The sequence below is a fragment of the Podarcis vaucheri genome, assembly GCF_965113315.1.
Source record: "Podarcis vaucheri genome assembly, chromosome: 5".
Lineage (NCBI taxonomy): Eukaryota > Metazoa > Chordata > Lepidosauria > Squamata > Lacertidae > Podarcis > Podarcis vaucheri.
In genome coordinates this window covers 55,715,216-55,859,394 of record NC_138763.1, presented here as the reverse complement: position 1 = coordinate 55,859,394, position 144,179 = coordinate 55,715,216, and the positions used below count along the sequence as shown (strand labels likewise).

The 144,179-nt window shown below is 41.6% G+C and overlaps 1 protein-coding gene and 1 long non-coding RNA gene across 4 annotated transcripts; one reads left to right on the top strand and one right to left on the bottom strand.

Moving 5' to 3' along the window:
- Positions 1-42,515: 42,515 nt before the first annotated feature.
- Positions 42,516-135,127, bottom strand: PLPP4 (phospholipid phosphatase 4). Of its 2 annotated transcripts, XM_082222814.1 has the most exons (8): positions 134,382-135,127; positions 102,168-102,276; positions 90,711-90,801; positions 86,876-86,939; positions 83,734-83,858; positions 53,058-53,228; positions 47,180-47,368; positions 42,516-46,817 (listed from the first exon to the last, which is right to left on the bottom strand). In XM_082222814.1, exons 1-8 carry the CDS (start codon positions 134,435-134,437, stop codon positions 46,768-46,770), a joined length of 855 nt encoding a protein of 284 aa, XP_082078940.1. In that variant the 5' UTR covers positions 134,438-135,127; the 3' UTR covers positions 42,516-46,767. The 2 variants fall into 2 exon arrangements, with proteins under 2 accessions (XP_082078940.1, XP_082078941.1); XM_082222815.1 differs by having other exon boundaries at positions 42,516-47,368; positions 134,382-135,126.
- Positions 107,262-112,365, top strand: LOC309532501. Of its 2 annotated transcripts, XR_014219887.1 has the most exons (3): positions 107,262-107,339; positions 108,750-109,050; positions 112,307-112,365. It is a non-coding gene; the product is annotated as an uncharacterized lncRNA (long non-coding RNA). The 2 variants fall into 2 exon arrangements; XR_014219888.1 differs by lacking the exon at positions 112,307-112,365 and having other exon boundaries at positions 108,750-109,411.
- Positions 135,128-144,179: the final 9,052 nt, after the last annotated feature.

Below are 144,179 nucleotides of genomic sequence, written 5' to 3'. Positions count from 1 at the left end.
ATATTTCCTATGAAAGTGTGGTTTTAAGATATCTATATAAAATATTTTTATAAGTCTTGTAGGCCTATAAGTGTTGTAAGAGGCATTATGTACTATATATTTTGGAAAGTGGTTTGTCTGTCTGTCCCTTTTGTTTGTTATCCGTTCATTCAGATGCCTTGCAAGATATTGCCAGCACATCAAGAAGAAAAGTCAAGACAACCAAATATGGACAAATAGCCTGTCACCACCTCTCTCCATTGGGCAAAATTGCCTCAGACCATAACTTACTCCCCTAGGGAAATGCCAACTCTCCTCATCTTCCAGGGGAGGAAGGATGTGGCAAATTGTCTGCCCCCCTCCCAAAGGGAGGAACAGCATTGTGGCCAAATTTGGCACTAGGGTTCTCGAGATTGGGGACAGTGCTCTTTGTCAATGTTTGGATGCTGTCTGCCATTTTAAATCAAGATGGTGAACCAAAATGTGACTTTGGTGTGACCTCATCTGTTTGTTTGTTTGTTTGTTTGTTTGTTTGTTTGTGAAACTGCTTTGGCAAGGTACCATTGAGAGCAGAAAAGTGGAAGGTAGTCTTCCCCAGCTATCATCCTCTGCTCTAAATTCCCATCTTCCAAAGCAGCTTTTCAGACAAAAGGGGACCAGTGGGCTACAGCTTACATATCCATACTTATAGGTCTAGGTCACACATCACAGTAAGCCATGCTTAATAGCTTACTATGAATGAGCCCTGTGCTAGTTCATGTTCCCTGATCACTTTCATTTTGCTTCTTCTCTGACATAAGCAGAAGCAATAAATCATGAAGCTTGGCTTGTTATGACTTCAGAACCCATGGTTTGTTTCTCCCTATCAAACCATAACCAGCAGGCCAAAAACAAAGCATGGTTTCATTATTGTGGTTTGTTTGTGAGAAATATACCACAAATCAAGCTGAATGGTTTGTTGTTCCCTCTCTTGCCTGGGGAGAAGGAAAGTTAAAGCATTAGCATGCTGCTTGTTTACAGGAACAAGGGTTAACTGTTATGTGAAAATAAAAAAAATCCTTCCAGTAGCACCTTAAAGACCAACTAAGTTAGTTCTTGGTATGAGCTTTCGTGTGTATCTGAAGAAGTGTGCATGCACACGAAAGCTCATACCAAGAACTAACTTAGTTGGTCTTTAAGGCGCTACTGGAAGGAATTTTTTTATTTTGACTATGGCAGACCAACACGGGTACCTATCTGTAACTGTTATGTGAAAAGTGGGCTATAATATGTAATTTGATTCTGAAGTTTTCATTGCCAAGCAGGACAGTGGCTTGAAAGAAACCCAGTATAATGATTTTCAAATCTGGAGAGGTACATGTGAGTTGCTAAGTTAGGTAGAAGTTCACAAGTGTCGTCTTCTTGTATCTGTTTAACCAAGTATTTGGTGCTGAATCTGACATGTTAGTTAATTTGGTGAATCAGCCCCAAAATGTTCAAGCTAGTGGACGTAACTACATGTTGGATCTGCTGGAGGCCTCACAATATTGCAGTTTAGAGCAAACTGGAAAATGAAATCACAACATCCCCAGGATCAGATCTATCAATGTGGGGTATATTCTATCAATAAATACAACCTGTACCAGAAAATTGGAATTTAGGCAATGCATCTCTGGAAATGAAATTGTTCAATACCCCAGTGAGAACCAGGCAAACTGATAAACATAGTATGAGCTAGAGAAGAACCATAACAGTTTTGCTGAAGAGAAGGCATGACCTGTCAATCTTTCAAAATCTCTTGAGGATGGTATCTTTCAGATAAAGAACTTTGCCCAACTTTATAAAAAGCAATTAAGGAAGTGGCATAAGAGGGATGTCTTTTTTGCAGCGGAAGAAGATAGAAGAAAATATAAAGATGAGGAATAGATAAAAATAATGGATAGCTTTAATAACTCAGAAGGATGTAAAATGCAGGTCATCTGAAGTGCTAAAGTGGAACCTATGCTATTTAAACATTGTTAATCATGGCAATATAACAGAGAAGTCTGAAAAGCATAAAAAATAATTCCAGGAAGCTTAAAATTTGAATCTTTACAATAAGATCCTAAAGTGGTCCTTTTAAAATTTCTGAATATTATAATGATGCAACTCTGACATCCTTGGCAAATTTTCTCTCAGTATTATACAGATGATAAAACTTTCATTAATGTCAAATAGTTCACTGAAAAGAAGAAGTAGAAACAGTATGTGCACTGAAAGCGTATACTTGCAAGAGTCCATTGGTCCAATTGTATAAGGTCCATAGTGGCTGGCAGTAAGTCTTCAGGGTCATAGACAGGATGCTTTTAGGACTGTGGAAAACACCTGGTGGGTTTATGATCAGAGGCAGTGCAGAAAGAAGCTTCAGGGTACTAAGTAGGTGGATAGGTCCCTGCACACCTTTCAGTGTTTGACTGCCTCATGAGTCAGCTTGCTTTGGCTTCTGCAGCCCAGTGACCCCATACCCATTTGCAGCAGTTCGGTCTGAGAAAAACTGTGCAATACCCGATTTCACCCTACGCATTTTGGGATGCCCTTGGATGCATCGTTTTCTTAATTTGATTGCCACACTTCCTTTCTTTGGCTAAGCTAAGCTAAGACTTTGGCCTCTGTCTAGGGAGAATGTAGTCAAATTTGAGTCCCATAGCAATTAATGGGGCTCCAGCTAATGGCACAAAGTAGACAATGCCCAGGATACCTGTGAGGAAAGCAGCTTTCAGTCTATCAGCTCCACACAGACACCACAAGCACCCTGCCCCCGCATGCTTGTAATATAACAGTGGCTGAAATTGTCATAGAATGATAGAATTGAAATGGACCATAAAGATCATACAGCCCAAACCACAACAAGAATCTTTTAGCCCCCAAGGTGGGGCTTGAACCCATGGCCTTGAGATTAAGACTCTTATGTTCCCCTGGCCGAATTTTGTCCAAGTGTGAATCTAAAAGCACAATGACCACAATGAATTGCTAACAGAGCAATCCAGTGCCCCATCGAGCTTCATTAGAGCTTTTCCTTGCTTAAGTGTATATAGTATTACAGTCTTAAGCTGTCTGAAATCCATGGACTCAAGTTGAGTTGTGACCATTAACTATAAGACCGGGTTTACTGCTTTTAAGTTCAGCACTGTGATGGTATTCTTTCCCATTTTTTAAATCATCTGCTATTTAATTATACCAGTCTCCATTTACTTTTCAGCAAAGGCTGTAGCAGCCCTTTTAACAGAGGTCTGTCTTCAGTAGGGCACGCTGCCACCTTAGTGTTTTGAATGGAAGCTGTTCCATGTTCCTTCACAAGAGAAGGTCCCCTAAGAAAAGTATGTGCTGGCAGATGTATATTAATGATTTTGTATCTTGCCCCAATAAAATCTTATATCAATAGACACTGGAATGCTGCTGTCTTCTAACGGTCCAGTAAAGGGAAAGAACATACCAGTGCCACATGTTTATATTGCCTCAAATGTGGGACTGATGCAGGTGCAGATTAAGCTATTTCATAAAAGCTCATTGCCTATGGGATTCAACCAAACCTAGGTATGATCATTAACAGCAAGGCACTATTAGAAACGTGTTTGCCACAGGGTAAGGATCTCATTTTAATCCTTCAGCAGAAAAAATGAGGAAATAAGGCAGGACCTGAAACTACACTCTCTCTCTCTCTCTCTATATATATATATATATATATTGCAGAGATCATTTTGCCATTGATGTAAGTCTTTTTTATGCCTTGACATTGGCACATTGTAGGCAGAAAACATGCCTCGCATCTTTAAAATGTTGTCAACACCCCCTTTTTTATTATGCTTCCCAAACGTAAGTGCTCATCCATCATCGGTGATCACGAGGCATTGCAGATGTACAGTTACCATAATGAGGTGTCCAGAGCAAAGAAACAATAAATGTGAAGGTTTAAAACTCTCCCATTAATCAACAGCATCTTCATAAGCTGTCCTGAGAGTTCATTAAAGGAAACAAATATGCTACCATAGAATGTAGAATTTGTTTATAAATGGATGCGAGGGAATGAACTACTGCAACATTTTTTGTTTTGTTTCCCCCATCTCAAAATTTATGTTTATGGTATATTGGAATCCACAGCAACCTTATTGGAAGGAATAGATGCTGGTGATTTAACGCAGATAATGTCTCATTGATGTTGGCCTGACCTGTAGTGTTTCTGATCAGAAATTATTTTTAATATATACTTTGTTTTGGAGAAATCCTTGATATTTGTGGATGTTCACAAACTCTTAAATTATATTCCTGTGAGGTGGGGAATAACAGAGGGACAAGTACATCCTGTGGGACCTTATGGTGACAAAAAGACTTAAACTTCAAGGTTGGAAGGCTAAATATCTACCACCTGTTACTCAGTGGCCTGGAAATCTTATTGCTCTTTCTACATTTGAACATATAATCAACAATCTCATTTGGATACCTATTTGGCCATATGCATGACTTATACAGCAATATAAGTTTAAAATTAATTTAAATGTTTAAATTAGGGTGGAATTATTCTTACCTTTTTTGGGTGGCTTGTTTGTATTGTTAATTGGAGCTGGTGTGGGGCTTTTCCCCCTTGTCCCTTTTTTCTATTATTATTGTTGTATTATGTGTGTGTGTGTGTGTGTGTGAGAGAGAGAGAGAGAGAGAGAGAGAGAGAGTAAAATAAAAGCACGTAATAAACACTCAGCGCTTCTGTACATGCAGGTCTCACTATCTGCATGCTTGCTATGCAAAAATTCACTTACCTGAACTTATATAGTTCTGCCAAAACCTCGCTATACACTCCACAGATTCAGATATCCAAACACCAAGAGTTTGCCCCCTTCCTTACTCCCTTGTTTGTTTGTGGTTTGCTGGTTGGTGGCAACCATTTTCAGGCAGAAACCAGGGAGGGATGGATGGAGATCAGACAAATCAGAAAGCAGGAGAGGTCAGACAAAACACTTTTTCCTTTGTTGGTTGGCTGCAGCCATTTCAGAAAGAAACCATGTAGAGAGAGGCAGAGAGGCACTGGACAAATCCCTAATTAGAAATTTTCCCATAGGAATCAATGGAAACTGTGGACTTGTTATGCAAACACTCGCCTAGCAGATGATTTCTCATTGTGAACACATTGTGTTTGGGTAAGTGAGGCCTGCGTGTAAATGCTACACTTTTTTTTGAAGAAAATTGCATAGCCAACTAATTTTCATTCATAGCTGACTCACCGAAATTAATGATTTTAACTTAGCCATGATCATTAATATTCTGAGTAGATATTAGTTGAATATCACCCATATTCTATCCCACAGGGAAATATAAGTATATAATTAGAACATATTTTTTAAAAGTGTTTTTCCTCCCAAGGCATGAGCAAAATATTAGCTTAATAAATGCGTGTCAACCAATTTTAACAACAAATCTGCTGTATATGCTTCTTATATAAGATTATATACATTTTTTTTGGTAAGTTATGAAAAAGTACAGCAAAAATCCCCAAAATATTTAATAATGTCATGTGGGAGTTCTAGAGACAAAATTTTACATCTGTAAAAAGGCTTTCAGACAGCAATCTCTAATATTAGCATTCTGATTAGCTTCACTCATAATATTTTACTTAACAATCAAAAAGAAACATTTGCAGTGATTTCCCCATCTCTTACTCAAACAATAATTAGGGATTTGGAGAAAGTGACATTTGAAGATAAATTAAAAATAAATATCTATTGTTTGAACAAATGACTAATGGGAAATGAGAACACAGTTGTCATGAAATACCTGAGTTGAGAAAGGCATTATGTTGGGGGGGTGGGTCAGTGATAAAATGGCAAAGGAATTTATTTAATGTTAGCATCTGGTAATGTGAAAGTGAATAATTACCTGAAACAGATGAAAGATAAATACCTTTTCTGAGGGAATCCAAAAGTGAATTTAGACTAGATTAATCACCCACGGTTAGTGGCTGAATCATCATGTCAGATGTCTTCAGCTGCTATCATTTGTACTATTTTTAATTCCAAATTATTATAAAGCCACTACAATTCACCAAGGCAAGTCACATGCTGAAACTTATCCCCTACACAATTAATCATATTTTCTGCATGCACAAGAGGCTTCAGGATGGATGTGGAAGGGAAACTCTGCATTTAGCTTTGCCAACTGAGTGCTTAGCTTTGATCCTACCTCAAGATCCACAAATGGGGCAGCAGATTTTGTGCCTTTAGATGTATTTAGAAAAGTCCTCCTCCCTTCTCCTGTATGTTAGAGGAAGTGAACACCTTCTTTTCACTTACTGCTGATCACTGATTTAGTGCAGAGAACAGAATAATCCCCTGTATGCAACTGCTCTTACAGACCTTTGGAAACAATGTGCATCCTTAAGCTAAGAAGACCCATTAAGATTATCAGAATGTGGTTAGGCACTCGTATCATGTGGGAAATTCTCATACCAGGTACTGCCTTCAAACATCCTCAAACAGAACTCCTAAGTAGTGTAAATTGCTGTGGAACTATGTTAGGATTTTGTCTAATCTATGGGACATATCTTAAAAAGCAGAGACATCACCTTGCCAACAAAGGTCCATATAGTAAAAGCTATGGTTTTCCCAGTAGTGATGTATGGAAGTGAGAGCTGGACCATAAAGAAAGCTGATCGCCAAAGAATTGATGCTTTTGAATTATGGTGCTGGAGGAGACTCTTGAGAGTCCCATGGACTGAAAGAAGATCAAACCTATCCATTCTTAAGGAAATCAGCCCTGAGTGCTCGCTGGAAGGACAGATCCTGAAGCTGAGGCTCCAATGCTTTTGCCATCTCACGAGAAGAGAAGACTCCGTGGAAAAGCCCCTGATGTTGGGAAAGATGGAGGGCACAAGGAGAAGGGGACGACAGAGGATGAGATGGTTGGACAGTATTCTCGAAGCTACCAGCATGAGTTTGACCAAACTGTGGGAGGCAGTGGAAGACAGGAGTGCCTGGCGTGCTCTGGTCCATGGGGTCATGAAGAGTCAGACACGACTAAACGACTAAACAACAAAATGGGACATATCCAGCCAACAAACAGTTGTTGTTGTTGTTGTTCAAAGGATTTATATACTGCCTTTCATTTGAAGATGAAATGGGCAGCCCAGCACCTCCATACACAATGCACAGGCTTGAACCCCAAGGAGGTCACACAGTGATTTGATTTCATCCCCAGAGGTGTGCATTGTCTCTCAAGACAGATGAATGCCAACAGCAGCAACAACAACACCACCACAAACAAATAAAAACCAAGAGCAAAAGAACAAAAATAAAACCAATTCTAAAAATAACAGCTGCCAACAATTGAAATACATAGCAAAGCAGGTACCATACATTAAAATATCCATAGTTAAAATATATAATTAAAAACTCTGTTAAATGGTGCAGTGGTCAAGACAACAGTTAGAGCAGAAGATTCAAGCCAGAAGATCAGGGAAGTGCTTGTTTAAAAAAGCATTCATGAGCCGGTTGAATGCCAATATTGATGAGAATTCCCGTATTTTAGCAGTATAAAACTGAACTGCTACTCAACAATAAGCTAAACTAGGGGTGCTTGAGGAATTTGATCTTTATAAAGCCCTATATGAAATATCCTGATCCTCACATCTCAAGATTAGTTTGTGGATTGGAACTTAACTACCCATCACTTGAAAATACTGCAATGTAATTTTCATCAGTTTAGATATATCAAAGCATAGATTCAGATATGTATTTTGAGAGAGAATATTAAAATACAATTTTGATACTTTCTTTTTTTAAAGTGCAGGTTAATAAAACCAAATTGGATTATGGGTAAAAAATGCAAAAGTGACACAGACTAGGAATGGAAGGATTTGTTCACCCCCAAGTAGAATACTGCAGCTTTGCCTAACCTGATGCCCTCCAGATATTTTGGACTACAGCTTTTCTCAGCCCCAACCACCATGCCCAATAGTCAGATGTAACCCATCAACATCTGGATGACACCAAGTTAGACAAGGCTGAACTACTGCATGAAATGACCTCCACTGATAACAACCTATCCCTATTAAGATACTGTTTTCTTTAAAGTGTCATTTTTATCTGATCAGCATACACCAGCAACTGGCACTTAATTCATATGAAGAATTCACTTCAGCTACTTTTATGAAGTTTTTGAGACTATTTGGATTATGATCAAGTTGATGAATACCCCCCAACCCTTAAACAGTAACTCAGCATGGATGGTGCTCTGCAGCTTTCAAAAATCTCAGGCAAACATGCCATAAAAATAGCACACACCTTTACTCAATTAACCATGGCAACAGTAATATTATAAGTGCTGCTTAATTAAACCTCATAGAGCAGCATCCACCTATGAAATGATACATGATTATCTCCAATGATCAGTTGAAGTTCAGATTAATGCAAAGCTTAATTTCCCATTGGAATAATTTTTATGATCACTGAGAAATTTCCTATACATCAGTGCCTTATCCCCTCTGAATATTAGTTCAAAATATGCAGCTCAGCTTCAACTTTTGAAAGTTAATCTTTGGATAAACTTGAGTGCCACCTACTCTGGAGCTCAAAGTGAATCAAATTCAAGTCTGTTGCTGAATGAATGAGCACAGAATGAGAGAGTGGAAAGAAACAGAGTAGAATCATAATGGAATCAAGGCAGCAGTCAGTATGAGGCAATGAGAAGTAGAGCTATGTGTCAGTTGCACAATTGTAATACATCAGTCCAAAATCTAAGTACAGTACCAGTAACTAGGAAACAATAGTAGGAAAGACTATTCCCCCATGATCTGTCTGTAGACTTTCCGTAGTCATGTAGTTGGCCCCTTTGGGAAATAAGATGCTGGACTAGATAGGCCTTTGGTCTCATCCAGGAGGGCTCTTCTTAATACCCAGATGACCTATCCCAGTAGTTTCAAGTAGATCTTAAAAAGCATGACATTGGAACCCTGAGATACCTCAAAGACCAATAATGCCATGCATCATATTCTGGATTTACCCCTCCAGAAAGACCAGATCTTGCGTCTAGCCCTACTCTGGCAACACAGTCCAGAAAAATGCCATAGTCAACGGCATTGAAAGCTGCTGAGAAGTCCACTGTCATTTTTCTGCTGAAGGTCATCCACCAGCAACACCCAAGCAGTCCCAGTCTCATAACCTGATAGTGCAGCTTTTGCTATCACTACATTTCTCTTGAATTCTACCTGTCAAATGGGCTTTTTCATTCAACATGTTATTAATTGATAGAGCTTACTGCCATGATGCACGGTGCTGTGGTGGTGATGGTCCCTAGTTTAGATCAGACAAATCCACGGAGAACAGATTCACACATGATACCAGTGGTTCAGGTTCCAAGGCAGCACACTTTTGAATACCAGGAGAGGTTAGCTCATGCCCTACTTGTGCACATCCCAGAGGCATCTGGATACTCACTGTGGGGGGAATGTCTAGATAGGCATTTGACTTGATCCAAGAGGGCTATTCTTATGACATTATGTTGCTCACTCATTTAAGGGATTCATAGCTTAAGGGTAGCTAAGCCATGATCAGTGATTAAACAGATAGCATAAGCATCAGACAGTTCAAAATGTCAGGTTCATTGCCATCCCTGCTTACTTGGCAGGATATTAGCTTCCCAACACATGGCTTCCTGGGCTATGTGGAACTGGATTGCAAATCATCCACGTGTTTAGACAGGTAGAAAAGGGAGGTGCTTTTAAAGGTTACTCCTTCTGTGCAAGTTCTGGAGGGTGTTCCCGCTGAAAACTGTGATTAATGTGTTAATCAGTCCCCATCCCTTGGATAGCCTCAGAAGTAGGACAATAGTAACCAGAAACAGGGAGAATATTCACTCAGTGCAAGGGAAAGGGAGAAAGATTTGCTTCTTCGGAAGCCTTGGGCTATGCCAGCTGCTTCCGCTGAACAGCAGGTTGACATTAGCATCTAAGGCAATCACTTTCCCACTGTGTCTCTTAGTAGGTTTTGAGTATTTCAGGATAATTCATTTCCTCTTCCCTACAGTGACAGTCAGAAACTCAATTCTGTTTCAATGGTCCACAGTTAGCACATTCCAGTCCTGCTTTTTTATTATTATTAAAAAGAAGTGAGTAGTTTCTTGCCTCAACAACATTCTCTGCCCATTTTTGCAGAGATGGAATTCTCTTTGCGTTCTTGGTCTGTATGTTGCTGTCTACAGAAACCAAACAGAGGGGGAAAGAGACACAGACAATCAGATTGTTCTCAGTGACAGCCTTGAAGACTAACATATACATTTAGCTGCATTAAGAGTGACTTATGAATAAACTGGTGATGTGTCAAATTAATTCTCTGTAGGAAGCGAAATCCCAACACTAGGATTATTCAATTTCGTAACACTGAGTTGCCACTTAATCCAGTCCTCCTTCCTTCACAGTGTCAGGGGGTATTCAGGCACATTTCTCTCAACTATGCAAAAACCAATACAAAGACCAATTTGTAAGTATAAAGGAGCAATTTGTAAACATCAGATTGGAGATTCAGCTCAATATTCTACTACCCATAATTACTAAGTTGACTTTTAGGTGCCTGAGTCAATAGGCATGTCTTTTCTAAGGGTGTTTGTTGCAACTCATTAGAATAATGAGCTTCTTTTCCCCTCAAGAAAGGCTTGCCTCTGATTCTTTTCTATAATTTCTGCTTCTCTGTCTTTGGCATCATAGCCTGCACCAAAGCATTCAACATTTCTGGATCTGAGAGAAATGTGGTGTATGAGGACTGAGTCAAATGTTTATGGTCTGAGGTAAAACATATGACCCCTATGACTCCATGTGAGTTTCCATAAAGAAGTAAGGAAATGTGACATTTCTTTCAAAAGTCTCTTCTACGAAAATATGCCCCGTTATCAGCACCTCTGTGATAGGCATGTCCAACCACCCTCCCATGTCATCTGGGGAAGAAAGTTCTGGCCACAGCAGAGTTTATGCCTCTCCTCAGCACACCCTGCCCTTCTTTGAGGTACTTGTTGCCATCAGATAAGGGACTGATTATTTTCCGCCGGGCTGCCTTCAAAAGTTCCCCTGAGTATCTGAAGCCTCCCTAGGTAGTATGAAGTTAAACTGATAGGCTTGAGGATGTTTACATTATACTCAGACCACACAGTTTTATGAAACAAGAAATTAGTTTACTGAAATGGAAATATGGAATAGAAGACGTGCAGTTGTTGCAAAGAAAGAAAGGCAATGCGCCCAAATTATAGAAAGCCAAAAAGCCTCTGGAGCAAAAATGAAGAAAGTCTACACTGCCCCTAAAACTCACCAGGATGTAGAATTCCTACTCATGAGTAGCCTTTTGTTCTTTCAAGCCTCCCTCCTAGACTCATCAAATTGTATAACTTTGAGACCTGTCTCGGTCTCAAGGTTGGTACCACTGCAAGCTTCCTGCTGCCTTGCCGCTCCCACTCTCCGTAACCACCAGCGGCAATGCAACCTCATGTGTCAATGCTGGTCTATCTATTATCTTCATTGACTGGCAAGAACTCTCTGGCTCTTTAGTATTTCAAGCATGAATCTTTTACTGTCGTACCTTAGATATGGCAGGGATTGAATCTGGGGTATTTTGCATGCAAAGCTTTTGCTCTATCAGTAAGCTGGACCATTTCCCCCAATAAATATTTGTCTGTTTAAGCCAGTATTGTCCACTCTAATGGCAGGTAATGACTCTCCAGGGTCTCAGCAAGAGTTCTTCTCCACCATCTGTTACCTGAACATTTTAACTAAAGATGAGTCAGACTTTCTGCATGCAAATTATGTGTTCTGCCATTGAGCTATGGACGTTCCCCAGCTAATAATAATGTGAATAGTAAAAAAGAAATGTGCTACTGCAGTAGGAAGAGATTTGCTTCAGCACACAAAGGTGGACCATCATTACCAAATAAACCAAATGCAGTATTAGTGTGAAATGCATTTTTACAAGAAGCAAAACAATAGTTACACTTTTGAAGATTCTCTGAATTCTCCAAGATCCATAGCAGGATCTTTCTTTCTTTCTTTCTTTCTTTCTTTCTTTCTTTCTTTCTTTCTTTCTTTCTTTCTTTCCTTTTCTTTTGAGCTAACTCCAGAAGTTTGAGATCCATCAAGTTTTTCATGTTTTGAAGTGCCTAGCAGCAACTCAGAAAATACTGTTAATGGTTTGCTAATTATTTACTAAGGCATGAATATTGCAGATTCTAAAGACGGTGTTCTTAACCTATCAGCCATGCCAAAAATTTCAGTCCTTAAAATAAGTGAACATGGCACGCTCACAGAGAGCGTCAGTTGGACTTCATAGACCTGCATAGTCCTGCGTTGCATCTAGTCATCGTGTGACAGTATTCCCTAAACAAAAAATATTTTAGATCAACAGATACAAGGAATAGACAACATTGGCCCCTTCAGCTAGCCCAAGGACTCAGCTATACAGCTGCAAGCAAAACATTTTGAATGTGTTGTAAAGTGCAATATACAATTGTGACACTAGATGAGCTATAGCAAATTCAATGCATTTCTCAAAATGATTTTTTAAAAAAGCATTTTCACAACGTTTTCAGCATGTGTGTAGATTCCACCACAGTCTTTCTTTGAGGGAAGGGCTGAATGACCTAATGTTGGTGTGAGCCCTTGTTAATATTACCTCTCAAGATGGGTGTGCCTGATCTGCCTAGTATTCCTGTATGCACAGGGGAGTTCTCTCTTTCTCCTTCTACATTCAGTGACTTCTTATTGAATGCTGATCAGAGAGTGCCCTGACTTTCAGGAGCGACATTTGAAAGCTGTGAGCTATTGCAGTTAGAATGCAGGGTCTGAAGTCTTGGTACACCCGTGGCAGTTTGTATCTTGATTAGGGGGGACTGCACATAATAGACCAATTTTATGAATACACACACACACACACACACACACACACACACACACACACGATGGATGGAAACAATGAGCCAGCATTCCCATATCCTGTGTAAAATTGGTCAGATCTCTCAAAAGTAGTTGCATAACTCAAAATGAAAACCATTATCTCAAGTTAATGACATGGGATGAAAAGAAACAATATGCTGTTTCTAAGGTCATTCTGGGACAACTGGTTAATTCAGATCTAAGTTCTATATTGCTATCCACAGAGCTATTGCCGAAAAGCAAATTTTTAAAAAATATAACAAAGAGGTATATAGGATAGAAGCCTGTTCATTTCATTCTGAACCAAAGCGCAGCCATCTGTTGAATAGGATTCTCAATCTGTTTAATGGTCACAGAAGTGCTACATAATAAGTTAAGATGGGACATTGGCAAAAAATATTGCCTCTAATGAAAATACAGATAGTCGCAAGGCAGCAAAGGTCCATATGGCCCCCAAATACTTATGCACACTGTACAAAGCCTTGTTAAAAATGATATTAAAAACTAACTGATGTATTACGGCAAGAGATGTCAGAGGAATCCATTGAAAGCAGACTATCAATATTATTTCCTTCTGTTATGGCAGCCCCCCATAGCAACAACTGCTGTGAACCCCAACAAGTACTTAAGGTGGAGCAAGGCAGATACACTAAAAGAAAAAAAAATGAACTATGTGCAACACAAGAGTGGACAAAGAAACACAGGTTGCAGCTAGGAGTGGCTAGGAGGTAGGTGGAGTCATAGATCTAAAAAAAAAAAAAAGAGTATACACTGACCAGCTTCTGTTTTGACTTGAAATGTTCTCAGAACATTGGGCTTCTCAGAAGTACATAAAGGCAAGAAGTGGGCAAGGGGACTGCCAACCTGCAATGGTGCCCACCTGAGAAGTGCTGGAACTGAGCTCCAGCATGCTCTGGCTGAAAAAAAACAAACACCACCGCTACTGAGCCAGCTCATTAGTCTATTTAGTTCAATATTATCTATAAGGGAGTCTTTCAGATTGAACTGAGACCTTTTCCTTGGAATTTTGCCTCAAACCACCGAACTGCCATTTCTCCCAATAAGCTCTGAAGAACCTAATTTTGATCCATGTATGGACAATCTATCCAGAAGATAAAGAGGAGCTAGTGATCTGACATGGTTACCCTCTCTGACTCTGTTCCTTAAGTTCTTTGGTGGCATGAACGCCCTTTAATGCCCTAATCAGTTGGAAGGAAGTAATAGTGCTAGGTACCTTCTTTGATGTTGGGCATTGTTTTGAAAAAGTGAGGCATTGGGAAGGGGTGGCTAATGAATGATCTGCATGTAGCCAGTCGAGCAAGCCACACAGGGTAGCTATCTATAAATTGGATGGTTTTGGGCAGAGTTTTTGAGAAGCTCGTGCATGGACTGATCTGGCTGCGGGGCCATGCAAACTGAGGCTACCTGGGGAGTCACGTTGCCGCTTCTTGAGGGCTTCCAAGTGGCAGACTGAAGTGCATGCTTGGTATGTATATATTGCTTGCTGTTTAGAATAAAATCTTTAATCTTCTCACTTGTGTTTTGTATTACTTCTGAATCTCATTTTAAAAGAACCACCTTGCATTTGGCAAGACAGCCCAACATTTGGTATTGGCTACTCTGCAGAAGTCATGCAGAAGCTTTCTAACCTCACTGCCAGATATCCTTTCCGACTTAACCTGTGACTTTCTGCATGCAAAACGCATACCTCTCTCCCTGAGCTCTGGCTATCTCCAAGTCTTGGTCTTCACTGAAATACGACGAAGAAAAGGGAGATGCATAAACTTAATTTAGCATAGGAAGTTTCATATGCTAAGTGCCAGGTATATTGTACCAAAATAGCACCCTAAGTGCACCTCATCAAGGAATTTGTCATGGTAATTCAACGCAGGGGAGAGGCAGGATCAATCTGTCAAGAGCATTTTATTTCAGCAAGGAGCATCAGCTATGTCTGCTTAAATCACTCTGTCCTCACTTCACCTTTACTACAAGGTATAAGTATTATTTTAGAGCTGAGTAAAAATGGGAAGGGGGTCAATTTTTGTGCCCCTGCAAAGCACCCCATCAGTGTTTCGGGAGTACATAAATGCCTGTGATATTGTTCATAGTGAGGAAAATGTGTTAGTCCCTTGCGGTGGCAACCTGATCAGAGCTCCCTGTCTTGTTATATTGTGCTGGTGGGCAATGAAGCTCCAGCACAGCAAGGCAAGACAGACACCCCAGTCCAACAAAAGAGACTGATGTGTGGAATCAGGTCTTCATGTGCCAGTCATTCACTGGGTTAGGAAACATGTCTTAAATCAGAATTCTGATGGGAGAGAGGGAAGGGCAATGTGTTATTTTAGCTTTGAAGGTTAACTGAAGAAACAGAGCCTGGTATATTCTGTCAAATTTAATACATAAACTTAAGTCAGGAGCACATAAATTATGAACTATGTTTGTGTCCAAAAGAAACAGCGGTAATATAAAAGAGATATGGCTTGAGTGAGACATGAAAGGAATAAGACTAACTTGCTGGACAAAAAGCTACACACAAAATAATAATAATAATAATGAAATGCTGCATGATGGAACATTTCTTGCTCTGCAAGTGAAGGAAAGAGAAAGAGGAAAGGGTAGCAAAATAAATAGGACAAGAATTCGAAAACGACTGCGGCAAAAATTAAACGAAGATCTCACAAAAAGTGGCTATCACCAAGGAGATGTGTAAATATAGTACCCAAGTTTACCAGCAATGGAACAAGAGGCAGACAGTTTGACATGTCAGCTCCTCCATCATGGAGGGCACGTGTTGCGGTGAGATCACCAGAAACTGCCTCCCTGTTGTGGGGTGAGACCGTTTGGATGGCCACAATGCCCCATTGGTTGCCCCTCTGTTGCTGGGGCAGAAATTTGGTCAGTTGGGTTGGCTATTGCCTGCTGAGGGGCTACTTAAGCTGCTGCACGTCTCTGGAGAGTTTCACTTTCTTGAGACGTGCAGCAGATCACCCACCCTCCTCTCCCTATATTTAAGGTTGTTCTCATGGCCTTGCTATGCCTGTTTAGGGGTCGTCTGTTTTGGAACAGGGGCCTGGTAGGAATTTTGCCATTTGGCTGATTGGCTGGTGCCACTTGGTTTTTGCCTACCATGTAGCAAATCGTCACAACTTTGTAAGGTTGGTGGTTAGACATTTGGTTCAATGTTTTGGGGAGGGAAGTGGTTGGCTATGCCTGCCCCTCCATTGCTGCTGCTAGGGAATTCCATTAAAGGAATCCAGGGGCTCGCCTTGCTTTTGTCCTGTCAAGGGGCTAGGGCCATGCCAGAGCCCCTGGGAGCATCTGGGGTGAGCTATGAGAGCGAAGGAGTTCTTGCTCCCCCAGGATGCTTTCCCTTACTGACATATGGTGGTGCCCAGTGTCAGTCCTGTTGCTGCCACCATGCAGGTTCAGGTAGTCTGGAACCAATGCCTAAGCAACCACTCCCATGCTGTAATCAATAAAGTTGTGCCCAAAATTTAATGCCAAAAACCTTAAACTAAAATCTATTGTGTCTTCATTTGGTGGTGGTTTTGGAGGTCTTCACACACAACTAACTCAAGAAAACAATTTTTGAATAGATATTAGATATTGTAGCATTAGGCAATTGAACAGGTTAGGAAAGTTTAATAATCACATTTATGAGAGGTATCTATGAAAAGTTTGTGATTTGCAGACAATGCTTAGAGCAGTAAATTGTGTCTACAAGGAACCAAGCCAGATGATCTCTAATGCTTCTCTCAACTCCTAAAGGTATGATCAAGTCCCATTGATTTGGCTAGGAAAATTAAGCACATATCTAATATCACCAGCTGAAGTCAATGGGACTTTGTCTGGATTATGAATCTAAAAAGGGACCAGAGTGGTTCTGAAATAAAGATTGCCTATCCTAGTTTTGCAATGTATTTCTTTTTCTTGGAGGAGAAGGTAGACCAAACTCTTATTGGATGCTTGCTGCACATACTAGATTCATCCTTGTAAAGTACATATTCATACCTGATTACTCAGAAATCTCACTGTGTTCACTGATGATGAGTTTCAAGTAAGCATGCACAGGACTGCAGCCTTATGAGTGTAATATTCTGCATGCCTGCTCAGAAGTAAATTCCATCTAGTGCACTTGGACTTTCTCCAAAGAATGTGTGCATTGGATTGCAGCTTTCATCTGCCAATTTGTTCCACCTTTAATATACCCACTTTGAAAACAAAACAAAACTAAAGCCGTGTTGTTAATTGAAATAGTAATATGGTTTCACTTTCAGCTTGACAGAATTTAGCATAACTTGAAATAATACAATTCTAATGTTCAAGAATGGCAGTGAACAAAAATTACTTGCCACATAGATCTTGATGACTTTCATGAAGGTCAGATATGACAGAGGTTTTACTCAAATTTATTAGTAGTTAATTGAAAGAATGAGCTACAGACATCAATCTGAATGTTGAATTGTTTGACTCTTCTAAATTTTAAGAGATAATGAACCAAGATTCCACTTTGCCAGTTTTCTGTCTCATTAAATTGCTACAAGGCTTCCTGTGCCAGGTAATTCAGTCCTTCATCAAAGCAACTCCAAGCATCTTCTATAGCCAGGTCATGGCACAAAAGATTTCTTTCCTCAGAAAGAGACTAATAAAGTAGAGATAGACTCACTGAGGGAAGAGGGCCCGTTGCCCATGCCCTCCAATGCCTGGAGCTGACACTGTCAGAAGCCACTGAAGAAGCTCTCCATCCTTCTCTATTGCTATCACTGAAAAAACGATTTGAACATCAAGATTTGCCCTTCAGGTGAGCCAGCAAAATATGTTCTTCTCAAAGTCAAAGGATTGTCACCATTCTGCCACTCGTGCATTGGAAATGTGGTACATTCCCCTCTCTTCACATGGGTCACAGCACAGCCACCTCCTCCTTTCTGAGACATTGGAGTCAGGAACTTTGTTCACCCTCTCACCAGCTGAAAGAAAAGAAATAAAAGACAGGGCATGGAGAGTAGCACTATCCTTGTCTTCTCTGGAAGTGAGAAGCTTGGGCCTGCCTTGTGTTCCTCCCAACTACTATACAGGTAGCCCTGAGGTTCAGTTGGTAGAGCATGAGATTTTTAATCTCAGGGTAATGGGTTCAAGCCCCACGTTGGGCAAAAGATTCCTGCATTGCAGGGGGCTAGACTAGATGATACTTGTGGTCCCTTCCAACTCTCCTATGATTCAAATTCACATCTTACACTTACTTAGCATACGTGATCGCAGCTTTACACGTGTTACTGAAAAATAATTATTTATTAAATGGCACAAAAATGGTGTGCAGTGTGAGGTGGGAATAAGAAAATTGCATGTGGGTGGGAGGAAAGGGGGCAGGAGAGCAGAAAAATGCAGACAGCAATCTCAGAGTGTGGGTGGAGAAGGTGATCAGAGGAGCCCAGTTAAGAAGGTGTGATGACTTTGTTTAGCTCATCCAGGAAGAAGAGCTAACTGAGGCCCAATAGGTACTGACTGTTCACGAACTGGAAGAACTGGTCAGATCAAGTTCAGAATGTGAGGATGAGTCAGCAATCTGGCACCTCCAGAAATTTTCTCAACTCTTCCAAGTCATAAAGCACACAAATGATCTGATTGCTCCAGCTTGTGGATGTAAGGAGTGTGCTAGGGATGATCTCATTACAAGGAAATTGATGCAAATTATATAGATACTGTACCTCGTTTAAAACTTTCATGTCTTACAATTCCCACAAATATTCTAAAGACAGGATTTTATTTCAACAATGAATCAATAAAAGGGGTATTTTCCAATTAACCAGTGAAATTTCAGAAGTGGTGGCTTTAGAGAATGCACTGGGTTTTTTTCTATTGTCCACTTGAACTACTTGCTTCGGCAAGTTGATACCATCTAATTCCCTTGCACTTAAATCCACAGAACTGTAACACACCTATAATGCTCCAGTCTTCAGAGACGACCCAAGGTCAAGGACTGCCTGATTCAACACTTAATGCCTACAATCATTCCTAGCTCCTTGTGCAACTCTCTCCATTTTACTAAAGAAAATAATTTCATTAGCGGAAGATGGGTGTAGGTTTTCCCCCCTCCTTGCAGGTAAGATTCCCAGAACTGCATAAGGGGGGGAAGTATTGAAAGATCTCATTAAGTTCTCCTCCTTACTGCTAACCTAGATAAGATGCTCAAAAAAAAAGGAGAAAGGCAGTATGCTCATCTTCAGAACTGCTATACTGTGTGGGTGCAGACAAGTAAAATATGCCCAATCTTTGGGCATCTTACAGAGCAGCTCCAATTTGGCCCATTGCCCAGTTGATTTTGTGCTGTCTCACTTCAGAGTTATAGCACGCAATATCCCCACAATTACAAACTTTAAACAAGCTTGTGGAACCCATAGGTTGTATTTATTTAAATCATTTATGCTATGCTTTTCCTTGAAAGATTTGGATTGGTACGTGATGCTTCCAAGTTGCATCACATCTAAGCCTTTGCCTGGTCAGAGAATGCTGGGTTTCAAAGGTGAAGAAAATAAATTAGCCACACTCTCAGGCTGTTCTCAGCTGCCGCAAGATGGACTATATCTTATGTCAATTTCAAACATACAATTTTTTCAATTTTTCATATACCCTTTTCCAAGTTTGCCACCACAGGAACACCATGTTATTTCTGTTCCTGATACAAGTCTTGAATGATTTTTATTTATTTATTGTGCGAATCTTTTGAAAGCTGCTTTGAGAGCCTCTTAGGACCACAAAGCAGGATATAAATATTCTAAACCAATAAATGTAGGCATATATTGGAAACAAATCATAACTACTTAGGGGTTCTTTATTATACAAGCCTGAATACAGATAGAGATGTGACCATGGGGTGTGGGGAGGAATCCAAGGGGAAAAGATCTTTTTCTGTGTTTGGCACATCAATAAATTTAGCGACCTCTTCAAGCTGCTCTGGTTTTAATGTCAGAATTTTGTAATGACCCAAGATGTAAAAGGCGCACTTTGTATGGGAAAGGTATAATGTGCTCTTAAACTGCTAAGTGAAAGCGTTTCCCTGGACAATAAAATATTAAGCTGACTGGCAGAGTCTGGTCTTTTATGGAAAAAAAGTCCTTTTGTTTTTCATCCGCTGACTTTATAATTTTCTATGTTCAGTGAAGCTTTTTACGACTCTCTTCCCAACCAAAATTCCTCTAACAAATTTGGAAGGGCAAATTGCAGCTGCCACCCTGTCTTGGATCTAAGTGCTTACTCAGTCTCCTGGAGGAAATGACAGAAAAGCTTTTAGGCAAATCCAGTACTAAATGTCCCTCAGTTGTGGCAAACCCTATGTATGGAAATTCAGGCCATGCAACAATTTCACATTGTGTGGTGCCTCTGAAATCTGTGTCCTCATTGCTCTCTCACAACCTTGATGTACCTTATGTAGACATCACTATCTATCCCATCACCAACTCCTCGGGTGCCATGGGGGGGGCAGTAGGATTACAGGTAGACACTAGCAACCTAAATCCTTGAGAAAACATCTATAGCAACTTCCCCATGGCAGAATGAAGGAAGAAATCAATACTGAAAATGAATGCCATCTACAATCTGAAGTTTGGAAAGTCTTTTGAAGACAAATGAGTGATATTGAACACTATGAATCTTCAGACAGTTGTATTCAGACAGTGCTTCCTTTCCAGCTGAGCATTTAAACTTCCTTTTTGTACTTACATTTATATGTATTTTTGTGGCTGCTGAGTTTTGTGGGTGGTTTTTTTCTAGTTTGGCTAACTGAACTGAATCTTTTTGTGTATCTTTTTGTGAATCTTTTTGTGTAACGTTGTCATTATAGTGTTGCTGGTTGTTCTAGTGGAACAAATTGTTTTGTGTTGAATATTGGATAGGGTATTGACATTGTCCTGTGCTTTTTAAAAGAGTTGTTGATTTATTAATTTTCATAATGAAGTTAATGATTACACTGTTGTTTCCATATCGGAGCCACATTGGGTGTGGGGTAATTGCAGTACACAAATGCAATTCTTGACTTACTTGCAGTTGTGGCAAATGATGACTAGGTGAAAAGATTCCCCCTGTTCCTCAAGACCAATGTTTGGGTTGATGATAGAAACCATGTCCAAGTGTGTCTTGCAAAATCTTGCCTTTGGCTTAAAATAAGCCTCAGGACTTTGTGCACTGATTTCTTAAATTTTTCAAGCAGCAGGGGAAGTTGCACAGAGCATGCATTCGAAGGAGTAAAACAAATTATAGGTACTACTCATTTCTTCTTGTTATTTGGATATTTACTTTCTTTTTCTGCCAATTGCTTCTGTCCCATTCATATCAGACCAGGGAAGCTATAGCATACACACCATACACTGAAAGACAATTTCCTTCCAAAGAATCATGGGAATTGTAGTTTGTTAAGGGTGCTGGGAATTGTAGCTAAGTTGGGGTAGATGACAGTTCCAAGGATTATTGAGTGTTGGGATACTGCCAGGGGGACAAAGGCCATCATGCCCCCACGTCGATGCCGAACGATCCATCGATCTCTTGTAGAAACACAGTATCAGTCAATTAGCGACACGAACCTCAAGAAATAGCTTGCCACATTCCAGAGCTCGTGCACGCTCTATCAGCAGAGTTCGTACAACGAAAGGTGCACTCAGGAGAGCATTATTTACAACTTTATACAGCGTTGATCAGAACAAAGAAAAAACATGACTGCCTGCTTCGATGTTCAGGCACAGAGAGAGAAAACAACAGCTATATAACAAAAGAGAAACATCCTGTGAACAGGAAATACGCAGGCTGTGACACAACAACCTGCTCCCCTTTTAAGGTGGAACGGAAATATCCTAATAGTGTGTGCTTTCAGTGTATACACATGGCCTATGTCTCTATTCACAAACCAAAACAGCAGGTCCATTGACTAGCTATGCTTATCAGTCACTGAATTAACATTTGTACAGTACAGTGCTATTTTTCTAGAAAAAGAGGTGCCAGAACTCACCATGAACATTCCCCTCATTTTCTTAGAATGGCAATGGCGCCCACCTGAGAGGTGCCAGAACTGAATTCCAGAGAGTTCTGGCTGAAAAAAGCCCTGGTACAGTATATTAATCTTCTCAAAGTATAGCCAAATTCACATGTATTATACACATTTATACACTTCATAACATCCAGCACTCAGTGGGTGTTATGGGGTTGTAATCAAGTAGGTCCCTCTAAGGGCGGACCAACTGAAATTAATGAACCTAAGTTAGTCATGTCCATTAGTTTCAGTGGGTCTACTCTAAATAGGACTAGTGTTGAATGCCACTCACAGACTGTGGGCGACATTCAACATAGTCCTAAGTGAGGGTCTGTGTGCAGGGAACAAGTTCTGCTTGCACAACAGGACATCTTCCCTCTTTCCAACATGCACACCCTAAACCAGTTCTAGACTGAGAAATGGGGGGGGGGACCTCTGATTTTATCATAAAGGTATTTTCTGGGATATTTCATCTGAGCTCCAACTGAAACCTAACACTAGGCACTCCACAACACTGTCTCTAGCAAGTGAATGAATGACGGGTGATTTTCACTGGAGCAAAAACTGGTTTTTAAGAAATGTTTTGTACAAATGCCTGAATCCCAAAAATCTGCACAGAAAAATACCGGTGAACTAGAAAGAGGGGGAGATAAATGGAAAACTAGGCTACTTCTGTGTCCTCTCCCCACCCCCACCCCACCTTCTGTTCCTGATCATGGAGGTTTGGGTGGTGGTGACAACTTGATCCTTACTTACTTAGAGGTGAAACTCATGGGTCCCAGTAGCAATTACTTCCAAGTATGCTCAGGCTCCCACCCTAGGATAAATCTTCATGATAAGGCACGTCCTTGCTACTGTAAATAGCTCAGGAACCAAGTACTGTTGCGTGGAGCATTTAACAAGGAAGTATTAGCTTCCAGATAGCCTGCATGCATATCAATATTTAATGCTTACCACTGACACATCAGTAACAGATTTTGTTTTACAAAACCTTCCCCTTCTTCCGTATGCTGTATGATGCATGGAGCAGTGTCTCAGCTGGAAATTTACAGCTTGCTCCTGAAGTAGGTCTTTGTCTCTCCCAAACTTTCTACAAACTTTCCAGACAAAATGATGCTGTGCCAACTCTTTATCCATGCCTCTTTGCCTTGTGCCCTTTCCTCTTCAGTACGGCAGAGAATATTACACGGCTCCAGGGTACAGAGCTGTGGGTCTGTGCCCTTGTCATCTCCCGGACTGGCCTAATCCAGTTTGCTGCCCAAAGTAAAGGCCAAGATGTTCCCTCTCTCCCTATTCCATGTGCAAAAGCCAACCAGATTGACAGGTGCATCTTCAACACCGTAAAGTGAGCAGTGTCCTCTGTTACACCCCAGAGATGCTGTCTAGATTAGGGCAGGCCGTGTGACATTTGCTCAGATGCCTCCCCATTACTGCCCACCCTGCAGCTTCTGCTGCCTCACTCTAATAGTATGACCAGCCCTGATCACCTCTATATTACAGACTGCAGTGCGTTTGTTGAGGGGATAGTTTTCTTACAGAGGAACTAGCAGCGCATTGTGAATTCACACCAAAGGTGATATTTGAAGAGGGACATCCTGGCATGCAGATAGTTCTATTAACCACTATGCTACATTACTTTCCAATTCGTTCTTCAGTGGGACTCCCTAGAAACCTAGTTTACCCTGTCTCATAACAGGAGAGAACAAAGAAACAAGCACTTCTGAAAGGAATGTTTGTTTGCCTTTTTCATTATTGCTTTTACCACTATGTCTATATTTACACTTCAGTGCAGGTACTCTAAAACTTCTCAAAGCACCTCAACAAAGCAGAGCGGAGGGAATATACCGTATTTTTCACCCTATAGGATGCACCTTTCCCCCTCCAAAATGAAGGGGAAATGTGTGTGCGTCCTATGGGGCAAATGCAGGCTTTCGCTGAAGCCTGGATAGTGAGAGGCATTGGTGCGCACTGACCCCTCTCGCTCTCCAGGCTTCAGGAAGCTATCCGCAAGCCTTGCGAGCCCAGGGGAGTTCCCGCGGGCTCACAAGGCTTGTGGGCAGCAGCCTGCAGCCCGGAGCACGGGGCGCCCTTCGGAGGACGCCCCGTGCTTCGGGAAGGTGTCCGCAAGCCTCCCGCGCCCGGCAGGAGGTCCCGCCGGGCTCGCAAGGCTTGCAGGCAGCAGCCTGTTCTGGGGGCTGGGGTCAGGGGAAGCTTGGGCTTCCCCCGCGCCAGCCCCGCGCCTGGGGGGGGAATTAATTTTTTTTCTTTATTCCCCCCCAAAAAAAAAAACCTAGGTGCGTCCTATGGGGCGAAAAATACAGTCGATAGATGGGTGGATGCAAATCACCTGCAAAAGTCCATATACACCAGCCTCCCTCGCTGCCACTCTCCCCTCCTCTTGCTATTTACTGGAGTGAGCCACTGCATTTAATTAAATTAGTGGCCTCCCACAGGAGGATACCTTTCTCTATTTCCTATGTCGTCATTCTGAAATGAAACTCTGCTCCTGGGGATTGGGGGGAAAAATGATTCTATTAGGAGAATGATGTTTTAAGAGAAACAAAAAGATGCAGGGTGATGAGGGACAGAGAAGGGAGGTATGAAGGCAAAATTATAGAGGAAGAAATTGGAAAATGAGTACATGCCAGTTACTTAGGAGAACATGACAGGAAAGTAAACATTGACTATGAGAGGAAGTCCCTTTGAACTCAACAGGACTTGAAATATGCTTAGCATTCTCTTGCATGCAATTGGGCAAATTTGTAGCCCAACTGGTTCAGATCTTCCATGGAAAAGGATTTAGACTGAACATTATGAAGAACTTCCTGACAGCACAAATATTTGACATTGGCACATGCTGCCTCTGAAAGTAGTGGATTCTCCTTCACTACAGGTTTTCAAGCAGAGGTTAAATGTTCACCAAGCAGGGATGCTGTAGTGGTGGATTTCTTGCATGGGGTGAGAACCTGGACCAGATGATCTTTGAGACCCCTAGCAACTGTACAATTCTGTGAGATGAGCCCATCAGCCATGCTGCTTAAGATGAAAGAGTAGTAATGGTCTTGTTGTCTTTATCCCACAACCTGTCCTCCATGACACACAAAAAGGTCAGTTAATCCTACCTTTATGGACCATTCTGAGTTGGACTTTCAACACACGCATGGAACAGCAAAGCAAACACTATGTTTCCTATTGAAGACCACCAGCACAACTCCTCGAGAACCTGGAAAACCACTGAGAGTCCAAGTAGACAGTACTGAAGAAGATTGCCAAATAACCTGACCTGATATAAAGCACTTTCCTATATCTGAATAATGCTCAGTGAGGAAGAGAGGGTAAGTTAGCAGCAAAAATCAAGCTCAGTTGCAGCAACCCCACATGACACATGCTGTTGCACAAATAAGAATGTGGTTATCTGCTATCTGCCTATGTTCTGCTCATTTTCCTTCACAACTATAGTGAGTAACTCACATTTATAGTTATATAAACATGGGCATGCTCAGAAGCTTAAAAAAAAAAGTACCATGAAGCTAAAGCTGTGCATTGTACTTTCAAAGATTTAAGTAATTCACCCTGATATGCAGGGAGTGGGAGCCAAACTTGGATTCTCTGGGGCAGCCCACAGACCCGGTGACTGCATTAGCAAAAGGTATTAAAATTCTGGGCATGTGTGCTCTATAACTCCTGAGGGTACATTTCTTCTAGTTGAATTTTCTGGGTAATAAATATTTCAGAGGCAAAGCACCACCTATGCAGTCATTCCTCCTATCACAGCTTCGCTCAAGGGTTCCAGCTCATTTACCATTTCCACAGAACCCCGCAAGTCTCAGATGTTTGTCTGGTGGAATTAGGCAAGTGCTTTATAGAATGAGAAAGAGTAGTTCCTCGTGGAGTGGGAGAAGAGCAAGCAGCAAAAATGGGCCGCTTCCATGGAGGCCAACGCTGGCAAGCTCCACTAAATAATTTCTAAGTCTTTCTGCTTAATTATGTTCCAACCACCTCAACCAGGTCAGAATCCCGATAGCTGCATGGGTAGTTCCATCTTCCCAAGCTTTTGGACTGGGTTCAGGGGAAACAATGCTCTCTACCACATAGCGAACCACTTTTGAAACTGTCAAGACTTTTAGTAGTTGTTAGAGATATGAGAGGGCAGGGACTTCTGGTTAAAGAAAAACAATCCGAAATCTTATTGAGCATTGAGAAGTCCTTGAATTCTACTTCCAATAGTTCTTTGGACCCATATGCAACTGATTGGCACATACACTTTAAGATTATTGAAACCTATCTCTAGGTGCCAGATCTAGCTCTTGCATACTATTATATTTCTGGATGTCACCTCACAGTGGATGCTAGCAAAGTCAACAAAGTATCTTATGGTACGTTAAAGACATATATATATATATATATATGCTTTCGTAGATTTTCACGGGTACAGGAATGCAGGTTTTGGTGTCTTCGGGTGTCTTCCCGTGTAAGAGTCGGGGTGTCTGTGCGACGTTTCGACGAGGTCTCACTCGTCATCTTCAGGCTGGTGCTTTCGGCTTCTTGTTACTGGAACAGAGCAGAGTCTGGTGTTTGAGTTCCTATAAATACTGTTGAGGGGTGTGGTGTATAGCCTCCAACGTTCTGGGCAGAGAGGAAGTTCCTAGATTAGTGTGCCTTTTCTTCTTTTGTTCCTTAATTACTTGAGGGATATCTTGGGTGATTTCATGAGTGATATACTGAATATCACTGGGTGGGTCATTAAGTGTAGATTAGTTGCTAAAGCTTTCGTGTCTTGACCTCTTGAGCTTGTGAAGAGTTTTTCTGAGAAGATGGCTGTGCTGCATTTAGTTGTGCTCTGGCTTGGCTTCGTGTATAGGGGCGAGCTATGGTTTTGTGCCTTGTGCCAGCCAGATCTGTGTAGGGATTGCAGGGGGGTGCAGCATCCGGAGGTGCCACTATAGTTTGGCTACTGGATGGAGTCTGTAATATGTCTGTGGAGAGGGTCTGGGTTTGGGTCTGGTGTGGTTGATTGGTGACGGCGTTCTGTGTGCCTCTGGTTCTGGTGTCGGTTTTTGTGGGGAGGGCTAATTTCCAGATGTCTGGCAGGCGGGACGTGTCGTCACGCTTGTTCATGTTGTGAGGGTGTTTCTCTATCTCGATGGCTTCCATGATTATTCTCTTGTGGTGATGTTCCATGTTAAAGCACCCTACCTACCAACCTATAAAAACAGATCCCACCACCTATCTGGAAAAAACCACCAAATCCAAAATAAAAGCCTCTCCTATCAGTGAAGAAATCCAGCTAAGAATCATCCCCAGAGAAAAATCATCCAGATGCCCCAAACTCTACGGTCTCCCCAAGATACACAAAGAAGGAACACCACTCAGACCAATAGTCAGCTCCATAGGCTCACCTCTACAAAATCTCGCTAAATTTCTCGCTAAGCAACTTCAGCCCTATGCAGAATCCATCGCTTCACACGTTACTAACTCCTTCCAGTTCATAGAAACAATAAAGAAACAATACCTACATCCCGATGACCTACTTGTGAGCTTCGATGTTGTATCTCTCTTCACTCAAGTGCCCATTAATGAAGCCTTGACAGCCATTCAAAACAAATACAACCCCCCCAAATACATCCTGGACCTGACCAACCACTGCCTAACCAACACGTACTTCATCCACAATGGACAAAGATACAAACAGATAGAAGGAGCACCTATGGGATCACCCCTCTCACCGGTCATCGCAAATTTGTACATGGAACACTTTGAAACCAATGCTTTAGACAAGTCAGAACACAAACCCAAACTTTGGCTCAGATATGTTGACGACACCTTTGTAATTTGGCCACACGGGAAAGAAAAACTAGATAGCTTCCTCACACATCTCAACAGCCTACACCCCAAAATACAATTCACTATGGAAATAGAAGACAACAACCAACTCCCCTTTCTTGACGTCCTAATCTACAAAAAACCTGATGGCTCCCTAGGACACACTATCTACCGGAAAAAAACACACACCAACCGCTACTTACATGCACAATCACACCACCACCCTGCACAAATAAACTCCGTAGCCAAAACTCTCATCTCCAGAACCAAACGCCTGGCTGACAAAGACCACTTGACAACTGAGTTACAGAATCTCTCAAATGTGTTAATCGCCAATGGATACCAGAAAAACAGGGTTACGAAGCTAATCCAAAAAGAAACACCCCCCAAAAACCAAGACACAGAAGAAAACAATGGCATGGCCCTCCTTCCTTATATCAAGGGCACTACAGACAAAATCAGCAAAATCCTCCATAAACACAATATCAAAACAGCCTTCTGCACCAACCAAAAAATAGCCAATATCCTCAGAAACCCAAAAGACAAAATCCAGCTGGAAAACCAAGGGGTCTATGAAATACCCTGCAAAGTCTGCCCAGCCACGTACATTGGACAAACAAACAGACGAATAAATGCACGTATCGCAGAACACAAGAATGCCGTCAAAAAAGAAGAAAAAACTTCCTCTCTTTTCCAACACATGAAAGAAACAGGACATGAAATTAATTTTGCAGATTCCAAATTGCTCTTTAACATGGAACATCACCACAAGAGAATAATCATGGAAGCCATCGAGATAGAGAAACACCCTCACAACATGAACAAGCGTGACGACACGTCCCGCCTGCCAGACATCTGGAAATTAGCCCTCCCCACAAAAACCGACACCAGAACCAGAGGCACACAGAACGCCGTCACCAATCAACCACACCAGACCCAAACCCAGACCCTCTCCACAGACATATTACAGACTCCATCCAGTAGCCAAACTATAGTGGCACCTCCGGATGCTGCACCCCCCTGCAATCCCTACACAGATCTGGCTGGCACAAGGCACAAAACCATAGCTCGCCCCTATACACGAAGCCAAGCCAGAGCACAACTAAATGCAGCACAGCCATCTTCTCAGAAAAACTCTTCACAAGCTCAAGAGGTCAAGACACGAAAGCTTTAGCAACTAATCTACACTTAATGACCCACCCAGTGATATTCAGTATATCACTCATGAAATCACCCAAGATATCCCTCAAGTAATTAAGGAACAAAAGAAGAAAAGGCACACTAATCTAGGAACTTCCTCTCTGCCCAGAACGTTGGAGGCTATACACCACACCCCTCAACAGTATTTATAGGAACTCAAACACCAGACTCTGCTCTGTTCCAGTAACAAGAAGCCGAAAGCACCAGCCTGAAGATGACGAGTGAGACCTCGTCGAAACGTCGCACAGACACCCCGACTCTTACACGGGAAGACACCCGAAGACACCAAAACCTGCATTCCTGTACCCGTGAAAATCTACGAAAGCAAATATCTCACCTCTACGGGGAGGAAACCTTCCAGCTGACAAGAACCTACGAGAAACTAGAAATCCGAAGAGCCACCATCTTATGTGATCTCCTGTTCCTACGCAACTGCCGAGACAACAACTTAACTCCCACATGCTTCCAACTTAAATTCCACTCTAAAACCCCAGCTACCGAAAGGATCCTGAAACGAACTGAACTATCCCTAATCAGAAACGAAATACATAAGAAAAGATACCTACTAAACCAAACCAACAAAGATCTGCTCACTCTTCACCTCAAACTATGTAACAAAATCCACCCTGCACTCTGGGACAAATGCAAACAACTAGCCGTCTGGAGAGCTGAAACTGAGACCTCACATAAGACAGACAGACACACCAACAAACTCTACAAACTAGAGAAACGCCAGAAGCCCAGCCACCCTCCACAACAACCCATGAAACAAACAGTACATAACATATCAGACAGGATCCTCACCCCAACTGAAACCAAAGTACTCTCCAAAGGTTTCAACTTTGCAGTCGCCCCGAGACGCATCCCCACGGAAAACATCATATGCGGAGTCGAAGCTAGCCTGACCAAAATCGACCCAGATGAAGCCAATAAAATCAGACTTGAAGTCACCAACATCCTCTGCTCCAGCAAACCACCCAGAAGCAATTTACACAAAGAAGAACAGAAAGCACTCACCAACCTGAGGAAAGACAACAACATAATCATTCTCCCAGCAGACAAAGGCAACGCCACTGTTGTGATGAACACATCGGACTACCAAGCAAAACTATCAAATCTACTCCAAGACCCTACCTACCAACCTATAAAAACAGATCCCACCACCTATCTGGAAAAAACCACCAAATCCAAAATAAAAGCCTCTCCTATCAGTGAAGAAATCCAGCTAAGAATCATCCCCAGAGAAAAATCATCCAGATGCCCCAAACTCTACGGTCTCCCCAAGATACACAAAGAAGGAACACCACTCAGACCAATAGTCAGCTCCATAGGCTCACCTCTACAAAATCTCGCTAAATTTCTCGCTAAGCAACTTCAGCCCTATGCAGAATCCATCGCTTCACACGTTACTAACTCCTTCCAGTTCATAGAAACAATAAAGAAACAATACCTACATCCCGATGACCTACTTGTGAGCTTCGATGTTGTATCTCTCTTCACTCAAGTGCCCATTAATGAAGCCTTGACAGCCATTCAAAACAAATACAACCCCCCCAAATACATCCTGGACCTGACCAACCACTGCCTAACCAACACGTACTTCATCCACAATGGACAAAGATACAAACAGATAGAAGGAGCACCTATGGGATCACCCCTCTCACCGGTCATCGCAAATTTGTACATGGAACACTTTGAAACCAATGCTTTAGACAAGTCAGAACACAAACCCAAACTTTGGCTCAGATATGTTGACGACACCTTTGTAATTTGGCCACACGGGAAAGAAAAACTAGATAGCTTCCTCACACATCTCAACAGCCTACACCCCAAAATACAATTCACTATGGAAATAGAAGACAACAACCAACTCCCCTTTCTTGACGTCCTAATCTACAAAAAACCTGATGGCTCCCTAGGACACACTATCTACCGGAAAAAAACACACACCAACCGCTACTTACATGCACAATCACACCACCACCCTGCACAAATAAACTCCGTAGCCAAAACTCTCATCTCCAGAACCAAACGCCTGGCTGACAAAGACCACTTGACAACTGAGTTACAGAATCTCTCAAATGTGTTAATCGCCAATGGATACCAGAAAAACAGGGTTACGAAGCTAATCCAAAAAGAAACACCCCCCAAAAACCAAGACACAGAAGAAAACAATGGCATGGCCCTCCTTCCTTATATCAAGGGCACTACAGACAAAATCAGCAAAATCCTCCATAAACACAATATCAAAACAGCCTTCTGCACCAACCAAAAAATAGCCAATATCCTCAGAAACCCAAAAGACAAAATCCAGCTGGAAAACCAAGGGGTCTATGAAATACCCTGCAAAGTCTGCCCAGCCACGTACATTGGACAAACAAACAGACGAATAAATGCACGTATCGCAGAACACAAGAATGCCGTCAAAAAAGAAGAAAAAACTTCCTCTCTTTTCCAACACATGAAAGAAACAGGACATGAAATTAATTTTGCAGATTCCAAATTGCTCTTTAACATGGAACATCACCACAAGAGAATAATCATGGAAGCCATCGAGATAGAGAAACACCCTCACAACATGAACAAGCGTGACGACACGTCCCGCCTGCCAGACATCTGGAAATTAGCCCTCCCCACAAAAACCGACACCAGAACCAGAGGCACACAGAACGCCGTCACCAATCAACCACACCAGACCCAAACCCAGACCCTCTCCACAGACATATTACAGACTCCATCCAGTAGCCAAACTATAGTGGCACCTCCGGATGCTGCACCCCCCTGCAATCCCTACACAGATCTGGCTGGCACAAGGCACAAAACCACAGCTCGCCCCTATACACGAAGCCAAGCCAGAGCACAACTAAATGCAGCACAGCCATCTTCTCAGAAAAACTCTTCACAAGCTCAAGAGGTCAAGACACAAAAGCTTTAGCAACTAATCTACACTTAATGACCCACCCAGTGGTATTCAGAATATCACTCATGAAATCACTCAAGATATCCCTCAAGTAATTAAGGAACAAAAGAAGAAAAGGCACACTAATCTAGGAACTTCCTCTCTGCCCAGAACGTTGGAGGCTATACACCACACCCCTCAACAGTATTTATAGGAACTCAAACACCAGATTCTGCTCTGTTCCAGTAACAAGAAGCCGAAAGCACCAGCCTGAAGATGACGAGTGAGACCTCGTCGAAACGTCGCCCAGACACCCCGACTCTTACACGGGAAGACACCCGAAGACACCAAAACCTGCATTCCTGTACCCGTGAAAATCTACGAAAGCAAATATATATATATATATATATATATATATGTTGTGGCATAAGAAATTTTTGTTCTAAGTATACTCTCTATGTACTTCTGTCCACCTTTTTAAACAGCTTTTTAAGTTATTTTATGATTAAGTGGTTTACATATAAATGAGAAATAGCAGGCTGCCATCTATATCACCACGTGCATTTTATTTTATTTTACATTTATAGCCTAAGGCAGTATACATGGTTCTCCCTGTCTCCATTTTATTCTCACAACATCTGATTAAGTCAATAAAAGCTGCTGCTGCAATATTAGCAAGACTAAACACCCACAATCTAGGTAAAGTCTACCTTGACTAAAGCTGCAATCCTATGCCCAGTTACTTGTGAGTAAGCACCATTAAATCAAATGGTCTTGCTTTTGAAAATGCACGTGTCCCATTGCTCTTTTGATCCTGTTGTTGGTTGCAACAAAGCTGTTCCATTTGTTTCATTGGACCAGTATCATTTATACTCTACTCTACAGCACACTACTTTTTTAGAGTTCACAAATAAAGTTGTCAGAAACGTGTTTCCTTGCTTTTTCAGCTTGGTATCTCACCTAGCAGTAAAAGAGCTATCTGGGCTGCTGTGCACTCACAAGGGACTCGTACACTGAAACTTAGTCACGGCGAGGTTTAGTAAGAAATATATACTGTACCAATTCAATTCTGGGATGCAGTTCTTGGAAACCTCAATGAAAGAAAAAGTAGTATCTTCTAAGTCTTGTGCACACCATGCAACAGCTGGACTCCAGATCATTACCTAGAGCTGCAATTCTATGCATACTTTCCTGCACAATGAAAGCAGTTGTTACTTAGTTCTGTTCTGAGCAAGCATGCATAAAATTGTACTGTAATAGTGCAGCCCAAGGGACTACACAGAACTCAATGTCTACACTGAACCCAATGGCTCTTACACCTATGTAAATTTGTATAAGACTGCAATGTAAATCACTGAAAATCTCAGCTTTATTATATTCTATTTTAAGGCAGATTTCTGGCCCTAGGGGGAGTGAAAAGAAATCTTAAAATGTGTAAGTAGTTCTGAAACCAGACCGATGTTTCACTTAATGAGGCTTGGTGAATATTTTTGCACCCTGTCAACACTTGATACAAGTTAGCAATGTTGCAAACGTGCTTTCAGAATCCACTATTTAGTCTCTTTGACAACGGACCATTCTGTTTCCTTTTAATGAAAGGTAGGGTAAGCATCTCTTTTTAAATCTATTGTAGCAGGGTGGCAGCAACCTTGCCCTTGCATTAAAAGATGGCAGAGAGAAAGAGGGAGAGAGAGAAATCCCAGTGATTCTTTTTTGAAGAGAGCATACACGAGGAAATTTCTCTACTGAATTGTGTTTCCATGTAGGTTATTTCCCTTGCCACTTTCTGTCATGTTATTATATAGTGGGCACTAATAAAGATAGTGACTTCCGATGATCAGAATGAAATTGATGATGTGTACATAAATAGCTTGCAATGCTGATTAAATGAGAAACAAGATAGGGTAGGAAAGAAAGCAATCTGATGAACAAGATAGCATCTCACAGGAAGGATATTTCAGATATAATAGTGTTGAGTTCAGTGTTCAGCATGTACTGAATAGGAGTTGATGGCTTAAAAACCATTCTTTAGTATTTATTCCCTTTCCCTGCTACATGCACAGGCCTGGAAATCCCACTGAGTGCAGTGAGACTTACCTCCAAGTAAACCTCTAGAGGAGTGTTATATAAATATACCAAACACTGTGATCAACTCCCAAATCTCATATTTTCATTGAATCACAACTCTGCAGAAAAGGGACAAAAGAGAATGTAAGTTGATAATCTCCAATTTTCTGAATAACCGATGCGCAGAAGCTGAAGAAGGACAAAGCTGCTTTTTCCATAAGGACCATGTGAAGAGAGCCATACATTCGAGGATTTGGTTGCTGTGCTATTAACTGCTGCCACATTAACAACTGCAAACCAATTGGAAAACATCACATTTAAATTGATTAGAAATACAATATCAAGAAATATGGACTACAGCGCTGATGGAAGAATTAACAATTAAGCTGCAAGCAATCAAGAAAAGACCTAAAGTAGATATATTTGGAGAAATTGTTTTATTGAATCAAATACACACACACGCACACACACACACACACACACACACACACACCTTTACACCACCTGGGATGCATGGAAGCCTAGAGCCATTGGCTTTGGTTAACTGTTTAGTTAACTACTTCCCCTCTCAATTATCTATTAGTCTCAAAATTATAGCTTAACAACTACTCCATTATTAATATATGTACTCTCCTGATATTCTGTTGCCCTTATTATTTTTGTGATGTTATGTTTGTATGAAAAACTTTATAAATAGAAATATGAAATAAGAATAGCATATGGTGCTTTGACCTGATACTTCTTCAGCAAACAGCTTATCCAATTTATAGTTCTGTAATCAAATCAGTTAATTGTAATAGCTGGTTCCTCGATGACTTCCTAGTATCAGCCTAGACATGTAATTACTTAATTGGGGGAAGAGATTAGAGGGGATGTGAAGAACTTTCTAATTAACAACCTGACATAGCAAATGCACAGGTTGGAAGGGGGTGGGAACACACTGGTCCAAGGTGCCAGGGGGTCACTTGGCAAGAAGTTATTCTGGTAATGCTTTAGGAATGAGATTTCTACAGCCAAATCAGTGACTGGATGCTGAGAGGTCTGTGGAGGAAATGACCAGGCCTATGAAGGCAACAGACTAGCAGACTAATAGAATTGTAAATTGGCAGCAATGAAGGAAAAACACATTTTCTTCAGGATTGTATTTGCCACCTACGGACAAAGAGAGAAGCAATGGAATAACAAAGTTTAATTTCCTCATTATAAAAATGCCACACGACTGGCAATTTTGAGCAGGTGGTACCCAATAAAACCCACACACTAATTATTTTACCGAGTGACTACATTTCATGCAATAGGACTTGAGGTATCATTTCATTAGGACAAAGACCGTCCTGAGGGAGTGGAGAAAGACGGTGCCTTTTCTATCCCATCTTCCTTTTCAAATGTCACATTTCATGGTACCTTTAGCAAATGAAAATCAAACAGCTGTGGAAGCTTAATGGGAGCTTACAATATCGTTGCTTGATCACAAGCTCCAAAGTTCTATGGCAGGCATAGGTAAACTCGGCCCTCTAGATGTTTTGGGACTACAATTCCCCTCATCCCTGACCACTGGTCCTGTTAGCTGGAGATTATGGGAGTTGTAGTCCCAAAACATCTGGAGGGCCAAGTTTGCCTATGCCTATTCTAGGGCCTACAGAACTGGGAGCAATAATAATAATAATAATAATAATAATAATAATAATAATAATAATTTATTTGTACCCCGCCCATCTGGCTGGGTTTCACCAGCCACTCTGGGCGGCTTCCACAGAAACCAAAAAACACTAAAATATCATACATTAAAAGCTTCCCTGAATAGGGCCGCCTTAAGATGTCTTCTGAATTTCAGGTAGTTGTCCATCACCTTGACATCCGATGGGAGGGCATTCCACAGGGCAGGCGCCACCACCGAAAAGGCCCTCTGCCTGGTTCCCTGTAGCTTTGCTTCTCGCAATGAGGGAACCGCCAGAAGGCCCTCGGCGCTGGACCTCAATATCTGAAGTTAATATATTTTGGATTTGTGAAGTTTTGGAGTACGGTAAAGTTTCCGGTGAGACCCCCCCGCCCCCGCATAAACCTTTCCCCAAAACGCTCCTTACTGTATAGGAGTTTTAAAGCCTAAACGAAACATTAGCACTGCAACGAATTGACTCCGGTTGGGTCTCCCCAGTTGTGTGTGTGTGTGTGTGTGTTTGAGATGACTCAACAAAGCATATTACAGCTAATAAAATTGTTCCTCCCATATAATCAAGATGTATGTTTTTTCTATCTTCCATCTATTTGGGCCACTGAAAATATTTACATAATATTTAGATAAGATAAGATAGGCATTGGCATAAGATTGTAGCCCTAATATAGTATTCTTGGATGTACATAACATACCATTAACAACTGAGCGTTTGGTAACTTCTTGACATGAAACAGAAAGGAAACTGAGACAGCACTGGAACATCTGTAGAAAGAAGTATTTTTGTTCCTAATATGTAGCTGGCAGCAGCTCCTGTGAATAAAGTAATCAGTAGTTGGTGCTAATTTCTCCAGCAAGCAAATATTTTCTCAGCCGAGGAGATTTACAGAAGCGGAGACATATGTTCATAGAGGTATTTCTTTCCTGAAGTGCTTCTGTTTCAATATCCAAAGGGAAGCTAGGTGGATACATAATGCTAGCTTCATTAGAACATTTTCTGCTCGTATACGTGGAGGAAATGAGCTCATCTGGACCTGTCGTTTCACAACTGCTAGAATGCTACAAATTCCAAACACTTCTTATAACTCCCAGATGGGTGGAATAATCTTTGGAGGGAGATAGCTACCTTCTCTCTATGGTAGAGAAATGGCTTCCCAGTCTTAGAATCAGAATCTTAAATGGGCAAAACCTATCTTGGTCTCTCCTATATTCCTCTTTAAACACTTAGTAGCATGGAAGAACAGTTGGACCATAACTGTCAACTTTTCCCTTTTCTTGCGAGGAATCCTATTCGGAATAAGGGAATTTCACTTAAAAAAAGGGAAACGTTGACAGCTATGAGTTCGACACACTTAGGGATAGAAGAATGTGCCATTTTTGGCTCCTTCTGTTTTTCATTCTTACAATCTTAAATTCAGTTCTCCACATTTTGCAGTGATATTTGATTTTTTAAAAAAAATCCTCATGAAATTTCATCAGTGTTTTAGTGCAAATTTCTCCTAATGAATGCATGTTTCTGTGGATCAATGTACAAATCTTTACAAGCAAATTCCCCTAATATAATGCATTGGTGTGAGTTATTTCCACTAATATCTTCATTTCTACCCACACTTTCCCTAAATATATGTATTTCTGTAAAAAGTAGTTTGGTTGGGGAACTGTATCATAAAACTCAGATAAGTGCAAATTTTGAAGGATAGATGTGTTTCCATTTGTGCACTGTTTTGTAAAGTGCAAATTTGATAGATTTGGCTTTAGATGCATACTGAGTTACATTTTTCGTCCATCCCTAGGCGCAGTAGGCAAATTTGTGGAGGACATGGCTGTCATTGGCTACTGCTCATGATGGCTGTGTACTTCCCCAAGGACCAGAGGCAGCTGAAGACTAGGCACTGAAGAACTGCCATCACAATCTGCCTGTGGGCTTCTCTGGACTAGATTTTCCTTTGGTCTGATCCAGGAGGGCTCACCTTGTGTTCTTCTTCACCAGTCATAGACCAGGTTCCTATTCAGTAGCTTGCTCCCTTACAAAGATAAAATGGGGGATATTGTAGATAAACCATTTAAAGAAAAGAAGGAGGTTCATGTTCTATCTGAGGTACAGTGGTACCTCAGGTTAAGTACTTAACTCGTTCTGGAGGTCTGTACTTAACCTGAAACTGTTCTTAACCTGAAACACCACTTTAGCTAATGGGGCCTCCTGCTGCTGCCACGCCGCCGGAGCACGATTTCTGTTCTCATCCTGAAGCAAAGTTCTTAACCTGAAGCACTATTTCTGGGTTAGCGGAGCCTGTAACCTGAAGCGTATGTAACCTGAAGCGTATGTAACCTGAGGTACCACTGTATTTGTTTTGGAGGAAAAAGCTGGGTAGTTAAGAGTGTGCTAGCACATCAGATATGAGCAGCAGTGGCTCTCTCCAGCAGAAAATGGCTGACAGAATCTCCAAGTACGTAGCAATTTAAACCAAATACTTTACATTTAAATGTTTCATCCTGCTTGGGTACTCTGTTCCCAAGGGAGAAAATAAATATTTTTTAAAAAAATCAAATGTACGTTTTTATTTTCAACTCCCCCCCCCCCCATTAAAATGTCAGTAGGATCAGCGTAATAGTCTCCTTTGTGGAGCTCAGTAGGGAGAGCTTTACCAGGTTTTTATGTTGCACTGAAAACATCATATTATGACATTTGTGTTCAGATGGAACTGGGAAGATTTCTCCAAGGACATAACATTTATTTTCTTGGGGTTTTCTATGGACAATATTTACAATTGCTACCTAATGAGGATGGCGAGAGCTTTTTAATCATCCAATAGAGACATTAGCCTTATGGTGGGAAAGGAAATAAATTGATTGTATTAATAATAAATAATTGTCCAACTAGACAAGAATGCATTTAATGTCTCTGATTTTCCTTATTTAAATAGCAGCTGTTTGGAGTGGGGGTGAGGATAAGGATCAGGGCTATTTTGCACAGGGATGAGGCTGATCCTTTGTCCCGGTGGTCTTGATAAAAAAATGAAAAAGCGGGGGGGGGGACTCCCCTGTAGCTGCTATTTGGCTGGGTAGAAAAGCTGCCATTGGGGAGCATCATTTCCCTACCCCTGGTGGATGTTTTTCAAATAACAAAAATCAAGACAGGTTTATTGCATTCACGAATTTAACATATCATATACTTTGGCCCTGAGTGGCTGTGACTAAAATTCTGCTACATTTTATACATTCTAATAATGAATTAAGCAATCAAAACATTGACTTTCCTTCCCTCCTTTGATTCTTTCCAGATCACTTTATATTCTCCTGGTGATATTCAAGACATAACTCCATCCTGACGTTTACAACTGAGTATTAAGTGGGTCACAGAGCTCATCTTTATACTTCTACATTTGTTTCTTCATTCTTAAGATATCCTTCCTCTGGAGGCTTGTTCTCCCCTCTGGCAGTGACTCCAGTTGATACTGAAAATGTTCTTGGATCTGTTGCCAGCACTCCCATAGTCCCTTCAGACGCTTTCCCCCCTCTTTATTCTCCTCACAGGGAGTTCCTTTTTTCTCATGCCTCATATTATTCCATTTGATCTTCTTCTCTTAACCTCTACATTTCTCAGGAACTTACTGGCTCACTCCTTAGATGTGGCTGACACCTCTTCACCCTGGGCCTCTGACACCTTGGGAGACATATTTTTAGGACACTTTCTAGGTTTGATTGAAATTTATTTTAAACCATTTTTAATGCTGTATTTATATTGCTGTAACTTACCCTAGGACATCATCACCATTGACCGCTATTTCAAGCAGTGACTAGAATCTATTAAAGACCATTTTCAGGCATTCATCTTCTTAGGAAAAATGATATAACTAGTTGCACCATAACTCCAGACGGTCAACATAAGGTAGAGACCGTTGCCTGGGCGAGATTTCTTCTATGTTAGTTAAACATCTACCTCACATTAGACAAAGATCCTCTCCTCAGCAAAGTCTTGTCAGACTTCTTTCCCCATGGCTACAACAGCTGAACATAAAGGTACAGCAACTTGGACTGTCAATGGAACTTTTTGCAATCGATGCCTCCACCATCTGCCAAGGCTATAACAAAACTAGGTTGTGGGACATTGAACTCCAGGAACTAACAACAACAGCAGCAGCAGAGAAAACATGTTTCCCCTCTTTACTTTAAACTTTCTGGGGCACATGAAACTAATTATAATTATCTTGAATTTCTGCCAGGTTTAATTCAAACCCATCAAACCTCCTTTGGGGTAGGTTCTCGGGAATGGTGGAAGGAGAAAGAATATGCCCATGTGAAGACCACTTGCTGGAAACTCTTACTCACATGGTTCTTAAATGTAAACTATATGCTGATCTCCGCCAGCGGTTTCTAGATCAACTTTGCATCCCCAAATGGAAACCAGAGTTGGAGGTCATACATTTTCTATTACTGGGGAATGATCAGGAGCTCACCAAATTAGTGGCTAAATATCTTTATTTGTTTTTTTGTCGCAGAAACACATTGCAGACGTCTGATCTCCCTGGAGACCTAGAGCTGTAACGTTAGACTTTTTTGCCTCTTTTCATTTGATAAATGTTCTGTGACATTGGGGAGGTGGTAATTCTGTATTGATTTACTATGGATGTTTGTATGTGATGCCAATAAAAGGTTTGATGATGATGATGATGATAACTCCAGACCATTTTGTCTCAAAATATAAATTTAAGCTATATAAGAAAATACTCATCTGCCACAGGTTAGCCACAACAAACTGGCACCAAAAGGCTTACCTATTTCATACGTTTTGTTTCAAATCAGTATTCCAGGTCTGAAATTACCCAAAGTGACAGAAATTCCCATTCATTTATTACATGTTATTTGACATCACCCCCACAGAGCCATCTCCAAGGAATTGAGGCTCCATAGTACAGATTCTGTGTCTGACTTTCAGAATGGTCAACCTTCAAGGCAACTTTGCAGGCAAGGGATTTTGGGAGAAATCCAATGAGTATAAGAGTAGTGAAATTTCTCTTGTGAGATTCATACAAGCATATTGGCTTGTATATTAAGCATATTGGCTTGTATAACAATGTGTATTATTATTTTTTGATATCTTTCGTGTTGTTATTGTGTGGAAAATACTAATAAAATTCATTAAGAATTTTGACACATACACACACATACACACACAAAAAGCATATTGGCTTCATCTTAATACTAGTGATAGATTAAACTGGATTGGCTCAAAAATAATCTTCCCGCCAATTATTGTACCTTACACCTTGCAGCAGAACAGCTGTAGGGGGAGAGACTGTGTGTTCCCTTTCCTCCTTCAGTTTGCCATCACTTCTTGCCTCTACTATTGGCTGCTTCTATTACATGTCGGGATATATAATCCTTACCTTATATTTCAGGTGAGTATTGTATGCTTGCAAGACTAATATCTGTGAACCTAGAAATACAAATTTAAATGATACCACTAAACCAGACTTTACTCACAGTTATCTGACCAGCTATCCAATGCACTGAGTACCACTGTATGAAATAGCACAAATCTGCTGATTGCCAAAAGCTCTCTTTGAGTGAGTTCTTATTATATGCACAGAAGACAAATTCTGCCTATGTACACATTGTCATTTCAGTATGCATTGATGGCTGCCAACAAGAAAATATTGTGTAATATAGCTACGGTTGAATTTTTATTGTGCATAAGGGATAAGAATTAGGAACAAAAAAGGACTGCTTTGAGAATGTGGGAACCACTTATCAAAAATAAATAAATTGTGCAGTTGGATTGCCTGAAGCTATAATAAGTGCTTTGTAAATATAGCAGTAGCTTTATCAAAACTATTGATCAGGGGTACGGCATCTATGGCTCTCCAGATATCATCAACTCATACTCCCATCAGCCTCAACTAGGATGGCCAATAATAGAGGATGATGGGAGTTGTAGTCGAGAAAAACTTGAAGGGAAATAGGTCCCCCAACCATGACCAATTATATAGGGTATAAGGCGGTGTATAAATTGAAATTAATAATAATAATAATAATAATAATAATAATAATAATAATAATACATTAAGGGTAGTCAATATGGTGCCCTCCATCTGCTTTGTGACACAACTTCCATCTGCCCTAACCACTAGTTATGCTGACTGAGGCTGATAGGAGTTGGAGTCTGCAATGTCTGGAGGGAGCCACATAGGCTATCTCTGTGCTAAATTAAACAGATGCAAAACTAGAGACAAATCTCTACTGTCCTGTAATTATTCTATGCGTTTTCCGCTTCTACCAACTTACCAGCAACAGGGCTAGGATGAATGAAGCCAAAATGTAGCATCTTCTGCTTTTTAAAAAAAACAAGCAGAAGACTGAATCATAATTCATGTTTCACTGCCAGAGAAACAGATACCCAGAACCTGAATGTGTCCACTGAACCAGGCAGCTGTGTTAAAAACCTGGTTTATAGTCTACTGGCTTTCTTTTCTCTCCATTTTCCCCTGAAGCTATAATTCAAAGTCACCTGGGCATCTATTGCTCTGAGTTGATTAGGCCCTATGAATGTGATGCTACTTGCTTTCAGTTAAAGGACATAATATACCTTCTCTGCTAAGCCAAACATTTTGATGCACAGAATCTTCCGTGCATCATATGCTATCAGTTGCTCTCACATGCATCACAGAAACCACAGTTTCTCCTGGCAGAACGTAGAGAGGTAAACATGAATGAAGCTGAAAATTGGATTGTGGAAGTTGTATAAAAAGGAAAGAAATAAGATCATTTAGGGATTCAAGGAATATTACAGACAGCATTTCCTTTGTGAGACAACCGTGGGTACTTCCCAATACCAGCTTGATGACAGCTACTTGACAACATTATAAACATTCAGAAGTCAGTAAGGCTTAGAAAGCCAAGTCTCTTGCCAACAAAATAAAAATTACAGCATCACAATGTACAAAGTTCCCACATTCAAGTTCATTTTTATTGGTGCATTACAGCATTTACATTTCCTTCACATTAAAAGCACAAAATTAAAAAGACATTGATCCACAAAAATGCCTTTTCCTCACCATCTTGCACTAGTAACTGCAGCTCTTCTGGATATTTCCGTAAGGTTTACATCATTACATCCTCAGTAAATTTTAATTACATTAAAATCAAAAGCTTTTACATGGATTCTTTTATGGCCCTCAGTGTAATTACCTCCATTAAATACACTTCATTCTTTTGCCGCATTGCAAACTCTCTCCCAACTATTTATCTAGCAGTATAGATATATTTTTGTGGCACTGAATGCCACATTCTATAATCTGGTTAGCCGGGATTCATTTAATGGTTGGCAAGTCTTCTAATTATATCTTAAGGAAATGGGTGGAAATGGCTGGAGGAGGAAAGGATGTCTTCTTCCAAGACATGGTGAGTTCATACAACATTCTGGAGGAGAGCCTATGTATTTCATTCATTTTTAAGAATTAGGCAGAACGAAATGCATTTAATGCATCACTTAGAAACATTCAGTCTTGTTGTGAGAGGAAACTAGGAAGGCAGCTTTGTTATGGAAGAGGGAACATTTATGAGGAAAATTAAGAATGATTGATGATACCTTAACATCATTATGTGAATCAAGCCAAGATCCAAATGCATACTGGAACAGTGGCTACATTCAAATCAGCAGAGTGAAGCTGCTCTACATAGTGACCAGGCCAATTTTGCCATTGACACTGCAAGCCACAGAAAAGAGCTTGGAATGGTACGGTGGAAGTCAAATGCTCTGCATAGTGAATTGTGGTGCACAAATGGCTTGCTACAAGAGGTTGCATTCTTGCTTTTGAAATGGACACCATGTTCAGTTTGTTCCTGTAAACTGGGCCACCATGAGAAGTTTTTTCAAAAAAACATATGGATTAAGCCAGAGCTTGAGGGCCACATTCACCGACCTGGGCAACCTTCTGGGGGCCACATATCAGTGGCAAAAGTGGTAAGAGCAACAAGCATGAATTTTACCTTCATACAGTATGCTAGCTTCTTCACACTAACACACCTCTCTTGATCCTCCATCAAGACGCATTATCAGAGGTCAATTACATATTTCAGCCAAGTCAAAACACTCAAGGAACATGCCTGGTGAGGCATGTGGCTTTGGGGATGTATGGCCTAGAGGGGGTCTCAAGGGCCACAGACAGAGAGGCCTAGATTGCTGCATTTGCCTCCTGGGCCTGAAGTTTCCCATACAGTCAACTTGACTTGGTAGCCTCCAAAGCTCCACCTGGTTTAGAAACTTGAGATGTGCCAGTGCAGCAACTTTCAGTTTTTATCCCAAATATAGTGACATTGGTGGAGGGCATGTATGGGTAGTACAATAGCAGATTGGGGCCAGCCTCAAAGGAAACGAAGCAGGGAAAACAGACCTTTGGAGAGAAACCTTGTGCCTGATCTACTAGTCTCACCAGGACACCTGAAGGCACAGGAGCAGCTAAACCTTCTGGAAAGCTTTTTAAAGCCCAGGGCAACTTCAGCAACGCCTCCTGCTTAAAGGCCGGTTCCCATGACAAAGGCTTTGGGTGTTCTTCAGGACATTCCCACTGTCCCTCCTCCAACCACAGTTGGCACATATAACATACTAAGGTTTTGAACAATTTGTTTCATGCATAGACAGATGTCTGAATAAAAAAATTAGAGCACCTCTATAACAGAATTCATTCTGTAAGAATTTTTCTCTCTCAAAAATATAGATCTAGGACCATTGTGAAAATTTCACTAGTAAGACAGTAAAGACAAGTGATTCAGAGTATATGTAAGTATCTGATCATTGGGGGAAATACTGCAAAACTTCCCAAACCCTATAAGGTAGACAAAAGTTATGTCATTGCATATTCAGGAAAAGTGAATCCTGATACTATTCTGACTTTCCACCCATTCATAATTTCCTTTTCTCTCATACATACAGAGGTGTAAGATCCATATCTCCACAGTATATTTTACATCCCAATATATTTACATAAAAAACACACACAGGAACACAAATGTCTCTTCCTATTAAATTCTACAGGGCTTTTAAAAGAATGTGATTCAAATTTATTGTATCTTTTCAGTATATACAATCCTCATTCCGGGTATTTTTTTTTATTTTACTGTGTGCAATGGATCTATTTTAAAAAGGGGGGTTTATCTGTTCTCACCTCTGACCCAAAAAAATCATAGTTGTCAACCAACAATCACTTCCTTCAGGTAACCCCTGACCCCCCGCAAAAAAGGAAAAAATGGGCAAAGAAAATGCTCAGTTTTTATAGGGGGATGTGAGCTTGTTAAATTACAGACTAGGCCAATGCATAGTCCATCAGGCACACATTAGGTGTAAGTATAGCTATGGTAGCAATCCCTTCCAGTTGAAAGCACCATAATGGGTAGCATTGATCAAAGCAGCCTCCGTTAGTCCAGCTAGCTGATCAAACCAAAAAATCCCATTGTCAGATTATTACATAAAACATCTTCTTCCCTAATACGCTTTTATAAAGATTTCAGCGGCATGTTTTTCTTTCTGCCATCAAAAGGGACATGATTTCACTGCAGTATGACACTTGCACAAAGAATTAATGGAAGAAGAAGAAATAAAGGAGGGAAAGATTAATGAATGTGGATATGCTACATAATTGCTCCGCTCCTGTAAGGGTGGCAGAGACCTTCACCAATGCATCCCTAACTAGACTGGGGAAAAGATGCTCAAGGCAGCAACCTGGACCACGTGGTTGTATTCATGTCCTGAGGCTGTGAGCATTGCTCCCAACACTGGGTGCGCAGTGTGCAATGAGGGACTGAAGAAAGAAAAATCTCCCTTGAGTCACCCTTGTTATTCACCACACCAAACAGTGGCCAGTGACTTTGTAAGTTTTTGCTGAGATATCTGAAATCTGAAGAGGGGCTGATGGAATAATGAACAGGATATAAACCTTTGTGTCAGTAGCTGCAGTCTTGTGCACACCTGTGAAATATCACAGCAGGTTCACGAATCTGAGGTACAGCCTGAGGTACTTATCAAAATACAGTGGGCTAGTTCATACTTTGAACACTGCCAACAACCTTGCATAAGCGAAAGGCTGCACACGAGTGAAGGGTCCCTATGGAGTTCACCAAAGCAGCATGCTCGGCTGGGAGTCCTCGCTTTTTGCCACAGACTTCTGAAATGAGGTTTACGATTGTTCACATATATGCCACTGAGTGCTGCCACACACCCACACTCTCCCATGCATGCACTTGTACTAATATAACAGCAGCCTCCCAAACAAGCATAGCTGTCAACTTTTCCCTTTTCTTGCGAGGAATCCTATTCGGAATAAGGGGAATTTCCCTTTAAAAAGGGGAAATATTGACAGCTATGCAAACAAGGTACTTGGGAAAGTGCTAGATTCAGAATTGCAGATGCAGAAGATAACACAAGTTAATATAGCGTTGGTGGGGACAGGGAGAGTCAATCTTCCCAAAAACAGATTGCCATGAATGGCAAACTATTAAAACCCCCAGCAAATAAACAAAGGAAGGAAAACCCATTAAACTAATGTGACTCTAGCTCACATATTCACAAAAATGTGTTGTTTTTTTCACCTTCACAATTCAGGATATTTTCGGTGTTAGGTTGTTTTGTTACTTTAAAAAAAGGACTACAAGTTGCTGTTTGGCAATGAGTTATTCAGCTTGAATGTAAATTATGCTCTCAAGGGAAAGGGAAAAAAACGTTCCGCTAATGTGTTAATATTAAGAGTGTCCAAGTGATCCTATCAATATACGTTATTGCCAGCTGAGAGTTCCAAGGTCTTTGCATAACTGTGCTGTGGACATCTTGCTCAGGAATGACTGATGCCTGCAATCTTGGCCTCCTCCAGCTCTTGCTCTTTTGTATATTTAAAACCATCATTTCATTATAGTCAGCACAGAAGAACGCTGCCAGACTTGATGGGCGGCACAAAGATATTTGCACTGCTACGTGTTAGACAACCAGGAGACACGCAGAATGCTCTTGTAACCGCATACAGAGTTATGAGACATAAAAGAAATAAACCTTTTTGATACATGTTGAATGCCTTCAGAAAAGAAGGTGTGGTGTCAATCACAGCTCAGAATGCCTTTAACTTCTTAGCAGAAGATATTTAATCCCTTTGCAGTCGATATGGTCCATCCGAGTAAGAGTTGGTCCGGATCCATGTTCTAGCTCAGCCACAGGTTCACTGGGTGGCCTTGAGCAACACATTCTCTTCCAGCCTCTGCCACCCATCTATAAAATGGGAATAATAATGACCTGCCTCAGACGGCTGTTGGTAAGTATGAATAAGCTAGCACTCTGCACGCTGGAAGTGCCATGTAAATAGAGATTAGTAATCATGAGCGGCGTCTCACGGATCTTAGTTCTGTATTTGTCCCCTTAAACAATCATTGCTTTTGCATGGAACGGAGGGTGTGGGAAACACAGGACAGAGGGGTGTGAGGGGAAAGAAAAGGATATGGAAAAGTAAGGGGGGGTATGGCAGAATCACAGCTGTTTAAGAGACATTTGTTATGCAGAGAGACCAGTTTGGATTGGCGGAATGTATGAAAGGGCTAGAAGTTCATCCTGCATGTGTATTAGTCATACCGGACCTTCTGTTATCCCTTCCAGAGGCAGGCTGGTTGCATTATCCACTGTGGGCGCCTCTTCTTTCTTCAGCACGGTCTGAGCAAGCAGACTGACGTAAGGCTTGTGACAAGACAGGTTACCCAATGGAGGGTAGTGTTGTCTGTAGCAAATGTAAGCAAACATGAGGCCGATGACCCCTCCAACAAAGGCATCTAGATGTGGGAGGGAAAGGAGAACAATATTTGCTAAAAAGTCTTATATTACAGGAAAGGGAAAGAGCCCCCAAATTAGATATCGCATGAACTCACTACGGCCTTCCCACCACTTCAGATAGGGGAATAGCGCAGTTAGTGTGCGGAGGGTGGCTTGGTGGCTCTGCCCCACCACACCAGCGGGCACTGAAGAATCTTCACGACAAAATAGCTTGTCTTCTTAAACTGCACTGCTGAAATGAAATCAGCTTGGAATGACCAGAGGCTGATTTTAAAAAATGTAGAAGCTCACCTGGTTCCGGTCCTCAAAACAAAATCCTATGCTCTGCTCAGAGGCAACATGTCCGCACATTAAAATTAATTGTTTGATTAATGCCTTGCTCCTGTTGGAGCTTGGGGTCTAGTAAAACACAAGTGTCAGCCACCCCACCCCCCCGATTTGGTAGAAACTTTTCTGGCTTTAATGTTAGTTATCACCTAGGGTTTTTATTTTGATCATCTTGTTATATTCAGTAAGTCAACTGAAACAAGCAACACACATTAAGAAAAGTAGGAATCACACGTGTTTGATTTTGGTTAACCAACATGTTCTGTATTAAAGGGGACCTGGAATACTTTAGCTGCAAAATTCTTACACTTTAGTTTCGTTGGTCAACTTTCGATAGTCAGAAGAAGAAACTGTACCCAGAGAATCCGTCTTCAGATATTTCTTTCCCTACAAGATTGATATTACATAGAGAAGGAAGCTGGGGTAACTGCCTCCCTGCCCCCAATGCCCTCCAGCGCTGTCCTCTACATATTAAAAGGCAAGCTTCTGCACAGTTACATTCAGTGTAACAGTGTGAATTACACTGTTACAAGAGCCTGTTACACTCATGTATGCTTCCTGCATATATTAGAGCCCCAATTTGCTGTATTTAAATATATAAGGATTCTAAAGCTGGGGTAGGCAACCCAATGTTATGGACTTCAACTTCCAACATCCCTGACTCATGGCCAGGGTTGTTGTGGCTTATGGGAGTTGTAGTTCATAGCATCTGGAGAGCACTACAATAGCTTTCCCTGTTCTAAAACATGTAAGGAGCTTACACACGTGCAGCAGACTCCTCACTGCTGAAATTCACACTCCAAATCTTGGCGGATGGCAACAGAGAGGCTGAAGAGAAACGAAACCCACAGAGGGTTCATATACAATTTCAGTGTGATTATTAGCAGTGGCAGAAGACTAATTTGGGGTTTATATCATGTTGTTATGAAGCCTATTATCTGGAAATGCTATCGACCTGAAAAGCAAAGGTTAAGTGAGAATCACCACTCTGGTTAAACATATGATCTTTAATGACTAGTGCTGGTGCTAACAATTCCACATATTCACTTTAATAGTAACAACTACAATTGCCATGTGGATAGTATAATGACTTGAAAACACTTCATTATTAAAGCTGGTCTATGACAGTCATTCCATGCAGCAAAACCAGTTATCACATAAGTACAGTCGTACATTGGAAGCCAAATGGAAGCTGTCCCGGAAGTCCGTTCAACTTCCAAAACATTCGGAAACCAAAGTGCAGTTTCTGATTGGCTGTAGGAAGCTCCTGCAGCCAATCAGAAGCCACAGAAACCCCGTCAGACATTTGGTTTCTAAAAATAGTTTGCAAACTGGAACAGTCACTTCCGGGTTTAGAGCATTTGGGAACCAAAACGTTCGGGAACTAAGCTGTTCGAAAACCAAGGTGCGACTGTACTGGGTTATGCTGTTGCTATTACATTGGTGTTAAGTAAATGAAATTTGTGCCTTTTAAGACCAACCCAGGTAATTTCCAAGCAACTGTAATTTGAATAGATTTACAAGGTTGCATCCAACTTCAAACTTGTTCATTATTTGAAACCACTAGAGGAAACTAATACTTTGTTCTATCAAGCAATTAGAGCAAAACAACAACATCCATGCTGAACAATGCATATTTGTTTTAATTGATATTGATGACTAACACCCTCTCTCTGGGCATTATCACCCATTTGTTCCACCTTTATTAAACTCCTTTGCACCTATGTGTGCACTCAAATGAGGGGCTTCAGCTACTTATTGCTACTTTTATTATTTTTGACACAATAAAACCAGGACATTTAACCAAGATATTAGTGCTTGTTCTTGTTTCTTAATTGCATGACTGCTTTCCACAAGGAAATGCAAAAGAAATCTATTTAAATACATGGCTTCATGTTTATAGTCTTTACCCTCAGCCTTTTAAAACTTCCTACACAGAATTTATAGTGCCCTGTCACTAAATAACCAAGATCTATTTATTTTTCTCCATTTGCATTCTGCCCTCATTATAATTAGCATGCAGTACTTCTCCCCCATCCTCTATCAAGAGAATCTTCTTTCTTCCCTCCCATGAAAATAAATGGTGTCCCAAAGAAGATAAAACAAATTTAACACAAGCAAATATTGGGTATCATCTTGTATTCAAGAGGGCTGTATGCATCTAAGGTTGCCAATGACAACCACATAGGAATGTGAAACAGTGAGCCCCAGGATACTTGAAGAATTACACTTGCACACACACACACACACACACATTCACCTGTGCAACTAATAAAACAAGAGACATTTTGGGGGACACACATATAGAGCAACTATTTCATGCAATCAACTTAACACTAATGTGTAGGATAATCAGAAACCTAAGAACATAAGAAGAACTGCTGGCTCTAATCCAGCAATTCCCTCACAGTGGCCAGCCAGATACCCATGGAAAGCCAAGAGTTTAATTTGAACACCCTGATGAGCATGCTTTCCCCATCTTGCATGAAAATACCTCATCTTGCACAGGTGTGTTTCCACTGTTGCATGAATTTTAAGTCATTTTGCTTTTTTTCAACATATCATTTTATGAGTAGTTAATGAATATTTTATATTTTTTATATAATCCACTTGGAGATTTTTGTCAATTAAGTTCTATATAAGACGTTAAAAACAAAAGCCTGAAAGCAGAACCTGAATGCAACCCCAATCTTCTCTCTCTTCTTTGTGGTGCTTCCATTAGCAGCTGGCAAACTAGAAAGCCATTTCCCCAATCCCCCACCTCAAAGGGAAGGGCCTGTGACTTTGAACTTTTTGGAACTGCCTCAGAATTATTTTACTTTCTTTTTTTATCTCTCCAGTACGGAAATACACAAAGGATGTCACAAGGAATAGGCTGTTAGGCCAGATTTAATGCTTGACACTCAGTAGCCTTTTATCCATTATAATTATTTCTGTGTACCTTGTTGGGAAAATAAATTGCAGTCTTTTTTTAAGAAAAGAAAAGGAGGGTGGAAAACCTTGTTAAAAGTAATTACCGACCTGCTTGGAATTCATAATGGAGCAAGTTCATCTGCCATCGTTCCACCAGTATGCTATGCTTTCCCATTAGAGTGGAAAGCAGCTCATCATATTAATTTAGTCAAACATATATATGACTTTTTAAGTGTATGGCTGTCCTATTTGCCTTTCACATACAGTACCTGTGTCCCATATGTTATGCTGATCGTCCCTGTTTGTTCCCCACTGGGCAATAAAGGCTGTTATCACAAGTAATTCAGCACAATTGCCTGTCTCCTCTCATCATAAGAGACAATGACTGAGCAACAAAGCCAGTAGCTGCATTTTACTGAGTCATTTAAGTCTCCCCATTCTGGACGTGGTCCTTTTAGGTAAGTGCTAAGGCCACCTGCAGAAAAACATGTTGTTAATACAGTCCTTGGTTCCCATCAAAAAGCCAGCAGAGTTTTCCCTGTTCTACCTCCTTAAACTTCAAAGACAAGCATAGACAGCCGTAATGGACATAGCAGTAATCCCCTTGGGTACAGTGTATTTCCACCATACAGAAAACGCTCCTGTAATTATCTACCTCACAGCACACATTTCATTCCATGAATAATTCTGGCTTTTGGCACAGCAGATTTCTTAAGCACATACTTCCAGACTTACCTCTACAGCAGCCTTCGGAATAGTTTTGCCTTTTACACATATACATATGCATACCCACAGGTACACACACATACGCATTCTGAACACATCACATGCCCTGTATAGCAGATCAGGGGAAAGCATATTCTACAACATAATATCTATGAATTTGACAACACACTCTCAGGTCATGATATGAGGTTAAGAGAAGACTTCTTGTGTGAGTAGAATTCTGAAATAGTTTTCACTGAACTATCCCCAAGAGCCTTCCAACACACCCTCTACGTGCTCATCCGGATGCAAGACCCACTGTATTCAATGGGTCTTTTTATAAACCTTTGGTGCATTTATTAGGGAGTTGCAGGACTGTTATCTGACTACCTTTAAACAAACTGGGTTTCTTCTCCTTTTTCTATATTATCTTAAAATGAAACCTTAAAGCTATTAAAGGATTCATTTTCAATGACTCAGAGCTGGATCAAAACACCAGATGATAAAATTATTCAATCCCTTGTCAAAAACAGAGGATAATCTACTCCCAGACCTTCAAAGTTTAAGATAGGTTATAAAAAAAATGAATTAATAGGCAACACCCAAAATGTAGAGAACATAGACATTCAGACACAAATGCTGACTATAGCAAATGGTTTTTGTGTGTGTCTGAAAATAGTTATACATTCCCACACTTCTTGAAAAAAACACCAGTGTATGCTGACAAATCACATTTAGGAGTCTATTAACAGCCATCTGTTTATTTCTAAGATTCTGGGCATAAGATTCATCTGGGATGCTAATGTTCATATGAATGTAAACATTCACTATATTTTAGATTCACTGTGTTAATGTTATATCATCTATAGTATGATGTTACAAATACAGTATTTATCTATGTAGTTAACTACAGATGTAATCTACAGTGATTCTGCTTTCTGCAGTAGAGGAAGCATCCTGAAAATACAGTTAAGCATATGATGCCTGGATATAACACTTGATGATGTAAATCAAATACATGCATGCCTGTACCTCAAATCAGTACCTATAGTAAAACATAACACAAAAATGGACACATGTAGGCTCAGTAAACTAACAGTTAGAGTGGACCATCATTTCTTTCTACTTTATTATGTAAATAAAAAAATATATTTCCAAAGGAATACCCTGGGGTCAGAAAATTTGTAAGGTGGAATGGGGGACAGCTTGGACCCTTGCCAACTCTGTTCTGTTTTACACTGGCTAAACTAATTGCTGACCTGTAGCCAGAGATCTAGCTTCCAATTTGTAGCCAGAGATCTTGTGAGTAAATTGCTGTTTATTGGATGCCCACTGCCATCAATACCAATTTCCCTTCCAACCTACATACACCCTTCTTTCCTTGGAAAATCTGTTCCAGAGGATTGGGAGAGCCCCCAGAGTCACAAGAGAAGTGGGATGGGGAAGAGGAAATTGGCAAAAATGTTCCACAAGCCAGAGCCTCTGCTGGATTATTCATGGAAGAGCAATTCTGAAATTGGAACAGATGTCACTTACAAGCCTACAATTACAAAAATGAACTGGGTCAAAAAGCCTTAACTAATTACCTCTGCCCTGCATTTCATTTAAAATATTTATTGTATTTTTTTTTAAAAAGCCTATGTGTGGATACTGAATCAGAGCAGAGCAGTACATGGATAAGAATCACTATAGAAGACAAAGAGCATGGACAACTGACATAAGGGGGAGATTCCCATGGCTCACCTTGCCAATGATGCTTGTAATCGCACATGCGTGACAGAGCGATCATCATGGCGCAATACAGAGGTAGAATCGCTGCACAGAGCCGCCAGCTTTTCCCACGGCCTTTCTCGGTAAAGCAATGCAACTTCCCAGCCAAGTAGAAGGTGGTGAAGCCAAGGCCTGAAAATGCAACTGCCAAAGGAAAAAGAAAATGTAGAACCAGGTAGCAGATGAGAGTTAGCAGAATGATACAAAGAGGCTGCTTAGAGAGTTGTGCATCTAGAAATCCAATCCTTTTGCTGCAGGGAAGAAACAGCTAATGATGAGATCTTAAGCTCACAGTGCATCATCGTTAAGGATCTCTTGTGATTTCCAACAACTGGTATTCAGAGACCTTATTCTGTATCTGCTCTCATACGACTTATTAGAGACATACATTTTCTCCATCTTTTTTATCTACAACAACCCCTAGGTACATTCTAGTTTCTTCCTGTTTTATTGCAATAAAGATTCACCTCCATATCAATACCAGCATTGCTTAATTCACCTCTTCCCCACCCCAACCCCCCCATGATACATCATGACACATTTCAATCATTTGTGAATATTTACATAATGTTACTCTGGTAAACATTATGTAAATATTCATATATGGCTGATATATATCAAGATGCACACGTAATTGGCTTTAGGTAATGTGCGATGCTGACATTATTTATTTATTTTAAAGATGTCCCTACCATCTTTCTTTTTAAAAAAATGTCAAAGTGATTCACTTACTTTTTTTAAAAAAAACACCACACAAACATAAAAATAGAATAAAACAAACAATACAGCATCAGTTATAAACCAATGCAAATCTCTGTAAGCTGGTAGTAATGACCAGTGAAGGCCTGGGAGAATAAATAATTTTTTTAGCAGGTTCTGAAAGCAAGGCACCATTGGTGCCTGCTTTTTTTCAGAGGGGAGGTTGTTCAATACAGTGGTACCTCGGGTTACATATGCTTCAGGTTACATACGCTTCAGGTTACAGACACCGCTAACCCATAAATATTACCTCAGGTTAAGAACTTTGCTTCAGAATAAGAACAGAAATTGGGCGGCGGTGGCACAGCAGCAGCATGAGGCCCCATTAGCTAAAGTGGTGCTTCAGGTTAAGAACAGACCTCCGGAACGAATTAAGTACTTAATCCGAGGACCACTGTACACTGGACTTCACCAAAACAAAAAGGCCTCGCCTCTGCTTGCTGTGAGCTGGATCTCATCAGGATGGACCTCAGCAGGTTGTTTTGGAGCTATTTTTAAGGAAAATCAGCAAAAACAAGACTGCCAACATGGGTTGCCATACGTCCGGACATTTTCCCTGATTTCTGCCCAGATACTGTTTCCAACTGCAGTATTCTGTGGTTGTCCGGGAAATTCCAGACGCATGGCAACCCTCCAAGGGCCTCATTAGAAGTTCTTAGTGAAAGAGCAGGTCAATATGGAAGAGGGCCAGTAATCAATGGTGGGCTGGGATGGCAACTCTTGGTGGGGTGAGCTAGCACCTTATTGGCTCCACCGGTGCATTTGCACAGCAAAACTACTTGCCACTTTTCCTCTTCCAGCTGCTGGTAATTCAGGTGGGCATCTACACTCCACTCCACCCTAGTATCCACTACTGGAGAAGGCATTTCATCAGATAAACTGCTTTAATCTTTATAGGTCAGTACCAACACATTAAACCTGACTGTGGACAGCAAACTGGCAGCCAGCGCAGTTCTTTTAAAAGCGGTGTCTCAGGATCATGGCAAGTAACTTCACTTAGCAACCTAGCCACTCCATTCTGCACCAACAGCAGCTTCTAGACCAGTCTTTAGGGCAGATCCTTTTGTTGTGCCTGGTTTGTAATGCCTTGTCCTCAGGTTATTCAGGCTGGCTCTGGTGTGTCTATAAAAGGTAATTCCAAGGGTCCTGGGATAACCGGTGAGGATTCCCACTCTAATTAAGGGGTTCCATTGCCAAAGGTGGGAATCAAGATATGAAAAATAAATGCAATTTCTCACTTGATTCAAAGGCATTGCTTACAGGGTGCTCTCTGGCTATCCAAGTTGTGTTTACACATAGAGCATGTGAGATAATTTAAATGGAATAGCTACTGTTATTGCTCGCAAAGCACTTAAAGAAAAATCCCCATTAAATTCAAGTTCAAATATAATAATTTACACATTTGATTTCTATAAACTTGCCACAGGCCTCCACTTGTCCCACTGTACGTACCTTCCCATACAAAATGGGAAAAAAATTATAATTACTTCAGTGCAAGACAGATAAAGATGCAATTTTAGCTGAAATTATAATAGTTGGTTTTTAAAGCAGGCTCTAATTTGAAGCCTGCAAGCGTTTGTGCACAATTACTAAAGAGCTGCTTTTTGCCTTTAATCACACCAATACATCACCTCTTTGAAACAAAAACCACGGGGGAGCCCAGATACCAAATTCTCTCATGATGATTTCAGAAAAGTCTTGCAAAGATGCACCAGCAGCCCAATGTGGTGCAAGGAAGGCAGTTACTGGAAGTAGCAAAATGCATAGACCACATCAGCAGCTGATTTGCATGAAGGCATATAGGAATTATAAGATAAAACCTAGGGGGAGCGCTGGTGAATAGATTGTCCCTTGAGCACAAGCTGTCAGTTTTCAAAACTACAATTTAAGTCAGAGCAATTACTGAAAACCCCTCTTGTTAGGGGTTTGCCCCACCTCTGAAAAGATCTGTTGGAAATGCACAGTGCTAAATGTAGCATAAACTTCATCATGCAAGCCTATTCTCATGAGATTGTTTCACGTGAACATTTCCAAAGGGGTCAGAAAAGTGGGTGAATCTTTTCTGTGGCATAACATTTCTTTGGTATAATGCCTTCTTTCATTTAGCATCAATGAAGGTCAATTTCTACACAGAAAAAGAATCAGCAGCTGCAATTTCCATCAGGATGGCAGCTCCTTACAGATTTATAGTTATGCCTTGTCTAAAGATGAAACACCTCTCTCAATCAGCCTCCCAACTGAACTTGCCATCGATTTGAATCTGTGATTAAAAATGCATTTGTTTTGAGGGATGAAATGTGCCAAAAGCTTCAAAAGCAAATGCCATTTTGGCCTTTGTTTTCAGAAGCAATGCATGCAAGATAAGAGGGTTAACAAAACTCCAGTACTCGATAATTATGCCTTTGTAGAAGTACAATGCCCATTCTTGGCTACTGGCAATTTAGGGAAAGTTTAAGTGAATGGAAGCAAATGGAGAAGGAAGCAAATGGTATCCTATTGGTTACTACTTCCTTTGTATTTGGTGCTGTGGGTTAAACCACAGAGTCTAGGACTTGCCGATCAGAAGGTCGGCAGTTCGAATCCCCGCAATGGGGTGAGCTCCCGTTGCTCGGTGCCTGCTCCTGCCAACCTAGCAGTTTGAAAGCACATCAAAGTGCAAGTAGATAAATAGGTCCGGTGGGAAGGTAAATGGCGTTTCCGTGTGCTGCTCTGGTTCGCCAGAAGCAGCTTAGTCATGCTGGCCACATGACCCAGAAGCTGTACGCCGGCTCCCACGGCCAATAAAGCGAGATGAGCGCCGCACCCCCAGAGTCGGTCACGACTGGACCTAATGGTCAGGGGTCCCTTTACCTTTACCTTTAATGGAGTTGGGCAGGGAAGATCTGGATTACAATCAGCCATTTGCCTATCTAAAACACTCCTGGTATAACAAAGCATAGTATATTAAACCCACACTCCCGTTCTGCTTTCCGTGCTTCCTCCTCCCCTCTACTCTCTCATGCAAAATAAATAAATAAGCCACAGTTTCCGATTACATCAGAACTGAGAAACTGTGGTTCAGTCTCTGACTACAAGCCAGGATATCAAACTGGGCTCTGATTGTTGCTTGATATCCTGGTTTGTAGTCAGAGATAAAACCAGAGATCCCCAGCCACATTTGTAATGTGTATCCCTGGTATTAAAATGAATGGGGTGGAATAATGTAATGACATCATAACATGTCATTTACATAATTCCTTGCATAAATTATGTGAGCTCACACCCTCCAACATTTCTCCAATGAAAATAAGGACGTCCCATCCATAATGATAATTTTACTATTTACACCCCCCTCCAACATCTTACTGGGGTAAAATCTACACACATAAAAAAACGCTGTGCTTTTTAAAGAAATGTTTTGAAAAATACATTGAATTTGGCATAGCCAAATGTCACATTTGTATATTGCACTTTACAACACATTTAAAACATTTTATTTGAAGCTGTATAGCTGAGTCCTGGTTTGCCCCAGCCACTCTGGGTAGCTTCAAACACATATAGAAACATAATAAAACATTTAATGTTTAAAAAAACCTTCCCAATACAGGATTGCCTTCAGATGACTTGGGGGTTGGATAACTCCATACCCTCCAACATTTATTCAATGAAAATAGGGACACTCTAAGGAAAAGTGGGGCATTCCAGAATCAAATCAGAAACCAGGATGGCGTCTCTAAATCAGGGACATCCCTGGAAAACAGGGACACTTGGAGGATCTGTATGCTATGCAATTTCATCACAGAGGACAGGCAGGAAAGTAATGTAGTGTTTGGTGGAAGATGAACTGCAACAGAATGGAAACAGTGCTGCATGCAATGAATACAGGGTAGGACAGATAATTAGGCCTTCTTACATTTTTATATGCAATAAATAAATATGAATGATTTCTATTCATAAGAGGGTTTGGTTGCCGGCACACAGTTGAGGTCAAAGCATGATAAGTAATATTTTTGCTGGTAACTAACTTTTATGGTCTTATGTAAAAGGCTTAATGTTTTGTTACACTAAATCTTAGTAATACTTCCAATTGAGTGTCAGTGGTGAGAAGATATCTCGTCTCATGTAGAAGGGGAGATGGGAATCTTGTGCAGGGGTGCAGAGAATGACTGTCACATTTGGGGTACCTGCCACAGAGCTGTCTCAGGGAAGGGTATTGTAAAATAGTGATGAAAATGGTAAAATAGCTTACAAGTCATTTTAATAATCTAAATGGGCACTTGAAGATGATAGACAGATGACAGATAGATAGATGATAGATAGATGATAGATGATAGATAGATAGATAGATAGATAGATAGATAGAGATATAGATATAGATATAGATGATAGATATATAGATAGATTAGATAGATAGAGATAGATGATAGATAGATGATAGATAGATATAGATAGATAGATAGATATAGATATATGATAGATAGATAGAGATAGATAGATAGATAGAGATAGATAGATAGATGATAGATAGATAGATGATAGATATAGCTAGAATCATTATGAGTTTTCCTCCAGCCTCATAGGAACCAGAGATAATAGGCAGCTTCCTTGATGTTTAGCTTTTGCAGAACGGACAGTCTCAGGAGGGTTCCCAGAGTATGAGATATTATTTTTTCCTTTTAACTACACAAAGGCAACATGAAGAAGGCACAAATTACCACATCCACAGGGTTTCCAGGCCTTATTTTAGGGAAAAAAGGAGGCAGGCTTTAATGCTTTTCCCCCCTTTGAGAAGAGAACAAATGTAATTGGGGGTAAGGGGCAAAAGGCTGTGAAACAAATCAGACTGAAATGTATTACGACGGAATCAAACAGACTATGTGGAGCTGTTAATGCCAGATGTGAAGTAGAATTTGTTCCTATAACTAAGAATTGTTTAGGAATGGAGTTGTGTGTGTTTTTAAATTTGTTTGGTTTTTATTTAAGAGAACTGACCTAATTCACACCTCCTAGACTAAGCATTGGGGTTTTTTGTATGAATGGTATAACAAAAAGTTCAGTGTTGAGTTTGCTGGGAATGACATTTCAGGGCTCTTTATGACATTTCAGTGTCCCCACATTGTGTTTTGTATAGTTGTAATATTTTAATGCCATTTGATGCTGGTATGTTAGAGGGAAAGCACTTGTGATGTTGTCCACCTATGAAATGGAGTCTAATCTAGCTGTTACAATCAATACAGCTCTTTCCTCCTCCCTTTATTAAGTATTATCTTTTGGCTGTGTGAAAACTGGTAAATAATAGAAAGAACATGATAGGATTGAACCAGAAGGTGGATATCTAGCAAACTCTGCCTTAAATTGTTAAGCTTATTCCTTTAAGGTGAAGGGGATGAGGGCAAATATTGACACTTACAGTCCTGAGTACCATCAAATCTTTCCTGTCACGTGGAGCTGCTACTCTTGTGCAAGATGACTAACCAAGGGAACCCTGCTGTGTTGTGTGGCTATGAAACTAAATGCAATTTTTGCCAGCCCTAGCCTTTCTAGTGAAATATTTATTGTTAAGATTGATTTTCCCAGCTGTGCAACCATCCAAAATTGGGTTATTTATCCAACAACCAGTGCACAAAATGTTAGTAGAAAAGAAATGTAATTATCAGCAGTTTGAAAGCTCTCCAATCTTGAGATGCATATGGATTTTGAAATTCTCGAATAGCTGTGCATTGTCTGTAAACTAATTCTCAGTTTGATAAGGTGAGGGTGTAACTAGTAAAATAAATAGGAGTGGTAACATTATGTCCTAAGGACTTGGGGATGCTGTTTCCTCTGCCACAAATTAGCTTTGCTTCTTCCAATACTATACTTTGTTTTGCTACACTCTATACATTGTGAGGTGATCAGCCTGTGGCCACAATGTAATAGGGGCTTATGGCACACCTGCACAGTTGCAAAAGGATCCAGAGGATGAGTCATGGCATACAGAAGCCAGCCTCTCTCTCTCATATGCAACATACTTCTGCCAGGTACCTGCTCAATAGTACAGCTGATTCTCAATAGCACAACTGATCTGCATTTTCAAGATTGAAAGGTGGTATGGCATTTTTCTACTAGGACCCTGCATGTACCCCATGATTAACCTTGTATCCATAATTGTGTTGTTAAAACAGTCCCATAGTTTTCTCAGTCTGTCCTCGGTTCACTTTGATCTGTGATTTGAGTTCCAATTCACTCTGCGTAAATCAAAGCTCTGTGTTTCACATTCATTCTTAGGGGAAATCTAAAAATGAATAGAATTTTTTTCCCCTTTGGGCAGAAGCGTATTAAATTTGCAGGCACAGAAACTCCTACAGTGTGTGTTAAACCTGATGGCACAAAAAAATGCTTTTGTGAAAATGGTAAAAGGCCCCTAAGGATGCTAGCTCAATTCATATGTAATGGCAAGTATGGTTTGACTGGTGGTACCACCAGAATATTAGACATGCATGTTTTCCTCTTCCTCCCCACATCATGCACTCTTGATTTGCTCCCTCACTTCCTTGGTTGAGGAAATTTATGCTCTGCCATTAAATCTGAACTAGGGAAACTATGGTTTCTGCAAACTAGGAAGTACGGGAAGGAACTAGAATATGCAAAGAGAGGGAGCATACAAGCCCAGATGTGGGAAATAGCAAAACCATAGCTTGCAATTATGTGAGAATCAAACCACTATTTGATTGGTTTCATGAAGGACAAGGAGGAAGAAGCTTAGGCGTGGAAATGTAGTGCTCAGTAGAGTGAAAAGGAAGGGGGAAGCAAAGGTAAGTATTGGGGGATTTGATGTGGTTGAATTGAGATAGGTTATGCACAGTCTGATCAAAATTATCTCATTATCTTATTTTCTCAGCAATTTCTTTCCACAATGATTAAGGAAAATGAAAAGTCATTTGAGGATAGGTCATGAAGAAAGCACATTCAGCAATCCTATTAACCAAGGAGATACTCAAGCAAAGTATATATTTTTAAAATGCAAAGTATAAATTCATCACCTCCATCCAACCATGCAGACACAAACACACACATAATTCTAATACACCTATACAAGCTAACAAATGAAGCTGGAAAACGTCATATTAAAGTATTAAAGCTGGAAAACATCATATTAAAGTATTAAAGCTGGAAAACATCATATTAAAGTACTTTAAACAAGGTTTACATTCTACTTTTGCTCCATTATCAACTACCTTTTCCCCTAGTTGTGAAGAATTAATATTCTGAGACGGTCCATGTAATGTTTTGACATACTACAACTCCAGTGAAAACAGGAGGAAATGAAATAGCAAACAATCATCAGAAAGTTTGTCAGGCTTTGATAAATCTACCATTAACATAAGCTCACTGTTTTCTAACCTTGATGCTAGGAATACACCTATTCCAAGTCCATTCATCTTGGTGGATCTTGGGTTTGGTGCTAATAGGAAAATAAGAACCCTTGCACCAAGTGGGACTTACTTCTGAGTTTTACACTTACACTTGTGTTTTACATACTGTAGTGAACACTTAAGTCTATTGCACTATGTGTAATTGTCATTTGAAGAGGGTTCATGTTGAATGTATGGGAAAATAACCTGCAAGCCAACAATCTCCATTTCCTTTTGTCTGCAAGCTCATCAATAGCTCTGTCTTAAAAAAGAAGAAGAAGAAGAAGAAGAAGAAGAAGAAGAAGAAGAAGAAGAAGAAGAAAAATCCCCACAGAAGTATGGCTCATTGCATGATCTCCACGTGAGGGAGGGCCAAAGCAATTTTTCTCCTCAAAGAGTTCCCCTATCTTTTCAATGCTGAGAAACATTCCATCAACCCACCATAGGCAGAGGTGAAGCAGTGCACATTCATTTCACGCAGGTTCCCACGGTGAAGTAATACAAAACAGTATTTATCGTCTGCTTTGTAATAATTTAAGGGGCAGAAATTCACTGGGGGAGTTCACTGCTCTCTCCACTTAGGACTCTGCAGTATGTCAGCACCAATGCCAACCCTGACAAACACTGGAAATATTACAGAGTTTACTTTATCTAGGCCTTTTGAAGCTATAAGTAAATGCTGCAGAGATAGAGGAAACAAAGCAACTGGGGCAGATCATTCCATAAACACTGTTCTTCTGTGGTGCCTGGCAAAGAAGATAACGGACTGGCTTTCCTCTAGGCTGCTGAAGCCCATGGAAGACAGCAAGATGAAAGAGAAACCATGAAATATTTGAATATAATATTAATTATAAATATTTAAATCATGTAAAATGATTCAATAGACTTTAAAAAAAATAAGAACATAAGAAACGCCTGCTGAATCAGGCCAATGGTCCATCTCATCTAGTATCCTGTTCTCACAGTGGCCAACCAGATGCCTGTGGGAAACCAGCAAGCAAAATTTGAGCACAACGGCATTCCCCGTCTTCTGGTTTCCAGCAACTGGTATTCAGAAACATTGCTGCCTCCAACGGTGGAGGCAGAACATAGCCATCATGGCCATGACTCTTTCCACCATGAATGTGTCTATTCCTCTTGTAAAGCCATCTAGGTTGGTTGCCCTCACTGCCTTCAGTAGAAGTTCCATATGTACTGAGTGAAATGCTTTTATCGGTTCTGAATCTTCCATCATTCAGCTTCACTGGATGTCCACAAGGGGTTAAATTCATTGGATGTCCACATTAAGAAATACCTAAGCAGCCTTCTGGGACGCGGGTAGCACTGTGGTCTAAACCCCAGAGCCTAGGGCTTGCCGATCAGAAGGTCGGCGGTTCGAATCCCTGCAATGGGGTGAGCTCCCGTTGCTCGGTCCCTGCTCCTGCCAACCTAGCAGTTCGAAAGCACGTCAAAGTGCAGGTAGATAAATAGGTACCACTCCAGCGGGAAGGTAAACAGCGTTTCCATGCGCTGTTCTGGTTCGCCAGAAGCGGCTTAGTCATGCTGGCCACATGACCCGGAAGCTGTACGCCGGCTCCCTCGGCCAATAAAGCAAGATGAGCGCCGCAACCCCAGAGTCGGTCACGACTGGACCTAATGGTCAGGGGTCCCTTTACCTTTAAGAAGCCTTCCCAACCTGTTGTTCTCCAGATGTTTTGGACAACAGCCAACAACTGTTACTTGTTGCCGGGAGTGCAGACAGGGAGGTCAACCAGGAGATCAAGCCGGGTGCCTGGAGAGTGGACAGTTTCTCCTGATAAGGCTCAGATTTCCTGACAACATCCCTGACCATTGGCACCAGTGGCGTAGCGTGGGGGTGCAGGGGGGGCCGGCCGCACCGGGCGCAACATCTGGGGGTTAGGGTTAGGGGGCACAAATCCACAGGTTAGGGGGCGCAAATCCAGGGGTTAGGGGGCGCAAATTACTTGCCTTGCCCCGGGTGCTGACAACCCACGCTACGCCACTGATTGGCACTGCTGGCTGGGGCTGACAGAAGCAGTAGTTAAAAACATTCAAAGTGCACCTGGATCTGTAAAAATTGTGAAAGGCTGAACCTAAAGCTCAATTGTTTATCAGTCCTCCCAGCCTATTTGGTTGCAATGGTGGAAAGCGGGCAACAGGTTCATGCCTTGTGGAACAATTGTCTAGCATTATGGTTTGGAAAGGACTCATCTGCTTAGCACCCTCTCGACATGGACCTATATTTCAATAAACCCCTGAACATGGGTGAGCATTCTGAGGTACAGCCTAGGGCACACTCTAATCTAGGCAGGGTTGTTGGGACTAAAACTTCATCCATGTAATAAAGCATTACAGCCAAACTCCTCTGTGGTTGTTCATTTACAGGGGAAGATCAGTCATGGCAAAAAAACAACAACTGATTTTCAGGGAAGCTTGGTCATCATGACTGATTGTCTAATTAAGGAACACCTAATAAACAAGCCTCATCTTCTTCACTTAGAAAAGTGGTTTGGTATGATTGTAGCATGCAAACTTGGAGTGAATTTTCATTGATTGATTTGCACTTTTCGTATCTAGAATGTGCAAAGCACAAGCTTTTTAGACTGATGAATTAAACCTCAATGGGTGGTATTCTGTGCTAGTCCTGCTCAGAGTAGCCCTACTAAAGTTAATGAGCATGACTAACTTGGGTTTATTAATTTCAGTGGGTCTACTCTGAATAGGGCTTAGATACAACCCAAATACAACTAATATGTGCATGCAGCATTTTTTGTATAAAATGAAACAAAAATCGTATTCTGATTTTAATACTGCAAAGCAACATGTATGACAAATTAGCTCTTTCTGTATACAGTTGTCACAGAATGTCTTAGCTTGAGGCAGCAGATGGTAAATATTCATGTGTTGATTTCGTTGTGAGACAGATATGTCTCCGAAGAGTCTTAACTCAGATTTGAGCTGGCTCTTCCCTTTAACATGTCACTTTTTTGGATCACAGAGGCCACAGAACAGGGGAAAGATTGGGAAGCTTAAGCAAAAAAGAAAGTAAAGCAGTGATCGTTTTCCTCTCCCACAGGCATTGTAAGATGTGAATGCATCCTCTCTCTCTCTCTCTCTCTCTCTCTCTCTCTCTCTCTCTGAGAGAATTCTGGAAGAAAATAATTCAGGGTGAATATTTATTATTTATAAAGCACCAGAAGTGCGCCAGGTTTTTATTTATTTATTTGCAGAAACAGATGCACAAGAAATTTGCAGAGGAAGCTCCTGGACAGGCAGATTTTTGCCCACATTTTAACAGACAAAAACAGGAAGAGTCTGATGAGGGAAAAAGCTCTAACTGCCCCAATCTTCCTTTCACCTGCACCTGAGGCCCAGAACCAGAAAGGGCAGCAAAACAGTGGCAAAGGTAAGGACCTTGAAAGACACTTCATGGCTGTGCAAAACTGACTTCTTTAAGTGCACCCTTACGGTCTCACTTCAGAGACTGGAAGGAGAGCAGCCATCTAGACAACATGGATTGGCTCCAGATTTCACAAAATACAGGCAACCCCTGATTTGCAGATCCCATTCCATCCTCATTCTGCTCTCTTCCAGATTCAAAACGACCCACACGTCTGCGGTTGCACGTCAATTGCATGCACCCAAAATGGTCACCGCCTGTACACTATGTTAGTTCTGCGGCCCATAAGCATGACACACATTTGAACCCACGCATACCTGGCAACATGTTTCTGCATGTCAGTTGGTGAATACAGTATAGTTATCATAATGAACTTCTCCTACTTTATGTAGGGTAAGTCGATGAATGCTTCTCAACACCAGCACATTCCTCAGCCATTAAACGCTACCAAAACAGCCAGCCAGCCAGTCGACAAACAAAACAAACAAACAAACAAACAAACAAACAAACAAACATAAATAGGAGAACAAAAATATATGGCCAAACATCTGAAGGCCCCAATTACATGGCTATCATTTTAAAGCTGACTTCTGTAGTTGGGTGCTAATCTTCTAGTACTGATACTTGACTTTGGAAAGCTTGACTTAGAAGTCTTTGCAATGTGTTACTATGCGTAACATGTAACCTTTTGGATGTGCTGCCAATGCAGCTGTGTTCGGAGTACTCGGAAGTGCTGTAATAACTGATATCCACCCCCACCCCCTCCATCAGCCCTTTTCAATCCCTAAAAAAAAAATGTGTGTGATGATGGTGAGGAACAGTTGAGACTTTCAGGCGTGGTTGGCTACCCTTAGCAACCCATCAGTATTCCCTTGGAAATTGGGAACAGAATGCCCCAGGGGAACAGAGCTACACCTATAATACAGCCCTGGTACCTAGTGAATTTCTTGCTGGTCTCCTGCAGTGGGCTGACATACCATACCTTGACAATGCTAGGTCATAGAATTGTAGAGTTGGAAGGGACCTTAAGGGTCTTGTAGCCCAACCCCCTGCAACCTCATATAACATAACATGTCTGCTGAAATATGAGCTGCATCCGATGAGCATATATTACTTTGCACTAAAGAAGAAAATTATCACAATTTCTAAATGGCAGAAAATTACAGAATTGCCAAAACACCAATTTACAAAGCTGCCCGAGCAACAGCAAGAGACAAATGATCCAGCGCTTTTGTTTATAGAGCCTGATACTTGCCATGATTACCATCTATTTTCCAAATGCAAACAGATAACATTCATCATTGGAATGGCACAACAACTTGCTACAATTCTAGAAGGGGTTTTACACTGCGAGCTTCACACTGTTCCTGCAACTGGATATATGTCTCTCTCCTTAAGGAAAATGCATGACATCAGATGGAAGCCGAAATTACAATCTGACTGTGCAACCAAAAGAACAGTTGATGGATGTACATTTCAAGGTCAACATTCTGGACTTATTGGCACAGGAACAACACCTTTGTGAACAAATGAGATAATAAACCAGGACAGAACGGCATGTTCTCACATTTTTTAATATACAGAGTAGCAGAGAAAGAAGGCAGTGAACCTTTCAAAAGAAGGTATATGAATATTATGAATATGAGACAAAACGTAATAAACAAACAATATAGCAGACATTGGCGATAGGATTTTACAATGATACATAACTTGCCAATGCTAGATACAGTATGTGTTCCTCACAGCATCCCTGTAAGGCAAGCCAGTCATATAATCTCCCTATAAAATATGGGAGAATGAGCTCCAACACCCCAACAGTGTTGTCACTTCTCTAGAACTTTCCACGTTCAGCAGCTGGGTCTGCAAGTATCCATTTAAATCTCCCACAATGCCCTGGAGTGACACTAACTTTTGGCATGAACGTGGCCAACTGAAGTGGCACCTCCCAGCTGCCCCTTGGAGGTTTCTTCTTATCCTATGAGGCTCACCCAGGGGGCATTTTGCCCAGGACCACTCTCAGACTCAGAGCCTGCCCTCTAGGGTATGTAGGTATGTGAAGTCAGGCAGGTTGGAAAGCAAGCAAACCAAACAAGCAAGAAACAAACCAAAAACACCTTTTGCTGAGGCATTTGTTACAGAGTTATAGCTGGATTTGGATTTTTATGTGAGGAACACTCAAAATAACTAAACCCATGCAGAAAGTTTGCCTTTCTCCTAAGCACATTTATCCTTTTGATGTATTGTACCTCTGTAAGAGGTAAAGTACTGCTTATTAAAGTCAAAGGAGAGCACATGTGGACATTTTTTACCAGTCTCTTGGGATTTGTGTTTTATTGGAATCTGCCCAGTCTCCAATTACCTATAGCAAGCTTTTTCATCTCCCAAGTCTGTATGAGACAAAGGTGTGTGGAATTACCTTTGGGGAAAATGTAGCAAATATTGTTCAAACTGAACTGGGTCATAGCATCACATTTATAATAGTATTACTTCAGCCAACAATGGGACTTCTTTTTTGCTTTCTCTCATAGAACGATATTTAATTTGGCGTTTAGTCACAAGCTGCTATGATTCTTCTCAATCCTGCTTTCTTGTCTGCTATTTTTAGCTTAATCATTTGGTTCCTTTCAGTTTCTTTGCCTTTCTTCCCAGAAGCCAGACCGGTGATTAATTTTCCTCATAAGATTTACTTCATCAGGTTCCTATATAATATTTGAGGCTGCTCATTTTTTTTTATTTAAAAGTTTCTTGAATAATAAAAAGTTAATAAACATTAAACTTTAAACAGGAGTTTTGTTTCTCCTCTGAAGCTTCAACCATGACCAATGGTAGGTAGCTGAAATTGGGGCAGGAACTTAGCTAATTAACTAATAATGTTTGCACCCCGAGGCCCCCAAGCCCTTCCCCTGAAAATAACTTCACACTGACATGTAATTTTAGTTTAAGTTATTGGGCAAAATTTAGGCCACAACTTTATTGATTACAGCAAAGTGAACGGTGTTGGCTTAGGCATTGACAACAGACTAGAACTGACTCCTGCCTCTCTGTCTGGAAGTCTGAAAGGGTAAACACCAAACGAAGGAGCAACATCAATGAAGACCAACGAAGCTCACCCCGGGGTTCCTGTGGTCCTGGCATGGCCCTAGCCCCTCAAGCAGACTTCGGACAAGATCCAGGACCCCCAGATTCCTTGACCGGAATACCCTTATTCATGGAGGGGCAGGTGATGGCCGCACCTCCTCTCCCACACACTTCAATAAGCCAATGCCTAACCGCCAAACCTTACAAAGTTGTGACGATTGCTAAGGGGGTAGGCGAAAACCAAGTGGCTACATTCAATCTGCCAAATGGAATGATTCCTACCCAGCCCATGCTCCAAAGCAGGCAACCCAATCCAAAGCAAAGCCAAAGCAGCAGCACCTAAAATTAGGGAGGGGGTGGGTGTTTGGCAGCACGATGCAAGTTCCCCCAATTACGCCGCGCTGCCACTTTTATAGGCCCCAGGAATCGCGCCCCCAATTGGCCCAAACAACCTGGCGCAATCCCGGGGCCCAATGGTTAAGGCTTGGGCCATGCCTGGCAACAACACTCCCAGTGGGGTGGCTTAGGGGCCCATGTGCAACCAGGACCCTCATTAAGGAGGATCCCATATCCAGTGCTATTTTTCTTAGAATGGCAATGGTGCCCACCTGAGAGGTGCCGGAATTGAGTTCTGGTGAGTTCTGGCTGAAAAACATAGCCCCGGTTGTATTGATTCTAGAAGGAAAATACTTGAGGTTGCAATCCTAAACACATTTTTGTATACACTTCGGCTGCAACCCCCGGCCTATAGATGTGAGATGGGCGCACAAACCCCAGAGTCTGTCAAGACTGGCCCGCTCGGGCAGGGGTACCTTTACCTTTACCTTTAACCACACAGAGGACTTCAGTGAACAGGAGTAAATTCCATCAAACAAAGTGGGCATAAAACGTGTTCTCCCTAGCAGAGAGCGCGTGTTGCGGTGGGGGATACAAGCCACCCCATTGTTGCTGGGCGGATTTGCGAAGGGACCCAGGCAGTGAATTGGTTAATTGGGTCTCTGGGGAGAATTGCTTGTTGCCAATTTTGAAGGAGGGGTCAGAGGTTTTAAATACTGGACACCCAACTTTGAGCGCCCTCTTGGTTGCTTGCCTTTGTGCAACCTAATCCAAGATGGATGCCCAATAAACAGGAGGAACCTATAATCTGAGACTACCTGTTCATTTCATGTCCGACTGGCCTTCCCTGCCCAGTTTGAACACCAGTGGAAATGTTATCTGAAGCACTTCTGTGTTTCAAAAGTGGCTTGCTGTTCAAAGTGAGGAGGGGGGAAAGATTTAAAACTACACTGGGAGTGCAGTTCTCTAGACTGTGACGAAAATGCTCAGCTCATACTTGTGTGGTGTGTGCACTGAAAAATCAATGTCATTTTCATCAAAGTAAGCAAGTAAACTGTTTGGTTATAATATACATCATGAGTAGGCTGCATGCAACTCAAATGATTCTTCATGGCCCACTTCTCCCCAAGGTGTTTTGTGTTGGCAATTGGATTTTATTAAGCACCAAAGAATCCCAGTGGTCAAGTTGAAATAGTAAATTTACAGCTCTTGAGTCTTTGGGGATAAGTTTGAAAATATGATAGCAGTTCTCATTATTTTTAGGCCTCTATCAAGGATTTCATTTTATTGGCTCAGGGGATTTTAAACATTTGGGATTTAACAACACAGAACTGGAATGTAAAAGCAGCCCTACTCATAGCCAAAGCCCCAAAGCTACTAGTTCCAAATTTGCAGAGGACTGTGTAACAACAGGAAAAAATAGATTTCTGCTGTATGTTCCAATGCTCTGGGTGCTCAGAATTTTAGGACTACAAATGCAGACTAAGCTAAACAGGATGCTTAGACATGTGCATTTTGTCCCCTTACTTTATTTTTCCATTTACAAATAAAAAATAAAAAATGAAGTCATAGGAACTACACTTTACAGTGAAAAACTCATGAAGGAGAGTGGCTTCTTAACCCTTTCCCCTCCTGGCTACTTTTTGCCACAGAGAATATAATAATAATAATCTGGGTACCCATATTTGGATAGCTTTCTCCCTCTCAGTTTAGGGCTGCAGCCTCTGTAACTGCATTTTGTATAACAACAAAAAGAAAAACCCCAACTGAAAGAAAAAGAACATCTTGTATAATTTGGTCGCAAGCTCTTCCCTGTCCCAAGCTTCTCTCTGAAAAGCTATTGATTGTCCTTAGTCCTTTACAGATTTAGTAGAATTTGACCAGCTGGATAGAGAATTCTTTTGTGGTTGACCTGTCTAGTTGTTTTCTTCTTAAGATTGGTTTTGTCTGTTGTCTTTGTTTCTACTGCTATTTAATTTTGTCTGTATATTTGCATATAACGCTGCATAATTAGCCAGGCTTTAAAAGGAAAACAACACGTGAGCATCTCAGACATAAGAGGGTGTTCGAAACGGGGCAGACCAATGCAAGCAGAACTGAAATGGGTCAGAATTGCCAAATTTCAGGTGTGACTCCCTTAAAAAATATATTCCTCCTTCATCCCTACTGCAGATATTCCCCCCAAAGTGTAGGGAAGAAGCCAGTGCAATCCACAACAGCAGGGATGGGGCAAATGTGCACATCCATCATATGCTTGTCACTGCATGCTTCTGGGTGCCTTGAATAGGGCTCACCTCACTCATGAAGTTTATGGAATTGCCCTTACAGAAGGGAGCATTGCATGTATATATTTATGTTTCCACGCTAACAAGGAAGCACTGGATGGGGGCAGATGTCCCTAACTCAAATGTTGTTATGTTGGGAGACATTTAAGAGAAAGAAAACCTTACAGGGTCCAAACTATTCTAAACAAATATAAGAGAATGAGGATAACAAATCACACTAAATGTCCCCAAACTAAAATTAGGAGGTCTACAGGAGGTCTTCGTTCTCCTCAACTGAACTCTTCCCTTTATTGCTATGGCTTCTTCAGAGGGTGAAATATTTCAGAGACATTCCTACACAGTTGTTAATTAACAGATTTATCTTGAAAATAGGAAAGTGGTTGCAATTATGGCCAAAGACCTGGAGCTTGTAGCTCATCTATTACTTAAACTGTTCAATCAGTGCTGAAGGAAATATGGTTATACTCCATGAAATTACTAACTGAAGATAATTAATAGCTCAGATTCTCATACCCAACTATAATGGCATGTGCAGAAATCATGCATGATATAAATTCTCTTACTGTACAAAAGTAGGCTATTGAAACTAAATTATGTCTCCACTACACCACACACAGTTTGAGTTTCTTTAAGCTAATGAATAGCTTCAGGAAAAACATGACTATTGTCTTCCATTATTCATTCATGTCCCAGTTAGTTTATGTGAAGAGATTTTTGATGAAAATAATCTGCCAGGTTGCATATTTTTCTACATTAATCTTATTTCCTTTAGAATGCATCTTACTAAATCATACTCAGAGTACATCCACTGGAATCAATGAACTCTTTAGTCATCTGTGGTGCAGGAGTAAATCCATATATTCAGAAATGAATTCAATTAGCAAGGTTGCCATGAATCACTTAAATTCATTGATTTCAATGGGTCTACTTAGTGTAAATTGAATGCAACCCTTCAACTTCAGCAGCAGAAATGCAAACACACACACACACACACACCATAGAGGATGCGCTTCTAAACTTAGGAATGCTTCAAACATGCATATCATCACTTCACATACTTGAATGTGCAGAAGTCTCATCACAGGTAAACCACAGGCAGAACTTTCCTATTATCTCACACAACCGCTAATGCAGGAGTTAAGTTCAAATAGTCAGATATTACATGGAAACATGTATGAATCATCCCATTTTATCATCCCTCCATTATACCCTGACAGCTTTGCAAGGTGTGTTAGGCTGACAGACAGCAACTAGTCCAAGGTGACCTATCTCCAATGTCCTAGTTGCTAGTACAACCAGTACAACCCAGTGGCCAAGTGCAGCACTAATTCAATTTCAACTCAATTCAATTCATATCTAGTGAGTCAATCAAAATCAAGCTATCAATTTACCATGCAAGATTAAGGAGTGTGTAGTTTTCACCTTTTATTTCTTATGTAAGATTTGCCCTATATAATTTAGCTTATGCCTCAATGGCACCTTCAAATTAGAACCATCCATTTCACACCACTAACTGGCTGCCTAATTAAACAAGAGATAAAACAAAATCAGGAATGCAACCAGCTGGGTTAAGAAATGTATATTAAGTCATGTCTGCTTTCTGGAGTTTTGCCTGGATAATGCTAAAGCCTTTTTTTTTTTTCCCATCACAAAATTGACCAAATTAGGAAGTTCCCACCTAAACATAAAATCTTCTTTAAAGTTATACATTTTATTATGTATAAAATCCTGCAAGCAATTTTTTCCTTAGAGGTGTGTTCACCCAACCAGATATTGGCAGTTGCTCCTAAAAAATGTGGAGTTATTGTCAAGGACCAACTGCTTCATAATTCTTACACAGTGAGTGCTTTTGAATACTGTAAACATATTGGGAATGGTTGGTATCTGCACAAAGACATTGCAAGAGGAGCAGCCCTGAGGTTACCATAGCTTAAAATGAAACTATCGTTGAATTTAAGAAGATAAGGATGTAAGAAAAGCCTACTGGATCAGGCCAATGGCACATATAGTCCAGCATCTTGCTCTCATATTGGCCATCCAGATGCTTATGAGAAACCTGCAAACAGGACCCAAGCACAAAAGCACTCTCTCCTTCTGCAGTTTCAGTTTCCAGCAACTGGTATTCAGAAGCATTATCACCTGGGACTGTGGAGGTAGAATGCAGTTATTGTGGCTGATAGCTTTATCCTCTATTACTTTGTCCAGTCCCAATTTAAAGCAATAAAAGAAGCTACCTAAAGAATAGCAAAAACATCAGAAGGTTATAGTCTTGGGCAGAACACAATGAGATCAATCTGCATTTTGTGAAACAGATAATATTAAAGAGAGAGAGAGAGAGAGAGAGAGAGAGAGAGAGAGAGACTATTTCACAAACAGCTCATCCAGCTAAAGAACTCTGGACAATTGCCCCTGTTTACTAATATGATGCAACTTGCAGCCATTTCATAGGCTATAAGTTGGCACTGGCACAACACATTCCTACATTTGAGAGTCCATGAGAAAAGGTTATAATTTCTATGCAAGGGGAGCTGGACAACAGCCTCAACCAATATATCTGTGTCCAATCAGTTACATACTGAAGTGCTCTTCTGCAGTCCACTGATATAGAAATATCCAAGATGCTTCTTCTATATTTTAGATCTGTAATGTAGTGTAGTGTCAGTGTGATCCTATGTCCTTGCACTCAATTTATTTTAATTTTTAAAGCAATATTATACCACTTTCTACACCCTCCCTAGCTATGGCAGCTACCCTGAGATTCCTTCACTGGATTTCTACTCATCTCCAGTCAATGCCCCATCGTCTATTAAGGAATGCAATTGTTATTCAGGGACTTATGAGTGAGGGGTCATGCTAGCTGACCCCCTTGGAATTCCTTGCTTACATATTAGGTATCTTCCAATTAGCTCACTGATTAAACTGCTGGGGTGGACACAGGCTTGTTAGATATGATACACACAGCTACTGCTCATGGGCATACCTTCCCCATCCCCACAAAAGACAGGAAGCCAAATCCTTGTCCTGTGCAATGGACCACAGTCAGGAGTTGCATACCCTTGGTGCTCCATCCCTGCAGGATGTGTAGCCCCTGGACCATGCGCTACCTAAACTCCAGGTATTCCGATGACCGCTCCCCACATCAAATGGGGGGCACCGTTTGCATGGTTGCATGCAGTCCCCCAGATCCAGGGTGGCTCCCAGTAGTATGGGCTGGCTTCACCCTCCCCAGGCTGGATACCTGGAGGTCTCCCCATACCTCAGCCAATCACCCAATCCCACCTGGGGAGGTGTTGCCAAGGGATTGGCCAGGTAAGGGTAGGGCCCGCCCTGCCCACACAACAGAAGGTGAATCTCACCTGAAAAGCCTCAGTTGGCTCCAGAGCTTCTCCCACCCTGCCCTCCCTCAGTTAAGCCTTCTTGTACAGGTTAACCTCTTCTCCACAGGTATGTGGGTGCTGCTACGTCATGGTCGCTGTTGAAGGGCCGGAAATTAATTTTTCTGCATTGGCAGGTTTTGCCTTCCCCGTAGCAAAACATCACAACTTTGGCGGTTTCAGGCCTTGGGCAGAATCCTTTAGGCTATCTTCCCTAAATGGGGGGGGGGCGTGTGTGAAGTGGTGACCCACGCCGCCCTTGTAGCAGTGATCCCAGGGTTCCCCGTTAAAGGGATCTTCAGGGAGGTATTGGCCATATGCTGAGAGGTTGTCATCACTCTCCCCTGTGATGGCAGCGAAACCAGGGCCGGCTCTCTGCTTGAACGTATGTTCTCCAGAGCCAGCCTGATCCCCACACATTCTGGATAACCCTGACGTCCCCCAGATCCCCGGCTGGGGACTAGGAAGGATAGGTGCCCAATGCCTGAGCCAAGGTCTCCCTACATCTGAAACTTAATAAAGTTGTGGCCAATTTTAATCCCATAGCACGTTGTCTTGAGTCATTATTCCACCCGGGAGTCACCTGGGGTTGGGGGGGGGGGACTCTGCCTGTCTACGCAAATGTTTTCTGATACTCAGTTGCCTGCAATGGCATGGGAGGAATCTTTGCATCTTCTCAGCAGAATCGCAGGTGAGGAAATTCCATGTGACTCCAGTCTTCTCGCAGGAGTAGGTGGGGTGGGGTGATCAATAAACTTTATATTGGCTTTTTAAAACACTAGCAAAGGTTTTCTAGTGGTTTCGGTTAATGCTTGCTGTTTTATCATTCTTGGCAATAAAAAGTAATATAAAAGAGCATGCTTTTTGACCAGAAAGCATCAACAGAAATAGCACCCCTTATTAGTGCTTTAACTTTCAGTTTCATACTATTATGTGTATTAGTGAACCTGGAAAAGTGAAACAGCCTTTCTTTTATAGGGACATAATTCTTTCAAATAAAATAAAATAAAAAATTCTAGCTTAAAAAAAACAGAAGTCAGAGTGCAGCCACTTCCACAAGCAAAGGACACGATAATTACTGTTATAGAAGTTACAGCCAAATACACTGATTACATGCTTTATCTTACGGTTTCTCATAATGAAAGACTCTGATCTGCTGTAGTCAACAGTAATTGCCACAACTATTATTCAGTCAATAGAACACACATAATGGTTAGATGAAAATAAACAGAAAGATTTAGTGTAAAGTGCTAAAACTTATAGTGGAAGAAATAAACAATGAGCAGAGATAATACCCCCAAAAATGTCCTAAATATTCAGATGTCAAGTGAGTGTTGTTGCTTTTAAGTCAATGAAGGCTTTTGGCTTCAAAAGCAATTTCACACTCTACCCAAAAGTCAACATATCACATAAGTGAATCTTTACTAATTGAAATATATCTAAGAAAATTAAACAACTTACAGGGGTAAGGGGAATAAATTAAATCAGGCATCCCCAAACCGGCCCTCCAGATGTTTTGGGACTACAACTCCCATCATCCCTAGCTAACAGGACCAGTGGTCAGGGATGATCAGAATTGCAGTCCCAAAACATCTGGAGGGCCGAGTTTGGGGGTGCCTGAATTAAATGATCTCATCAGAGGCCACACAATTATTGGCAGGAGTGCAGCATACACAGTAGTCCCTTTATTCATCAATATTAGGGTATATAAACATTTCTCACAATGGTATTTTTCATTTACAAAGTAAGTCAACGTCTCTAAAAGTCAAGAGAAGTTCAACAGAGTGCCAACATTAGGGCTGAAATTGTAACTGGGTGTTAAAAAAACAGGGAATTCAGGAATTGTCTGGTAGAAAGGACATGGGTGATGAACAGGAAATAGCTTAATGCCCAGGTTAAAATATTACACTCCACCCTGCCTGGATTGCAGAATCCCAGCTATATGGAAGAAAACCTGGTAAAGTATATACATTGCATGCAGAATGTTGAACCCAGGAGGGAAACACCCCCATATTTTTTAAAAAATTGATTCATTGCAATGAAAAGCTAGACAGGAGGCACCAGAAAAGCTCCAATTACTATAACCATTTTTAAACAGATGGAAGTTAATTAAAAATTCAGATAATAACTTTGAAAAAGAGACTTGTCAGGTTCTCATACTGTTAGAAAATTGGTATGCTAATTCAGCAGGAGGCTGTGCATATAATGCCCAGCAGATTGTTTTCCAACTTCTAATGGCAATACACATTCCTCCTAATCTTATTGGGGTGGGTTGCTGCTTTTGTGCCCTCCTTGTGATACAAGACTAGATGGACCTTTGCTCTTTAATTACTTCCTTTTAAATTCAACAGCTCTGTGTGTGTGTGTGTGTGTGTGCGCGCGCGTGTGTGCAAGCAATCTGGGAATCCTCCATATATCCCATGCATACTGCATGCTCACAAAAAAAGTATTTGACAAATGGTTCATTTTTTATAACACTGTACACATAATTACAAAGGTTTTTAGCTAGACCTTTCATAACAAACCACACTTTAAAAGTTTAACATTAATAATTGTCCTAGAAGACATGCTTTTCAGAATACTTTCCAGTTGTATTAATAACACTGAGCCTTGTACATAAGCAGCGATGTTCAGACTTGCAGGCTAAAATAATCCAAGTGTTGATTTAGGTCACACTCAAGCCATTCATCTCCTCAGTTCAAGAATGAATGTAACTTCCCAGCCCTCACAAGTAGCAGCTGGTGCCTGAAATCAAGTATTCACTGCAAGGGGCAGAAGGCATTCAGAAATGATGCACTGAGAAATCATTCCTCAATTGCTCAAAAACAGAGGGCTATTTACAGTAACAAAGAGCGGAGCTATTTTTTAAAAGCACCTCCCAGATTTAATTTCCAACCTTTTATCGCTGGACATCTGGTCAGCCTGGATTTGCATGCAAATGATGGCCTCAGAAGAGTTTATTTCCCATGCACTCTCACTCTGTGACATTGTTTAAAGCCAAAATTACACTTAACAAGAGACGCTTGTCTGGCGGAAATTCTCCAACAAATATCCAAAGAGTGACACATTATTAATTTGCTGATGAATTACCCTACAGGACTCAAGCCACATACCTCCCTTATGAAACTTGGCATGGATATTACTTGAACCTGCCACAAGTCCAATCTGGAAGTACCATTTGATTATTCTGTTAAAGTACATGGAATGGTTGCCAACTTTTCTATCTTATTTAATTAAAACACATATACTGGTCTCTAGAGAACACAGGTGAGTACACCTTAGCCTAGGGGCTGTATGTCCTCCCCTAGTGCTTCCTGAAGCAACTGCATCCATCTACCCATCAGAGCTCCTTCTTTTACAGTTGTTTCCTTAATCTTCCTGCTTTAAAAATGTTTCCCCCTCTTTCAAGTGGGGGGAGAATACAAGTGCAGACCCAGGCAGCAAGAATAGCAGATAAAAAGACCAGTACCAGAAAAGTATCTATCAAAAGGAATTTGGAATTAAAAAAAAGTATTCAAAACCCATTAAAAAACCTTCAAAATAGAGGACATACAACATGATCTAGGAAGGGAATTCCATAGGTATTGGGCCATCATTGAAACCGAAGGGAGAGAACAAAATATAGTAGTACTTTATGAGCTCATTGGAGAAAGTGCAGTATAAAAATCTAACAATAATACAATAATATATTTTGCTTTTACAAGATAATGAAGTCATAGGTACCTTCGAGATTTATCTGATACTGTTTGTGTCATTTAATTATGATTGGCCCTGGTGGAGGATGGTGCTCAAAAAGGATTTTTTTAGCTTTGCTAAATCCTTTTGCAAGTTTTTATGGCTTTCTTCTTTTGCACTATTCCTGGCTGCTTTGGGAATAACTTTGGTTTGGATTTTTTCAGTGAGCCAGCTCTCAAATTCCTTTCTTCGCCACCTGTCTGTCAATTTCTGCAAGTGAGCCAGACCAAAAGCTCCTGCCTGTGACAAAACCCAACATATAAAGTCATGCGCTTGTGTGGACCTTTCCCAAAGGTCAACATGGTCACGGATCTTGTGCTTCATTTTTGTGGCTGCCATGGAATTGATTTACTAATAGTACTCATGTAGGACTTTGTGAGTACTCAAGCACATTACATGCATGCTGAGAATAATTTTTATGGCTCTGTAAGGGAAATCAGTATTATTAATATTAACCCCATTTTGAAGATGGGGAGAAGAGGCTGAGAAATAAGTGGCTTGTCAAAGATCACCCAATAACTCCATGGCTGTTCTCATAGGCGCCGACTCCATGGGGCTTGAGGGGGCCCGAGCCCCCTCAAAAATTCGTTTGGGGGGGCTCAGCCCCCCCAATAATCTCAGGCGGCGGTGGGCGCGTCCGCGGCTTTTATAGGGCGCCCGGCGCGCACCAGCTCGATAACGGGCACCGGCGCGGCGGGGGGCGCCGGGCCGGGGGAGGGGGGCGGCCGGCCTGTCTCCTTGGCAACCCCATTGAGCAGCGCCGGCTCCCCCGGGAGGGCCATCCCCCCGCGCCGATCGCCAACACCGCCGACGCTGTGGCTGCCCGAGCCCGAGCCTGAGCCCGAGCCGAAGCCCGAGCCTGAGCCGAAGCCCGAACCCGAGCCCGTCAGTCAGGAAGGAGAAATGGGGAGGGAGACGAGGGAGGAAAATTGCGCGCAGGGTGAAGAAAGGAGAAGGGCGAACGAGACGAGCTTCCAACCCAAAAAAGGGCTGGAAGACTGGGAGGATGAAGGATCGGGAAAGAAAGCGACGCCTTCCCCGCCCGCGACGTCGCCCGCTTGTCATTGGCAGCGCAGCGGGCGCCCAGAGGGGCTGGGCACCGGCGCAGGGCCCCTCCACAGCCGCGGAGGACAGCTGCGCGGCTAGCAAGGTGCGCCGCGTAGAGCGCGGCCCTTGTGTGGCCCGGTGGCCAGGCAAGCTCGGGCGGGGACCCCCATGCGAATCTAAGACGGGAGAAGAGGGCAGAGCAAAGGGGGTCCCTTCCCCAACCTCCGGCTCTGAGACTTCCCTGCGCCCCAGAAAAGCGAAAGGATTTTCTCTTCTTCTTTTTTTATAAATATTTTATTAAGTTTTCAAATACAAAGTTAGAAACATACACTGAAGAAAAAAGTAAAAGAACAAGAAAAAGAAAAAAAAGAAAAAGAAGAAAAGAAAACCAACCATTCAACACATTTTTTATATAACTAACTGGACTTCCTCGCATCTCCCTTACCCTGCATTCTTTATAATAAAGATATCAGCAAATTATTACCTTGTTTCGTACCTTATTTTGTACTTTTCAAATACTATACCTCTAAATTTAACATACTTTTCATCAGTTACTTATATCTTAAGTTAAACATAGTATTACCTTAGATTTTGACCTTTTCTTACTTAAAATATAATTTCCTGTTTCCCAAATCTAATTGCTGAAGCTATAGTTTCCGAATCGTGTAAATTTTTAACATTCATACAACTTATATTGTTTTTGTAAATAGTCCTTAAATTTTTTCCAGTCCTCTTCCGTTGTTTCTTCTCCCAAATCTCGGATTCTGCCAGTCATTTCAGCCAGTTCCATGTAGTCCATCAATTGCGTCTGCCACTCTTCCAGTGTGGGCAAATCTTGTGTCTTTCAATATTTTGCGATAAGTATTCTTGCTGCTGTAGTTGCATACATAAAGAAAGTTCTATCCTTCTTTAACACTTTCTGGCCAACAATGCCCAAGAGGAAGGCCTCTGGTTTCTTGGGAAAGGTATACTTAAATACCTTTTTTAACTCATTATAGATCATTTCCCAGAAGGCCTTCACTTTTGGAAAAGTCCACCAGAGGTGAAAGAATGTCCCTTCAGCCTCCTTACATTTCCAACATTTATTATCAGACAGGTGATATATTTTTGCAAGCTTGACTGGGGTCATGTACCACCTATAAATCATTTTCATAATATTTTCCTTCAAGGCATTACATGCCGTGAATTTCATTCCGGTGGTCCATAACCTTTCCCAGTCCTCAAACATGATGTTATACCCAATATCCTGAGCCCATTTTATCATGGCTGATTTGACTGTCTCATCCTGAGTGATTTTCTCTTCAACCTGCCCTCCATCCTCTTGCAGAAAACTCTTTGCCTGCCCTGCCCGTATCTCGTTTTTGCTTTTTAATTCCACACACGCACCCTTCGGACTTCGTGGCAATCGGGCACGCGGGTGCGTTTCCTAAGAGAGTGAGGACCCCCGCCTCCTCCCCACCTGCTCCCTCGCCAGCCAGCCAGCCGCGCGCCCTAGCCGGAGAGCCCCGGCCGTCCCCGTCGCGCAATCGGCTGGATCTCCCTTCAGCAGGCCGTGCTCACAACTCGGCCCAGGGACCCCCAGCAGCGGATCTCCGGCTCAGCTGAAGAATCCGGCAACAAGCCCCCTCCTCCCCAATCGCTCCGCCGAAATACGCTCCAAAACCCCCCAGATAGGCCGCCAGCCGCCAAGTCTAGTGGCGCCCTGAGCGAGGGTCTCTCCCCAACACCGCCACCTCGAACTGCGTTCTCCCGGCTACCCGAGCGAACCAGCGGCAGGACCCCGGTATGGGCCCCCCCAATATTTTTTATAAGTCGGCGCCCCTGGCTGTTCTGACATTTGAATAGGGGCATGCAAGGCTCATGTTCTTAATCACTATGTTCAATCCTTTGCTCTTAAGAAACTGATAGGCAATCAACATCTCTGTAAACAAGCAGTATGTTTTGAAAGACTGAGAGCCTCTTTTTGTATTCCTCTGCTCTCTCATTTAATTTTGTTTTGCAGCCAGCTGAACAGACACCAGCATCTATAAAAAGACTGACAGAGCACAAAATAAGGCCTTTCTTCATGAACCACACACTTTTGTCAACTTCTGTTCATCAGTTTATTTCAGGGGCTACTCAGCTAATTGTCTTCCTATACATCCAAGGAACATCCAGCCTTCTCCCAGCAAAAAAGGATCGGTGGGGTAGAAATAATAAATTATTATTATTGCTATTATATAAAGAGAAACACTCAGCAATACTTCCTGGAATAAGAATAATACAAGGACAGGCTGACATATCAAACAGTCCCCATTTTAGCACTGTCATAATCAGCCTGCAAAGAAATCACCCTCATTTGATGCCAAGAGCAAATTGTATGATTTAAAGCATGTTTTGATCCTACCACTGATCATTGGTGGTAAGAATATGTTGTTGCTTATTGGATGTTCAGCTATCACACTTGCTTGTTAATAAAGTGGAAAGATAGCAGAGGATTTTGGGGTTTTTTAAGTCTGGCAGATCTAGGACTAGATGTACACAAGAGGATGGACTGCAGATTTATGTGAAAGCAAACTATTCAGCAATTTTCCCTCCCTCTTTAAGATGTGAGATTTGTCTTGCTTTGCTTTCAGTAGGACCCTCTCCAAGGCATAAAGAGAAGAGGAAAATCACAGAATATTCGCCAACATTCTGCTGCTATCCAAAAGCATGTCATAAAGACAGGCAGTGAGATACATTGCAATGTATCTCCCTTCCAATGGAGTTCATGTGAGTGGAGGCCAGGACTTCCACGTCAGGAAGAATGAGCAAGTTTTGCAGGCACTATAATGCTGAACCCAAATGCAGCACTTTCTTCTTAGCATGTGATCAAAGAGCAGAACTCAAGGCCAACTTTGAAGTGAAAATCTGTCCCCTGGCTCTTCCTCCTCCCCTGCGACTACATCCAGAATCACAATCCATTTATTTAGAAGAGAAAAAGCCTGGAAGGCATTTTCTTGGGCTTCCATGGTAATGGATTTCTAATCTCACTACATGACTCTTCCCCTTTGCTGAGGTGTTCATTGGATTCCTTCTTCTGGCGTTATGCAGCTTTCTCACTTCAGCTGTTAAATATTCGAAAGAACCGGAGAAGGTAATGCATGATCTGGCTCTAGGACCAAGGTGGGAAATGTTATGTAATATGTCAAACATGCCAATCCAATCCTTGCTGAACAACGTCAAGAAAATGGAACCTCACATAGCAAGAATTTGATATTATGCTCTAAGAAGATCACCTGCTTTCAACTGATCTTCTTTACTCATAGCGTGTGACATGTTAGCTTCATCTACAATTTCCTTCCCATGTTTAGACAAACCTGGGCTGGGGGGGGCGTTATATTTAATCATAGGAGACTGCTTTTAATTCTCCTTTCAAGAGACTCATCATGCATTAATCATGGCAACTGCCATTCTTTTCTGAGAGAGCCAGCTACATTTTTAAAAAAACCCTACTGTAAAAAAAATGAAAACCAGTTGTTGTTTTTGCAATATTTCCAAATGCAACAGGTGCTGGTGAAAATTTGTTGAACTAACCTTGAATGGTGTTTACAACAAGTGTGGGGAACCATTTTCAATCTGAGGGCCACATTCATTCACTGACAGATTTAAGGTAAGGTTACCAGATGTCCCTGTTTTCCGGGGACAGTCCCCAGATTTACAAATCAGTCCCCATACCAAATCCATTGAAGTTGAAAAGTGTCCCCGGATTCATTGAAAGAAATCTGGTAACCTTAATTTAAGGGTGCCACATATTTTTTTTCTATAGTAGGCTATGTTTCAACTATGCAAAAGCCAGAAGGTTCTGCACATGCACATCACTCTCTGTCCTCCATCCAGGCAAGCAAGAGGCATTATTAAGAGTGAAAGAGCACCTTCCAGTCAGGGAAAAAGCATTTGAGAAGAGTGTGGAGCAGGCAAGTGGGAAATGTGGCCTGTGGAGGGGGAAGGCCTGGGAAGAATCGCGAAGGATTGATAGATTTAGCAGGCCACCTTCAGCACCCAGGCCTGAGGTTCCCTATGACAACACAACATATATTAGCAGAATGCCATTCTGTTGAATTAACTGGCTACAAATAAGACCAACCCTCTCACTTACATCTCCTGCCAGGCTCTCACTTGTTTCACAAATTCACAGACTCACCCCCTCTTTTCCTGCTTCAGCATTAATCCATCTCTGGAGGGCCCAGACATGCCCTAGTGAAGACCATTAGGGAGATACTGGTTTGTCCAAAGTCAACTTTGCACATGCATGGGCAGTTACTGACAACTGCTTCTTCAAGAGATCCTATATATTTTGGAAAGGGGCGTCTCAAATCAAACTCCAACAAAAGCATGCATATAATTCTACAGCCACTTCTCTAACAACACTGCTAATCTTTCAGCAATTTTCGCAAAGCAGATTACTTATTCATTCAAATGCAATGCACTTGAGTAGCTGCCACTCTCCATGAATGCCTGACAGCTCTGCGTGCACAATGACAGTGTTCTTTTACATTCTTCTGTACATAATTTGCTGGGTGTGTGTTACTGGTGCATCTACCTGCAGTAGTTTTTTGTGTAGGTTTCTTTCTTCCTTCCTTTAAAAAACAACGCAATAACAGTATCCCAACAGAAATGACAGGTGCTGAACAAAAGACTGCCAAGAGAGATGACGATCACAAAGGCTGCACTTCCTCCAACACATCATTTATTTCCTCATTTAAATTTATACAGTTACTTATCTTGTAAACCAAGCCTGAACAACTTGTGATGCAACGTACTGAATGCAGCTCACCAGCCATGTATGATGGCCTCTCAAGGTTCGAAAAACTCATGGCCTTCCAAAAAACAGGGACTGATGAAGTAGCTGGCAGGCCATTCTCAGGAGCACCTGGTAGAGAAGGGCAGAGTTCTGAACCTGGCCTCCCAAGGAGAGGCTTTAGTGAGCAGGTGAGGTGGCATAGTTGCAAGGTTGCAACAGTTCAGATTGGCAGAGCCAGTCTGGTGCTCCCGCCAGCATACTCTAACTTTCCTGACCTCGCTGTCACCCCTCACCAGCCCAGTATGCAGTACTGACATTTGCTAGTCCTTTAGACCCAAAACATTTATTTTTAAGTTGCAGCCCTGGACATTCCTTCCATCTCAAATCACTCTTGAACCCTCAGGAGGAATAAAGGCCGAAATAAATAAATAAATAAATAAATAAATAAATAAATAAATACAGTTGAGCAAAAATGTGGAGCTACTTTGGGATGAACTTACAGGAAGAATGGATACTTGGAAAGCTTTTCCTGCCTTCGGAGACCACATCTGGATCACCTGTGCAGTCCATGTTAGACTTCATGTCTCCATCTGGAAAGCAGCGGTAAAAGAAATCGGGACGAGGTCTGCAAGGAACACCATGGACATTTGAAACGAAAGAGCAGCCATTAGTAAAACCTCAAAGTGATAATTACATTAAACTGACTGTTTACATTGAGGGAGTTCATTTCCTCCTGTGTTCTGTTGCGCAAGGGTGCTGCAGGAAATCAATTTACTTGGTGATTTAATCTAGAGTGCTCTGGCCATGAAAGTTGTTAGGAATTCTAACAGCCTACTACATAGTGTTGGTAAAGAAATAGATGAGCCTCAGAGTGCAGAGCAGTTTCTTTAGAAAATTAACTGGATAGTTCAGTTTTAAAGTACATTTGAAGGGGTTAAGACCATAGAGTAAGCTGTCCTGCCAGGCTTTGCTAGGTCACAACTTCTCACCTTGGGAGGAAGAGTTACTTACGAAACACTTTGTTTTCTCTCTTTCCACCATGTGAACCCTACCGGTAAGGAAGTCTAAACTAGATCATCCAAGCTTAGACAGTGTGACTTAAGCAAACCATCTTTGTGTTTTTATACAAATGATTTAGAAGCATTTACAACTTTTGGAACCTAAGTAAAGCTGCATGTCTTTTCTTGCTGCTGTATGGAGTAGCACCTGAATCTGACCTTTGAAGAGTTTGTAAGTAAACCATTTCTAACTTACCAAATGTGTGGTCTCTTTCTATGCTAAGGGAAGTGGAGAACTTTGGAAGCAATTTAGAATGTGATATTTTAAAGGTCTTATATTTCCACACTTTATTTTGTTGCATGTTTTGTTATTTTAAATCTCTGCTGGGGCTCTCACCAGAGAGTACTTGCCCCAAACCTGGATCTAGGCATCCAGGGAATTCACCTTTTATTCTATCATATCTATTTTCCCTTTACCAAACCAACACAGACACTGCCAGACTTCAGCTTTCATTACCCTCATCCAGCATGACCAGCAGTCAGGAATGAGGAAGCTGTGGTCCAACATCATCTCTGGGGGCCTCAGTTTCTTCATCTCTGAAAAACCCAGAACTGTGTGTGAGGGGGAAATGGAGAAAATTGTGGTATGGGCCCATATGTCATGCACAAAGCACAACTAAATTCCAGATTATTATAAGTCTTTCTTTTAAGGCTGACAGAGATTTCAGCTGATGAAACAAAGCTAAAAGAGAGAGACAGACTGGTGTGAACCTAAAAATTATTATGGATCCCTACCATCCCCCCAAAATCCACTATTTTATAAGAGACACCAGAGAAAGCTGAATATGTAAACAACAATTTATAGAAACAGTACGTATCTCACAGACACAGACACAAGAATGAAGAAACATTAAGGCAGGGGAAAACTGTTCATAAATATTAAAGATCTTCAGCAAGCTAAGCTTTTATCTGCCCAACTCCTAATGAATCACTGGAGTGCACATTATCAAAATTCATGGGCAGAGAAGTGGTGAAAAACACATCACACCCTCCTATTGCTCATGATGTTGACAAACTGATGCAAAACCATGGGTGAATGTCATGGGTCTTCCCAGCCCGCTGGCCACCACATCCCTGATCCATTCAAACTGAGTAACCCTGAGAAGCTAATGTAAGGAAAACAAACCAAGACTATGCTTTCCAAGTGATGCCCCATTTTCACACACCAGAGAGAAGGAAGAGAGTAAGATTCCATTAAAACAAAGATGAGGAACCTATGGCCCTGGTCAGTGGTGAGGCCTATTGGGAGTTGTAGTCCAGCATTATCTAGAGCTGCTTTCTACAAGTGGTGTCCTCCAGATATTTTAGACTACAGCTCCCACCATCCCTGACCACTGGCTATGCTGATGGAGTTGTGGTCCAAAAAAGTTTAGAGGCACATCAGGTTCGAGAAGGTGGATCTAGACAGCCAAGGTTCCCCAACGCTGAGTTAAGATATATTGCTGCAGCAAGTGTTTGAATGAAAAATAACTGGGATGTAGGGAGTAGGAGAAGCACAGAGCTTGACATCAGGCCCTCTATCTGACATTATACATAACAATAATCCCAAAAGGCCTTTTGGGGATTATGCATAATGACAAGAGAATATACAAAATTCACTTGATTAATGCATATTTCCCTGCTTAAAATTTTGCATATTGACCAAGCAATGTGCCACAATTCCCTCTGCACATTCTCTGTGAGGCAGTTGTTAACTATTCAAATTACATTCCCCTTAATCATCATTTAAGTGACACTTCCTCTTTGACCTTTTATGTTCTTGCTACTAGTTATTTTGAAGAAAAGAAAAAGCCTAATGCTCTTCTAGGAAGAGATCTAACTATGTCCAGTCCATTCCACAGTAACTTTCCATAATCTTTCAGTGTGGCTATGAGCTTGTTGCTGAAACTTATTTTCATGAGATTTTATTTTCAAGGACTATAAAATGCGGGGGTGGGGGTGGAGCTCTGGCTGCCAGGTTATTTTTTATAGCTTCTATCTGAATACCTGCATGTCCGAAGAAGTGTGCATGCACATGAAAGCTCATACCAAGAACAAACTTAGTTGGTCTCCAAGGTGCTACTAGAAGGAATTTTTTTTATTTTTTTTTTTTGTTTAGACTACGGCAGACCAACACGGCTACCTGCTTGTAACTATAACTCCATTTATATTGTTCATTCTATTGGGCATTTAAAACAATTGTTGATTCCACACTGGCCATATGAAAAAGTGGTTCATGGGAGGTAGTTACTGGAAGAAGGAATACTGGATATGAATACTGTTTCATAAGGGGACTGCATTATTCCTGCTTATGCACAATGAATGATTTCAGGTACAGAAGATTAATACCTTCAGATGTGTTACTGAGCCCACACATACTAGATATTTCTAAAGAATAGCAGAACTGTTAGAACAAGCCATTAGTATCTCCATCCTTTATATAGCAGATTCCTATTCTACAAGGACAGGTGCTGCAATCATTACACTACCTTTGTACTAACTTTTATTTATGCAAACTTCCTGATTACCATTTCCATTCAGAAGTTCATGGTTACTTGTCAGTTAGCAAAGCTCAAGTCAACAGCTGGAATATTCCAGGACTTACCTCCCCACAATTAATTTAATAGTGTTTGTGCAGACTCCATTCAAAGCAAGAGCCAAGGAAACAGCTAAAAAACAAAATGAAACAAGAACATAATAACCCAGAACCACAGCATATAGAGCCAGATTCAAGTCAGTTGTTGCACTGGTGCAACAGGATATTCCACCCCTCTCCTCTCCACATTCCCTCCCCAAATCTGTTCAAGAAGGTCAGAAGAACCCTCAGAATAGAGAGGAGAGATCATCCATCCTGGCAAACAGAAAAGCTTGCACTGAGGAAACAATCTCCTTAGCATGATGTTGAATTCCAACCATACATTTTCTCAATATGTTGAGAACTCAGAAATAGATTGAAATAAGAGTCTTCAGTAAGGTTAACTCATAGCTTGTAAATATTAAAAGTGTGTGTGTGTGTGTGTGTGTGTGTGTGTATCACCCTTCCTTCAAAAATCACAGGGTGGATAACAATCTAAAATATTGTATACACACTATTCTCAGAGAACCCACACTAAAATCAATGGGCAAGTTAGTAATTTTAGTAGATCTCCTCTGAGTATGGCTTACAGTAGTCAGATACAACTCAAATACCCAATTCTCCTTGGTTTTCTTGCATCGTGGGTTTGTGTCTTAAAGTTGCCTCTTTATTGGTGAAATAGATGGTTTTGTGGTGGGCTCCAATTACACATATAGCACTGATGGAGCCCATAAGGCTCCTGATTTCTTAAGCTCTACCTCAATAAGAGATCTTCTGGGGTATGTTGGGTAGTTTCCCACACTCCTGAGGTTTGGTCAGCCTTTAACAGGGACTGAGCCTTTAGTGTAACTGTCAAATGCCTTACCAACAGAGGTGTGGCAGGAGTCATCCATGCTTTCTCATCTTTTAAACACTGTATTGCTTAGCAGGTCTTTAAAAGTCTCATTGTTTCTCCAACCAGCTTTTATCAAATGTTACTGTTCTTGTACCATGTTTTCAGGTTGCATATCACCTTGATAGCTTTCCTATAAAAACATGGTTTATAAATATCTAAATAAAGTAACACAACTAACCAATTAGGAAGCTGGATTGTGATTCCAAGGTTACACTGAGAAGGTCAGCCCTGTACTGAGTCAATGAGATAAGAGGAAAGTGGACAGAAGAAAGCATATGGGTCCCAGCAAGCCAGCAATCAAAGAAGCAACAATCGATAGCAGAAGACCATCTAGGAATCTTCCATCCAACCAAAAGGACAAGCAGGGGATGTTGGTCAGTTCATTAGCATCCAGAAAAGTTATACAGAAAACTGCCAAGTGCTGAGACCTATAGATCCTTAAAAGTGAAAGAAAGCTTCTCCCCAACTGCCTTGTGGCTTTGATTAAAAAAGCATCCTGCAATATTTTGAGACAGATCACTCAGGTGAGACTTGCTCCATGAGGTCTGGCGTTTTGTTTTAAAGCAGGCATCCCCAAACTCAGCCCTCCAGATGTTTTGGGACTACAATTCCCATTATCCCTGACCACTGGTCCCGTTAGCTAGGGATGATGGGAGTTGTAGTCCCAAAACATCTGGAGGGCCGAGTTTGCGGGCGCCTGTTTTAAAATCTCATGATGGCTCTCTAATACGATTTTAAAAGGCCACACAGTGAGACATATGTATATTTTGAACTAACTACACCTGGAATCTTGCATATCCAGTGGCATGAAGACTGTGCTAGTATGAGAGAAAAGCCCACCAATAGCTTAGAATTCCCCATCTTTGAGCAAAATATGCGTGGCTTATCTCTTGTCATAGTATACCAAGTGGCGTTCTTGCTCAACAACAAGTTTTTTCTTCTAGTATAAAAAGGCCTGTTTATGCAATACTATTTAAAGAACAGCATTTCATGGCCTCTGCTAACAAACTTATAGGGCTTTTTTACTCAGTGTTCCTTTCTGCAGAGTCATAGCACTGTGCAACACTGTTAGGTGGCAAGTTAGCACAGGATCATCCAGCAATTATCTGAAGTCATTCAATTGTCCTGAAAATTTCTGAACAATCGTTTCTTAAGGGTTACTTGCCTCTCAAAGGATTCATTGGAAATGCAAGAATGCCACAGCACAAGTCTGTGGCATTACCTTGAGATGCTTCCGGTTTGAGGAGCCAGAATTAAATTAAGGTGTTGCCATATGAATAGCATTCTTTCACGCTTTATGCGCCAGCAGAAAAGTGCTGGACAGCTCCTAAGAAACAGCTTTCTTGTGTAGAATGTGGCAAGGCACTTCACACTTTCGTGATTGAAAGTATCCTTTTTTGCAATAGAGGTAGACAACCCAAGTAATGAAGGCTACAGTGCTGGAGGGGTCAAAGTTGACATTAAATATGTGCCATTTCAAGGAACAAGTTCCATGAAACAGCTTTGCAGCTAGTATGAAGAAAATAACTATGAACGGTAAATGAGCAGGGGATGCCAATACTTTTGTGAACTCTTCCACCCACAGTTCTTGTTTATGATCACACTTCAAATGACTCAAGTAGGTACCTTGAAATAGTGGCATGAGAGTACGTCCTCAGTGACTGCTCAAAGCAAATGTGTCTTTTTCCTTGTGTAGCATTTGGAGAGGCCATAAAGGTTTGCTCAAAAGCAAAGCCACTGAAAAGGCTAATGTAATAGGAAGAGACGTGTAACTCTGGTGGTCTGGGCAAAATAGAGTGGAAAGGGGTAGAAGGGAGGGATAGAACTGGTTTGATGGAGTGTAATGGGAGGTGACTAGATCTTTCCAGTCCCCAGTTGCCCACAAGCTACTTTGACAGGTGATGCCACTAGCATGGTAGCTGCTTCGGCTTCAAATGAAAGAGTACAATCCTTTCTTCCTTGAAATCAAATGACACCTGCAAAGGAAGATCTATTTTATTCCCAAGATTAATTCAAACTGGGGATACATAGGAAGATTTGGACTCTACGTAAACTCCTGGATTTTTTGTGTACACACCAGGTGTGGGGATCCTTAAGCCTTTCAGAGGTTGCTGAAATAACAATTTTTAAAAATTATTATTATTATTATTATTATTATTATTATTATTATTATTATTATTATTATTTGTATGCCACTCTGGGTGGCTCTCAACAGAATATTAAAAGCACAATAAAACATCAAACATTTAAAACTTCCCTAAACAGGGCTGCCTTCAGACGTCTTCTAAAAGTCAGATAGGCACCCAGTTCAAAAAGCACAGAGTGTTGGCTGCAAATGAAGACTTGAGAGTGTGCTACAAGTTCTTTTGTCTTCACTGCAGCTTAAAGTTTCAAGCCATAGCTTGAACTTTTCTGTGCCTGGTTATCATATATGATGCTGAGTCTGGGAAAGGTTGCCGGGCTTAGCCTAAAACTGCCTGGCAGTCTGAATGAAAATATAAGGCTTTGGTGTGAGGCTCGCTTAGAAAGTTTAGAAACCTCTCACTCTTTCTCTTTAGATCAATTACCACAAGAAGTGTAGGCTTCTTCCAAATAGCTGCAGCAGAAATTCAAACACGCACACTGCTGCTCATCTCCCCAAGGACAGAAAGAAACACTATTTAATACAACCTTCCACTGCCACGTAGCTTTCACCCACTCCTCTCACCTTTGCCTGTTCTTTACTGCTCTATCAGTAATTTCTGCTGACTTTAAGGTGCCGGAATGAACACAGGTTTCAGGAGGAATAAAAGCTCTTGCCTAACAAAGCCCAGGAAATGTTGGTTGTTTTTGTTTTACTTTTTCTTTTAAAGGTATAAGAACATCTGACACATGCTTCCTGAAAGAAATAAAAATGTTCCCCCCACATTTTCTGAGAGCAATAGCTTTCCAATAAAAAACAAATAAAAAAGAATATGATTTTCAGTTTACCTAAAAAAGCTTCCTTAATTTCAGTCTTGTCTGTCCGTCGAATGATTTTCACCACAAAAATGACAGCCAGAGGTGTCAGGAATGAAATGGCCTATGAGAGAGATATAAAAAGGCATCATTTGTTACTGCATCTTCTCTCCATCAGTCCCATGGAATTAATAATTTCCAGTTAGCTTCATTTAGATGATCTGGCTGAATTATCTCTGGCGAGTTCCCTAGATTAGAGCAAAGCTGCATGATCACTATCTGTAGCCAAATAGCACACATGCTTAATTTTTTTTTTTTAAAGAAATCAGAGGCTTAGTTCTGAATCTTAACTGATATATAAATCGCTTGGAGCCCTACTTAAAATGTGTCAGCTTTTAAAATGGAAACTAAGAGCTAAAAGAGGACAGATTACTAAATTGCAGATCAGCAGTGTTTCCCAGAAATAGCTACACTGTTTGTAAGCCCCAAATGTGTGGAATCTCTGTGTGTACATGACAGTCCAGTTTGTACATCATGGGAAACCATAGTTAATGGTTTCCCATGAGCACACCAAACTGGGTACTTGCACTACTTCCCAATCACACCAGGGAGAAATAAGCCATGATCCCTGGTTAAGTATTATGTCCAACCCAGGGAACATGATTTGTTTCTCTCCAACAAACCAGAATCAGTAAGCCAAGAACAAACATTGCCTACATTTTGTTGTTTGTTGGGTTTGGATAAACTCTAAGGGCAAGGATCATGGTTGGTTTCCTCCCAACACAAGCTGGAAAGCATGGGGCAGAGTGGTATTTGGTGCGGATAAGGAACTGCAGACAGAAAGGAAATCAGCAGCCTCCTTAGGCTTGAGCATGAGCTTCCATGCATCCTTGATGTGTGGGCTTATTGCCTGGCATGTAATGCGCCTAAATGTTTGCAGCATCAGCATCTATTCCGATAGATAACATACTATAAAAATAATGTTGCAAAGTTAAACAGTAAACTAGCCTGTATGATTTTTGCATTCTCCTAGGAAGCAAGGAATCCCTTCCTGCCCTAGACAAAGCAAAGTTTGGCACAAGGATGTCAAGGCAGTTCATATTGCTTTGAATAGGTTTTCATGCTAGTGATATACAAAAATGCAACCTAGTGTTGTTGTTTTAAAAGCAACCATGTTGTTGGCCCTGGTACCACTAGGATGCCAGTGTTATTAACTGGCAGAGTCAGGTAGTTATTACTTTGGGGGGGGGGAGCAAGCAGACTATAAGGGATGCTAAAAGACCAACAATAAAACAATTCTTTAAATACATTAATAGCAGAAGGCTGACTAGGGAGGGGGCCGTATCCTCCAATGGAAAGGAAGTCAAAGGTATGCTAAAGGAGAATAAGGAGATTGTGGAGAAGCTGAATGAATCCTTTGCATGTGCCTTCACAACAGAAGATATAGCGCAGATCCCAGTGTCTGAACTAACTTTTGCAGGAAGGGAGTCTGAGCAACTGAGGGAAATGGTGGTGACAAGAGAAGATGTTCTTGGCCTAATAGACAAAATAAAAATCACCAAACACCTGATCCTAATGGCATCCACTCTTTAAAAATTCAAATTTGAAATTGTGGTTTTCTAATGAAAATATGTAACCTGTCCTCAAGATCAGTCTATATAGCTGAGAACTGGCCAATTAATAAAAAGTGGATCCAGAGGAGTTATGGGAAATTTAAGAGCAGCTAACGTAACTTCTGGGACGCAGGTGGCGCTGTGGGTTAAACCACAGAGCCTAGGACTTGCCGATCAGAAGGTCAGTGGTTTGAATCCCCACAACGGGGTGAGCTCCTGTTGCTCGGTCCCTGCTCCAGCCAACCTAGCAGTTCAAAAGCACCTCAAAGTGCAAGTAGATAAATAGGTACCGCTCCGGCGGGAAGGTAAACGCCGTTTCCGTGTGCTCCTGTGGTTCGCCAGAAGCGGCTTAGTCATGCTGGCCACATGACCCGGAAGCTGTACGCCGGCTCCCTCAGCCAATAAAGTGAGATGAGCGCGGCAACCCCAGAGTCGGCCACGACTGGACCTGATGGTCAGGGGTCCCTTTACCCTTTACCCTTTACCTTAACTTCTCTTCTGTGAAATCTGATAGAAAGCATTACAAAAGATAAAATTATCAAGGCATGTTCCAGAAGAACAAGTCTTGCTGATGCAGGGCCAGCATGGTTTCTGCAAGCGCACGTCCTTTCTCACTGACCTATTAAGTGTTCTTTGAGAGTTTCAAGAAGCATATAGACTAGTTGCCGGAAACCACAGAAGGGCAGAGTGCTCTGGCATTCAAATCCTGCTTGCTCATTTCCCACAAGTATCTGGTCGACTGCTGTGAGAACAGGATGCTGGACTAGATGGGCCACTGGCCTGATCCAGCAGGATCGTCTTATGTTCTGCTCCTTGTTAACAAAGGGATTAGAAACTTATATATATATATATATATATATAAATGATATTTATTAAAGGTTTAAAAATTACAGAAAAAAGAAAAACAACAAAAACAAATTACGATACATTAAAGAAAAAGCATAGAAAACAATACAACAATGCAACATAAAAACACACAATAACATTAAAACACACATCCAATGTTCCATAACTTTATCTTTCTTTTACTTGTTTCATCGACCTCCTCACATCTCCCTTCTCTGTATTCCCGTTTCAGAATCTTATTCAGCAATGCTTCACCTTCTCTCAAAACTTGTTTTAAATTATACGTTTCAGCTATTATGTCTCCGATTCTTCCCTTTATTATCAAATATTTAAGCTTGACATAATATTGTTCAAGTTTCACCTTTGTTCTTATAGGCCAATTATTTTCACAGTCCTTTCAGCTATGTCACTAATGCCATATTATCTTTATATCCTGCATCATTCTAACATTCATACAATTTACAATATTTTTGCAAATAGTCCTTAAATTTCTTCCAGTCCTCTTCCACTATCTCTTCTCCCAGGTCTCGGATTCTGCCAGTCATTTCTGCCAGTTCCATGTAGTCTATCAGTTGCATCTGCCATTCTTCCAGGGTGGGCAAATCTTGTGTCTTCCAATATTTCGCGATGAGTATCCTTGCTGCTGTTACTGCATACATAAAAAAAGTTCTGTCCTTCTTTAGCACCATTTGGCCAACAATGCCCAAAAGAAAGCCTCTGGTTTCTTAGGAAAGGTATATTTAAATACCTTTTTGAGTTCATTATAGATCATTTCCCAGAAAGCCTTAATCCTTGGGCATGTCCACCAAAGGTGAAAGAATGTTCCCTCAGTTTCTTTACATTTCCAACACTTATTGTCAGGCAAATGATATATTTTTGCAAGCTTGACTGGAGTCATGTACCACCTGCATATCATTTTCATAATATTTTCTTTCAGGGCATTACATGCCGTAAATTTCACACCGGTGGTCCATAACCGTTCCCAGTCAGCAAACATGATGTTGTAACCAATGTCTTGCGCCCATTTTATCATAGCTGATTTAACCGTTTCATCCTGAGTGTTCCATTTTAACAGCAAGTTATACATTCTGGAAAGTACCTTAGTTTTTGGTTCTAACAGTTCTGTTTCTAGTTTCGATTTTTCCACCTGAAAGCCTGTTTTTTTGTCCTTATTAAAAACCTCCCTAATCTGACCATAGTGTAATCAATCCCGCACTTTATCCTTCAGTTTCTCAAAACTCTGCAATCTCCATGTGTCTCCATCCTTTTCTACTATCTCCCAATATTTTGGCCAATTGGCCTCCATATTGAGTCTTTTCTGAGCCTTAGCTTCCATTGGTGACAACCACCTTGGGGTCTTACTTTCTAATAAATCTTTGTATCTTGTCCAGACATTAAACACTGCCTTCCTGACAATATGGTTCTTAAAAGCTTTGTGAGCTTTAACCTTCCAAATCCAAAGTATCAGTGTTCTCCAGAAGTAGCCAATCTTTCAACCAGCAGAAAGCTGCTGATTCATAATACAGTTTCATGTCTGGCAGGGCAAACCCCCCCTTTCTTTAGCATCAGTTAATATTTTAAATTTTATTCTGGGCTTTTTGCCCTGCCAGACAAACCTAGAGATATCTCTCTGCCACCTCTTGAAACATTCCATCTTGTCCACAATCTGCAAGGTCTGAAACAAAAACAACATTTTTGGCAATACATTCATCTTTATAGCAGCAATTCGACCCAACAAGGAAAGCTTCAATTTTGACCAAATTTCTAAATCCTTCTTGATTTCTGACCAACATTTTTCATAGTTATCTTTAAACAAATTCAGATTTTTAGCCGTCATATTAACTCCTAGATATTTCACCTTTTTAACCACATTTAACTCTGTCTCCTTCTGAAACCTTTCTTTTTCCAAAATTATCAAGTTTTTTTTCCAAAACCTTAGTTTTCTGTTTGTTTAATTTAAATCCTGCCACCCGACCAAATTCTTGAATCAGTTCTAACACCCTTTTCGTACTAGATTCTGGCTCCTGTAATGTCAAAACCAAGTCATCTGCGAAAGCCTTAAGTTTATACTGTTTGGCTCCGACCTGGATTCCTTCAACCAACCGGTCCCCTCTGATCATGTTCAGGAGCACCTCCAGGACCGAGATAAATAGCAATGGGGAAATAGGGCAACCCTGTCGTGTTCCTTTCTCAATTTTAAACTCTTCTGTCACCACATTATTGACTATCAATTTTGCCTTTTGTTCTGAATAAATTGCATCTATGCCATTTTCAAACCCCCATCCCACTCCCATCCCTTTAAGATTTTTCTTCATAAAATTCCATGTGATATTGTCAAAGGCCTTCTCCGCATCAATAAAGATCAGCACTGCTTTAGTATTAGTATTCATTTGCAAAAGTTCCAAAATGTCAATAATGTTCCTTGTATTATCAGACAAATGTCTACCTGGGAGAAAGCCTGCCTGGTCTTTGTGAATCACTTCGTTTAACACTCTTTTTAATCTATTTGCTAAAATATCTGCAAAAATTTTGTAATCCACATTTAGAAGGGAGATGGGACAGTAGTTCTTAAGTTGTGTCTTTTCAGTTTCAGATTTAGGTATAAGTGTGATGAAGGCTTCTTTCCACGATTCCGGTGCCTTCTTCCCCTCCATAATCTCATTACAGACCTCCTTCAATGGTTGAATCAAATAGTCTTTCAAGATCTTATAATACTTGGAGGTAAGCCCATCCGGCCCTGGAGATTTGCCCAGTTGCATATTCTGAATGGCACCTTCAATCTCTTGTTCTGTTATTCTATAGTACAGTATTGTCTTATTTTCTTGAGATAGTTTTGGTAATCCGTTGTTTCTTAAAAATTGGTCTATCTCAGTCTCTTTTTGCGGCCATTGGGTATAAAGTTGTTTAAAGTATTTCTGGAAACATTTTCTAATCTCCACAGGGTTCTGAATATTTCTTCCTTCAATCTCTAAGTTGGTAACCGTATTCAGTTTTTGTCTCTTTTTCAACTGCCATGCTAACAGTTTTCCGCATTTATTTGCCGATTCAAAAGTCCTTTGTTTCATTTGTTTGATTTTCCATTCAACTTTTGCTTTTCAGCCACAATGTTTCTGTGCAATGGCATGATGTGTGTGGGGGGTTTCTACTTGGGCTCAGTTCTCCAAGAATTGAGAGTGTTACAGTTCTTGCTTCCAAAAAATAAGGGAATGGGCTGATTTACAGCCCAGAGGTCTGGTAAGTGGAAATGCACGGGGCCTTGTCTGCTGTGAAATATGCCACTGCCCACAGCTTCCATCACTCTTATCACAAGCCTCATAAGCTTCATTAGTGCTGGGACACTGCTACCATTCATCATTTCAACTTGTTCCTGCCACTCTCACAGAAAGGATTATTTTTGTCTTGAGATGGGATTACGATATAAAATGTAAGTCTAAATTCAAAAGGCCCAATTAATTGGAACAAGACTTACAGTGAAATCCTGTGTATGTTTACTCTGAAGGAAGTCTCGTTGCATTTAATAGGACTTCCTCCCAGATAAGAGATGCGGGTGGTGCTGTGGGTTAAACCACAGAGCCTAGGACTTGCCGATCAGAAGGTTGGCAGTTCGAATCCCTGCAATGGGGTGAGCTCCCGTTGCTCGGTCCCTGCTCCTGCCCATCTAGCAGTTCGAAAGCACATCAAAGTGCAAGTAGATAAATAGGTACCGCTCTGGTGGGAAGGTAAACAGCATTTCCGTGCGCTGCTCTGGTTCGCTGGAAGCGGCTTAGTCATGCTGGCCACATGACCTGGAAGCTGTACGCCGGCTCCCTCGGCCAATAAAGCGAGATGAGCGATGCAACCCCAGTCGGTCACGACTGGACCTAATGGTCAGGGGTCCATTTACCTTTACCTTACTCCCAGATAAGCATGTATAAGACTTTCCTTATACATAAGTTCTGGAAGCCTTCTCCATTGCTGCAATTATGTAGGCTCCACACATCACAAGTTTGCACCTGTGTTTACCATCCAGTTACCATATACAACATGACACATGAGAACCTCATAGATGCATGTGCGTGCATCTTTTTTTAAAAAAATATTATTATTCCAAATGTTTGCAGGCTGTTAATGGGGAAGAAACTTCTGCCTCTTCGGTCTCTTATTTGTATAAAGAATTGCATCCTACCACATTCAGACAAATGAGCCTGTCTTTGATTATCCCTTGGATAAATGCGTTTGGTGAGTTAGCTTTTCCACAATGGCTATAAATCATATTTTTTTAATGCTATAAATCTTTAAGCAACCTGTGTTTGTGTATATAATTGAGATTGGATTTTGAGCTGTGTATACTAACAGTGTGGCATCAGCTCTGTGTGTTTGTATGAATAACGTGAGGTGATCCATGTTAACAAGGCGTGTCGAGGTGGATCAGGGAGTTCCCAAACTTCTGAGAGGCTCTGCTGTCTTTTTCCTCCTTTTTTGTACATAAAGTCAAACTCTCAGCTCCCTACCCACTGCCTTACTTTGCTTTCCCGAGAAATGAAATGAAGGTGACTAGGGAAATGTCAAGCAGTCAAGAAAGAAAAAGTTGGGTCATTTGTTTTGACAAGCAGGTCTACCTTTTAATCACAGTGAATTATTCTCCCAGTGAAATCCAATCAAAGTTATTTAGGGGAGGGATACTGAAGGAAACACACAGATCCTCCTCCTTATAATTTTGGCTGGGAAAGCAGAACAAAAGTGGTTGGGTTAAACTATGGGGGTGACCTGCTTTCCCCCCCAATCATTCTTTTTCTCTCTCTTACAAATAAAATCATAGCACTTTGTTTTTTCTTCATGGAGGGTACTTCCAGGAAGAGTGATGAGAAAAAAACCCCTAACTTTTCAGGGATTTTTTTACTTCAAAAGTGAAATCACTGAGCACAATAGCCAGTGGACCTATTTCTCCAGACTTTTGTGGCTTTGGTACCCAGGCACCATGTATGAATTTCCCCTCATGTCCCCAGTTTTCAAAATGATTGCCCCAAACAATGTGAGAGACGTAATGTGTCTGCTATTTTCTCGTCCTCAAATGGTAAAAGTCTGCCCTTGCAGGGAAATCGCTGCCACATATTTTTCTGAAATTTGGCAGGCTTCATTCCTTCAGAGAGCATCCAATTCTGGCAGAAAATAGAAGAGGCTAAGTCTTTTTTAAAAAATACATAACAAAACACCAACACATAAATGCCCTGATAAATTTGTTTGAAATTTGGCTGGCACAATCCACTCAGGAAGGGTTCCTTTGCAAGCAAATGTCAACCACTTATGTGTAAAGAGGGAAAAGTTATAGCCTTTTTAAGATTCCACATTATAGCCAACAGGGCCAAAACACAGCTTCGTATTTAACCAATCTGACTGGGACCCAAATAACAAATCAAATTGGAATGACACAAAGCAGATTTGAAACAGATTGGGCTGTAGAACCGCTCCAGGTATAGGACGGTATATAAATCCGGTAAATAATAATAAATAATAGAATGCTACAGATACAAGGCTAATCGTGTGATTGCTGCACACACCTAGCATGTGCATGCATATGAGACTAGTAACACCAGCATTTCCTGCAGCAACCATGATTTGCGAAGATGACCTCAGTAACGTGAAGTGTGGAGCTGCCCTTGCACTAAAGAAAGCTGCTCAAAAGGTATTCCAAGCAGGTTAAAACAGGTCTCCTAGCCAACGGCAATCATACACAATGCCCTCTCCTGAGTTCCTATTAATATATGTGGGAATTCACAGAACATTTCCCTCTGTTGTTCTTTAAACTGCCTGAGGGCTGAACTACACATTATTGCAGTAGATCTGTGGTTGGCTGTCCAGGTACTGTCCCCCAGGTGCTGTCCCACATGGGCTGCCAATTTGTCTGGAGCACATAAAGGTCCTGATAATTTTGATGGGCTTCCCTTTATGTGGGACATCATTAGAGCTCCCTGTTCTCCCCCCCCCCTTTTTTTTAATGAAATGTAGTCGTAGAGCAACACTGCCAATTTGTTGAGAGCAACAGGTTCAATACTTCCCCCTGAAGTTTTCCCACTCAAAAATCCTCCCCCTCCGGTGGGTGTATGAACACAACAGTGCTTAGTTTATCTTTTGGTTGCTATTTTGTTGATGTTGTTAATACTGTTCTATAGATTGCAAATGTTGACTCGTTAATCATATGGCATGACTTTTGCTTTAATTGTGATTGTGACATTCAGCTTATTATTTTTTTAGTTGTTGCTTTGTTAACAGAGTTTTATAAATTGCAGTTGTTTCACTGGTGATCTGTTACTCTATATGCTTTATGCTGTATTTGTGATGTTCCATTTTCTTATTATTATTTATTGTTTGTAAGCCACTTTGGGACTTATTTGAATGAAAAAGGGGCATAGAAATATTAAAAATCAGATCAAGTTAAAGCAATCAATCATAAGCTACCTTAAATCTTTTTGTGACCTTTACCATCTTTCCCCTACGTATCATCCTTTCCTTTGCTTTCCTTTGCTTTGCTTTGCTCTCTGTTCCTTACATAGTATCAGATTTGCTGTCCTTTGTCTTAATTATGCTATTTTCCAGCAACAGAGATCCCTGCATGCTTGTCCCTTCCATTAACTGCTATAGCAAAGCCCCATCTTTACAAATTAGCCACCTAAGTTCGCCTAACTCCAAGGTCAGTTCTAGCCCTGACAGCAACCAACTCATAATAGCATAATTAATAAGAGTACTTTGTGTTTATGCACACCCAAAAAATGTAATTATAAATACAATGCTATGGTGTGCAACTCTAAAACATTCTTCTGTACTCCCCACCCCCCTTCAAGAGCCAAGGCTAATTGGTTGTCTTTTACAAGTTATTATCTCTCCTCAGAATAAAATCCATAAAATAATCCTAGATGAGATCTCCTCTATATAATTCCAGGTAATGTTTTCTGTCCTGCCAGTGACATTTTCCTGGATGGTGGCTGCTTTCATGGGTAAGACCTTCTTAAAATCAAGCACATTCATTATCTATCCTGGCAGCTGAAAGATACAGAGCTGTACAAACCTTCCAGAAAAGGACTTCATGCCCTCTCATTGCTTCAGGAAAACCCACTATCAGATAAGATTTAATGTGTGTGCTGAAAAATATTGATTTTCATTTAGGGCCACCTGGATAATATTTTTCCTGGATAATATTTTTAATAGGTCACTGCTGTACTTAAACATCCCCCTCATTCCTTTTAAACAAAAAAGTCAGTGGACAACTGGACAACCTTACTATTATGAAATGAAAGGAAGCCATGTTTTGCTCCTGAAGTGCAGAACAACACATCAGTATACAGAATTTGCAAGATTTTACCTCCCTCTCCAATCAGAGAGTAGATTCATACCTATCTACAACACCCAAATACAAAATGCTTATGCCCCATGCCAGAAGTGAGGGGCACACTATGTATTAGGAGGGCTTGGCCCAAATACAGGCCTAATCTTTTCCCAGTTGACAACTTGTGTTTGTTAAAGAGAGAAGTGCCATGGAAAAAAACGTATGCATGCAGAGCTGACCTCAAACATTTGGCCATCTGAGGTAAAGGACAAGATAGTGCCAGCCATTCTGTGTACAGAAGACAACATGATTGGCAGTTCAATATTACTTCAGTGCTGGTGACAGGATCTTGTCCATACAGGCTATGGTGTTTTTTGGGTGAGGAGAGTGCTACATGGTGCACTCAGCTCTGATCTCTAACAGAAGAGAATGAGTGGTGATTCAGGATGAATGGCTATAGGGCTGTCCCTGGCATATATTCTACCTGAGGTAATCACCTCACTCTGCCTAATGGTAGGGCTGGCCCTGAATGTATATCCTTTGCAGCAACCTCAGTTATGCATGCACCTCATGAAAGGTTAAGGAGCACAGAACACTTCTGTTCCTTTTCAATAGGAATCCAGACGACTGAATCCATGTTGCAAAACTTGTCTGAGCAATGTCGAACCAAAAAAATAAAAGCTAGCCTGCCTGCTCAATAAATCCACTGGTGCTGAAAACAATTATATACTTCAGGCCTACTGGCTGGCGCTGAACTTATAGCAGTCCCACATCTCACATGGCGAATGCATGTGGTGCATACAGTATGGGCTGTCATCTCCCTCAGCAAACAGGTTTGCAGTACACAGCAAGGTCCTCCAGCTGTAAGACACCAAACTGACTTGGTAATAGTGCCTGGAAAGCCAGATAGCATGATGGCACAGAGTCCATGAAGAAAAGCAGGGAACCCTCTAGCATTCTGGCCCAATCCCTGTTAGAATTACTCTACTGCCATCTGCACTGGGAAAAGATCTGAACAGTAGGCTAGACAGACCATCAGGCTAACTGCTGCAAGGATGCTTTTTTCCTCTCACTCCTCCAAGGAAGCATAGATGGCAATGATGAAACTGACAAGCTGGGGAGGAGATGTGGTGGATATTGAACAAGAGATGGGTGTTTAGCTGCAACCGTTTGAGTTCCAGAAGCCTGCTTTGATTTACAACCACTATTACATCAATATTTAAAATGCTTTGGGATCCATGTTTACCTGACACAGGGAAAGCAGACTGGCACCAACAATTTTGGTTGCAGGCAGACATTTTCCTGGGGCATCTGAACAGCACCAATGATATGATATTGTATGGTTAAATCTATTTCAAATAATGCTCTTGTAATACACACAAACACACACACACACACACACACAATCTTTGGTTGTAAATCAGTTTTTGAACTTCTGGAGGGGGAGTGATATATAAATTGAACAAACCTAATTTGACTGGCAGTCAACAATTTATAAAATGAGAACATCAATCAATCAGAATTTGTGACAGGGTGGCTTAAAGAAATGTCATACTGTCCTTCACCCCAACATGCAAATAATATCATGTTCCATTTATGTTCTCACTGCAGCCTGCGAACGTAACTGTTCTTTTAAAAATGCACTCATTTCCAGTTTCGCTTTAGCTAACACACAGTCATCAAACAAGCTTCACACAGCCGTCAAACTATCATTAAATCTCTAGTACTTACAAACATGAGGCGTGTAGGTATGTTGTCAGATTCAACCAAAGGGTTTTTATAGAGCCAGATCTCTTCTGGCTGAATAACTCTCTGGAATGGATCCAAAAATTCTGTAAAACTAAACAAAACAATAAAAGAACACATTGTTTCACCATGTACCTGGAGCAAAAAACCTCAAAAAGTACATCACGGGAGATTCCCGCTTGCCATATTGAAAGAGAGACATTGTTTAATCAAGTGCAAGCAAATACAAGGCAGAAAATGTTTGTTTATCTCCCTTCTTACCCTTACCCATCTCTAGAGTCCAGGGTGAATTCTATATTACAATACGCAAACAAAGACATAGCAAAATAAAACCAGACTAAGAAAGCAGAATACATATTATGAGTTGTATCCAATGAAGCTATTGCACTTGTGCAATAGAACTTCCCCTCCTACCCCCAGCAACCTCTCACTGAACACCCTTAAAATTGGTTAGGGGATTCTCCAGAGCAGATTTTAACAGTTTGCAGGAAAAGTAGAAGAAGGGAAAGCCATGTAACATGAATGGTACTCCACTCACACTCATTGCTTTATATCTCCAGTTCCTTATACCATACAAGCTGGAGTTTTCCTCACACCACTGTTGTCCAAAATGAAAAGGTATCAGCAGCATGAAGAAATAAACCTGAGTTATGTGGTAAACTTACAAAGCAGTGACAGACAGTATTTGGAGCAATGAGTCAAAGACAAAATGCCTGAAGTATTTTATTGTTGCCCAAAACACTTTGGAAAATAACAAATTTGTTCTTCAGGAGCAAACTTCCTCAGCAAGCTGTGAAAATATAGTACTCTAGCTTCCTCCTTTGCCGAACTGTTAAAGATGATTGCCCCATTGAAGAAATCTCTTGTTTCCAAAGTTTGTGGGGCAGCAATATAATATTTTGGACCTTATCCTCCATTTGTTTCCCCTTTGTTTGGCCTTTGAGAGTACAGTCGTACTTGGAAGTAGAACGGAATCTGTTTCGGAAATCCATTGGCCTTCCAAAATATTTGGAAACCAAAGCACCAATCGGAAGCCACAGAAGCCCCATTGGACATTCATCTTACAAAAGAATGTTCAAAAACCGGAACACTCACTTCTGGTTTTTGATTGTTTGGGAGCCAGAAAGTTCGACTCCCAAGGCATTCGGGAGCCGAGGTACTACCGTACTTGGAACTACCTGAAGAGTTTCCACAGGGCAACCATAACATGTAAACTGACCCCCAAGAGGCACACATCTGTCAAAGCTGCCATAAATGGCCACACATAGAAACACAGGAGCCTGGCTTAAGTTGAGTCAGACCACTGGTCCATCTAGCCCAGTCATTGTCTACATTCACTGGCAATGGCTCTGCAGGGTTTTAGGCAAGGCTCTGGCCAATCTAGAGATGCTGGCAATGGAACTTGGGACCTTCTGAATGCAAAGCAGATTCTATGCCACACAGCCTTCACACTCATGCGTCTCAGATCTGCAAACCAATGGCGGGCGCAGCAACAGTGGGTGTGGCCCAACAGACATAACTCTTCATTCTCTATCCAAGCAATCAAGAGGTATTGTCACAGATCAGGGACACAGGCTAGTCAGGTTAAATAACTAGAGGAGGGTCCAGGGCCAAGGAGGACTGTAGCCTGGAGTGGTATAGCCTGGACTGAATTCTATAAATCCCTGGAAAACTACGTTCACCCTCTGGGGCTGAGATTCCCCACCTGTGATCTCTTCGTTCCCTCCTACCTCCCAGTCTTGCACTGGATGGGTGAAAAACCTATTAAAAGATGTGTTCAGAAGCATTTTTGAGCAGGCTGGCCTGCACAACCTGTGGCCCAGCAAGCCAACGTGACCCAAAGACTCATTAAAAATACTGGGTTTGCTACCTTTCTGGGAATGCAAAAGCAAAGGATGAGGCGTTGTCATGCATCTGACATGCTTGAATGCATGCTGCATTCGGCATGCCAGCTCATCAGTTTCTTCAGGCCTACGTTACCTTTTGTTTTATAAAGAAAAAGTAAATGTAGTCACAGCAACAAAATCCACTGCATTAAATACTGTCAGATTGCTTCCTTCTACATTTCCTCTTCCGTCTATGTAAAATGTTCAAATTATGTCTTTCAGCCATATGCGGGGGAGGGAGGGAACAAGCAAATTAACCTGATGAAAGCGAATAATCAACTAGAGTCACAACAGAAAAAGAAACTCCTGCTGAAGACTTGGCTGCAAATCCAAAACACAAAACAGCACCACCCCCCCCTCCCGTCAAAAGACCAGATGTATTTCATGCTGTTTGTCAACACTTGTGCATATATGAACTCAGTAGTACAGTGGCTCCTAAACTCTACAGACCGATTAGTGGAGGTCTTGGCAGACCACTTTTTTGCCTCTTTTTTAAGCATTTGTAGTGCACTGTGCCAGATACCAAAGTCATCACTGGGGGCCTGAATGATGCTTGTGGAGCCCTGGTGGTCAATGGACCTCATTTTGGGAACCTCTGCTGTAGTATATGAATTATCACCTACCCTGCAATCCCTGCCCCCCTCCTCAGCAAAGGGCTGTTCAGAAGGTGCAAATAATACCTAAAGACCTATCTATACGTACATGATTTCCCTGGCTCATAGCATGCATTGCACTCCTCTGTTTTACTGATGTTGTTGATGGATTCTTTGTTTTTTCTGATGTATTTCTTTTTTAAAAAATGATACTTATTGAAAAATTTTTAGAATTACAAATGAAAACAAGCTAGAAAAAGAGAAAGAAAAAACAATTTTTTGTATTTTAAGCTATAGTGTGTGTGTGTGTGTGTGTGTGTGTGTGTGTGTGTGAAATTATTCTGTTTTAAGTAAACCCATTTAGGGATTTCTTATAAATATTATTAGTAAAATAAACAAATTAGGTTTTTGGATTTAGGGTTATTTTTCTCCCATTATGCTCTTCCACTTGGTCAGAAACAGCCCTTCCATGATCAGAAGAGGCTTTCTGCTAGCAGAAGGGGGATGTTTGGATCCAAGCCATTATGTTTTAGCAAACAGGAAGCTGTTGGCTGCCAATGTAAGCAAAGGGTTTTTTTCTCTAATGAAAAAGAAGTCACAAGCACCTTTTTCCCCTCTTCTGAAATATCATAAGTAAACCTGTCGTATCTATGGCTCAGCACTACCAGCAACTTTGTGTGCAATTCCTGAAGTGGCCATTTTACAATCTACACACACACACACACACACACACACACACAGTGTGTGTATGTTATAAATCTGTGCCATCAAATTACATAACATCCATTCAGAAATTAATTTGATCAGGGGATCACCCAAAAAGGCTAATCCTAACTAGGTTTTCTGAGCAAGAGCTTCTTTCCAGAACATGCAGCATAATTAGCCATTTCATTGAGCACATTTCCATCTGTCATCCCCAATGCACACCCATGAACTCCATGCAAAATAAATGCCATCAGAACCAAATGCCAAATTCTGAACCAAGAAGTTGGTTCAAAGTTACTGTTTGCCTCAATCAAGTATGTTCACATTTTGCTTTCATTGCACCATTTACTCTACTTTTTCTTGTCACTGGAAGGGGGGGGGAGCTCTGGGAGTCCTATAGTGAAACCCTTAGTACAACAACCACCCTCTGCCAAACACTTCACAGGGATCGAAAGTCTATGGCAACAGCTATATCACAGTATTAAAAATGTAGCAACCTTGTAGTTGTGGCTGGAACTTTGGGCTTAACCACATCTCCATTTGCCCTGTCACTTTCCCCCAGAAAAACCCATTGTTTGGTACTGAATCGGAACCAACAGCAACCACATTTTCCACAAAATTGCCTTTTGTTCTGATTTAGTGCTAAAGGGCGGGTTTTTCCTGGGACAAGCAGCAGGGCAAAGCCAAAACTGGTGGAAATGTGAACAAGCCCTAAGCAAGAAAGAGTCAGAAGTGCAGACTGCAGTTTCCAGAAGACATTTCCAAAGCAGCCATCAAACCGTGAAACCCAAATATTGGGTTTGGCAAAGTCAGTTGTTATTGCATCTGCAGGATCAGTGAAGAGGAACACATCTTTGAGTATGTGTTAAGTTGCTGATAGTATAGGTGAATATTTGTTGTTGGGCGGGTTTTATTTCTTTTGCACCAGGCTCCAGTTAGTGGCTCTTGGGCTTCTAGTAAAAAAAAAAAGTAGTTTTCATAAGTTTGAAGTGTCTCTTGCCTCTCCTCATTCTCTCTCTCTCTCACACACCAGAGTTCCTTCAGGAAAGTTCAGACAAAAATTACTCCCAAAGACATACCGGAAAATATTTCAACAGACTTTCACAAAGGAAAGTCTGGCCTGTTTTTCTTTTTTCTTTTTCTTTTTTTCAGTGAAAATAGGAAGGTCTTTGTATTTCATCCAGAATCTCCAGTCCAGAATACCATATGTAGGCTTCCAGCTATATATCAGTCATCGGAAACAAAATACTTACCCTGGTGTTCTTTCTTTTTGCCCTTTTCTGTACAGTTTGGCATAGAAATGTGTATTTGCTGAAGGCTATGAGCAAACATTTCAAATCTAAAGCTATGATACAGGTGCCATTAAGCCAATGGAACAATATTTGCTGACTTTTAGTGCTTTTTAATGAGACTTTCCCAGAGAACAGAGTTTTCAGAAATACCAATGGAAGTCAAGATTGCCACATTTTATAAAAATTGGTTCAGGTTTCTGTGCTTTTTATTTTATGCTTTGCTGGAGGACCCAACGTGAAAGGTTTTAGACTCAGACCATAGTTAAGGGACAGGCTTGGATAAGTTTGTTAGATGAACCAGTGAGGACAGATATCTGATTTCTTCCATATAATTGATGTTTCAATTATTTAACAATCAGAAGGTAGCTTTAGCATTTATTTCATCATATTCATGTTAGCTACTTCACACAATGCTCCCATCAGTCTCCATCTTCCTGAGGCTGTACCTTCTTACATAAACCTCCCAGAGAGTTTACCTCCAAAATATAGCAAGCCTCTCAAAAGGATATCACCACAAATTTAACTTGAGAACGTTCTAGAGGATAAGTTTCTCAAACCTTCCTTCCTCCCACAGCCACTTGCAAAGTGAGGCCATCTGTGAGAGGATGCACAGCCAGGCTAACTGAGGAAGACGATCTTAACAGGAAAGACTCTAAAGGATGGAAAAGAACATGTTAGCAGGTATCAAGCCTAGATATAAAATTTGGAAGTAGAAGTAGAGTCAAGGGACTCCATCGTAGAGAGAAGAGCTCCGTTTTGAGAGACACCCTTTGGTATGAATGAAGGAGCTATGATGGGCTTCCAGATGCACTTGGACTTATCAGCCCTGGCCAGCATGGCCAAATGCCAAGGATGATGGGAACTGGAGTCCAGGTGAATCTGGAAGCCCATGGCTCCTCCCTCCATACCAAAGTGTGCTTCTCAGCATGGCCAATTGCCAAGTTGTAGTCCACATACCCCAGAAAAACCTTCCCCATTCCTAACATAAGGAAAAGGAGGAATAGAGGTTCCACTCATGAAAGATGTGGAGGAAGCCTTCTTTACTAAATAATAAAGATACATGTATTGTAGATTACTTCCTAATATAATCTGGGGTAAAGATAAAGGTAAAAGTCCCCTGGATGGTTAAGTCCAGCCAAAGGTGACTATGGGGTGCTGTGCTCATCTCGCTTCAGGGTGAGGGAGCTGGCATTTGTCCACAGACAGATTTCTGGGTCCTGTGGCCAGCATGACTAAACTGCTTCTGGTGCACGGAACACTATGACGGAAGCCAGAGCGCACGGAAACGCTGTTTACCTTCCCGCTGCAGCGGTACCTATTTATCTACTGGCACACTTTCGAACTGCTAGGTTGACAGGAGCTGGGACAGAGCAACTGGAGCTCACTCCATTGTGGGGATTTGAACTGCCAACTGTCTGATCAGCAAGCCCAAGAAGCTCAGTGGTTTAGATCACAGCGCCACCCGCATCCTAATCTGGGGTACAATACTTAGAGATTTTAAAAATTTTAAGCAGTTCATTTAAATGCTTTTCAATAAATTGAATAAATATATTACCAACAATTCCCTCCTTTTATTTCACTACTTAAACCTCACCTTTCATGCCTTGCAAATAACCACCATAAACGTTAAGGAACCTTTGCATCACAAAAGAAACTTTATGTCGACTTCATGCATATTTAAAATACCACTTTTTAAAAAAGGTTTTTGAACCTCTTTCTAGTTCCTCTGCAAATAAATGACCAATATGAAATTTCTTACTGCCGCTTTGATGAAAAGCCAACCCAAAAGGAGGCCAGAAGCTGATAGTCAGGGGCATTGGTGAGGCAAGATAAGTACAAATGCCGGTGTTTATCACTGTCATCCTGTTTACCACATGGAAGTTGGAGGAATTCTATTAAACAGAACAAAATGTTGCTGACCAGTTGTGCTGCTCAAATAAACTGCTTTTATTTGAGCACAAAGACTCCCCAGAGCAGGGAGGCTGTTTTCAGGACAGTTGCAATTCATTAGTCTGAAGGGTGCAATAAAATAAACAGAATGCTATTACCAAAATATTAAGCTGGCATTGACAATGCCCCCCACTTCTACAGGGCAACATTCTGCCTTCTTCGATGAATATATAAAGACTGTGACAGATTCAGTGGAGCAGAGAGTATGGGCCAGCTTCAGAAGCCTATAGGATGAATGCTGAACGAACCACTGTGATGGCTACTAACCCTTATGGCTTCAGTCTTCCTCTGTGTCTGAATGCTGGTTGCTGGGAACCATAACAGCGGAGATGCTGATGCTGAGCTCAGGGTGCTGGATCTCACTGGCCTCTGGCTGGACACTGTGGAAAAAGGATGCTGGACTAGATGGGCCACTGGCCTGATCCAGCAGGTCTATCCTTATGTGAGTGCACACATTATGGTTTCTGTATGTATAGTCCCCACACAGAGGAGGCAGTTCATATAAATGGCCATAAGGTCAGAATCTGTTTGGACAGTTCCCAAGTGATGGGAGACACATCACACCGATTATTGCTGTGGACCCCTGTTCAAAGGATGTTTGAGGAGCTCATGTTTTGCAAATTCCACTAGAAGTTGTCCTAATCCACATCTCCTGGCCTAATGCATGGATCGGAATTCAGTCATCCATTAGTTTTCGCTCTCCTCCGGGCATTTCTGTTTTCAGCCAAAAGAGGCAGCAACAAGCATTTCAAAATGAACATTTTGAGATCAAATCCTTTAAAATGTTTATCTTGAGGAACAAATGTTTCCATTTAGATCTGAATTTTTCTTTGGGGTCTTCATAAAAACCTAAAAAATAATGTGAAAACTGGAGGGAACAAACCTATGAGTGTGCACGTGTAAAAGTGGCATGGCTTAGGAAGAGACTGCTTTGTCCATGCCTACCCTGCTGCCTTCATATTTTCCTGGGGTGAGGAATCTGTGGCTACAGGTCCTATCGGTTCTGACCATTGGCCACCCTGGCTAGGGCTGTTGCGAGTTGAAGTCCAACATCTGGAGGGCCAGAGATTCCTCACTCGTGATATATATCAGAAGGGTATGAAGACAATAGATTCAGGATGGGGAAGAGAGATGCTTGCCAGACCTGAGAGAAGAAAAAAACTAAATTCCAGCAACACATTGTATTTCAGGGGTGGAAAATTGGTGACTGACACCTTCCCTGTCCTGACCCTTTGGCTGTTTTTGCTGGTACTGATGGGACAAACAAGACCTGGGACTCAGATATAAGCTGCAAATAAAACATTTTAAATGTGTTGTAAAGTGCAATATACAATTGTGACACTAGTTGGCGACAGTCAGCTATGCCAAATTCAATGTATTTTTCAAAACGTTTTTTAAAAAAGATTTTCACAGTGTATTTTTTATATGTGTGTAGGTTCCACTCTGGAGAGCCACAGGTTTCCTACCCATACAGCAGTATTTGTTCTTCTGAAAAACCATTGAAGTCTACTAAATAATTAAAAGCATCAATAATTATCCTGATTTTCCCCACACTTCAACAAATGTTCATCAAGTATACTTGTTGTGTTCATGCACTACAAAGGCTTATTGCAAACCGTAAGATTTATAGTTTGACCAGGCTGTTAACACAATTGCAAATCAAATTTTGGCTCCTGTGTCGTAAAGGGGAAATGCTGCATGATAAGTTTCTGAACAAAGTAATATTTAGTGTTTACTCTCAGTTTTGATTAACAGTCTATAAAGCAAACATGAGCCTCTATTGCCTTTGATTGTCCTAAGGGACAGAGGGTTCTTAATATTCAGCAAACGCACCATGCAAAGAATTTAAAATTCGTTTCAGAAATGAACAGATCTAGTACAGTATCTCATTTTTATTCTTAGCCACACTGTAATTAGGGATTGCTTTAAAAAAACCACACCAAATATTAAGACAGCGGTAATGACAACTATTGGGAATAGATAATATAGTTTGCAGTAGGAGGCAGTCTAGATGACAAAGTTAGTAAAGCATGGGTCAAGAATCCAGGAAGCCCAATCAAAACTAAATGGCAAGTCAAATGAGATTCAAAACATAAAAGCACATTCCAGGTACAGTCCAATGCTAAAATAGTACATTGCTATGCAATGACAGTGAGTGCAGCAGCTGTAAGAAATGGTCAAGAGCACCACAAAAAAGCAGGCAATGCCCGCTTCTAAAAAATGGGCACCTACCCCAACAAACAAAGGTCTTAGTGGGTGCCAAGAGTGAGGGGCATGCCCAATGGCACTGTGGTGCCCAGTGGTGAAATACCGGGGACCTGAGTCCAAGTAAAAGTTCTATGGCAATAAACACAGTTAAAAAGGTAAAAGTAAAGGACCCCTGACAGTTAAGTTAAGTCCAGTCACAGACGACTCTGGGATTGCGACGCTCATCTTGCTTTACAGGCCGAGGGAAGCCGGCATTTGTCTGCAGACAGTTTTTCCGGTCATGTGGCCAGCATGTCTAAGCTGCTTCTGGTGCAACAGAACACCAAAACCAGAGCAGTGCACAGAAACGCCGTTTACCTTTCTGCCAGAGTGGCACCTATTTATCTACTTGCACCTTTTTTGGCGTGCTTTCGAACTGCTAGGTTGGCAGGAGCTGGGACTGAGCAACAGGAGCGGGGATTCGAACTGCCGACCTTCTGATATGCAAGCCCAAGAGGCTCAGTGGTTAGACCACAGTGCCACCCACTCCCTGGTTATACACAGTTCTCTGGGAGTAAATCTCTGGAACTTAACATGCATTGCACAATTTTACACTATAAGTTTATTTTACAGTATGCCTCATTGTTTCACTCGAACTTACTACCTTAGAAAAGGAGCACCTTTGAAGCCTGTAGCCCTTCAATTAGTTGTTTCCTGTTCATATTAGATATGAATTAGCTACAGTGGTACCTTGGTCCTCAAACGCCTTGATTCCCAAATGCTGAAAGTGTTCCGGTTTTCGAACGTTTTTCAGAAGCCAAACATCTGATGTGGTTGTCAGCTATTGTTTCCAGGGCGCCTGCACCAATCAGAAGCTGCACTTTGGTTTTTGAACATTTCAGAAGTCAAACGGACTTCTGGAACGGATTAAGTTTGGCATTTTTGTTTCTGCTATTTATTTTGCGTTTGTGGCTTTTTCAGTTAATTTGTTTTTGTGACTGTGTGGAACCCAGTTCAGCTATTGATTGATTGACTGAGTGAGTGAGTGAGTGAGTGAGTTTGTCAGTGAGTGACTGCAGAAATGGATAAAAGCCCCCCCCCCATCCAAACAATGACTATCATCAGTGCAGGTAAGGAAAAAAAATATTTTTAAAAATTTTTATTATCTATTTTATAGTACAGTACATTGATTATTGCTTTCATTTTATGGATCAATGGTCTTGTTAGATAGTAAAATTCATATTAAATTGCTGTTTTAAGGGTTGTTTTTAAAAGTCTGGTACGAATTAATCCATTTTGCGTTACTTTCTATGGGAAAGCGCGCCTTGGTTTTGGAACGCTTTGGTTTTGGAACAAACTTCCGGAACGGATTAAGTTTGAGAATCAAGGTACCGCTGTATTTAATTAGTCAGGTCCTTCTGTCAGGTAGGATCTTGAATTGTTCCTTTCCTCTTTTCAAGCCAGAGCAATTTCTCCTTCATTTATTTTCTTTTAATCTCCATTTGTTTCAGTTCGGTTTTATCATAGTTGTCGAAAACTAGTGTGGAGCAAACTCAACTGTAATTAAGGCTATCACTTCTAATTCAGTGGAACAGCAGTTTTTATCCACTTCTTTTCTAACTCTCAAAGTAGCTTCCCCTTCCCAGAGATAGTGTCTCATTTGCAAAAGTTAAAACAAAGGATACAGTAATTGAAACAAAATATATCTTTGTCTGTTTAAACACATATATAAAATTTTATATGCCTTAATGTCTTTGTCCATGGAGTAACAAAGGTCCGTATAGTTAAAGCCATGGTTTTCCCAGTAGTGATGTATGGAAGTGAGAGCTGGACCATAAAGAAGGCTGTTCACCGAAAAATTGATGCTTTTGAATTATGGTGCTGGAGGAGACACTTGAGAGTCCCATGGACTGCAAGAAGATCAAACCTATCCATTCTGAAGGAAATCAGCCCTGAGTGCTCACTGGAAGGACAGATCCTGAAGCTGAGACTCCAATACTTTGGCCACCTCATGAGAAGAGAAGACTCCCTGGAAAAGACCCTGATGTTGGGAAAGATTGAGGGCACAAGGAGAAGGGGACGACAGAGGACGAGATGGTTGGACGGTGTTCTTGAAGCTACAAACATGAGTCTGACCAAACTGCGGGAGGCAGTGGAAGACAGGAGTGCCTGGTGTGCTCTGGTCCATGGGGTCACGAAGAGTCAGACACGACTAAACAACTAAACAACAACAACCATAAAATTTTAGAAAACTCAAGGAGAATAAAAGGGTCCAAAGTTGTGGCTCCCTTATCCTACCTGGGTGAGCAGATAAATGGCTACAATTCACCTCCAGTTTTGATGGACATGGATCAAATGCATAACACACCCATTGGCCAGTCACATCTGTTAGAATTCCTGCTCCATGATTGCAGTCATGGGATTTTTGTCTATCACATGACGATGTATGTTTTGACTCCACAGAGTGGGAAGTGACGGAGACAGGATGTTTGTGTTACTTGTCCATGAAGTGGGACTATTATCCTTTGTTCTTTCTCTTTGCTGTCTGATGCTAGAGAAAGAGGGAGCCATGTTGCAGTGCTCTATGTGTGTTTATATGTAAATAAAGTAGATTAGCCAAAATGCTGAGTTGCTGAGGTCTGTTACGCAAGCTGCAAAGACTCTGCAGATCCCTAAGTGTGCCAATGTCTGTTGGCATCGGTCGCTGTAATGTTCGGGCTGAAGAAAGCTTTTGAAGCTCCCGAACAATCGACCAGGAGGGAGATAACATGCCAGTCAGGCATGTGTCTCTGCCAGGGTCCTACTCGAGAGTAGGATGAGCTCCTTACAACATCTCCCCTCCATTCAATAATGTGTTCCTCCTCTGTCAAATGGAAATTGCTTTTATATACTGTCAATCTGGCCAACTGACTCCACAGGCCTGGAGCAGTTATCAAGCTATGCACTATTTATTTATCTCCTCTCCTTAGGGAGGCAGGGAAGAGCTAATTTTACAGAAATCACTGGTGTATGTAGGTAAAGGATCAGCACCCACTGTGTCAGCACCCACTATTGAGTCAAATGCTGGGCAAATATTATAGAAACTAAATTGCACTGGGATACTAATTGGCAAACAAAAAGTTATTAGAACACACCTGTATTTTCTGACAAACTTGGACTAGCAATCAGAAAGTCTGTCTCGCTTACATTTGTTTATTAAAATCAGCTTTCCAATGAAACACTAGTTTGTGGTGCACATCCTCTCCTGGGTATCCCAGATGAATAAGTAGGAGTGACCTCAGAATGTTTAACAACGTTGCTTCTTTGTGGAACCTGACTCTGTATCATTTCAAACATGAAAAATTCATGGTTGCGCCCTAGAGATACTTTAAGGAAATCAGTAGAAATAATAAATTACTTTTAAAAGGGAATTTCAGTGGAGAAGGATTTGTCTTTGTCCTAGTCCAATGATACAGATAAGATAAAGATTCGCTATATATTCTTCCTTGTTGCTTTTAACGTCAAGGAAAATCAGCAGTTCAAAAACTATGAGTTCTAATTCTTACCACAGTCAGAAGCTTTCTGTGGAAAGCCCTGGAGAATGAACAAATTTTAAAAGTTTGTGCACACACAATTTATATCCAATAATCTGCTGATTTTGCGATTCACAATTTATTGTAATTTTATGCTGATCTTGATATCCCCATTAGTCTCGCTAGGGTATCTGCCATGAAATATACAATCCTGATACTCTGCTGATAAAGGAACATCAATTATACATTTACAAATGACCAAAGTTTGTTAAGGGATTTGGAAAGTTGAGTGTGAATGTAGATATTCCAAGGAAATGGATCCTTGCCACTGACTTACAATGTACTACGATAAGCAGGTAGGGAGGCAACAAAGGCTTTAAGCGTGTCTGTGGAACCCAATAGACTTTTTCAGTAAGCCACCAGGTGTTCTGTAAATCAAGTTCTCTTCTAAGCACAACGGGAGGTTGTAGCTGCTTTTTTCCTTCTTTCTCACTCAGCAGGTGGCTCCCAAACCAGGGCTTACCTTTCCCTAGGCTACGGCTGTTCTGCAGTGCAAGATCTCTTGCTCATATTCACGCTGCCTATATTTAATGGCCTAAATCTCACTGAGCGTCAAGACCCCTAAACAGAGGGGCCAATTTATGCCGTAGGTTGAAGGGGCCCATGGGTCACGTTACACGTGAGATGCACGAGTGTGACATCACACACACATTGTTGGATGAGGCCAAGCAGGGAGCCAAGCATGGTGTGGCTTCTAAGGCCAGCAGCTCATCCTCTCTCGCACTCAGCCTCCTTCCACAGCAGTAGCAGGAGGAGGAGCAGCCAGCCACACCGCCCAAGACAGCTCACCCCCCCCCCATGAGCTGGCACTGCTGCCCCCAAACCTAGATATTCTAAGGAAGATACAGAGGAAAGGAATTACACATTTGTCCCAACTAGAGGTCTTTTCAGCCCCTTCTCTGGCCCCTAATCTGAATATATAGCCCTTCTGCTTTTTTCTCACAAACTGAACCCCAATAACATCTCCATTCCTTGCAATATCATGAATTCTGCACATACAGACTTGACGAGGCTTTTTAAGACAGCACAGTAAGCTCCTTCCAGGAGGTGTCAACATTCCTTTTTTTATATAAAATTTTTATTGGTTTTTCACCTTTTATAAAGACAAAACACACACAAAAAAGACAAAAGACAAAAACATGTATAATTTCAGAAAATCCTACTTTCCTAACCCTGTTCCCTGACTCCCCCCCACCCCCCTCGTGCATCCCAATTCCCAAAATTGTGTCAGCAAATTGGTATTTCTCCTCTTAACCATCTTAATATTACCTCTTTTATAAAGAAATATAAATTTTTCCTAAGTTGGACTCAAATTCCCTTCCATCGATTTCTCATTTTGTCTTAGTTAAAGGTCATATTAACTAAACCCAAAGGTCTTGAGTGTTTTTAAAAATCTATTCTTCCCTCCCTCCCATCCCCGGTTTTCGTCCCTTCCCAATACATGTCCAGAATAGCAGTTCTTAGCCTGGGTTCCTCACGTCCGAGGCTTTCAAGTCTCTTTCAGTCCCTCTCCGCCGGTCTTGTTGGTAGTCCTTTATGTCGGTCGTCAAATCTGGAAAGAGTTCTATCACCATCAAACCATATTCTCTTCCCACAAGGACATTTGAAAACAGCTGCTGGAAAATTTCCACAAAGCCTGCATCTTCAGAGTCAGAGTCAGAGTGGAGGCCCCAATCATATTTCTTTATTTTAAGTTCCTGTATTCCATAAACTCCCGGGACCTCCTCCTTCGTCTTCTGCATCTTTCGCAGATTTGTGGTAAATATAATCCAATATAATCCAAAAGTCTCCTTGCTTGTATTCCACAGATGTCAGCTTCTGGTTGTTACTTTCCAACTTTACTTTCTCTTTTTCTTGTTTAGTCTCTTCCACTTCTTTAGATATCATTTCCGATTCAGCTGTGGATTCTTTCTCATTCAAGTCCTCAATACATTCAGCAGAGCTGCTTGTTCCAGAAGTCAAGGTCATGAGTTGTTTATTCATAGCCAGACTCTGCTCTTGTAAGATGAAACATTCTTTCGATTTCCACTAGTAACTTTCCATCCACAGCCATTGTAGTTTCACAGAGTTCCCCCTAGAGGGAATCTGGTTACTTATTAGTCTTTTCTCCAACAATCCTCTAAGTTATTGTTATTACTTTGTTTCCAACAATTTTAGTTCAATTATAACTCATCTTAGTCCAGAGGGATCTTAAATGACAATTTTTCCGCTCTAAACTGTCCGTTTGACAGCTTTGACAGCTGTCAAACTCCGCACCTCTTACACAAGCTCAAAAACAGGACGCTCCCGGGCCCGGGAGGGGGGGTTGTTTACAACAAAAAGAAAGCTTCCAAAACTCCACTCTCCAGCTCAAAATTTCTTTTAGCCAAATCTTGGAAGTTAATGTCTTTTTTAACTCACCCCTCAAAGGGTAGGCTCTCCAGCTTAGCTCTTATATCGTTGCTTTAGATCGGCTGCAAGGGGGGGGTGCGGACTTCCTTTTAGCACACACCCCGGTCGTCTCAAATTCACGGGATAATATTCTTAAAGTCCAATTCCGTCTTACTCACGGGTTATTCTTTTCAGTCCGAATTTCAAGGAAGGAAGTCAGCGCTCTCCAGTCATGGCTCGCGGCTTCGCTCCACCGAGGTAGCGATTGACTCTCAGTGCCATGCCACCCTCCGTATCCTCTCCGCAGCCTTTAAAAAGGCTCTTCGTGGGTCGGGGGGGCGCTTAAGGCACCCGCCGAGTCTTCAGTCAGCAGGCTTTAGCGCCTGCGGTTTTTAAGGGTCCCCACGTCGCCGGCGCGGCAAGACCCGTCCTCGGTTGAGCCGATTCCCTCCGCAGCTCGGAGGGAATCCGCCATTTCCAGATCGCACCAACCCGGAAGTCCAGGAGGTGTCAACATTCCTAGCCTATTTATGGCCCTGCAGCTTACAGAGAGATATGGGTTAAAACCAGTATCAGATCACAAGTATTGCCACTCTCTGAAGGTGCATTGTAGAGAGTTCTCTAGCAAGAACCGGATGGAATTTACACACATATAAAAAACGCTGGGAAATATTTTTTAAGGTTTCGAAAAATACATGGAATTTTGCATAGCTCACTGTCACCATCTAGTGTCACATTTGTATATTGCACTTTAAAGCACATTTAAAATGTTTTACTTGCAGCTGTGTAAATGAGTCCCAGGAAACATTACAGTTAGTGTCATTGTAATTGTAATTAGTGTCATATAGTACTATACTGTGTCACTAAGTGTTTGCGGCTGAGGTGAGGAGTTTCCTGTTGAAATTCTGTTCTCATTTAAGAGAGATAAACTTCTTGTTTACCTAACTGTTCAGTGTGTCCTCACAGCTTTCCATGACAGTTTTTTAAAATATTAAAATAAAACATTTATAGGTACGGAATCAGCACATTTTTTAAATGACTGTTGCTCTTGCTGAGTTTGTCTAAGATCTACTCTGGATCAAGCTGAGTTAGAACAGTGATTTAAAACTAATTGTGTGTTGATTCTGTACCTATGAATGAAATGCATTTATTTATTTAAAAACCCTTCAGGAAAAAGTGTCATAATACTGCAAAATACTTTAAACAAAACACTGAAGAGAGAAAAATTACCTTTTCTGTCTTCAAAGTAGTGTGTGTGTGTGTGTGTGTGTGTGTGTGTGTGTGTGTGTCTGTGTGTCTCAATACTGGGAAAATAACCCCAGAAGAAAGGCAAATTTATAAATCCCACTTCATAGTCTAATAAAACACATTAATGTGATGGTGGGGGGTGGGGACTTTAAGATGTCAAGCAAAGCAATGTACAATCCTATAAATGTTTATTTTGAAATAAGCCCTGCGGTGTTCAATGTGGCTTACTGTCTACTGTGTTTAGGATTGCAAACATGCACACTACAGCTTTAATAATGGAGGATGAAAAACAGTCTTGGAGGCACAGTAGATAGGAATAAACCATCACAATCCCGTAAGTATCTAAAACCAGATCATGGAGCTTAAATAGGTTTTAGCCCTTCATTCCAACCATGGGGATGAACTGAATTTCATTTATTGAAAGGATAAATTGTGCAATAGCTGAATATCCACCTCTACTCAGTAAAACATATGAAGACCAATTACTCAATAACAAACCATTGAGCTAAGCCATTGAGATGTCACAAGTAGCAGCCACCATTAACCCTGTTCAGTACATTATTCATTCTGGGCCCCTGGCATTCAAATATTGGGAGGGCCTCCTGTAATAGGGCATCTTCTGTATCCATAGGGACCCTGTGCCTTTTAGAACCCTGCTTTTCCAGGGTTTTGAAATGTGTGGGGAGCATCGATGAACACAAAAGCCTCCCTGCTTCATGCGATCACACCCCACCTACCCCCAACTCAGAGAAGGTAACAAGGGGAAAGAGAGTAAGCACACTCATCCCTACAGCCCACTCTTATGGCATTACTCTACCCAGCAACAAAATGCCTGACCAAAGCTTCAGAATTTAATTTGTTCTGAGAAGTACCAGAACTGAACAGAGCTCACATTAAAAAAATCCACTCCTAGTGACCTCAAGCTTTCTTCATTTCAGCAGTATAGTTTAGGGTGGACTGGGGGACGTCATTTTGTTGCTGCTATCATTAAACAAATCAGAGTCAGAAATCCTTACTGATCTAATACCAATCACCCAGGAATCTACCAGCACATCCAGATCTACCTTCTGCCAGCCACTGACTTAAAAGGGAAATCTGGCTGACACAATGTGAAACCTTGCCCCACAAATTTTACTTGTGTCCAAAGATTTCCAAGAGCTTAATAAACTAGCTTCTCTTCTTATGAATTAGATAATGTTTGGTGAGCTCTTAAGGATGTGAAAAGCTCTATAGAACTGTTAAGTATCACTGTTTCAGATGTGACAGTAGTGAACCACTGAACCAAGATAGATACAGTTCAGTGAAGGGAAAAACTGATCAAACAAGCTCTTTGCTTTCCTTTTTATTGCCCTCTCCCCTTAGCAGTGCTATGAAAACAGAAGCAAGGCAAGATGTCATGGCTTTCAATGGTAGATATGGAGACACAGGTGAAACAATTGTCCTAACCTTAAGAGCAGGTCAGAGTTGTGCAGTGATGGGGAATTGGACAGAGGTTGTTGGACTCTCAACTCCCAACAGCATGATCAATAGTCAGGGATGCAGGAGCACAAGCTAGAGATATGTAACACATGGACCACACCAGGACCAGGTTCATCCCCTGCAAAGTTGTTCTTTTTCCTCTGCTTGAGCCCTTACCAATCACTGTGTGGCTTACCCAGACCACTCACACACCAGGAGTGTATGATAACCATGCCATAATTCACAAATAAGCATTATTACAGTAAATCATAACTCCTTTTCCCCTGTTGTAACCAAGTCTGCTTGGCTTCTTGGAAGCAAGCAGCTTCAGCGATCCAGATGGTAACTCAGCAGCCTGGGTGCTTTTACCCTCCAAGTAGGTCAGCCAGCCTGGAAGATGAGGCAGAGCACATCCCCGGCTTGCAAGCTGGAGCTTGACAACCGTAGCAGGGTCAGGATTACCCGTCGGTTCTTCTGTAGCAAACGCCCTATTCCACTTGAGGTGTCCTGCTGCCTACATTGTTCTCTCTCACCTTGCCCAGCATCTGATGCTGGTGGCAGAGAACTAGATTGTCACCTCACGAGAAAGGGCTTAACTGAACTCATTTGCTGAAAGAACAATGGGGGGTCACATTGCAGAGTACTGCTCCATTCAAGGGGAGATCCTGATTTGCAAAGGAGGAGCTCTAATAACAGCAGCAGCAACAACAACACCTTTATTGTTATTGTACAACCTGTGTAAAATGAAATTAAACAAACCTCCTCCCACCACAACTCAATCTCTTATTGAACAACACACCACCTCGCAAGTCAATTTCGCGATGTTATTTTCCGTTCAACAGCCTAACATCCCACAGATAGAAGCTATTTTTTAGCCTGTTGGTACGGCTGATTATACCTCTATATCTCCTGCCCAAGGGTAGAAAATTAAAGAGGTGATGGCCGGGGTGTGAGTCACCCTTGAGAATTTTTCTCGCTCTCCTGAGGCAACGATCCCTTGCGATGTCATCTAGCAGACTCAAGGGACAGCCCATGATATCATGTGCTGTATTCACCACCCTCTGTAGAGACTTTCTGTCTGTGGCTGTCAAGCCAGCATACCAGACTGTGATACAATATGAAAGGACACTTTCTATTGTGGACCGGTAAAAGGAGTTCATCAGTTGTTGTTTAACATTATTCTTTCGCAAAACCCTGAGGAAATGGAGTCTCTGCTGGGCCTTTCTTACCACCTGAGTAATGTTGATTTTCCAATCCCAGGAATTTAAAGGAGGAGACTCTCTCCACACAGCCCCCCCCCCCCGATATACAATGGGGCAGGTTCCCCTCTCTTCCTCTGGAAGTCCAACACCATCTCCTTTGTCTTACTAATATTTAGGTGCAAGTTATTCTCAAGCACCATGTAGATACTTTTTGAACCTCCCCTATAGGTGCACAATGGGATGAGGCCCTTTCTCAACAGTTGCGGAACACATGTCTAGTGGGAGTTATGACCAGCCTGGGTTAGGATATAGGAGCACAGCAGAAGGGCTGCCTATGAACTGTGGATGAGGCAGAGATAGTAGATGGGTTGGAGTTCCTTTAATTTCCTTGATCAAACCCAATGGGTGGGTGGGTGAGTGAAGGACAGACAATCCTTTTGGGGCACCTCTATTGTTGCTTGGGCCAGTCCTTGAATTTTTTCTTTAGTGGGTTTGCTAACAAAATTCAATCTGCCTTGGATTCCTTTTCTCATCCCAAGTGTCAGGGACAGGCTGCTGGTTTTGGTGATGAAGGAAAACACTCTGCGCATGCATAGGCACTGTTCTTAACTTTTGCTGTACATACTCCAGAGCTCAGCCTGACAACAAATCTAGGGCTGCTGAACCCTTCTGCCAATTAAATTCCACTCTCCAAGATACACATCCTCTCCCAGAGTGCTGATCTGAGGCAGTGGGAGTGGGGAGAGAAAGATTTACTAGAAGGGTATCTGGATATCTGGAATTTTCCCATATTTTTCAGTAGAATCCTGCAACACAACTACATGGGAGTAGGCACCATTAAACTTGGGGGGACTTATTTTGGAGAAGAGATCATACATTGGTGGAGTAAATCAAAGGATCTTCTGCTTAAATATGCATAGGACTGGACTGAAAGCTTCATCACAATCTCCCAAGCTGCTCTGTTTTTTTAACCATGCCTAGAATTAAAATGCTGAAGAACTAGAGGAGAGTTTTCGAAACACATTGTTCTCCTTGTGGATTAATTCAAAGCAGGTGGTTTTATAGCCTTTAGAACTAAATGAAAATCATTCATTCATATTAGTGGTTTAAATTACAGAAAGGCAAAGGTAATTCGTTGAAATGCCCTAATGTTGGAGAAATATAAGCTTCACTCTTGGTAGTCAAATCTGAAGACAATAGCATCTTCGAAGCAGTCATTCTCAATAGGAAATTAGTTTCTACTGCAAAGATGGCTTCATACAGCTACATACATTTTGTCGTCAAAACACTGATTTCAGGAAGGCATATAAATATGGCTCGATGGTTCGTACAAATGCTTTTGTTTCACCACCCCTTTCCCCCTTTCTCTGTGTTTTTCTTGTATCTGCACATTTCCTTTGCTCCTCCACTACATCATCTTAAATTTAAGCACTTGTGGTTCACTGAGTTGTGCCTCATGTCACAGATATGTCATTCTTGATAGGACAAGAGGAGAACAACATCCAACAAAATTACCAGCCATGTGACTCTTATTGACTAAAATCCAGATCCTCCAGCTTATACACTTCAAAGCATGCTTCTGAATACGTAAGGGTAACATTTTCTTCCTTTGCAGCTGTGAAAGGCGGCAGGGAGCCATCTCTTCACAGGTCTGAAATTGGCAGACCATGTCTTGTCCATGTTCACAGTTCAGAGTTTTGTTCAGTTATTAGAAATCACAAGATGGAGATTGCAAAAATAAAAAGTAACTGACAGCAGCGGTGCCAAGGAGCAGTCTCAGAGCCAAGTCCTCCTTATTTATCTACCACAGTAGAAAAGGTCGATGATGTTGTTTTGCAACAGAATGAATTACATTTCTCATTGCAAGTGAAAAACATGCACTTGATGGCACTACAGCCTCCCCACAATACAAAATTGCAATGGAAATCGATTGAAACCAAAATTCAATCAACAGGTTCAAAAGGAAACTGGCCACTTTTTCGACTGGGTGCAACAATGTAGCACACTCACATTATAACTGAACATCCAGACATTCACATGGAATAGAAAAGATGGAGACATAAAATGATAATACCCAATTTATTTGCAGAATCCGTTTCACAGTCTTGTCTCAACAAGAGCCCTTGGCAGCTTCATTACTGAAGGGATACTGAAAAACGACAACAAGGAAGACGAAATTGATGGTGACTTATTGACAATGATGTGGAAAGTGCCGAAGCAGCAGTGACTGGTACCCAATACAGCTGGTGAGGTGGAAGGCAGGGAGCCCACCAGCAGATGCAGCCAGACCAGCAAGGAAGGGCTGGGCCATGGGAAGTAGTTTGGAGCAAGTCCGGAGTTGGGAGCCAGGACTCTGGATCAAAGAGCAATCAAAGATCAAACCAGGAAGCAGAACCAAAGTATAATTAGGATCCAGTGGAGAACATGCAGGCAAGGTGGGAGAACAAGTTAGGATTTAAGGAAAGATCAGAAATGCAGAGATATGCCAGGGCTTAGGCAGAGTTTGCTGCTCAAGCAAGACACAGATGAAAAGGGGAAGCCTTTTATACCTTTTCCTGCAAGGAAAAAACAATGATCAGCCAGCGTAGTGGGAAGTGGGGGGCAGTTAAGAAGGTTTCTTAATGCATTTCAGTGGTTTACCACATGAGGCAGCCACACATGTCCTTAAGCTGCTCTTGACAGGAAGCTGGACAAGAATTTCATCACCTCTGAAAACAGGAACAGAAGAGCTGTAGAGAGCACTCAGCTCCACTCTAAGTCCAGGGCCACCAAGTGACTCAACCATAACATGACATTAGAGGTTGGATGGTCATTGGTTAGGCATGATTTAGTTGAGATTCCTGCATTGCAGAGGTTCGACTAGATGAGCCTTGGGAATCCCTTCCAATTCTACAAGTCTAGGATTCATTCCCCGCAAAGACAACCATAGCACAAATGTAACAAATGGTTCAGCAGTTTAGTTACTCTTCGCAGATTTCAGAGTTCAGAACAGATAAGCGAACAGTCAGGAACATTAATTTGCCATTAGCAGGAAGCCCACCAAATGTTGACTATGTCTGTAGTTTTAAACATAGGCCACCTATCCATTGTAATCTCAGAATTTCCAAGCGTGTAAATACAGGGAGGGCAGACAGAATCAACTTCTGACTCCTGGGATAAAAACAACCCTTAAGATATGTTTGTCCTTCCTGCTCTTCTTAAGTGGGTATTTCATTTGGGAGGGCTGTCACCAAACTGCCTTTGCCCCTTCCCCTTCCTTGCCATCTTTCTGACAGTCCACACTGGTCAAAAGACAGGTGCACAGACATCTGGAAATCATATAAAATTGTTCTGGCATCTCAAGGAGACTGTTTCAAGAAAAAGTTGTATCTGAGGCACCAAAAATCTTTCTGCAGAGGAACCCCAATTCACTGTCCATCAAGTCATATCAGCGAGAGCATGAGACAAAATTACTCTGTCGGCATTAAATACATAATCTTCTGAAGATCAATTGCCTGCGCTGTTGGATGGTCTATTTTCTACTCACCACCACAATTTTGTGCCAATATAAAAGCTTTAATCCTTTCTGCTTACCTAGTACTAATACTACTTATTATAAATCACCAGTTGTTTGCTGGTACCTTGAAGTACGTAAAAATGGCATGCTCCATGTTGAGGAGGCTTGCAATAGTAAATGAGAGCCACCGTCACACACACACACCCCGCACAAAACACCCGCATTGAGGACATTGAGATTAAATATAAATAAGGTGAGAGACAGGACCAATTTGATGAACTTTTGCATCATCATACAGCAAGCGTAGGAGAGAAGAAAACATGTTCGTATCCTTGTTTCTCATGGGGACTGAAACGTAGGATTCTATCTATAGTCATGAGTGAATGTATTTGTTATGCCACCCACAAAGGACAGGTCTGTGTTACCAATAGCTGATTAAGTCTTAACTGACGTAGGATTACACAGGTTTAATACAATAACTATTCAATAATAATAATGTACATGTCCATACAGATTACATCCATATCACCCCACAGATAAACACATGTCTCCAAGGGATGCTGTTAACAAGATATTGCTTCTAAAGCACAATCCAATTACCCTGAATGACATTTCTACTGTGAATTACCTCACAATCAGTGAAGATCTCAAGCCACGATAAAATGGCCCTGAAAGATGTTGTTCTTAATCAACACGTGAAACAATTTTTAATGTTAGACAATGTCACCTTAATCAACACTAGATCCCAGTCATGGCTGCAGTAGTCAAATCTGAAAAGTCACAAAATAACATACTTTTTATGAATGCCATCTCACCAAAAAGCTAATTGCGACCATGCAAAGGGATGCATGGTATGTAGGCTTTTTTGCAGTTTGATAATGAAAACTATGTTACTTTGCATGTTCCTTTATTTAGGCTGGCAGCCAGGAAATCAAGAGCTAAATTTGTGACTCAACTATGATTTTTTTCCTATTGTTTATTTTTTGCATTCTGTTTTGTTATGGCTTTTAGCTAAGCAAATAAAATTATTCCTACCTAATGACAACCATACCCCACCTTATCACTGCTGTATTTTTAAAGCCCATGCATCTTATAAGCAGCCATGTTTCTTTTTTTAAAAAAAAATACGCCCAAATCTACTTCAAGTGTTTAATGAGCAGACACTTTGTTCCAATTTGTATCTTGTAATCCAGATAAATATATTTATATGGTATCAGGTATACAAGATACAAAATGTAGAAACCAAGCTCACAAATCAATGCAGAGAACATAATAAAATACAGTATATATCAATGAGTTCGCAGAAATACAATACACCTTCAAAGACTTGCTGGAACAATAACATTTTATTATTTAGCCATTTTTATTAACACTTAGCTAATGCCTAAAACACATTGCAGATAGTGCCAGCCTGATCCCAGTGGACACAGAGTTCCATAATCTCAGTAGCCACAACTCTGCATGCACATTTCTAGTTAGTGATAACATGACATTACAAGAGCAGTCAATCATGCCTCAGTGATGGACCATAAATGTAGTGCAGGGATATAAAAAGCAAGGTGGTCCTTTTAATACCACAAAACTATGAAGAAGCCATAAACTTCACTCTGACTTTGTGCTGTGTCTAGTCTAACAGCAAAAAATAGTGACACCTTTCAAAAGAAACGTAGAGATCTGCTTTATACACTTTCAACAGTACTAAACCATGTAGAATTAGTGGTCTGTTTTCCTCTGCCCACATCTGCCTTGAGGTTCCACGTAAAACTGAACCTTTGTTTAAGCAGGTTCTAGTTCATGCAATCTCCCCTCGACTTCTCTTATCCACCTCGCATCCTCACTGTCATTCATTTTAACATCATAACACCATATCTAAGGTGTCATTTTGGTGGTGTGATTCATCCCAGCCCCCTGTCCAAAGTCTGGATATTCAACCCTATATTTCATCCTACAGTATCCAGCATGCTACATGCAAACAGGTGGCGACAGAAGGCCAGAAAGAATAGAAAGGTGCATGCAAGTGTATGTAGAAATTAACCTACTGTACAAAAGTAAGATGTACACTTGTTTCTCCACCTGCTTTTGCTTCTGGGCCTGCCTACCTCAGGCATGCAGTCCAAAAGGTTATCCAGAATGGAATGCACACCTTGATACCAAAAAGGTTGCCCCAACCCTGCTGTAGACAGAGATGGACAGAGAACAGGAGGATCTGGCAGGCTTTTTCTCTCCAAGAAAAGGCAGGAAAGGGAACCAGGATTGCAAAGCAATCTACTTTATCTCTTGTGTCTGCCTGAGGGGAAAAAACACCATTACTCAAAAGAGTAAATCGGGGATGCAGATAGATATTCAACTATTTACTGGGCACAGAAATGTCTAACTATGACTCTGAATCATGTCTGAATAGACCTGCTAGGTCAAACATTCTGCCTTCAAAAGCCTTCACTTCATTCTGCCTTCAAAAGCATACACTTATCTTACCCCTGATTCGAACCATCATTAGGCTACTTAAGCTATCTAACTTCAGTAGCAGAACACCCTGGAGGATGAGGTAACCTTCACCATTTGATATTTCTAAATGCAAAGGAGTATTCACTTACTCAAATTTTAATTAGGTTATTAATTACTCATTCATCAAGTACAGCTGATGCCATCTCAAACAATTGCTTGCAGTTTTATTACTTTTATGAATGCCATACTCCCACTCTAACTCAAATATGTGTCACACCCCAGTGCTCTGCGATAACTTAGGCCCAAGAATTTTCATCACTTTGAAATAGATGGAGAATGCTAGTCAAGTCCAGCCAGGGTCATTCACATGCAAAAACCAATCTGAATCTTGAGTGCCTGGATGCTCGCAAAAGAGAGGCATGATGAGAAAAAGAAAGCTGGTCTCATGAGTGTACACAGGCATTAATGGTTGTTATGTGCTGTGCACATCACCCTTGCACTGCACCACTGTTGGTGCTCTGGAGAAGTGGAAGTACTATAAATATAGGTACTGTCCATTGTCCTGAAACAGGGCATCAGCACTGTCCTACTGGACAGCACCCATTCTTGGCCTGTACTGCAAGGAAAGGCAGACTATTGGGAGAATTTTATGCACAACACAAAGAAAATAGCCCATTACAGCACTGGTGTTTGCTATCACGGTTAAAGAACACAGCCAGGATACTATATATGCAAAACAGATGGCTGGTGGGACGAGTTAACTTTTCTACCTGTACTTATTTTTCATTCATTAAAGCTAGAACTAATGAACACAGGATGTCTCTCTTATGTGGTTTAAAGTGCCAGACTCTGGAAATGTATTTGGAGTAATAGATACCTTAGAAAACCAGTAATAATTTGCAAATCCCTTCTCATTAAAATCAATCTTTTGATCCAGCAATGAATTTGATATCCTGGCTTGATAAAGAATTCTATTTTTCTTTCTCCACTTTCATCCAACTTTAGTATTCAAGGAAGAGTGGAGTTTATTCCCATGAATACGGAATGCAAACCTGACAGCATTTGCCCCACATGAACCAGCAACTCTGTGACATCGTCACACAGAACAAAAAGAGCTTTCACCAACTCTCCCCCTTCTCCTGAGAAAAGTGCAGTTTCAGTTCCTGCAGCATTGGGGGAGGGGATTAGAAGTTTGGTTCATATTAGAAGTGTGGTTCACGGTTCACTTTTTCAGGTAGCACATCAGAGCTATGGGGGAAGATATGGAAAACTAAGAGAAATGGGGTTGTCTTTGAAGTTACCACTACAGTGATGAGGAACTGGAGTTCCAACAGCATTGGGTGGGCCCCAGCTTCTGCACTCCTGCAATAGTCTATCCCTGCAACAAACCATGCTTTGTCATGACATGAATGCATTACTTCAGTGATCTAAAATGTGTCCCTGTAATCAGTATGATCACCCTCTTGCTTCTAGGGAAGGGAATTATCAGGACTTTCTTGTGCCCTGGTAATTAATTTCTGGCAGAGGTGAGATGTCTTTTCCACCAGGACTTACTTTCTGGTCGAAAGTTCAGTTTCATAGCCATTCTGCTACACTAGCTCACCCCAGACCCTTCTACTAAACACAAACACATAAAACATAACCGAGAATTGTAGCAAAATGAATCATACTAGCATAAATCTGTGAGTAGTTCCCATGGTGGTTAGCACACATGGAAATCTTATCACTTGCCAGCAGGAGTCCCACTGAAAGTACTCCTGACAAATACAATTCCGTCTTTATTTGACTCTTTTATCACAAATCAGCTAACAACCAAGCTTTCACAACATCTATTGTAATTATCATTAAAATCATGTTGCCTAAATCCATGCCTAGTGATGTGTCGTTTCCATAATGAGAGCATCCAAGTATGAATTCTGGTGCTGTTCTGTATTTTATCAGCCTTACCAATTTATGTGGGACAACATTTATGGAGCGACAGACTAACTGCTTTAACATGAAGATGTGACATTTATCAAGCATTATTCATCTCTCTCTCTCTCTCTCTATATATATATATATATGCAAAGAAGGGGGCCAATGTACCTTTGAAACCTTATTCAGCTAACAATCTATCAGCAACAATACAAATCCCAATGACCTTTGCCAATATGTGGTAGAAGGGAGTGGCATTGCATTTTTCTGTGCTACCAAGCTCCAGCAACAGATACACCAGGCACTTAAATTACCTCATCATCATTTTCATCTATTCAGTGGGAATGTTTCCTTGTCAAGAGAGTGGTGGCATTTTTGTGCTGTCAATTGACAAATGTATTCGTTTAAAATATTTATAGTCCACTCTCCATCTGGAGATATCTGGGCAAGTAAACAATAAAATCTATTTAAATAAAAAATACAAGACCATAACAATTATGAGCAGAATACAATACACTCAACAATTAATCACAGAAATGGAAAAAGAAAACTGCAGTTCCAGCTGGGTATTAATAACTTACAAAAGCCAGAGTGAAGAGCCAAGTTTTAAGCTGTGTCTGAATGAAACAACTATAGGCACCTGCTGAATTTCAGAGGGGAGAGTTCCACAGTAGAAGGTTTATGAACGTAACATAATTGAACAGGTGGGAAATCAGTTAAAAGGAGGAAGCTCCTTGGTGATATTATATGCTTTGGATGTAAAAGGTAGAAGATTCAAATCCTGGTATCTCCAGGTAGGAGTGCAACTAAGACTTCAATGTGAAATGGTGGAGAGTTCCTGCCATTCAGTGCAGTCCAGGGATGGAGAAATGTTTTCAGCTCAGGGGCTGTATCACCTCAAAGAGAGCCTCCTGAGGGTGGGACCAGCAGCAAAAGTGAGTAGAGCAACAGATATGCATAGGAGGCTACATTCCAGCCATGCAAAAGTCAGGTGTTTCTACACATGTGTTCACACACACCTCTCCATTCAGTAAGCAAGAGGCAACATCACAATACAAGGACTATGATAGTTCAGCCAAGCAAAAGCAGGGAAGCAGGGTATGGGGTAAGGTTGGTGGAGTGAATGGCCTGACCTACAAGACAGAGAAGCTTGGAGCACCACATTCAGCCCTGTGCCTGATGTTCCCAATTCCTGGTGTAAACAATAGACCAATGTTCTAGCTCAATATCAGGCAACTTCCCTAAGGACAAGCCTCAGCTCTCTAAGAAACAAACAGATTCAACCTGGAGGAGCCCCCATTCAAGGCTCCTTCTTTTAGGCAACTGCAAATTTTTCACTGAATAGACCACAACCCTCCAGCCCACAGCCAACCATGACGGGGAATCTCCTAGTTCAGAAGCTATCAGCCATCGATGTGCAACAAAGAAGTAACTTCTAGGCATCGAAAGTTGTTGTACCAACATTTTCAGCCAGTTCTGGAAACATCAGATGGCATGATCATCAATGTTAATTAAAAAGCAATCAAGCTGAACAAAAGATGGTAATCTCTACATTTGCCAGTACAGGATAAACTTTTGTCTTACACAGCATGTTAACCAGCTCATGTTTTTTAAAAGAACTGAGAATAACTACAAGCCTTCTATCTAAACTCAAGACCAACAGAACTGGAAATGCATGAAACATCTCAGGAGTATACCCCCCCCCCCGAGTTGTTCACTTTAATGCAGCAACAGTCTTGCTCCCGAAGTAAGAATTTTGCCACCTTCCATTCTTCTGAAGTAACTCTAGTCTCACCTTCAATGTTAACAGGATCATATTCTCTGAGGGTAGCCAACAAACCTTTGCATGCTGTTGAACTCCATCTCCCATCAGCCCCAGTCAACACAGTCAGGGGTTCTAAACTGCCAACCCAATCCACAAACCAAACCACTTGGGATTTTAGAATGGGGGGAAGGGGATTTCCCCTTTTCTTCAGCTGGGTTGAAGACTGTAGCTGTTCCATCTGTCTTCCCTTATATTGCATCCCAATCTTAAACTCATTCACTCCCATTTAGAAAAGGATATCTATGTATGCATGCAACCATGCTTATCTCATCTGGAAAGGACTTGGTGGGTACATCTGATGCTTCCAAGAAGCACTGATGGGCAGCATGCCAGCTTGTGGGAAGAGAAAGCAACAGCTTTAAGCATGCCCCACCTAGAGGTGTTCCTCACAGCTTCTGACCAACAACGATCTCACTCTCCCTATATGTGGTATAGAATTTGCTGGCTGGTTTCAAAGAGTTGAATGGGAATCTTTTTGTCCCGTGCTTTGATTGGCCTGGAAGAATGGCTTTTATTTTTTTCTACTCTGAAGACTGACCGTTAGTGAGGGGCCCAAGTTAAATAGGTTGGCTGTATTTGATGGCTTGGCAGGTATGTGCAGGAACAGGTAGGCACCCCGAGACATTTTTGCAGGTGAACGGTGATTCCTGAGGCTTCCACTCAGGGCTGGGAGACCCAGGAGCACCATATGTATCATTGGGGGGGGGGGCTAACCTGTATCACCCACTCAGAGCTACAAGGCACCAAGGAGAGAGGAGAAAGGAAGACCTTCCTCCTCACTTGAAAGGTGTGGCCAGGGGGATAGGGAATATATTTCACTACTTCTTTCCTTGGCAGGAGAGTTTCATCCAGTTATATCTGCTTTATTTCCCTGTTAGAAGGATTGAAGTTTATCCCCACATATGTTTTCCACCCATTCAGATCCTACAATGAAGCAAATGAAAGTGACCCTAGTTAAACCCCGCACTTGGTGTCTTACTACACTATTTACATGTTTCCGCACATAACCATCTGATGTGGTTGCCAATTCAAACTGGAACATTAATGTTTTCTTTTCCTTTCATAGCCTACAGTACAATTCTGTGAAGATTTCCCTGCATTGGGTTTTCTTATGGCGCATTTCAAACTGCAACATTTTTAACACCCTATCTGTCATTTTTAGTTGTACCAGAGGGAGGTCTTTTTTAAAAAAAGAAGAAGGGGAGATCCCATAGAAAGGGAGTCTTTCTCCTCCCTCTCATCAGTTTTGGCTCCTGCGCTCAGCAACCAGGCAGGACTATTCAGAATACTTAACTGAAAGCATGCAAACTATTTTGTAACATATTGATTGGCCTAATAAAAATCCCTAATGTGGATATTTATTATGGGTCAACACCTTTGCTTTCTCTATAGTCAAACAAATATTCTACTGACACACAAAACAGAAATCACAAAATGTGCACTGCAAATCCTTCCAGGTTTAGCAGCATAAAAGTGAACACTTTCAGCATGCACTAACTTAATAAAAAGTTGATCCAAACAAGATTGTACCATAAGCTTTTCTGATCAGTGTATCTGGAGGGTGAAGGCTGGTATTAACAGGCAAAGGAGGGAGTACGGGGAAATCTCACATCCAGTCATTGGAGCAAGCCCTTAATGTTACTTTGGAAGCTCCTTAAGGTAGCCTTGCCGAACGAAACACTTGTGAGAAGTTATTTAAACAGATTTGCATTGTTATTTTACTTTGTGCTGAATGCGTGCCCTTCAAATCCTTAGTCCATGCTGCAGGTTTCAACGGAAAGGAGAATCCCAAATATGATCATAAGGGTTACCAACTGCTGTGTGGCATTTCAAGGCTGTAAAGTGAAAGCCAAGTGTGTTCCCTATGGGGGGGGGATATACATATTTTTTCCCCCTGGAGAAAGGTGGTTTGCCTCTTCTAAGAAAGGTAGGGTACAGAAGGGTGAGTTTTTGTTTAAAAACAAGAAATGTGACAAATCATTCATAAATGCACACAAGATTCCTTTTTTAGCTCCAGAGTCCCTTTGAGCAAAATAGACCCTGCACCATTTTTAAGTTATGTTACATAACATGTCCTCCTCCACCCTGCAAGGGAAAAAAAGACAAAACAAGGCACCAAATACAGCTGATTCACTTTCTTTTTTAAAAGAAGAAGAAGATGAGAATCAGCAGCTGTTTTCTACTACTTCCAAGCTACAGCATGCACTACAAAAGCCAAACACTTGGTGGAAATTACTCAGCACAAGTGTCCAAGATCCTTTACAATTATCAAACATGCAACACTAACAACACTAACGTCCCAGCCAATTAAGAAGCAGCAGTGGTGCAGGGAGGCTGTGGAGGCAGCAGGACAAAAACCTGTTTTCTTCTGTCCCCCCCCCCCATTTCCCAAATCACAGTCATCTTTCTCCCTCTTGTCAGCTTCCAGCAAAAGGCAGGAGGAAGCTATTCAGCAGATTCCTGGCACAGGCAAGGAGGAGAGAAGAGAGCATATAAACCAAGCCTCACTGCAGCACCGGGGCTCTCAGGTCAAGATTCCTTGATGTTGTTCAACTGGTCAAAGCAAGCATGTTTTTTCTATCCTTGGTGGAGTGAGGAATTGAAATAAACAACTCTGCTAGCAACCTTGGTGCTATTTATCACTATCTGTACATTTTTTTTACACTACAAGCCTATGCATGACTACTCAAAAAGTAAGTCTCACTGACGTCAATGGGACATATTCTGGGGTAAGGAGCCATAGGGCTGCCACCTTACAGCATGTTGGGAAAGGGCTGCAGCTTAGGGTTAGAGCATGCAGAAGGTCCTATGTCTAATCGCCGGCATCTCCAGGGAGGGCTGGTAAAAACCCTGGAGAGCTACTGCCAGTCAGTGAAGGCAGTACTGAGTTAGATGGACCAGTGGTCTGACTCAGTATAAGCCAGCTTCCTATGTTAACTCGGAAGTTAGTGCCACTGGGTTCAGTAGAACTTACTCCCTTGTAAGTGGGCATAGGATCGCAACCGAAAGTTATAATGAGGAGAAGAGAAGGAACAGAAAAGTTGAAGCAGGTTGAGGGAGAATTGAAAGTATGGATAGGATACTAAAGTGAGCCATTAACAATGATTTATTTATTTTTAACAGAAAAAAATTTAAACAAGCCATAGAAAAAATACAGTGCTGGTCATGGGGCTTACTTTTGGGAGGACATGCATCGGATTGCACTGTAAGTCAAGCAGAGAAAGGCACAAATATTGAGGAACAAAAACGGGATTTCTCCTGGTGTTGATCCCCTCCTCCCCTTCTAAACCATTCCCAGCAGATAATGAACAGAACTTATACAGAGGGACACTTTGCAGCCACACGTTGCAATCATGTTCCATTATCTAGATGGTGCTGTTTTACAAATTCTTCAGAATTATTAATTTTCATGAGGAGAAGAAGAAAATAGTTTATTTCTTTTCCCCATGTGGAACAAACTGCACCAACCAATGGCCGGCTGTGTCAATGTTTTGCTGTTGGGAGCATTTTAACACCCCTCCCCTCAGGCAGCTTTCGGAGTGAAAAACACGTTCTGTGCGGCAGGATACGTTTGTGCCAGGGCTGCCTGTTTCCAGGGACAGGACTTAACTCTGGAGCACGCAGAGACACCTCTGAGAAAGGTGTCTGAGCGCGTGCAGAGTGCATTTCTTTTCCTACCATGTGACCACAAGCAGACTTGGCATATTGGGCTGGGGGTGTCTAGAAAAAGACTTTTAAGTTAAAAAAGAGGGCACCCTTTGGTTAGAGTAAGGCTTTAAGGGGAGGCAAGTTCATTTGGGGAAGCTTTCAGTACCGCAGGTCCTCCCTGACCACCTTGACGGGTAGGGCGCTCAGCTAGAGCCTCTCCCTCCCGCTGCCACAGTCCTCCCGGGTTGGCTGCACCCAAAGGCCATCTAGTCTATCCCTCCCCTCCAACTCTCCCCGGCTTTGGCAACGGAGCTTTTAAAAATAATAAATAATAATAATAATAATACTCGGCTGGTGCGCACTGGCGAACCGAGCCGCCGTCTAGAGGAAACTTCCTCGGCTACTTACATGAAGACGCCGAAGAGCAGGGCCCGTATCCCCACCTCTAGAGCGAGGTCCCACATGGCTCGGTCCAAAGAGAAGACGGGCTTTTTTTGGGGGGGTGATGGTGGTGTGGAGGCAGGTGAGAGGTCCGATCCACTCGGCCGGCGGCTGCTTCACCACCTTGGTTTTAATCCCATGGAAAGAGGCAACAGGGAGGTGAGAACCTCAGCCCAAGCGCGGCGTCTCTCCGGAGCCCTCCGTGGCCAGCCGAGTGCAGCGCGGCGCTCCGAGTCCATGCCAAGCGCCAGCCAAGCGCCCGGAGTGCAGCCTGCGCCCTAGACGGCAGCCGCGACTGCGGCGTCGGCGACGGCGCGCTGGCCTCTTGGAGCTGCCGCTGACTCTCCCGCGCTGCCCACGCGGCGCTGCCGCTCTTCGCCTTCTGGCCGGGACTCCCTTTCCTCTCGCAGTCCCGCTCCAAGCACGCCTGGCAGAAGAGACGCCTTTCGCTTCCGAGAGCAGTCTGGGCTGAAGGGATCCTGGGGGGTTTCCATGCCCCTCCCCGTCGAGGAAAACTATCTGTTGCCTGCCTCTAGTGGTCCGACGCTCTCCTGCCTCTCCGCCTCCCGCCCACCAGCTCGGGAGATTCCCCTCTGGCAGGATCTCCTTGGCTCTCTTGATCAGCATCCGGAATTGCCCATTTTCGCCCGGAGAGACGCGTTACCCAGGAGCGAAATGCCAACGCTCATTCAGTGTGTAGTACGGCGTGAAAAATCACCCGTTATGTTTACGGAGTTACAAGGTGGTGGAATAAGGGCTAACGCTCCTGTCAAGCCTGCGTAGCGCAGCATGACAGGCAGAGATGGAGCAGGTAAAGCTTTCAGCAGGCAGGCATCAGGAAAGCGTTCTTGGATGAATGGTTTGCTTTCTGTTCCCCTGACACAGAAGCCCTGCCAGGAAGAGTTCTAAATAAGGCAAAAATCTTTCAGAAGAAGTACCCCCCGCCCAAAAAAAGAAAATACCCAATCAGCATTGATTGATTTATTAGCTTCATAATCATGCTTCCACTCTCTCCTTCCATTTTTGTTCCCACAACAACCCTGTGAGTTGGCTAGCGTGTGAAAGAATGGCTGTCCCGATGTGCTCTGCATGCTTCATGGGTGAATTGAGACTTGAACCTGGGTCACCATAGCCTCACTATTTGGGTTTTCATCCCTCTGGTCAAAAAATTTCAACAAGGGCTGAATTGGGAATATGAGAATCAGGACCCTCACACCAAGAAAATAGCATCTTGTGTGAGCTTTTGCATGCAGTTTTCGACTATAGCACTCAAGCTCCTCACTGGTTTTCTAAAAGATAGCCAACAGAATATTTGGTTCCAGGGCAAATAGCAGCTCTTGGGCTGGAGAGTGAGCACAATCTTCATTGGGATCAGAGAGTTGGGAGGAAAGGGTAAAGTTGTCCTGCCTGCCACAGTAAAACTCCTGCTCTTCACCCCCATATTAGCTATTTACATTGGGGAAACCATGCACATTAATTCCTGTAACTAATGTCACGTTTAGTTTGGCTGCTGACTGCAAGAAGCAGTGTCTTGACCACAAATGCCTGGACATGACTGTGCTTGTATTGCTTTTCTCCTTAAAATATCTAAAATCCTTTGCCCCATCACCCAACATCTTGATTCTAATGTACTGCATAAAGATAGAACATGTGTAGATAATAATACTGGAATATTAAAAGTCACAAAATAAAGGCACCTTGGAAGAGAGAATAATCCTGCTAAATTCCCAAGAAAAACTTCAAGCATGGCACTCCCTCTCTCCCCCTCATACACATTTACAACACCCAATATCCCACACTGAAACCAGCAGAGGTTTTATATATTTTATTTAACGAACACATTTACATCCTGTCTTTCTGATTAATTGTCCAAGGTAGCTCACATTAAACATATAAAATGATAAATCAACCATAAAACCATAAAATGCCAATGAATATTGCTAAGACTCTCTTCGACTAGGGAATATCCACCCGGCAAAGGCATAAGGAGCCTGTGGCTCACCATATGCTATTGGACTGGGTCTCCCATCATCCCCAGCCACTGGCCATGCTGCCTCGGGCTCATGGGAGTTGGAGTCCAACAATACCTGGAGGGTCACGCATTGCCCACCGCTGCCCTAGCAGATAAAAGAGCAGAGCAGGTAGTAGGTGGTAGGTGAGCCTTCTTGTGAGGAGAGTGTCCCAAAGCCAGGGTGCCACAAACAAAATGGCCACCTGTTTAACTTCTGAGAACGGGGCAGCATTTCAATCAATGGCAGGGCCAGGCTGACCATGAGGCAGGCTGAAGCAGCCGCCTTGGCCAGCAGAACCCAAAGAGGTGATGGCCCTGTAGGCCACCCCACTTGCGGAAAAGTAGTGGTGATAGTGGCTACCAGTGAACTCTTGCAGAAGCTCACCAAAATATCATGAGATCTTGTAGGCTCTGTGAGATGTGCTGGAGCTCACTGTTGCCACTTTGCAGCTGCAGCCACGCAATCTAGGTAAGGGGGAGGCTTTGGCAGCCAGAGGTTTTAGCAGCGGGGCAGTGATGGCAGGGTGGCACCTTCCTATTTTGCTTCACACAACAAAATTGGATGCATCACCCCTGGTCAATGGGCAGATTTCTAGGGGAGGGGAAATTGGGTCCTCCCTTAAAGAGGGCACGTATTGTGGTGAGACCTGGAAAACTGACACCCTGTGTTGTGGGTGGGTACAATTGGTCAGCCTCAACACCCGATTGGTAGGTCCCTCAAAGCTGGGTGCAATCTGGCCAGTGGGACACAGTGCAAATGGTTTGAGGGACCTATTTATGCCCATGCACGTGAACAAGAGCTTCCTCTTTTGGCACGTGCATTAGGAACACCCACCCACCTCTCCCTACCTTTAGGGCTTTGCGCTTGGCCTTGGTACGCCGTCGTGTGTCGTCTGTCATTGGGACAGGGGCACGGCAGGAATTTTCCCCACTTGGCTGATTGGCTGTTGCCATTTGGGTTTCGCCTGCTACATAGCAAATCATCACAATTTGTAAGGTTGCGGATAGGCTCTGGTTCAGGTGATAGGGATGGGAAAATCCTCTCGCCATCCCTATGTGAAGGGTATTCCATTAAAGGAATCCAGGGGCTCGATAGTTTGGTCAACCCCTGAGAGGGGGTTGTGCCCTTGCCTGAGTCCAGGGGGACATTTGGGTGGCGGAGTTAGCCCATTCCTGGCTTTCCGTTTATCCAGATGTTCACCCTTGGCTGACCAATGCTGGTGCCCCGGGTCAGCGCTACCTGCAAGGCAGAAAGCTAGTCAGACCAGAGCCTATGCAACCAGTCACTTTCTGTAATCAATAAAGTTGTGGCCTAAATTCTGCCAAAAACCCAAACCAAAATTTGAGTGATGTGTGAATTTATTTAGGGGGGAGGTTTCTGGGTCTGAACAAGCAAAAGGTGTTTCTATAGAGACCCTAGTCTCAGGCCTGCTAGACAAACACACTTCCAATTGGGCATGTAATTATACTCGGATGTGGATGAAAAGTTATAATCACAGTATACTAAAAAAGGTGGGGGGATTAAGGAGGCTCTGATTTCTTGGGGCATAGTTGATATACCATGCATGCATGTAACATCCTCCAGTGTTTAAAGCCAGCTGTTGTCTCTTTAAAGGTTTGCTGCTGAAGCATAAAATAGCCTACCTGAAATCAACTGAAATAGCTACAACATATTCAGTAAGGCATATAATCTCAGTTTTTAGTTTGATTCCTATATCATAGCTTCTGTTTTTTCTTTACTAATGAAGACTTCATGAAAACAGTAGTCAACAAAATAACTGTGGTCCTCCACAGCAGTGCAATGGGGCTTTCTAGATTTATTCACTGGGTGCCTGTGGAATAGAGGTGCATAGCTCCAGACTGTGATCTCCAATCAGGTGAGCTGTGGAAAGGTTATGGAGCAACTGAGAATGTCTAGTTGGTAGCACACCTGATTTATTTTGTCTAACAAGAGAGATCTAGCCCATTTTTACAGGGCCAGATTGGTGAAACAGGCCCTGTGATTTCTCATAATATGGCATCACTGCAGTCTACTAATTTCCCCCTCGAAATGTTCTGGCTAAAGGGGACTTTCTAAGCAGCCTAGCCTAGGGCCTGTGATATTCATAACACAGAACTGCTTTTGATGAAAATGCCATTGCTGAAGGGAAAATATATATATATATATATATGAAGTGGTCTGCTGAGACTCTAGTCATTTTCAAGTCATCTGCAGGTGGAAGTTTTAGATCTTCTGCTTGAGACGAGTAATACAAGTATTCCAAACCTAGAATGTAACACTTGTAGATGCAGGGATAACTAGGCATGCCACATATTCCAGCATTAACTGAACACATATAAAGCAATAAATAATTCTGTATCTAGGAGTATTCCATGCCTTTTTTCCTCTGTAATATTTTTGGCGTCTGTTTGTGTTGTGTGATCTTTGCCTTAATTACTAAAAAGGTGTCTATATAGTTGCCAGCAAAGGAATGCCACGGCTGAATCTTCTTAGCGGTTGCTTAGGCAAGCAACAAATGTTAGAAGTGTTTTTTTATCTGATCCCCTACAGGCTAAAATAATCTCCAAGATTCAATAGTAATATATGTATTTTTTTTCCTTCATAACAAAAGCCAAATGGCTGATTTCTCTCTTCCCCCCAGGTAGTAGATGTAAATGGAAATGTCAGGCATAATATGCCTGCTGTCATTCTCATGAAGCATTTAAGTATCAGATCAGAGATTCTCCAAGAGTTATCTGTTAAATCTCTACAGCCAGGTATTCCATTTGATGATACGGAGAGAATTCAGAATGGTGAACAGTCTGCTTACCTGGTATGTCACTATTAAATTTCTCTCCATAGCCAGTACCTGTCATCAGACTATACAAGCTCACTGCATTCTGCACTATTTGCACTCTCAGAGCCAACACCCATCTAAACCAGTACCCAAATTATGAGCGAGAAGAAAGGCTCTGACCCATTAACCTCAGATGTCATCTCCCTTAGCTATTGTTTTCAGAAGGCTAGAAGTGGCAAGGTTAAGCTAAACTGGGAGGAGTCAGTGGTCAGGGCCGGTGAATTTCACAAAGGACCCACCATAAATTGAATACAGTACTATCCAGCGCCAGTCCAATACATTCTGCTGCTGGAATCAAGGTGGTGCTTCCAGTACAGTACAGAAAGTGGTTACACCAGAGATTGAATCTTCTTTCAACATGGATGACAAGACAGCACCCTCGATGGATGGGGTGAGGAGAGACATTTGGTTCAGCTGGCATTTTAATGAGAAACTACGTGATTCACACATCCCAAAACAAAATGCAAACTATCAGCTACCCTCTGAAATTATCATTTCTCTAAGTTTTGTGATACAGTAATTCAGCCAGCCAAAAATGCATATGGCTGGGGAAAGTCTGCATAAAATAATTTACAAAACTCAGTATATTGGGGGGAAATACTTGCAAAAAAATTACTTGTATACCTGTATTAGTGAAAATAGATTACAAAAATGTGTATTGTAGGAGAATGTGGTTTTGAGAAGTCATATATAATACTTTGATACACATTGAGAACTGAACTTAAAATTGTGAATTTGAGAAAAATCAAAATCAACAGATTTATTCCTCCCTAGATAAGGATGTGTAGGGCGGCCTGTAGGGGCCAGGACTGAACATTCAAAACCCTGGCAGGCTACAACAGGGATCTGTGGCCCTCCTGATTGTTGGAATCTGGCTTCCATCAGCCCCATCTAGCATGGCATATGGTTAGGGATGATGCAAGTTGTAGTCCAACAACGTCTGGAGATCCTCAGGTTCCCTTCCTCTGGGTCATGAAATGGACTCTTCTATGCACTTGTAAAGCACCAGATGTGAATCTGGATAGAGATATTTGTTTGCCTTATCTTTGATTCACCTGGGATGTTTCTGCCACTGAATCAATATTACTGGCCATATTGATTATCAGGCTTTTTCAGTGGATAGTCTCACTTGCAATAGTCCTGCTTAGGAGTAATTTACACACATGGATACTGCTTTATTAAATTTTTCAAGCTCATTTCCAGTAGTTTTTTGTTGTTGTTTTAAAAAGCCAATCTATATTTGTGACCCATTGCGCAGAAATGATGCAGCTCACATTATATGTGCGAAAATAGTATAGAGATGGCATTTTTCAAAAAAGTCAGTCTGTCATCCCCATGCATTGAACTGTCAGACAAATGTTGGGAGTGTAGACTTAAATATCTCTCTGGGCATCGTCATTTTCTACGTTCTACTTGGAATCTAGCTCACAAATGACATTAAGTAAATGTTAAGCAGAAACAATGGCATCATGCTAAGTCCCACTGAGTCCAATGGGACTTCGTAGAAGGTGTGTTGAGGATTAAATCTAAAGCACTTTGAACATTTAAAAAACTGAAATCTAAATTATGAAAACTTTTTTAAAAGTCTAAAAAGCTAAAAACACTGAATATTCTTATCAGCTCCGAGATTATTCATGTTGTAAAACTTTTCATCTGTTATATTTTTTTAGAATGGCAGACAGGAAGAAATCAAAATTAAGAGGCAAATATTTCCGTAGTAACAAACCAAATAACACTTTCTCTCCCTTGAACTATTATAGTGCTAAACTGTGGATCTAGCCCTAAGTATATGGGATTCAAGCAGCAGAAAAATATCCTTTTTCATTTTCCATATTGAACACATCATTTAATTTGGCTAGAAGCTGCCTCCTTAATTTAAATTCATTAGGTACTGCACAGTGAAAACAAGATTTCCCCCCCCCCATGAGATTGCTTATATGTCCCATTACCTGCTGTAATAGTCATCATAATAAATTCATAAAAATGAAGCAAAGTTTTTCCCCTGCTATCATCATTGGCTTGCTGATGCCTGATCACTAAACATTTATTGCTCCTGGTTATTTATGTAGCATAAAGATTGAAGATTGATTTTCTAATACTAGGTGGGGTTTGCTGTGCTAGCAGCTGGTTAAATTTCCTTTGGAGTATTCAAGAGAGCAAAATTGATCCAAGGATAGAGAAAAATAATTAAGATATATACTGTACTCTGTCAATATTGTTCTGCTCTGATCTCAGGCATGTCCTATGCCCCTCAGTGGAAGCTCCACGATATCACTCAATGCACATTTGTTACTCTACATCTCCATGATTGTGTCTTGTTCTGAAATCAGGTTCTAAGGCCAAGGGCAGAGACAAATGCAATACAAGATGGTGGCTCACAGTGGCGTCCTCCTACCTTTGCAACTGCTCTGGCATCCAGATAGATTGAATGCAGCTCTTGCTCCTTCTGGGCCATGCTTCAGTCTCAGCCAACATCTGAAGGGCCGCAGGTTCCCCATCTCTACTCTAAGCTATGGTTTGTCTGCTGTACATCTGGAAGCCCAAATCATGGTGTGTGTTCTCAGCTCTGGTTAGCACATGGTTTGGTGTGATGTCTGAACTGAGCCACGGATAGAATGAGAGAAATGTAGGAAGCTATTGTAGGCTCAGAATAAGGCTGAGTTTTCTGGAGATTTGTAGAGGAATGGTGATGCTATGGACATTCACAAGGCCCCTAGCTGGAATTGAAATGCAGAACTGGCCCAAGACTCCACTCCATAAAACAAGGTGTTTGCCATGATATCTGAGAGAAAGAGAAGAGAGCTCGGCAGGCACTGGAGCTTTACAGGAGAAAGCTGCAAGGCTTTGGTCAGACTTTTGATGATACACAGAGGGGAAATATAAGGCAACAGAAGAACTTGGCTGCTGCATCACTTTATTCCTTTGAGACAGGATGACACAAGTCTTCCTAGCATAACTTCTGAAATTGCCACCATAGAAACTAGAGTCATAAAAAAAAAGTTTGTCCCTTGGGACCAGAGAAGGGGAATGGCATTCTGAATACCGTATACGCTGCCACACAGCTTCGTTTCTTCAACAGCAATGAATACAGCAAGTGTATTCTTTCTGTGGCTTAGGGACTTCTGCCCTCCCCACACTGTTCTACCTGGCTGCATCAGCTGTGGTTTGAGGGAAAACACAAGAGGAAAGCAGTCTGTCTTTCTCCTCTAAGAAGATAGCCTGACAAAACTCCCTCCAGAACCAATGGCTATACAGTGGTACCTCGGGTTACATACGCTTCAGGTTACAGACTCCTCTAAGCCAGAAATATTACCTCGGGTTAAGAACTTTGCTTCAGGATGATAACAGAAATCGGGCACCGGCGGCGTGGCAGCAGCAGGAGGCCCCATTAGCTAAAGTGGTGCTTCAGGTTAAGAACGGACCTCCGGAATGAATTAAGTAATGAACCCAAGGTACCACTGTATATTTATGGTCCCAGTGTGGGGCAGTAATTAAGAGTTTTTGACCAGCACTCAGGAGACCAGGGTTCAAATTCCCACTCAGCCATGGAGCTCACTGGCAACCTTTGACCACCCACTGGCTTTCAAACTAACCTGCTTCACAGTGTTGTTGTGATGATAAAATGGGAAGGGGAAGAAGCATGTAGACTACTTTGCGACACTTGGAGGGGCTTGGACTAGATGACCCTGGAGTCCCTTCTAACTCTACAGTTCTATGATTCTGTGTTTATGCAACCACAGCTGGGCATTTTCAATAATGTTCTTTTTCATGAACAGTGTTCTCAGAGGATCAATCCCATCTGCGGCTCTGGACCTCTTGAATAGTTACATTTTCCCTCTACCAATTTACAGACAAGTCAGCTTTACTCTCTCAGACTATGCTGAACAAGTTAATTTACCAGCAAGCAGGTGCTTTTATTCCTGCCAAATCTCATATGATTACATTTTGCCGGTGCCACACAGTTGCAGACTTCAGTTTAGCTTAGAATGATACAATTCTGGACATCATCTTAAAATCTGCACATGTGCACAAATGATTGCTTCAGAAAAGCCCTGGCTGTTATAAACAAGGGCAAAAAAAGGCAGAAACAGTGCAGGCAGAGGGGCATAACCAGTGCTTTTTTTCTTTAAAAAAATGTTCAAGGGCACTCTCATTTTCCTACTCATATTGAAATACCGCCCCTCAAAGAGGCCAAATGTAGATTCACAAAATGTTTAGGGGTATGTGTCCCCCTGTGTCCCCCCACAAAAACAGCACTGAGCATAACTGGCATGCCATGAAACAGTCTCAGGCATCAGAGAGCATGGCAGCAGCTCTGTTTAAAGCAGTACTTAAAATATCAATGGCTTCCCGGAAAGAATCCTGGGAAGTTCAGTTTGATAAGAGTGCTGAGAATTGTTAGAATACCTCTCTCCCCCTCCCAGAGCTACAGTCCCCAGAGTAACAGACCATTCCTCTTCCCTGGAAGCTCTGGGAACTCTATAGTACTGCCTATATTCTAACTGTTTGAAAGGCTCGCTTCTGTGCATGTTGCCAGAAGTGGCTGACTGGAAGGGAGAGGCTGATGGATGAGGTGGTGGAGAGATCAGCACGGTGAAAATGCACCAGCAGGAGTACTGAAATGGCTCTGCCATTGCATTTGCACCACACCATACTCCCCATCGTCCCGCCCTCCCTCTTGATAAGGTAATATTGACACACCTGCTGTGAACCTAGGATAGCACCTCTGCCCCAATTGATGAGCCATTTTTGGCACATACTGTCATAGGAGATATGAAATAGACCGGTATGTTGCCCACTTCATCCTCAGACACTATGCTCGCCTCTCCAGTGTTGCTGGTTTTAGATTTTTAAAATAAAATAAAATCTCAGTGTCCTAAAAACTATGATCACCTTCAATACAGCCATCATTATGCA

What these genes read in the sequence shown, in the direction of transcription:
- PLPP4 (XM_082222814.1), bottom strand. Translation starts at nt 134,437, where the DNA reads ATGTGGGACCTCGCTCTAGAGGTGGGGATACGGGCCCTGCTCTTCGGC. An exon ending in AATTAAGGAAGCTTTTTTAG is followed by an intron (nt 86,940 to 90,710) that starts GTAAACTGAAAA and finishes TTTGTTTTTTAG; the next exon opens with CTGTTTCCTTGGCTCTTGCT. An exon ending in ATTAAATTAATTGTGGGGAG is followed by an intron (nt 83,859 to 86,875) that starts GTAAGTCCTGGA and finishes TGTTCCTTGCAG; the next exon opens with ACCTCGTCCCGATTTCTTTT.